This window comes from Toxotes jaculatrix, chromosome 21 (assembly GCF_017976425.1).
Source record: "Toxotes jaculatrix isolate fToxJac2 chromosome 21, fToxJac2.pri, whole genome shotgun sequence".
Taxonomy (NCBI): domain Eukaryota; kingdom Metazoa; phylum Chordata; class Actinopteri; family Toxotidae; genus Toxotes; species Toxotes jaculatrix.
Window position 1 is genome coordinate 12232215 of NC_054414.1, and position 135591 is coordinate 12367805.

A 135591-nucleotide genomic window follows, 5' to 3' on the forward strand; every position below is an offset into this window, starting at 1 on the left:
GCACATGTTTGCAGTGTCCACTCCCGTCCAGACCAAATCCTGTTGACAGCAGTTTCAGGGAGTAAAATGTTAGGAACTTTGTAATTTTTCTGTCATTCTTTTGTTTTGTGTTGCAACAAGTAATTTAACTGAATTAAACTGTGCATTCTGAATTTTTTGTCTAATATGGGAAGAGTGCTTTTGCGCAATCTCTACTGAATTTACAATCTGTTTGGTGCAGTTAGAAATTTCATCATGTCAGGAGTGAAAGTAAAGGAAATAGCAGGAGCTAATATGGTTTAGAGAAGTTGAAAACATTCCTTGTAATAAAGCTTTTCGACACTCAGCAGGAAGGTGTAACCAGCATCCTCTTTTGTGGCCTCTTCTCAAACTGCAGTTCTTTTATTCAGGATCATTCAGACAATGAAAATCTTTTTTTAGAGTGAGAAAATCATGGTCTTTCATGAGGGATTATGTCTTTGGCAGCCTCTTTCTCAGCCACGGCCATTGTGTGTTGTGGTGTGAAACACTGAATCCAGTTTTTGCTGTGTCTGCAGTAATGACAGCTTCCTCACATGTGATCTTGTATGTGCAGAACAATAGCAGGAAGCTAAGCCAGTTGGATGTTTCCACCCTCAAGTGCTGGCATGGTAAAGGAAAATATACAGGACAGGTCACACAAAAACGCACACACACACACACACACACACACACACACACGAAAACAGCCTCAGTCTGATATACATAAACAGACACACCTATTGCACAGATACACATACTCACACACGTTTGTATTGTAGGTATCACTTTAAAGCACCTTTATAAAGTCTTGGTATGTGTCATGTTTGGTTCATGACCTTTTACATTTAATTATACTTTTCAATAGGTCATTCCATCATCACTGTGGAATGAAAACCAATGAAATGTCAGATTTTCATGAGCTATATAAGACAACCCTTTTTTAGAGTGGTTGTCCAATAAAGCCCACCAGTGTCACAGACACTCTCTGTTAACTGTGAGTCAATGAATGTGGGTGAATCTGTGTAGGAAATGTCCGGAACTGTAGGCCCACTGCTGGGCTTCATTGACGCCACATTTGGCCAACTAAGAGTACACAAATGCAAGCGCAACCTCTCTCACACACACACACATGCACACACCCATGCTATCGCTGAGAAGACTCCAGATCAATGGCACTGTATGAAATGCTGGCTTTGTCTTCTCACACAGTGGCCACTTTCATTCAAGGGCAGTATGTGGGACTATTGTTGTCTTTCAATATTTGCTGCCAGTTGATCGTCACTATAATGCTCTGCAGGCAGAGAATACATTGGCCGTTGTACAATCATGCTATTGTGTTTACTCTGAAAAACCCAAACCCAAGCGTATTGGAGCAGGCAAAAAATGAAAATGATTGTAGGCACTTATTGCAGTAACTGGGCAGATTGCTGAACTGATGTCATTAAGTGAATAATTTAATGACTATTATGACTCAGTTTTATCATGACACTTGGTTTGATGGCTAATGTCAGATGGCTTGCGGTTCATGATCTGTGTGTGGCTCCACATTTATCTTTGGGGAACCTCTGTGTCACTGGTGTAAAGCCACAGTGCCCAGTGAAGTACGTTTTTCCTCTTTCCTGTTCGTCACAGCGAGGCTATTGTTGTATTCTCTCATGTTTGTGAATGGTACGGGGAAAAACAAGTTGAGAGATCTCTCATTCAAGAGTCCAATTCACTCTTAACAGAGTCCAGTTTGGAAAGGGCCTCTTGCTCCTCCCACACTGTGAGAATACAGGGTAACCTCAGTTTCCTGTCCTCCACATGTATCATGCTCTTCAATAATTAAACATTTTTCTGAAGTTTTAACAATTAACACTTTAATAGGTGTACAAGGGAATCAATAAGATAAAGACTGAACTGAACAAGTGAAATTAATCCAAAATCACACCGTCCAAATAGAGATACATCAGCTTTGGATTTGACATAATTAACAAATGTTTGCACAACATAAACACATTTACAAATCCAAACCAGGAGTTCATTTGAGCAGTTGGGAATGAGGGTAAATGTGTCTGCTGATTTTATTGTGGATTGTTCTAAGAGACGTCACCCTGCCCTGTGCTGCCACCTCCAGGATGCTGAGGCTCGGTCTTGTGACAAAGCAGAACTTCAGCCTTTACATCAACTTGTTTCACATGGATCATCTGCTTTGATGCTGCTCACAACAGAACCGTGTGTTGTCAGACTGCTTCAATATCCCGTTGATATGAACTCAACGTGAATAGCTGTGGGGCTGCGTCACTGTTCTAAAAATGAAGAGCAGTAGTTGTCTGAAAGGCCAGCAAGTAAGAGTACATTTTTAGAGTTTTCCAGTTAGAAGGTGCTATTTGTTGTAATGATACTCTTTTTTTTCTCATGTTAATTCTGTGTTATGTATGTTGCTTTCTTCATACTTCAGTCACTCGTCATGTGTGCATTTTTTTGGACTGTTAATTGCTATAAAATAAAGATTACTACTGGAATTATTGTCATTATTAAGCAAGGAAAAGCCAAAGATTCATTCATTTAAAATGCATTAAAGAACACTGAGGCCACAAAGCACGGTAAAACCATAACATATAGAGATGGTACAGTATGGCACCAAAAAACAGTCTTTTATTTTCATTTCATCAAATTATAGAAATCAAAACCCAAAAAGTCCTTTACAAATACAGGATAGCTGTGTTCATATAAATCAACACTGTTACATAAATACACAGACACACAGTTTATATTTATCAACAAAAACACAAACAAAAACACAGAGGTTTGAAATATATAATCATAGGACTACAAAGGTAAAATTACATACATATATCATGGTCATTTACCATATCTGTAATCTGTATGTGTTTGTGTGTATGAGTGTGAATATGTGCATGTTTTTGAGTATGTGGGATTTTCAGTGTATGTGGGCGCATGTTTGTGTAACGTTTGTCTGTGTCTCATCTAGGGCCAAGCTTCAAGGGGGCCTTAGGAGATGAGAGGTTCTTCTTGCTGTTGTGGTGCTTCACTTTCAGGTTTTGTTTTGGTGCTGTTTTCAAGTAAAAATGAAGCTGCCAGGAAAGAGATGAAGGATCAAGTGTCAGTGATCACGGCACAATGTCTGAACAGAGCATACAGACACAAAAATAAATCACAAGCCTTGTCTGGGGTTCTCTAAAAGTGTATTTGGACCCTTTGGACTTTCTCCTCTAAAACGGTACATTGATTTGTAAAATTGCAAATCAGCTGTTAGATTCCTGTCTTATACACCTATGTATGCCCTGTCCATACACACACACACCTGTATGGCCTCAGCTGGTCCCACTGTGACAGTGCTGGTGGAGGGGAGGTAACCTGGGGCGGATGCCGTCACAGTGTAGGTGCCTGGTAACAGGAGTCTGAAATAGTCGCCATCCACTCCTGGAGGAGCACACACATGGGGAAAAGATGAGAGGTGGAAACAACCTACTAGTCTATCTCAAATTAAGATACAGAGTGGTGGAAGAAGTATTTATATCCATTATTCAAGTAAAAGTTATAGGAAATAGCAAGTTCAATCTGTGCAAATATTATCAGCAATATTTATTATGTATAAATGTTGTCCTAAGTGCTGTGAACTAGGTAGCATGGAATTAAAATACTTATGTACAGTACTTTAGTGAAGGTAAATATCATTGCATGTACAATTTGTATTATTTTCAAAGTGACCACTAGAGGGAGACTTGTTCCATTCCAATAAGGATTCACAGCACTAATTTTTCATTTTGATGATACACTAAAATTAATTCTCTCTCATACACACTTGGGTCTCTTTCAAAGAAGCACAGATGATTTTTCATATTTATATTTCAAAAAATTCACTTTCTTTATGTGTTTAAGATTTTTACATTGATTTTTGGACACTCTATTTTTATACATCAGCAGATTATTTACCACAAACCTTTCTTAAATAACAGAGTCATGGAGTAAATAAAAAAACAATCAAACAAATAAAAGAAACCTCCCAGGACCGACAGCCACATCTGTATGATAATCAGCTGACATCCCTTCCACTGTGTCTTACCACTGGTCACATCATGGTGGATGCCAGCCACTGATATCTCAGCGTTGCCAATAGGGTTGTTGTTTTCATCATACACCATGCCTTTTATCCCATGATGCACCTGAAAAAGGAGAAACATGTTCATATTACTTCTTGTACATTTTGTGCCAGCCATAATATAATGGAGAACATGTGCTGATAAGTAAATTAGGAAATAAGTGTGACCACTGATAGCTTTGATTGCAGGTCATATCAGGTCATAATGTACATTTTTGAAGCAAATGCCAGAACATTAGACCTTATTACCCTTCTCCAGTCTTGTGATCTGCCACAAATATACAAGCAAGACGAGACGAGAACAGTATCTGAAGGCTCTTTCAGTTTGGTTTGTTTAATCAGTGCTGTGGAAAAAGGTTTATGTTTCCGAACCCTCCCTTGTGGCTTTAGAAACATTAATAGTGGCAAAGCATCACCGTATTTTATCTCAGTGGGATAAAGGACATTTTGTCTTCAAACCATGGTTTCATTTAATCCTTGACAGAAGGTAAAAGTCAGTTTACTAGTATTACACTGAATTTCATGCAGCTCATTTTGAGTCACTTTATCCAGGGAATCCCTGCCAGTGTTCACAGGAAGCCAAATCACTGGACTCTTGACTCCTTGCAGATTTTTGTGTGTAATTTTCTGACTGTGTGTTTGTGGTGTGTTCGTCAAATTGTAAAACTGTAATCTGACATAACTGTGATCTGCCAAATTGTGTGTGTGTGTGTGTGTGTGTGTGTGTGTGTGTGTGTGTGTGTGTGTGTGTGTGTGTGTGTGTGTGTGTGTGTGTGTGTGTGTGTGTGTGTGTGTGTGTGTGTGTGTGTGTGTGTGTGTGTTCTGACCTGTTCCAGGTATGAAACTAGTGCTTCTCGGTTGCCCAGCCATTCTCTGGGCAGCGCTGATGCTGGAGGGAACTTATCACAGCTCAGCTCCAGGGTGATCTCAAAACAGTTGGTGTACAGGTAGTTGAAGTCCTGCATGCCTGAAATAGACACAATGTCATGGATGAATGCTTTTGCTAAATTGTTTCGAAACTATCTCATTTAATTCTTTCATAGTATTGGCTTTAAGAAAATAGCTTTCAGTACACTGAAAATCAGACTGACTTTTTGAAAGAGAGGATTTTCTAAAGCCTAATGCATATGAGGCCATTATTGGGAGGGAAAGTTTAAATGTAACTTCATAGACTGTGACATAACACTTGGAGCAAAAGGGGTTGTTAAAATAAACATAACATGCTCCGACTAAATGTGACTGTGGGTGTTTTCATCCAAGTCAAAAGCTTGCATGACTCAACTGAAAGGCTCAACAAATTCACATTCCGTGGAAGAATCCAGACCAGCTCAGACCAGGACTTAAAGATCAAAGAGGTGGGTCCTGTTATTGCTGCAGCTACACATTACCTGTAGTGGAACTGAATACATGCCCAAACAGTCTGATTAACTTGGTGTGCTGTTGCTTCCAAGCATTCTATGCCAAAACATTACTATAAGTATTCACCAAGTCTTAAAACAAAGTTCCCAACCCATGAACCAAACAAGGGGGAATGAGCACTAAGTTGCCAGTGCCAAACCTCGTATAACTCCCAGTGGCCTGTAGGTGGCCAATGCCAGTAAATAATATTATTTAAACCCTAGTAACAGCCCAGCTCTGCATCTGGCTTTTTGCATGGCACAAAAAATACAAAAGTGAATCTCAAATATTCACAGTTTTTTATTTTCTATGTGCAAATAAAGGTGCTACCAATGAGACACTGAATTTATTTACACAACACATAACACAAAGACAAGATACACTAGTCAACACTAGACTGGAAATATACAATACGCAGTGTGTATTTATATCTATGAAATTGTTCGAGGTAAATAGTTAACTTTTTAAAAAAGCAAGGCCCTCTCAAACTTTTGTTAAAATTTCCGATGTAAACTGACTTCTAATGGTTGTTAAACCCACCAAAGTGGTGTCATTTACAAACCTGAGCAGCTAAACTGAGGGGTCAGTGGGAGTGCAGCTGTTGATGTACAGGAGGTGAGGAGGTCAAAGGCGGGAGAAGAGCACAGAGGCCCAAGAGAGAGTCAGAGAGTTCATGAAGACACCAGGGAAGCGTGCCATGCAAGCCAGTCAAGGCATTTCATTCATGCTGAAGTCTATGCCAGCGCCTGCCATCATTCATGCAGGTGGCCTTTTGTGAAATAGGCTTATTTTCTTTCTTGCCGAGAGTTAGGTGAGAAAACTGATATCAGTCTCATTTGTAAAAGTTAAATTTGAAGCTACCACCAGCCAGCGGTTAGCTTAGCTTAGCACAAAGACTGGAAACTTAAGGGGACTGTTAGCCTTGCCTGACTTTGTATAAAGGTAACAAAATCACCAGCACCTCTAAAGCTGAAAGTCATGGCCAAGTAAACAGGAAACAAACAGTAAGCACTAGTTCTTTAACGTGACAGTATGCCATCTTCATACTGTGCAAATCCAAATGTAGAGTCACATTACAGGCAGAAATTGCCAAGTTTTTAAATGTATATAGATTAAAACCTGTTGCTTCATGCTGCTCATGCACCAAGGTTTACCTTTGGACAGAGAGTACCAGCTGGCCCCGTTGGTGATCCCCTCATCAAAGAAGTCCCCACAGTTCCAGCCCTTGTGCATCCAGCTGTGAGCGTACGAGTAGGTCCTTGCCAACTGCCAGAACACACAAATGTACATGTGCCCCCATCATTTGCAACACGTTTTCACACAAATGTAACAGACAGCAATTAAATCAGATGTGTGAAACGCCTGGAAAGAATTTTCAATCTGCAGCACACCTGTCTGAAGAGTTTGTCGTCCGGAGTGGCTGCATATGTGGTCCTCCCTCGAATGCGGGGATCTCTCGACTTGTCGAAGGGGTAATTGGCCACCACAGCTCCTCCATGGAGATTGGCCGACAGGACAAAATTGTAGTTTTGCATCCATTTTATGACCGCCAGAGTCTCTGGTTCAACCTGTGGAGGACAGTCAGTGAGGAAGTTATAAAGGAAGTAGCTTATAACTTGATGGTTGATGTACTTATAGGCCATGTGGATCGTTTTACATATTTACACACCCAAAGACATACTGCATTTGTCCAACTGTTTTATTGTTAAATAATTAGACAATAATTAGTGCACAAATTCTTCCCAGTCCTTGAAACAAACTGTCCAATGCCATTTGTCCATCAGACCTCCTGTTTGTTGTCTATTGACTTATAAGAAAGTATATACATAGGCTTCACATCATCCCAGACCTTAACCAGACAAGATCAGTGGACTGAGGACATCTGGTTTTCTTTTCACCCAGAACCAATGGCTTCTCTTGGCTGGTTACTTGGACATATTTTCTCTGTGATTTTTCTTACCTGTTTTTCACTTTTAGGCAACCAGGTTAATTCATCAAGATATCATCTGCCTTTCTCAGGCCTATGAAATAATCCTTCAGCTTTACAAGATGAAACACAACAGGCTATTTAAAGGTTACGTAAGACTGTTAATATTTACTTATCATTAATTAATGCATCTCATTTTGCATAAAAATGATCAGCCTTTTGCTTCACATTACCAGACAGCATCTCCAGTTAAATGTTAGACACATCCTAATCGTCAGTGCTAACTATCCTTACACACTCCTATCCGTAAATCATGCTTGGAGACAAGGAGTAATACCTCTCCTTGAATAAGGTATGTAGGAAAATAAACACAGTCTGGCTCTGTTCAAGAATATTCAGGCCGGTCAGAGCCCACTAGCCTTGAACACAGCACTGGTACCAAGAGGAGGGACCTCTGTTTGAAGGACTGGCAGGTATTTATGATCTGTGGATCTTTATATACACCCATACATGCTTTGAAGTCAGAACTGTCACCATGGTGTAGGGTTACACATGGGGGGCACACACACACTAACAAAGGCATGCTGACAATCATATCTTAAGGTTACAATAGTCAGACAACTGCACGGACAGAGACAAATATAAAATAATGCAAAACCACACATTCTGGATCACTCAGTGGTTCACTGACAGACAATTCAAGGTACATCTTCACACTGTATGATGGACTTAGCCTCTGCAGGCTGATCAGTTATCAGCTACTCCCCAGCTTCATGGTCAGAGGTGAGCTCTTTATAGGAGGCTGAGTAAATGCAGTATTTCCAAGAACAGACCCCTGCTGTCAGTCTGCGAGTGGTTGAAAACCTAAAAAAATTGATTCCTACATGAAACTAACCATGAATAATTACAACTACACGGGGAAACTCTCAGATGAGAACAAATGCTGGTCCTATTTTTCAATTTGTTACAGGGTTTGAGGATTAAAACTGTGCCTCTTCAAACAGAAATCAAAATACTGCATGAGTCAGCCACCTGGAAGGCCCTAGGTTGTTGTATTTGTCAGTTATTGTAGAACGGTGTTACTGACTAAACTCATTCCTCTGAATTAAACATCATCAGCTGGCTAATGTACATGCAGCGTGACTGAGCCTGCAGGCGAGCACAGGGACTTGTGGCTTCATGCAGCCTGTGAGGATGTAATCCTGACTAGCATGAATGAAGTATCTGTAACAGCAGCACAGTTTCCCTTTTGTGTATCTCTTTCAAACGGCAGTCATGTGGGTAAGACAACCAGCCCGAACCTGGAAGGACCAGCGTTTTAGTTTTCTTAGTGCATTTGCAGCCCAGGAACTGGTGAATAGGCTTATAGAAGTATTGTTATACTCATATGTGGTTAATTGGGTCAACAGTGTCATAATGTGATGGAGAAAACCTCTGTCATATTTGACTGCATTCGACTTTTTAAACTTGGAGGGATGTTTTATTAAATTTGTAGAGATATTACTTTCTCCAGCAGTAACAATACTCAGTTGTTTCAGGAGGGAGGGACCAAAGGCCCGGCCAGTTAAGAGATAAACTTCAGGGAAATTAACCATGAATACAGTAGCTATTTTAATGTCTGCTGAAGATAAGATGACTGCAGACGAGACGTCCCCCAGGATCTGACCTTAATACTTAAAAAGTACTTTTTGGCGGACTGTTAGGAATAGTTTGACATAACATACTTGCATACTTCCACTTATTCTCTGTTCATTCTACAGTGCAGTGATCTGAAATAATAAGTGCACAGTAAAAAAGAAAAGAAAAGCAGAGACCATTCAATCACCCAGAATAAAGTCATAGCTCTCCCACAGCCAAACTAAACTATATATATTGCAACACTGAGCCACAAATTGAAGCAGAGGCCAACATATATTTGTATATTAAATAAATAATGAAGTTTATTCCCTCATTGTTATTCACTGTGTAGAGCAGGTTTCTGTTGTGCATTTTCTTAATTATTTTTTTAATGGAAAGGACATGTGGTGGCATGTACAGGTGCTGACTGTGCAGAGGGCTTTCTGTGTGTTTTTGCCAAGTTGAAATATTTCATGGAGCACAGTGCTTGTGAGTTGATTTCCAATAGTCTCATAGCAACACAACGTCCCACAACCAGGGCGAGCACAGTGGTGAATGTATTAGTTATTTCAAGAAAATGGGCACTTGTGTTTTTACAGAGGCTTGGCAACGAACATGCTATGCTATGTGAAGAGCCAGGCAGCACCTCAAGGTAGCAGGTAACAGTTACACTCTGAGACCGCAAAGTGGGCCAGTTCAACTTCTCATGGTGGTGATAGGGAGACAAAAATGTTTAGCTGAAGCTGAAGGTCTTCATATACAGTACATATATCTTATCAGGTGTTATCATTCCAAGAGTGAGGACTTTGGGTGAACTTGAAATTACTGAAAATTACAAAAAAAAATTAACAGCTAACAGATCCCATGACAAATAAACTCATATTATTTGTCAACAACACATCTGGACTGTCTTTAAAATTGAGGCTGAATCTAAAAGATATTTTTAGAGATGCTTTTGTTCCACTTTGTCCTGAAAGATTGCAGCTACCGTTTTGCCCGCCTGTTTCAGTTTGCTAAGACAAAGGACAGTTTACATGAGGAGATATAGGTTTTACAGTAAGATAAGCTAACACGCCAATCTATATGGGTCAGACTGCTCATACACAAACTTACGCAACCTGACACACGCAACATAAATTTATAGACAGCAGTAGAATCTGATCCAGTGCAAATCTCATGAATTCATCTGTGTCAACAAAATTAAAACCAAGATAACTCTGCTATGTTACAGTTGCTCGTTATTCAAGTCCACATTCAAACACTGAACACACACTAACACGAGCATGAAAAATGTCATCATCCATCTTCCTTTCTTACCCTAACATGCACATGTTTGTACAAGTGCACACACACACATATATATACACACATGCACTGATTGTGTATGTGCCTTCTCAGTGTTTATCCAGTAGCACTGACCTGTTGCTTCCAGTTGTCCGGCAAAGGCAGATGGTGATTTCGTCCGTTGGTTTTCTCGTAATAGTACATGAGCGCATTCAAGTCTGGAAAGTTCCGGTTCAGATCGATTTCTCTGGCGTTTCCTCGACCCACCAGGTAGCCATTGAACTCTGGACCCTGTTGACCCACAGACAAACTATCAAGCTTGACAAACTGCAGCCTTTTGGGTCACAATCATCTTACTTGTTACAGCTGAGGGAATGAATTATCATGTTTTTGCTTCTGGGCTTCTAGTATATTCAGGCTACAAATTCATATTCCTTGAAAGCAGTGAAGGATTGGTCAATTGGTTTCCAAGTTGTTTATGAATTTAAAGTTTAATTCGCAATAAACTTGTTCTCTTAGGAATCCAAGCTCAAATCCTTCCTGACTATAATTTTTTAAAAAGTCTATAATATTTACTTGCATAATATTAAAAGATTTCAGCCATGCTGGTGCCTTAGAGATGGCAGTGATGGCCCATTGGTAGGGCCTCACAGAACCATCAGCATGGCTGTAGACTGATTTATTACACTCAGGAGTCAGAGTGCCTTGGAATTTTCTGTTTTGTTTGCATTGGTTGTGACTCCAAAGATGACCTTTTATCACTGAGTGTTATTCTAAAAATTACTTTTCATTACTGACTATAAAGCAAAGATGCTCTCGGGTTGACAGCAGGAAAACATTCCAAAAAAATATGTGTTCCAAAATAGGGAGGCTTGTATTGGATTTGCATAGTATTTGTAAAAACTTCCATGCAGGCTTTTACAGAATTTTCTGACCTGCTGGAAGACAGTTGGAAGAACTGACTGAACTCTATATGGGACTATTTAAATCTTACATTTTCTGATGCCATAGACATGATATCTTTTGCTGTTTTTCCTCAAAAGCTAAATTACTACCCGAAATCACTACTGTGCCTTCTTGGATGAAACAGCCTTCCCCATTGTTTTCCAGATGCTGCTGCACCCAAACATCTGTTGATGCAACAAATTATAGTGTGGTGTACATGTGTCGTCTGAGTGGCAAAGAGTGGGACAGTCATGTGCAACTGGCGTCCTCAGGACGTATAATTAGTCTCAAAGAGATTGTGCGCACGTGTGTGTGTGTGAGTTAAAGGGGATTGCATGTGTGTCTGTTGTTTCACAGCCCATATAATTACCCCTGGTAGAAAGCTAGGGGCTCTCTCAGGGAGCTGATCGATGGGATTACAGACATTTGGAAACAGTGGAAAAAAGTTACCTGATAGTGTTTGGCTCCTGGTTGCTCGTCTTAAACACACAGATGTTCGTTCTGTATCATATCAGATACCCTTAGTTATCAGAGGGAGTCAGGTAAGATGTGTGTTGAATGTGTGTACTGAGCTGTGATTTAACTTGCAGGTATCAAGTTTCACAGAGGGACCTTAACATTTCTAACATTTCCACTGGCAAGAACACAATCAAGGAAAAATGTGGAAACTTTTTCTCCACAAGTGGTAAATGGTTGCTCAAGAAAAACAGGCAAACGTGTCCCTGTGGAAGATTTTCTCTGGTTTCCTGTTGGCTTTTTGAAGCATGGAGCTCACATGTATGTGAGGGTGTACATTACCTGTCTGGCAGCCACCTCATAGCCATCAGGGTTCATGGAGGGCAGGATGTGGATGCGCGTGTCATGGATCAGCCTCGTGATCCGTTGGTTTCCGGCCCGATACTCCTCGCACAGAAACTGGGAGAATTTAATGAGCAGCTCGCGGCCGAGCACTTCGTTGCCGTGCATGTTGCCCACGTACTTGAACTCAGGCTCCACTGGGGAGGAAGTGGAGAGGTGGAAGGGGGGGCATGAGGTCAAAAAGCCACAAGGAGCTTCCAAGCGTGACATTTAAAATGAATGCCTGAGCACACACACACATATATACACATATATGAGCACACTCACTAGGTAGGCTGTCTTCTTCATGTTTTCAATTCAGCCTATGAGATTTTTTTTTTTTTGAGTCACTAAGCCACTGCCTTGAGTTTCTAAATGTTATAAGATTTAAACCATAATTTATCATCCAGTGTGCTATGCTGGATGAGGCTATTGTTGCCTCGAGGCGCTATAGTTTGAAGCAGCGATGGGGAGTGGGCTACAGAGGCCTGGTGTGACCTTGATCTGACCTTGATGTGGAGTTCCCCTTTAGCAAACATTAACCACCATGAGCTACTGATCACACCAAGTAAGGCTGTGGAGATGTATTAAACCAACAAAGGGTTCATTTTACTGCTTGCGGAATCATTTTTTTCAATTGTAAGAGGAAGATTGTGTTATTTATTTATTTAGTTTTTCAAAACATTCCCAATCTCACTTTAAACTCATTACAAAGCTTAACCTTTTCATACTACTGCAATTTCTTGATAGGGATTTTTCTCAAGGTTCTGACAAAGGTGAACTCAGGGGAGTGAGTCTGATTACAGCTGATTGAATTATTGAATTATTTGGATAAGGTCATCTGGCATTCCTGCGAGTATCCATCACTGATTGGGTGAGCCACCTATCCAAACAGTCTCCCGCTCTGTGTAGGGTTCCCTCCTCCCAGGGGTCCCTTCATTAATCACTGCTGCTACACTGAGAGACCTATGTGCCCCCAAAACGTTGCAGCAAAAGGACAGGGCTACTGCTGAACACTGGCTAGAACTAAGTGAGTTTATAACTGTGTGTGTCTAGTATTTATTATTGTACCCTATACCCACAGTACGCAGCACTGCAACTGTTGTAACTATTTTGACTTCTGTTCACATGGATAAATAATTGTGGGTTTTTTTGGGGGGGTTGGGCAATTGTGTGTGAGCAGATACTTCCAAATTTATGAACACCCTTCTCTAATTGCTTCAGGCATCCAAATGGCTGCTTGGCCACTGCAATTCACCTCCTTTTCTTTAACAACGGGCCAATTGGCCTTGAGTTCAGAAAACAGTATTGGCTCTAGCATGCAGCTTTAAACACACACACACACACACACTCAGCAGTATGTGAAAGACATGAACTTCCTAAAGGGTGCAAGAGGGTTGACCCAGACAAGACCTGAGGTCATTCCCCTCCATGAAGTACACGGTTCCTGTTTTTCACCCTCAGTCACCTTGCAACAGAACAGGCGCACATCCTTCTATTCTACTGAAGGAAGCCCCTACGTGTGCAAATGCAGAAAAAAATGCAAGCTCAGCCGTGGCCAAAGAAGCGTTCTTTGCAGTTGTTAAGCCTTTTTTTTTTTTTTTTTTTTTTTTTGTTGCTTAAGTAGCTGCCATTACAAATGCAAGAGTGGAAAAACCTTTAAAATCACTTACATGAGTATGACCCTTTGGCCTGTTTTTAGTACAAACACTGGCTGTAATGAGTTTATGGTTTTCAATTTGCAACCGATATGCAAAATAAACACCTGAAGAGCTGATTCAGTGGTTAGGAGAGGGGGGAAAAACAAGCAAAGCTTTTGCAAGAGCGGGTTCAGGGTTAAAGCCTTGTTGACTCAGACTGAACCCCTGTGTCATCTACTCAGCTTTGAATAACACCCCCACATTTTATCAGTGGTTGGATGGCAAAAAAATTTGAAATGAATCACAGATGTTGCCTCAATTCTTTCACTTTTGCCTTTCCTTGTTCACTTTGAGTTTTCCACAGCTCATGGTCGCTGATGTTTATCAAAGAAGCCAGCTAGGGATAACTCCTCCTTTTTGTCTTCACTGTTGAACCACACAGTAATTCAGCTTCATAAAGCCAAATCGAAAGCTTGCATTTCATCTCCTCAGGAAAAAACCAGAGCCCCCACAGACTGCTTCTGTCTCCTGCCAGCTATGTTCTCACTCCCCACAGCAAGAAGTGCAAAACAAATGGGCAACCAGTGACAAGGCTTGGGCATTAGAAGTCCATAATCATTTAAATTCAAGTTTCTGTGGCACCAGAAAAACATATCATGTTGGTTAGCTTCAGAAGATACTTAGTGGCATTAGAAATGATAGGAGCTCTCTGTAATACAGATATTTTAACAAATATAAATTGGTTTTCATGTTTTGTTTAAGACTAAACATTAAATTAACTTGGACTTTGCTGTGTGTCTGTAACTATGACCTATTGTCCCTGTTATCATCCTTCATAAAAACACCTTTGGTCTTCATGTGACCTGGCCATCCACAGTGGACATTCAAACAGTGAATCAGGTGTTACTCACATGTTTCATGGATGCCCGGGTTATCACTGAACTCCAGCACGTAGAGGTGGCGCCCCTCCACACTGTGCCCGATGCTGTAAATGCGAGTGATGTAGGGGCATTCGCTCTGCACTGCAAACAGGGCTCGCACCATGTCCTCGTATCGGTGATGCTGGAATTCTGACCCCGACACCAGGAGCCCCATCAGCCCCAGTAGGACAGCACCAAGCCAGGGAAGAGTCCACCCCTGCTGCATAGTCCCTCAGCCCAAGTTGTGCAGCACAGGAGGCGGTAAGAGGAGCCTGGTGAGGAGACTGCTACAACAAAGGAATACACTCACACACTTTCAGATTTATCTTTATAGCTTTACACACCAGCCATACTGCTCAGTCCCTGCTTGCTCTTTTCCTTTCTTGTTCCCCTTCTTTCTCCTGCTCTCCCTCTCCCCCTGCCTCCTCCCACATACAGTCCTCACACTGAAGAGCAAGTAAGGACAGCCCCTCGCTCCTTCTTTGTCTCACTCTCCTCCTCCAACAGCTGCTTCTCTCCCTCTCTCTTTCCCTTTGGGTCCTTGTCAAGTACATGCTACTTGCTTTATTGCTGCTTAGAATGCTTCTGCTTCAAGTAGTTCGCCCCACAGCCCCCTTGGTTCTCTGCACACACAATCTGAATTTCATTCTGTCTCTGAGACACTCATTTGCTATCCCTTTCTTTGTCTCTCACTCTGGTTCGGTTCTATACTCCCTTCCTGGGAAAGAGGGGTTGTTTCCACGGCACTGCTCTCCCCAACCCCTGCAGCCCTCAATCATCCATTCATTAACTCTTAAGTCAACACACAACTCCTGTGTGTGTGTGTGTGTGTGTGCACGTGTGCCTGCACTCCTCAGATGAATCAGTGTGTGAGCTCTTTCGCAACCTTTGGACTGGTTTTGTTGCTCTGTTTCCCCAAAGAAGCATTCATACACGCACACACACGTAGGAAAACATACCCACATATGCTCTTACGGCCCAGAGAAGAAAGACCAAATGCTGCAATTAAACTTTTAAAAGACACCGGCTGATGCCAAGACACATGCACCCCCCGCGAACACTCTCTCTCTCTCTCACACACACACACACACACACACACACACACATACACACACACACACACGTACTACAGAGTGTGCAAGGGGTGCTGTCAATCAAACCTGCTGGAGAAAAGAGGAGCTTTTTTTTCCTCACAGAAAGTTGTGCAACCGCTTGCAGGAGTGTCTAAAGGGAGAACAGGGAGAGGCAAACGTGAAGCAAGAGAAAGAGCTGAAGATGGAAAACTGAGCAACATGAAGCTCAATAGGAAGAAGAAATGCCAAAAAATGAAAAGAAAGGAAAATAAATTGACGAGGATGGAGAGAAAGCAGGGGGGGAAAAGCGAGGAAGAGAGACAATGTAAAGGACAGAGATGCGGACACAAATTTAGTAAAAGACAAAGACCAACTTGGCCACAACATAGCTTCTTTCCATGGAAATGTTCTTCTCTGTTATTGATTTTCTCACAGTCTCACATTTACACATCCTTTGCCATCAACGTCAATGCAATTGACAAGCTAAAGTAAGTGGGATTGCTCTGGACCTGGTCCTCATTGTCCCTACTGGTGATTGTGGTTCCTCTGCTTCATTGTTTACATCTGGCGCCCCTCAAGGATCCTCTCCACTCACCAGTCCCTTTCACATCTCACTGCCATGCCAACAACTCTCAGCTATGACTTTCAGTTCAATGAAACAATCCCAGCAAGATGCAAATAAAACACAGTTGAAAAACTAAATGTCCCAAAACATCCTTCAGTTAATCAGATTACATGGATCTTTATTGTCACTGGGCGAGGACTTTAAAAAAAATCCCAGTTCAGTTTGTGTCTTATAGTCAAAACATTATGCACCAAGTCTGGATCATGTTGAAGAATTTCACCTTGAATTTTAACCTGTATTTTCTCCTGCCTCATGTAAGAGTTCAGTGTTGATAACCGTCCTCACATAAGGTCAAAAGTCTGGAAGATTGAAAATGAAGCTGAAGATGTAAAAGGGAGTGTGTGTGTGTGTGTGTGTGTGTGTGTGTGTGTGTGTGTGTGTGTGCGTGCGTGCGTGCATGTGTGTGTGATCCCCACACAATCAGATGTATCGTTAACATCCTTTCAAACTTCTTGTAAGAAAATGACATCTGGTGGTTAGAACTGGTATTACAGCCGTGGACACAGCTGCCATTCAGAGTGGTGAGACTGTGGATTATTTGTCTATTATCAGATATAAACCTACTGTAATAGGCCAGCCACTGCGATTCAGACTATAATCTCTTAACTTATGCTGTACATAAACAAAAAAGGCTTTACCTTGGTTGAAAGGTTCACCTGATGAATTCCAGATGTGCCTTTCTTCCACAGAGCAGAGGAAAAACAAAACAAAGAGAGGTAGAAATGAGCTGACAATCAGTAATTAGCAGCTGCAAAATTCTTACCAATTAACAATCCTTATTTAAAAAAAAATTAACTGTGGTGGTCATTCACTGAAGTCTGAGTGAAAAAAAACAGGAGTAATTTAGTCAGAATACAGCCAGCAGAGACTGTTTGAGCCTCCAAAAGCACCAATTTAATTGCAAACAACAACCACATGTTTAAATGAGAACAACCTTAATAGTTCAGTTGAAATGTTTTAATATTAGATCGTTATCAGGCTTCAAGTTTCATTTTCACAACACATTTTAAAGTCATTACTCTTAATATAAGAAAACGTTTTTTTTCCATGCACAGCTGAAGTGTGCAGAACTACCAAGCAGAGCTGTTGTTTTGGTGATACCTGCTTTTACAAGTTATGTCCATTAGTGGGCAGTGTAGACTAAAGCAAACCTCATTTAAACTAGATTCCAGTTAATTCTTACTTTTAATTTAGCTTCCTGCCGTTTTGCATAACACAACAAAGCCTACACATTTTAATTCAATTGTTAAGGCAGCAAAATCCACATTTTTGTGTGTTGAGGAAGGACACTGAAATTCCGTTTTTCCTAACTATTTTTATTTAATCAAAATGTGTTTTCGTTGATATTTCATATGATATGTACATTTTACACAATATCATATGTACGGTTCAGTAGAACAAACTTTTAAACACATTCCGGACCACACAAAAACATACCAGCTGGGAGTATAATGCCATATGTTTGATGCGCAGACCTGCGAGCCACCAAAATAAAGCCTCCAAACTCTCAGCTCAGACTTCAGATGCTGCACTGTCCCCGCCCACTGTGTTTAATAGTATAATGATGATGGCTATGAATGTGGAGTAGGGGGGTGGTTCTAAGACATTTGACTCTATTTGGAGTTGTGTCGATTGCAGATGAACCTTTTTTTCTTGTTCCTTTCTGCTTGTACTCGGACCACAGCTCGTTGGCAGGCTCTTTCCTCACAGAGCCCGCACCAGGATGGGTGCTCTCCCGGCGCAGCGGCTGTTATGGATGTGTGTTTTGATCTTTACTGGAATAACACAAGTTTGCGGTAAGTTATAATTTGTGTTCTGCTGTTTTTATGTTTTTGCCCTTGCAGCCAAGAATATTTTCAGACAGACACATGATGCATGTTTGGCGGTCTGGAGGCAGGTTTTAAACTGCTAAGGCTTTAAATGATGTTCTCAAAGTGCTTCTTGGACAGATTATTCTCGTGCTGGTAAGAGGTCCAGATTAGGATGTCAGTGTTTTTTGTTTTTTTTTCTTCAGTAATTGCTATGGAAGAATGTAGACAGTGAGGGAATGCACATAGTTTTCATGACATCCACACAGTGATGGGAGAAGCACAAATACAACAATGTAAAAATACCTGTATAGGAAATTTACTTATGTAAAAGTACATATGTATTAGCACCTAAATGTACTCAAAGTATCATGTGACTGATAAAATACAGTTAAATTCTTTAACTTAATGAAGACATAGAATTTTACTGTTATAGGTGGTTGAGTTGGAACTAGTTTTAATTGCTTAATATACAGTCAGGTAACCCAGTGATTCCCAGGCAATATCCCTGCAAAGAGTCACAAGATAAATCTGAGGAGTCATGAGATGGTTACTTGGTAGGAAACTAGAAAAAATATATATTTTAATTAAATCTTAACTTGAAATGTAACAGGTAGCTATAAGTTTGAAAAGTAAAACTTACAGTATTTCCCTCTAAACTGTAGAGTAGAAGTATAAAGTGGCAGAACATGGAAATTCTCATTAAAGTTGCTCAAAATTGTACCTTAAAAGTTCACAGATTTGTTTCTTGTGCCAAAATGCCATCAAATGCAAGTCTAATGATTTAAATTTTCATATATAGTTGTACTGTACTTTTGGAAAAATAATTTTTCTTTTGGTTCCAGCTTCAAATGTCTGCACCTCCAGGGGAGCCAGCACATGCAAGCAATGTCTAGCTGTGCACCCCAGCTGTGCGTGGTGCTTCCAGGAGGTGGGTTTCTTTTCCACTTCACTTCACTGAGGCAAAGAGCTTTCTGCTGGTGCAGGGTGGTACAGATCTCCTCATCAGCCAAGTAATCTGGCAGAGAAGAATGCTTGCAGATGTAGATCTTTATTTATTTTATTTTATGGCTTTTTACTGATAACATGAAAAAAGTTCAGGTGAAATGAAATGAACGTTTTCACAGTGGCTTTTTAAAGTCAGATCTACCCCATACTCCATGTACGTGTGTTTGGGTTTTGATTTAATTCCTGGCACTTAAGACACACTTACTGACATCCTGTGACTGCATGGGGATATAGTCATACTTTCTGGTTTAAATGAGTGCAATGATTTAATATTGCAAAACTCAGTCTTTATGTGCAATCATCCTTCAGCAGAATTTTCTCAGGATGACTTCAGCATGAGCACTCTGGTTCTTTGTGTTCAGAAGCACTGATTGAAATATTTGTGAGTATTCAGATAGGAATGTTCGTTTTAATTTAAGGTGGAACTGACCTTTAAGTCCAGAGTCTGTCGAAGGGATGTTGAAGTCGTTCTTCAATCGTTTGATAGAAACATAATATTGTGCCCTTTCTGGATTTTTTCATCCCTGTTACAGTTAAGCTTTCAAATGAATCCAATATGCCCTTCTCTCTCAACGCAGCTTTATTACAGATGGGGATTCTCAAAATAAACAGCTGTCTGACAAATTGGCTGCTGGAACCTTTTTTTTTCTGAAAAATGTCTTCATGTTTTCTGTCAGGACTTTGGACAGGGAGTTGCCAGTTCTTCCCGCTGTGACCTGAAGAGTAACCTGGTGGCAGCAGGCTGTGCTTCGTCAGCTCTGGAGTCTCCAACCAGCAAACTACAGGTGATCGAGGACCGGCCCCTCAGCAACAAGGCAGCAGGGGCCACACAAGACGTCACTCAGATCAAGCCCCAGAAACTCCAGATCACCCTCAGGCCAGGTTGGCTTCTCAGTTTGGTTAATATATAAATGATAGAAATGGATTTTCAGATGCACTGAAGTAAAGAGAGATTGTGTCGAGCTGTTTTCTCTGCATTGTTAATCCTCGGCTTGTTCATGATGGCTTCATGTTTCTTGTTTAAATCCATGTGTAGCAGAAGCATTGAGAGAATGAAGAGACCCAGTTTTTTAAAAAAGGTTCTTCTTTATTATGTTTCTCAGATGATGCTAAGCGCTTCACAGTGAAAGTGCGTCAGGTAGAGGACTACCCTGTGGATCTCTACTACCTCATGGACCTCTCCTACTCCATGAACGACGACCTCTACCGCCTGAGGACGCTGGGCAAAGGCCTGGCCGAGGCCATGAACCGCACCACCAGCAACCTCCGCATGGGCTTTGGGGCTTTTGTGGACAAACCGCTCTCACCTTATATGTACATCTCTCCCAAAGAGGCTGTGAAGAACCCCTGCTACAGGTAAAAAGAACAAAATGCAAGGAGAGCTTCAAGTTTGAAAAGTGCTTGTTGATTGATGCCATTTCCGGTCTCAAGTGTGTCGTGCAGCCATCTTGAACACTACAGTTCAAAATGTGTAAATGTTCCTGCTATTATTAAAGCACACCATGCTGACCTAATATATATATATACATATATAGCGCATATTTCCTAAAATGTCAAACTTTTACTTTTAAAAAAGATATTGGCCAAATTTAATAACTACAAGAACTTCAGGATTAACCTCCTTAACCTGTTTCCTTGCTATTACACATGTATCTAAACTGAATCCAGACCTCTTTGTAATGGAAAGTTTATTTTAGTGGCTGCATTCTTAGATTTAGCAGCGTTTTACATACCTGATACGTACCCACTGGTGCTGATTCCAGTGGCTGTTTATGTCTGCATGTGGAAAGTAGCTTCATTATGCAGATGATGTCATGTTAGTGAGGACACCTTTAAATACAGTATCGCTCAGTAAAAATGTGGGCAGGCCCAGCATCACAACACTTGTTAAAGGCTTACAGTGGCTCCCTAGTGCTTGGTCAGCTGGTGTGAATCAGCTGCAGGTAATCTACTCGGTGAGTAACGGCGTCCCAATGCAGGCTGCTGGAATCCCGTCCAAAGGCTACTCTGCAGTGGATTTGGTGGTTTAAGGTCCCCTGGGGTCATTTACTCTCCCGCTTACACACAGTCTGCTGATATCCAGCCTCCAGGAATGTTTGGATAAAAGATAAGACAAGTGGAGGGTTTTGGTCCAGTAGTGTACAGTACAGAGAGAAAGAAGGGTTCAGTGGTGGTGCAAAGGAGCCTTTTTAAATGAATGATGAATGTGTTTTGAACTGTTATTTGAACCGTTTCACCTTTTTGTAAGTTGCTCATTCCACCAGCTTTGTCCAAAATATCTTAGCAGCTACTTGCACAAAATTTTGTACCAACATTCATGGTACCCAGATGATGGGACATTGGTGATCCCCTGAGTTTTCCTTTAGTGGTACTGTATTATATTAACTTTTGTGGTTTTTAAACTGCTAAACCAATGATTTGTGTTTAGTGCTAATGAGCAAATGTTGGCATGCTGACATTATAAACTAACACTGTCACACAAACTGTCACCTGGAATTGTTAATTGGATGGCTCTTGTTTTGTTTTTTTGTGTGTGTGTGTGTCAATAGGGAAATCACAAATTTTTTGCAATGGTAAATAGGCTAAACAGATGTTCATATGAATAAATGAGTGATAAACTGATCTCTGTTTGATTGACAGCATTAACACCACCTGTTTGCCCCAGTTTGGCTACAAACACGTTTTGTCTCTGACGGAGGAGGTGGGCCGCTTCACCGAGGAAGTGAAGAAGCAGATGGTGTCCAGGAACCGAGATGCCCCGGAGGGAGGCTTTGATGCCATCATCCAGGCTGCTGTGTGCAAGGTGTCGAGAGAGACTGCATGTGCATACACACTCACTATTTCACGCATGTGACTCTGGTTCTGTTTTGCATTCTTCTTCTCTTCTGTCACGCACACATACATATAAACATCTCAGGATTTCCAAAAGGAGATCCAGATTAAAAACAGAATTGAAATATATCAACGAGTGCTATGCTGCTTTAGTTGACGATGTCCAGCAAAGTGCAAATTAAAAATTGCATTCTTTAATTTTTTTTCCTTTCATATGTGGTTTGATGGGAACCAGGAGCAGATCGGCTGGCGTCCTGGTGCTTCCCATCTCCTGATCTTCACCTCGGATGCCAAGACTCACGTGGCTCTGGATGGTCGTCTGGCAGGAATCGTACAACCCAATGATGGGCAGTGCCACCTCAGCTCTGACAATATTTACAGCATGTCTACCACCATGGTTAGTGTACACTGTGAGTGTGTGTTTGGCGTGCAGACAATAGACAGAGACAGAATGAGAGAGAAGCGGAAAGAATAACAGACTTTGTTTAAATGTGAAGGTCTGCAGAAGTATGAATAGGAACAATTCAGTGTCCATGTGTGCATGTGCTAACCATACTGTCCCTTTTGGCCCCGCAGGATTACCCATCTCTCGCTCTGATCACAGAGAAGATGTCGGAGAACAATATCAATCTCATCTTTGCTGTCACCAATCCTGTGGTTCCTCTGTACCAGGTCAGGAGCTCCGCAATTCACACTGAGAACATTCAGGACTTTCGATTTACCAATTCTGAAAAACAGAAATGCATAAATTACCGTTTTTAAACTGTAACTGAGAAGATGACAAATCCAAGTCTATAATCATCTCATCTTGAACATACTGCAGCATTTTAGTTAAAGTCCTCCAAACCTCACTGGTTTGAAACTGCGATTCTTGGATCCTGCATTGGAAGGATGGAAATTCAAAATTAATCACTATTATACACTTTTCCTACACACCAAATACAAACTCAGCTTTTCCAAAACGTTACTGTTACAACCAACTGCTCCTGTGTGTATTCACATAAACTAGTATTAAATATATAGTTTTGGCTGCTTTTTGTAAACAGTCATATATCAAACTGTCAGTGTTCATAGAAGAAAAGTGCTCAAGAGTTTGCAGCTTGAGTGAGCAGCATGAGTTAGGGTGTGTCACACTTCTGCATTTGTAGGGTGTGAACTTATTTTTGTATTTTTTTTTACTTGTTCTCTTTTATTAAATCATCTGGAACAAATGATGAGAGAATGATGAGTATGTGATAAAACATTCTATTGACAATACATACAATAATAATCATCATCGTCATCATATCATAAATCATACTGATGGAAAAATGAGCTATCCTGTCACTATATGTTTACATTTATTATATTTATTTTATGATCAGGAAAAAAATAATTTTAGGTTATAAAAACTGATAAGCCATCATGTGACATGAACAGATTTTTACGTTTTTGACCCATTTGGAGGTACATTAAACTACACTTTCACATGGTTTTACAGTATTTGGAAGGTATTTAAGGGATGTATTTTTTTTGTAACATTACATTACAGTACATTAGTGACTATTAATAGTTTATAAATAGTTTCTCTGACAGTGTAGGATGATGGGTGTAGGATGTAAGTATGCTTGTCTCTCTGTCTTGTAGAACTACAGCGAGCTGATTCCTGGCACCACAGTAGGAACACTGTCCAACGACTCGGGAAACGTTATTCAGCTCATACAGAAGGCCTATGCTGTGAGTGTCACACACACACACACAAACACACACCAAAGGCTAGACTGTGTTTGAGGGAATGACATGCGTTTATTGACACACACCCTGTCTGAGTCATACATGCAGTCGAGCCAAAGTCTTAGAAGAAATTCCGCAGTGGCCGAAGTGTGAAGCGGACCAAATGTAGGAGGCTCCTGGCCGTGTTTCACTGTTTGTGTTTTATTCAGGTTTATTATGTAGAGAACAGGTGAATGAGCTGAAAATGATTTTATTGTCCATCCTGGCTGTAACTCTGGTGTTTTTACAGGTGTGCATACAAGCCCGTGTGCGCTTGTGTTTCTGTAAACCCAAATAAACACTGTCTTTATATGCCTATATGTAATTGGAGAAGGAAATTAAAAGTGCTATGCATACAAATTCAGAAAGGGAAATTGTTATAATAATTACAATACAATTGTAGTATTGTAGTAATAACTTATTTTTGTATTTAGGTGTTGGTCTTTCATAACAGAAATAGAGAAAGAAATGTCCTGTTTTGTTTTTTTAAATCAGGTCATTCCCTAATTAATTTTTTTTTTTTTTTTCAATCAAATTTGAAACTTAACATAATTCAGGTCTACATGCTCACCCTTCCATGTCATTTTCTTTCTTTGTTGTTGCCAGAAAATCCGTTCCAAGGTGGAGCTGGAGCTCCAAGGCGTCCCAGAGGAGCTGTCCCTGTCCTTTAATGCCACCTGTCTGAATGGAGAGGTCATCCCTGGCCTCAAGTCCTGCTCTGGGCTCAAAATAGGAGATACGGTGAGTTCTGAAGGACTTAAGTCTCTAGAAAAGAGAGGTATCTGTAAATGTATCCCAATACTAAAATCCTATATCAATAGTAATAATAATGTTCTGTAATGAAGAAAATTAATCTTGAAAAGGCAGACATGTCTCACAATCAGCCTTCAAAGGATTATTTTCTTAAGATATGAAACAGATTTGAGATTAACCCACTCCTTAGTGTAGTTTCTTTGTTACAGGAGTCTCCAAGACATTATGTCAGAATCCTGTAAAAGACAAATTATTTCACAAGCTTAAATTAATTTACACTTTGCACTTGTTCTAAGAAACAAGAGTTTTTAAGGACACAATAGGCTAAGCGGGTTACTGTATTTACACAGTATAGTAACAGTTTGTATTGTATGAATACAATATTAACAGCCCTGTGCAAGCTTTTTCATTGTCTATATTATCTCTGCAGATTTAAAGCTATAAGAGCTATAATCATAAAAATAACATGTTAGTTAGTTCCATGTGCTATTATTCATGGTCTTTTTGGTCTCTTTCCATTTCCCTTCTTGCTGCTATCAACATGTTTTTAATGTTGGATTTCCCCCTTTTACAGAACATGGAAAGAAGTGTATCAGCACTGTCTCTGAACCCGTATCTCTTAGTTGATGTGTTCATGTCTTTCCATACTCCTTTTTCTGCCGACTCCCTTTAGAGCAGATTGTCTGCCTGAAGAGTTCTTTCTCTGTTCGTCTTCTGCACTGTTTCTTTATCACAGCTTCTTTGGCTCTTTTCCTTTTTCTCTCCTCACTCCAGGTGACATTTCTTGGCCTCCACACATTTCTTTCTCTCTGCTTCAGCTCCTCTTATTTCTTCCATATATGGCTGTTTCACCAGATGTAGTAACTTACTACTTTTGGACATTTACCAGATTTGGCTGCAATGCTGAATGCGCAATTACTTTGACTAAATACATATGGAGGCATTCTCTGTGTCACGTATTTGTGTTGTTTCTGCTAACAGCAAATAAATAATGCTGAAAATTAGAGCAGCTATTAAATGAACATCTAATGAACCATTTAAGTGCTTTTATGTCAGGTCTCCACCAGGGTGATATAGAAGCATGATAGGTTTTACAGTGTGTGTGTGTGTTTGTGTCAGTATGTGCCATCTCCTGTTCACTGTTTTGACACTGTGACACTCTTGCTGTACCAAAAAAAAAGAAGTATTCTTGTTCTTGAACGAAGTATTTGTTTGAACCAAATACATCCAAAATTTGACATGGTGCAATCCCAACCCCCTCCTCTCACCCAGGTTTCTTTCAGTGTGGAGGCCAGAGCTCGCGGTTGCCCCAAACAGAAGAAGAAAACCTTCATCATTAAGCCTGTGGGCTTCAAGGACTCCCTCTCTGTCACCGTCACCTTCGAGTGCGACTGCAAGTGCCAGGCCAAGGCCCAGCTCGACAGCCCCAAATGTAACCACGGCAACGGCACCTACGAGTGTGGCATCTGCTTGTGCCACCCAGGTCGCTTGGGGCCACACTGTGAGTGTGCGGAGGGCGACTATGATCCCACAGAGCAAGACCGCTGCAGTGGACCCGCAGGCTCCGGAGGGCCCCACTCTGCCGTTTGCAGCGGCCGTGGAGACTGTGTGTGCGGCCAGTGTGTGTGCCACAGCAGTGACTTTGGGAAAGTGTGGGGCAAGCTGTGTGAGTGTGATGACTTCAACTGCCTGCGCTACAAGGGCGAACTCTGCTCAGGTAAGATCATACAAACTAAAATGAGAAGGAGGTTCAGATTTCTTGAGTGATTAATTTGCTTGAGGATCTTTAAGCTTATTTTTCGCATCCCACAACACCAAAACATGAGCACAACTAAAAGGTGAAGGAGGTTACAATGGTCCACTGTCTTATTGTAAACTGTGTGTGTGTGGTAGAGTTTCAGAGAATGTGAGTACCTTTGCAGCCGGGGTTGGCAGTCCCCTTCACCACACTGACTTGCCACCCACTTCATCTGGGAAGAACTACATACAATAACAATACTCCCTTCTGCCCGGAACATGGGCTCCATTCACAATAAACATATGGTGTGATGTGTGAACTCTGTGTGTGTGTGCAAGCTCAGGCTGTATGTTTGTGTCAGCCAAGCCAAGTTTTTGTACTAAGGAGTTCAATGGGATTAATTCTAAAAAAAATCATTTTCAAGGTGGAAAGTAGCTCTCAGGGACTTTCTCTTTTCTGAAGGTTCTCTGTATTGTGGTTGAGGCTTTTGAATGGATATAGCACAAACATAGAGATAGAGCATAGACTATATATAAAAAGAAAAGAATTGAAGCAGGGGGAAACAGTCTGGCTCTGTCCAAATACCACAAATACACCAGCCAACACTTGTAAAGTTCACTTATTGGCACATTTATTTTCTCCTTTGTTTAGTTTGTTTTATCTGTGCACAAGAACTAATGCAAAAACAACAACTTTGGAGTGAGCCAAGCCAGCTGTTTCCCCCTGCCTCCAGTTTTTATGCTAAGCTAATCAGCTCCTGACTCCATCCATACTTAAGGGATAGGCATTGTCTTTTAACTCTCCTCTAAGAAGTTTTCCTAAATGTCAAACTACAGGTAAAGATCATTAAAGATGGCAGGATTAAAATGTCAGAGAAAGACCAGAGACACAGAGGGAGAATTAGAAGAGAAAATGCCTGCACAAAGTAAAAAGAATAGAGATCATGGCGTCTGTATTTACAGATCTCTATCACAACTGTTCTACATTACTGAGGCAGGTCCTCTTTGTTATGTAATAGTTAAAACACATGAACAATTAATGAGATTGCTCCAGGGATATTTTAAATGACCATTGTTAATTGCATAATACCAAGCTTTGGCAGCGACTGCTTTTCTGCCTCATGTTTCATCATATTGTCAGATCTCATATATCAACCCCCTCCCTCCGCACAGAGAAATGTTTTGCTGTATTCCCCAAAGCCCATATATTAACATGAAAATACCTCTCTGCTTACTCAATGACTGGTGTGGTGTAATAAGGCTAAAAATAAACCCATGTTTGGGCAGAAAAGGGCCTAGTGGGAGAGGACTGGAAATGTTCTGCATGTAGAACATGGTCTACTGTTGACTTGAAATACCTGATTCAGTGCAAGGACCATTCTTCTTCTCCACAGAATGGTCTAATTAAAAGCCAGCGGTCCTGTGGTCAAGTGGTAATGACAGTTTGTTCATGGACCATCTTTTATCCACGCAGACTGTTCCAAGCAGTTTCCTGTCTCATTGTTTATCTGGGTATTGTTTGGCAGCGATAGGCCACAATGTTTTCTGCAGTGTCACTCTCTCATTGGCATGCACACTCATATACACACATAGATGCAGGGAATAAAAACAAACCAATGTGCACAAATTTACTCACACATGCACTGAATCACGCAGCCAAAAATAAAAGCCATCCAGACACCACAGGCTCACAATGAAATGGGTTTTTGGTCTCTTAACAGTTGCAGGAATATGACTTACCACTTCTGCTTTCCAGTGTTCAGGGATCAAACATTAAGAGTTTACAAAGCCACTGTTATATTTGTAACATATGGAGTGGATGTAAACATACTGTTATTGTTCTATGAGAACATGGTACTGTGTAATTCGAGCAGGACTTTAGCAAAGGCAGCATGAATTTTCAGTATTAAAGGTAGAAATTCCTCAGGATGGAGTGGAACCCTCAAGTGAAGTTAAAACATGTCGTCACAACGGGAAAATACAGAAGAGCATGACAAAGGCTTGTGGTAAATTTACTCATAATCTTTTAACAAACCACTCCCGAGCTGACCGACATTTATTAACCTCCTGAACTCCACAGACATTTGTCATGCAATAAAGTTCTGTTCAAACCGGTAAAACGTGATTTTAAATTTAAGTCAGGATCGCAAGGTCAGTGAGGATAACAACTATATCACGATGATCAATGTAAAATGGCATTTTGATACTTCACTCAATGTAAGTGTGATATAATTTCATTGACACACTGCACAAAAGACATGTTCAGAAATCATGCAAAAAAAGTTAGGTCTAATTTTAACTTTTAAGAGTGAATGTCGGGAACATGAGTATTTAAGTAGTTACAGTTGTCTGCTTCATTTCTTTTTTTTCTCTCTCTATCCCCCCGCCCCCCAGGCCATGGCATCTGTAACTGTGGCTTCTGCCAGTGTGCACCGGATTGGCAGGGTGAGAACTGTAACTGCTCTAGACGTACTGACACCTGTATGTCCAACCTGGGCCTGCTGTGCAGCGGGAGGGGCCAGTGTGTGTGTGGGGCCTGTGAGTGCACCCAGCCTGGTGCATACGGGGCCACATGTGACAAGTGTCCCACCTGCCCTGATGCCTGTACCATGAAAAAGTGAGTCTGCGCACAGATGAGCTTGCACAAATATTTATCATATTTATATATCTAGAAAGCTACTTGAAATGAACTGCTGGCCTGTGTTTTTCTTCTTATAGGGATTGTGTGGAGTGTAAGCACTTCAAGAGGGGCAAACTGTTTGAGGACAAAACCTGCTCTCGAATCTGCAAGGATGAGATTGTTCTTGTGGATGAAATAGGTGAGACGCACAGCCAACCAAAACTCCAACCATAAAAACAACACTTTTAATGTTGGTACCACTTTTTAATAGAGTGTTCTTCATAAAGGATTTGTAAGTAGTACATACTACTTATAGGTATAGCCCCCCAAGTTATTGAGTTGAGCAACAGTGTGTTTTACTGCTTATAAATCTAACTTTTTCTTTGTAAGGGTGCTTGTTTTTATATTTCAGAAATTAGTCTTGTTTTAAAGCTTGCTAAAAAAGTCAAAGCAAATGTCCCTGATAAAATCATGGGTTACAGTTTCTAAACTCTTTATAAAGGGTGCCTTATTAGAAAGTGAATGGATATCATCCAAAAATGCCCCAAAAATTTTAGTTTGTAAAGTTTACAAGAGTGGCTCTATGTTATAGAATTGCAAAACTCAGTTTAAATCTCACAAACAAGACCAAAGTATCTGTGTGTTATGCCACAAACAAGAAAAGAGATACATGTCTTCACTAATAGATGAACCATTTTCTCTTAAATTTTCACGCAGTGCTCCATGATACAAATGCTGTGAACTGCACATACAAAGATGAGAATGATTGCGTGGAGCGTTTCCAGTACTATGAAGACGCCAGCGGCAAGTCCATCTTGTTTGTCGTCAAAGAACCAGGTAAGAGAGATTCATCATACATGGATACCTAACCTAACAAACAAGCCTTTAAAGCTGCTCTAATCAATATTTTTGATTTTAATAAAGGATTACATCTAATGTGAGCCACCCAACTCTGCAATTTCTATCGGCTATACAGAGAGTTAAAGCGTCTTTCTGCTCATTATTTTGGTTTTATAACCTCCAGCTTTACTGTTTTGGTTCCCTGATTGACTGTTTTCCTGTTTTGCTTACCCAACCCAGCATCAAACAGCAAACAAACAAGGACTGCGAACTGGTGATTATACTGAAGCCTTTAGTAGCTACAGATCCACATATTCCCTATGAGAAACTGGTGAATACCAAATCAAGGGCTAAAAGGGGAGGGACTGTTGGACTTACATTTGTTTGGTGGCTAGAAACACGAGTCCAAATGAATGCTTATGTTGATCTGTGCCCACTGGATGTGTAATCAGGCAGCTGTTTGTAGCAATTTTACACACAATAATACTGTGTCCAGTGTTGTGTTCACAGGCTGTTCCACTGATCTTCATCTTCTGATCTTCAAACGCATTACAAATCTATATTAGCTGTCCCACACTTCCTCCCCTGTGAAATCAGTGTTTTTTCTATGCCTTAGTAGGAGCGGTTGTCACTTCCCTGCTGCATGCCCTTCATCTGCTCGTTAAGTGGCCAAATAGAAAGCGTGTGGGGCGGTAAAACAGCCTTTAATGGCCATCAGTGCCCGCAGAGAAAGTCTGTCCCTGGGTCTGGCTTTAATGAATGCGTGTGTTTAATTTAGGCACAACTGGGTAGCAGAGAAGTACACCAAAATTTGCCTTGAACACAGTGCACCCTGCCGTGTCAAGGAGGGTCGTAAACAGCTGCCCAGCTCCTCGAGGAACCTGCTGACTCTACATATCCTCCAGAGAAAAGCAGGAAAGGGAGAGAGAGAAAACTAAGTAAGGGAAAGGGAAAGAATTTTTTTTTTATAAAGGAAACATGAGGCTGCATTATGAAGGAGAAAGAGAAGACAGGAAATAGAACCCCCCGCAAAGTTCACTAAGCCTATTTGACATTTTGAAGTTAATAGATAATTTTGCAGAAATAAACTCGAAACCTGACATGATTTGTATATGAGCCATTATGGAAGCAACTGTCATATCTAAAAGGTCAGTTGAAAAGCAGGAAGTAGAAGAAGAGGAGTAGGGCTTTGATGTCAGCTGTAAAAGTTCACCCTGGTTCCCCCCACAGGTTACGCAAGGCTGCTATCCACACACACATGTGCATGCAAGCACACACTCAGACAGTGAGTACAACCCACTTCAAACCATTTAAGAGCAGCACATAAAAGAAAAAAAACAAATCAAATATCTCATTTTAAATGGCTTTTGGAGAACCAATCACTCATAGCAAGATACTAACTGAGAAAAGTTTTCAGGGCCTTTAAATGATCATTTATAATCTTCACCTTCATTCTTTTTGTCTCACAAAGTCAGCTTAATGCCCCTTTTTAAGTGTTTTTCAGTAAAACTGCAGTTCATCAACATGTGTCAAGAAGCAATTAAGCCTGAATGCTAGAGGCCAAACTAATCAGTGAAGAAATGACAGTGCTGAAATGATGACTTGACCTCTTCCTGAAACTCCCATACTTGTGAACAACTTTTTCAACAAGCAGCCGCAGATATAAAGTGAAGGATGATTCAGCAGTGTACGGCCTATTACTCCCCTCAGAAACATATTTGGTGGTTAATATAGTTTTCCTGAACAGCCTATGATGGGAAAAATGACCAAGTGGAGCACAACGAGTGATGTGTTATTCCTGTCTTGTGTAGGAAGGCTTCATGTTAATGGCTCTGTGAAAGAGAGTCCTATCAGTCATCTATTGTGCAGCCTTTCTGAAACTGTGCAAATCAGATTCCTGTTGAATTTTGCCAGGCCACAATGAGGGATGGGAGATTTGTGGCCTGGCTGTGTGAGGTTACTATTTTCCACTTCAGCCCATCCTCCTCTCTGCTCTTTGGTAGTTTACAGTCCTGTTGCCTTCTGCTCATCCCTGTTATGCTTCCCTTGTTCTGTTGCATCACTTCACAGATTGTAATTCATGCTAGAAGAAACCACACCTACTGGTTCAGTGCCTCATGTCTGACAACATAACAGGTGGCAATATTACAGCGCTCTGTATTTTAGTGGGACACTCCTGTATTGGAAAAGTCATATTAGTAAAAGTGGATAAAGTGGCATTTATTGGAAGAGCGAGTTGCAGCAAAAGCAGCATCCATGTGAGCGAAGGATGAGATAGGAAGGAAATAGCGTTAGGAAATCAGACTTTCTCCATCCCGGCTTCTGGCTTACCTTCTCCAGTTACTCATTCCTTTATCTCTTCCTCCTTCCATCCAGACTGCCCCACGGGTCCAGACATTTTGGTGGTGCTTCTGTCAGTGGCAGGAGCCATTTTGTTCCTCGGCCTAGCAGCTCTGCTTATCTGGAAACTGCTGGTCACCATCCATGACAGACGGGAGTTTGCCAAATTTGAGGAAGAACGTGCTCGTGCCAAGTGGGACACGGTTAGTGAATTCAGTTTTAGGTGGCATGAATGTGAAAATACTCTGATATATTGTATTTGGTAATTAAATTTTAAAAATTGAAAGTTTAGAAATTGAAAAAAAAGCCCTTGGTGCCTGAATATCCTCCCTTGGACTCTTTTTAAAGCACACTCTGGCACACAAACATGTCTGCACACACACATGCACACAAGGCCACACACGCGGTTCCTTGCTCTCGTTTTCTGAAGACTTTTTTTATTATTTTTGTGGCATGCTGTTACTCCCAGCAGAACAAAAGGCTGCCAACGGAAGGGTTGGGTTTAAATTAGCTAATACTAATTAGCCTCTACTGGTAATGGGCCCCTTTGTGGCTTCAAAAACACACCCAAATCCAAAAGACATGAAACCACAAAGAATCACAGTAGCTTCAGGATGTTCACTGACTAAGAAGTGAAAACATAAAGGACACATTAAAGGTAAAATGTGACTAAAATACAAGGTACAATCCCTGTCACGGAAAAGTAATGAAAAGTAGTGGCTATTAAAGTTTTTGTGATTTAATTTTCTATTACATCTTTCTATAATCTTGAACCACAAGATTTATTTTGTGTCAGTCAAACTGATCTTAACATGCATCTCTCTGTGTGTGTTTGACAAACAGGGACACAACCCTCTCTACAAAGGAGCCACCTCTACCTTCACAAACATCACTTACAGGGGAAAAGACTGATGCTACTGAACAAAGATGAAGAAGAAAGGATGAAATAATGGACTTTGTGGGAAGGCACCAAATCATGTGCAGGCCTCTACTGTCACAAGACAATAATTAATAATTATTTGTGTTTGTAAATATGTAGAAATATTCTGAGAACACGTTTTATCAGGGATTTGTCGTAAACATCCACTTATACTACACTGATAAGTAAGGTATTGTTTGGTGTGATTGACTGAGAACTGTTGCTCAGGCCAGAATAAAGGTTCAGTTCACCCAAACTTTCACCTTCCCATTGTATCCAGCCATGTATCGTTTTACTTTATTTGCCAATGTATTGACCACCACTGAAATCCTGACAGATATTTTTTTTTTCTTGTGCATGTAATATGTGGACCTTAGTCTGTATATCTTCCTCTTCTCTCACAGCCCCAATACAGCGGAGGTAAGTGGAAATTCATTAGCTCAGAGCATACAAAAATTACAGCAACATCTCTTTTTAGTCCTAGTTAGTCTGCATAACCCACAGACCTTGCCAGTGGATTGACGGTTTTCTTTTTTTTTTAACCTTTGGTGGAAAATAGTATCAAAAGAAAACTATTGGCAGCAAGATTTGTGGATTAACAAATCTTTCCTTGGCAAATAAAACCAAAACTATCCACATGACTGGATACCACTGAGGCTAAGAGGGAAACTATATTTTAAATGTCGGTGAACTGATGTTTGAGGTCAGTGGAAGAATTGAAGGACAGATAATGTTGTAATGACAAAACAAACTTCATTTCCTGATCACAATGTTGGAATTTCCTGCTAGTGGTACACAGTGGGACAATGGCAAGATAAACTGTCTTTAATTTGAGTGACGTTTTGGAGATATGATGTGGTTTGGAGTAAACAGTTAATTTACAGAAAACTGGTGCTGTTTCTTGTGTGGACACCTAGAGATGAGTGATATAAGTGTCACTAATGCTGTGTTATTAGTAAAATATGTAGACACTGTGTTTCGTTCATGTTTCATTCATTTAAAGTTAACCTCATCTTTTGATGAGGTTAACTTTAAATACTGAAAACTTGCCTAACAATTTGAAGCTGAGCAACCTGAAAATCCATTTGGCCAAGAAACATACAAAGAATTGTGGTTTCCTGCATCATCCATTGTGTTTACAGTCTGCAGTGACATTTAAGCTCTTTAATAATCTGTCATCAAACCCACTCAATAATTTTATTAATGTCCATTTTGCAGCCTGTTAGTGATTTGTTGAACAATCGACTTACTCAGGATGATGCATGAGCAGAAAGGTTTGGGTCGAGTTAATTAGCAAATCTAATCATCTCAAATTGCACATTACATTACAGGAATGAACTAAAGACCCAGACGGATAATAATTACTTGCTTGAAATGATTACTGTTAGATATGTGGCTAAAGTGCTCCACAAGACTGTCACTGGAGTATGGAGGGCTTTTCGCAGCAGTGCTCTGCTTCCATCTCCTGGACTTCAACTGCAAGTAGAGTCTATTGACCCTTGTGCGAAGTGTAGTTCATCTAACACACTGTCAAATACTGAAGATTAACCTTATCTGTTGAATTATACACGGAACGGTGTACTTGCAGTTTGAGCCCGGGAGTGGCAGCCTCACAGATGAAGTTATTAATTATCAGTGATGTGCCGCATGCGTAAAATGCGCACAGCGCCCCTTTTAATTTGTAGACGCACTTAGTATTCATGCCGCTATGTGAGGGTTTTATACACTGAAGAAACACAGAGGAAAATACTGCAACAGTTGTGGGCAACAAAAACAATATGTGCAGAATTTCTATCCTGGAGTACAACCTGGTTCCAAGTTTTCTTAGATAGTCGTGATTTAATGCAACATGTAGTTATTTAGAAACATGCACAGTGTAAGATACACAGATATATAGATGCATACACACATAGATAACTTTATTAATTAAAATGGGAAGGTACAAAAACAAACGATAGCAGTTACATAATCTAGTAGCCCTATAACCAGGGTCACAACATTATACAGTAACGTAGGATCCAACTGATGTTGTGGTTTAGTGGTGCAAATTCCCAGACAACATTTAAAATGTGTTAAATTACCAAAACAACTTGCACTCAGAAACTGGGGCTCTTTGGGGCCCCTAGAAATCTGGGGCCCCGGCAGTTGCTGGTAATACAACCTTTCCTGTCTGTTTTCGGGAGGTACTGACCTGAGGAGTTTACATTATCTGCTAAACTGGCGCATGGGAAGCATCACATAAAGCTCTCCCTGGAGCCCTGTGCGGCCTTGCTGCAGGGGGTGATTATCATTTATTAACAATTAAATAATGGACTCTAACAAGGTGGCTGAACTTCTCCTCCCGGTGTAAACGTTACATCGCTCGATGATGACAAAAGAAAGACCGAGTGAAGCAGAAATGTGACAACACTTGTCAAGAGGCTTCAGAGCACTGACAGCTCCAAGTCTGCCCCTTGCAGGGGCACCAAGGCGGACAAGGAAACCCCGAGGATCAGGGCCTCCTGTCCGGATGACACCAGTAGGAGCCAGCCACACTGCTCTCCTTAGCTAGCATTGGCTAAGCTAACAAATGTCTTCCCTGAATTCGAAATAATTGTAAATGGAAAACTTAATTCGAACAACTTTATTTGAGGTGTGCGGGACTGGGAGTTGTTAAGGAGTTTGCTGTCACCGGATGGACGGACTACATCTTTTCTAGGACCGTGAGTGACTGTGAAAACTGCTAAAGGTTCTCCAGGTGAGGCTTCCACTGCGGCTAACTTAAACGTTAGCTCGCTCGCTAGACAACTTAACGCTAGCTGGTTCAGGTAACCTACCATTCATCCTGAGCTCTCATTTAGTAGCCAGTAATATCTTAGCTGCTATTAACATAGGTCAGACTTCTAATCTTGATTGATAAATAATTACTCGACAGAGCGTGGCGACGATCGCAAGATTTTGATTAGCATGTTAGCATCTTCCAATTTTAACTAGCTAATTAGCGTTAGCCATTTTTGGCATTGGTAAACATTTTGTCAGTCAATAATAGTACCGTGACTTGTATTCCACCAGCTGCAATGAAGACAATTAAGTGAAATATCGGTTAACTTAGATAAATAGAGCTTTTGGGTTTGCCACGAAAGTTTAGATGAAACTACAAACCCTTTCTAGCTAGGTATCTTTTCCTGGCCAGCATTGTTTTGATAGACAAGTTGATAGGCGTGTTGGGCAAAATTACCTGTGACTTAATATAACCTGGGTAATCTGTGGTGTGTTTTACTTTTTTGGTTGTTTTACTCTTTGTTTTTGAGTAACTGTCATCACAATGAATCGTTGCTTATGTGCCCTCAGATGAATCCATTACTAATTGATGGATACTCTGTGAGGTGGGAGTTCCTGATGGCAAAAAGGAAGTCGTGCCCTGCCATTTAATATGGTCATGGTAACCATTTAAAAGGAGGGGAGGTTTTAATAGAGATGATTTTTCTGTACTTTCACTTAATGTCTCTGTTTTTTTAGGACCAGCATTGGAACATGAGAGTTTATCAGGAACAATTCATGAAATTGTGAACTTAAATGGAAAGAACAAACAAATGATCTACAAATGCACCACAATCTGACAGAATCTTTTTTTTATCCCCCTGATGTTTCAGGGTTCAGTATCTTCAGTAATTCTGTACTGCTGGTCCAATTGGTTAAATTAACCATAAAACTACTCCTGTAAGCACAAGTTACAAAATTCTGCAGGGCATCCATCTTCTTGTCTACTCTACTTATTTCAAGAGGCAGCACAAGGGAAATCTTCCATGAAGGCTTTTTAAAACCACATCTGTTCTACCTGTTCAGTCTCTTGTGTGGCTATAACTTTACCCAACCAGTCCACACAGTTACCATTTCATTCACTGTTTCTGTCTCTCTTTCCAGGCATGATGGAAGGACTTCATAGCCAGGCTATAAGCCTGGACCCACGCAGGCAGGAACTGCTTGAGGCTCGCTTCACTGGCGTTGGTGTGGCCAAGGTTGGCATCTCTTAATAGCACCTTAATAGTATCATAGTTAATTTCTTGCTCAAAATGATCAGCTATTGTAAGTACAAATTGATGTTGTAGTTCACAATCAACTGTATTGAGAGTTCAGTTGAATGTCCTTTTTTTTTTTTTGGGAGAAATTTTGTTTGAAAAATTACACGTAAAGGTCTCCATTTTATCCATACTGAAGTAAGTTTAGTCATACAAAAGAGACGCTTGCAGTTTTCCTGCAGGCAAACATCCCACAACTCAACTGTTCTATGTATGTGAATGCAAACATGAACAGTTGATCAGCTGTCTTATCATAGTTCTTAAGTTTAAAAAGCTTTGGACATCCTCTCTGTTTCCAGTATTTATTGATGCTGTGTGTTCAGGAGTTTCCTGATCCTGTCTTCCTGGACTAAAGCTAAAACAAGACACACTCTGTTTTAGCTGACATGGGAGCTGGCCAGCAGCTCTTTGTTTCAGTGGAGAGTGGTGACACTGAAATGGCACCGCAGCTGAAGCTCACAGCATAGGCTGCGTGCTGTACTGCAACCCTGCTGTCGAACTGGGTATTACTGTGTGTGGGTGCGCATTTGAGAAAATGGCAACCCCTGAGAAAGCAATCGCTATCAGTCTTTCTCCGGCCTGTAGTGTGCTCTGAAATGAATTGTTAGGACTGCTCTCTGTGGTATTAGAGTGTGAATGATTTAAGCCTGTGAGTATGCTGACAGCAGTAAATAAGCAGTATTAAGGTACCACTGAATGCATTGCAATGACTATGTATAGTGTACGTCTTGAGAGGAAAAATGAGAACATTTCTTGGCTGCATGTGTGACCTTGAGCAACAGAAAGCTGGCAAGCCTTAAAAGCATTAGCCTCCTGCACCAATTAGCCTGCTGTTTCTCCTTAGTCTCTTATCAAGCTGTGCATGTCATGAATAGTATGCATCACCAACTGATTCTACCAACAGGATGTGAAGTGAAGATTTGAAGATGAACGGGGGGATGTATATTATAATGCCTTATAATTAGTGACATTAATTTTGAGAGCTATAATGGTTGGATTCATGTATTTAAATGCCTGTAGAAATAAGATGTATGGATTGGAAAAAATACATAGAAATAATTTCACATATAATGTGAAAGGATATGATTTTTTTTTTTACTTGAGTCTGTTATTTAAATATTTTTATAGCTCTAATTTTTAATTCACCTCAGAGGCATCTACTCGTAGAAGTAGCACATGACTAATAAGCTAGGTCCATTTCCTCTGTTTTGTTTTCCAGAGTTCAGCCAACAGCGAATCATCCAATCAGTCTCTGTGCAGTGCGGGATCACTGAGTGACAAGGAACTGGAGGTTGGGTGAAGTATTTCGTTTACACTAGTGCATGCTATTACTTGCTTCTATAATATGCTAATAGGCTGGGAAACAGCTTATACGGATAGGTTAATATTCTTTTGACATAAATTGAAGGTTCCAAAAGGGCAATGGAAGCCATAAACACCTGGGTCAGTTTACGCTGGGGATAAACAAGCAAACTCCTCGCAGGAAGAATCAGGACTCAGTTTTGAACCTGTGACCTTCTTGTGGTGAAGTGAGAGTGCAGAGCAATAATATGTCAGTGAGTTTACCATATCCCTATATATTGAACAAAGAATAAAAAGCTGCTATTAATCTTATTAAATTATGGTCACGAGTGTCTCTGAGCTAGCAGTACAGTTATGCTTATATAATTTAAAGATACAAGGCTTCATTTTGTCAATTAAATTTCTTTGCCGTTATCTTAATGTGGACAATGGAATAAATGTAGTGGAGTAAAATTAATATCTAAGCTAATTTTCTGCTCATGTTAGACGCCGGAGAAGAAGGCCAATGACCAGAGAAGCAGGAAGAGAAAAGGAGACATCTATGACAACAATAGCCAGGGTAAGTCCAATCTACTTACTGAAACAGAAACATCTCCTTAAATTTAGAAATGTTCAGCTCCCCCGTTCTTCAGTTTCATCACTGCTTATCCTGTTGGCTTGAGGTATTCATGGTTGCAAATTTGGATTAGTTTTGAAAATCCTATTAAATGTCTGTTTGTGATTTGCTATTCTTATTCTCTACTAACTGTATATGCTTACAAACATAGTGTAAGATTAAATGATTATATTTTCTTACTGCTTACACCTGTCCCTTTTTTTGTAGGAAAAGGAAGAGGACACAAAATAAGTGATTATTTTGAGGTGGGCACAAACTAAATTGACATCATATGCCTTAGTCCTTTTGAATACAATTTCCGTTCTAGTCACTGTGCTGTGCATTGTTTCAAACCACTCTCTTGCTTTATTGTGATGTCTCACCTTCACGTTCCCACTGTGCCTGGATGGTCCCTCATCAAACTCTTTCTAAATAACAGCTCTGTCTTCTGTGTCTCTGTCTTGTTTCCACACTCTGTTAACTGCCCTGTGGCCAGTTTGCTGGTAGCAGTGGCTCTGGCACCAGTCCTGCCCGGGGTATCCCTATGCTGGTGCGCTCCTCTCCACAGCACTCACTGTCTAATCCTCTGGTGAGCACCAGCTTCCATCTCCATAGCTCTTTCCTGCTTTGGCCTTCTGTTTGCTATTGGTTGACCAGGTTTTAATCTTTAGTCTTTGTCTATTTTCTCTTAGCATCAGTATCCTCTTAATTGGACAGGGTTGGTTAGGTATGTATCGCCAAGATTTAGTTTTGTTTATTTCACTAAACTTTAATCCAGCTTGAGGCTAATAGACGAGTCTTTGTTTTGTCAGTATCAGTTTAGCCAGTGGAAGCAACAAAGCAGTCCTTCACCTAGTTAGTTTTAAGATTTACTTAATGAAATGTTTTCCTTTAGTTTGACTTAGTTAGTACAAAGTAGAGTAAATCTGATAGTGAGGGTTAGTACTTACATCAAAACAGCTGAGTGTATGGTATGTTTTAACTGGAAGGATCCAATATAGGATAAGCTCTGCTCATTGGCCAAAGAACTAATGTTCATATTTTCATTGCTGGTGTTGTTATATTTTCAGTTGTTGTTTTGGTTTGTAGGTTTAACACAGTGAGCTGGTGTGTAAGGCAGAGAGCAGCATAGGAGGACAGTGTATATGTAAAATTGATGCCTGCACTTTTAAACCTGCAGTGGTGGTTGAAGACTCTGTTGTGTACGTAATTGCTCAAATAGTGAAGCTTCTTATTAAGAGTCTCTTCTCTTACCATTTTCATTCATCTTATTTTAAAATAACATTTATTTTTTCATCACAGCTGCAAAACCAATCACTGTAATCACTGTAGTCTCATAAAGCAATGGAATACATTTTTGTTGTTTTTCTTGCAGTCTTGAAAATATTAACTATTGTTTGCGGTTTGTTTTATTAACAGTGGATATCTCTTTCTTGGAATAGACGATTTAGTATAAATTTCAGTTGATATTTGTGTTCATCTACAATTTCAGTTGTCTCCCCCATTACAGCTACTGTATTTCTTACTTTTCTTTTTGTCTCTTCAGCTACTTTTTAATCTCCTGTGCTGTCTGTATTACATAGTTGTTATATTTGACTGTTTTTTCTACCTTTCTCTTTTCCTGTCTCTGTGGAATGCAGTTTCAGCACGGCAGTCCTTCGTCCACAGGCTCAGCCCACACAGACTCTTCATCTTGCGGCTCCGTTAAGACAGTCCCCACACACTCCTACTCACACAAAGCCATCCAGGTAACCGACTGACTGACTTGGATCTCCACTTAACACTAACTTTTCTGATTTTCCTTTAATGTATTCGCAGTCACTTGTTTTGCAAACTGCATCTTTAGAGAAAGCGGCATCTCACGCACCATTAGCTGAGTTTGACAAAACTTGTAGGGATGACGCAGCTTCACACCTTGTTCTGCCATTTAATAAAATGACAAGATGTGGATGTGAGAATTAAAGGTCAGACTTTGAAAAGCCCTGCACCCACGCTGCGGTTCATCTGACACAATACTTTCACCACACATCCAGCTATCCTTGCAAATTACATTAATTGGCCAGATTAAAGGTCAACATTTTGAATTCACATCTAAGATCCAAGACACCACTGTCTGATTTTGATAAATTTAAAGTGTGTTTTGCTTCTCACTGGCCCAAAGGGTGCTTGCATCATTTCATTGGAACAGTGTGTTTACTTTTGGCTTGTCGTCGCCTTTGCCCTCCATCCCCAGTCAGAACTGACGCTGCTGAAACTGACAGCATTGGAGAAGGACAAAAACTCTGACCTGGAGCAGAAAGAGGGGAGGATAGATGACCTGCTGAGGGTAAGATGAGAAATTATTTAAAACGTGTCTTAAAAATCAGAAAAGTTGAACTTAGTTTGGACCGTGTGAAGCATCTGGAAGAGCCTCAGAGTAGCAATGGACAATGGAAACAAGTTATCATTTCATTCCTGACAAAATCTACAACTGATTGATAATTTAGTTGACTAACAGTAATTAATGTCACACACACAGTAAAGTGTGTCTATATATAAATTCATATATCAGGCCTATTCACAAAAACCCTTAATAATCACTTCACAAGCTTGAGATATATGCAGCCACTTGTCACAACAACCCCAGTAATTAACCCACACCAGTCTGGTTGCAGCTTGTCATGAATGATGTACTTGTTAGCTGTCAAATGCCATTGTTGCTTAAATTACATTTTGTGAAAATGTCAGCAAAGCCAAACTGACACGCTCATAGTTGTTGCATCTTGTCGGTTTAAATGCAAAAAGGCCTTGAATCCTTGCTGTAATAAGAATTAGATGTCAGAGTGATGGTGTATGTTTTGGCAGGCTAACTGTGACTTGAGGCGGCAGGTAGACGAGCAGCAGAAGATGCTGGAACGCTACAAGGAACGGCTTAACAAGTGTGTGACCATGAGCAAGAAGCTGCTAATTGAGAAGGTGGGTATACATATGCATTTACACAAGCACTGTATGAGTGCTTGAGAGAAACAGCATGTCTTAATCTTGTAGAGACACAATGTCAAAACCTAAAGTATTGTTTCTTAATTATAATTTGTACATCTGAGCACTTGACTCATTCAAGTTTTATATCTGATCAGTGTTAAATGGTTCAGTTCTTTACATTGTTCGAGCTGCACTGCTTTTTAATGTGCTCACAGAATTTTTTTGTCCATTCATCTTTGTCTGTAGTCAAAGCAGGAGAAGATGGCTTGCAGGGACAAGAGCATGCAGGACCGTCTCCGTCTGGGCCACTTCACTACTGTACGCCATGGCGCCTCCTTCACCGAGCAGTGGACAGATGGATACGCCTTCCAGAACCTCATCAAGTCAGCTAGCAAATACACACGAACACATGTTTGCATTTTGTCCATTCTGCATACAACAGTGTTCTCACTAGATTGTTCTGACATGTTCTAGGCAGCAAGAGAGAATCAACTCGCAGCGGGAAGACATTGAGAGACAGAGGAAGCTGCTGGGGAAGAGGAAACCTCCTTCCATGGCCCAGACACCTCCACCCAGCCTGGAGCAGAACAAACGAAAGAGCAGGAGCAACGGCCAGGAGAATGAAGCGTAAGAAAACAATAGCTAACCCTAACCCTAACCCTAACCCTAACCCTACTGTACATAGTAGATGTAGTTTTGTCAGTTCAACCAGTCTTGTTTGCAAACTGCATTATTTTTGTTCGGTTCTGTGAATATTAATAATTTTGACACGCGTAGCTTTATTTTTATGCTTAAATTCTCACAGTAACACATCTAACACTTTTTTTTTCTTTTTTGTTGACACTAATTGTCACACTTAGGATAAACCTTAGTAGGAATTTCTTAAGGAGACGATATTTTTGTTCTCACAAGCTGATGTTTTGCTGCTTTTTCCCTGCACAGGTTGTCATTGGCAGAATATCATGAGCAAGAAGAGATTTTCAAACTTCGAATTGGTCATCTAAAAAAGGTACCAGCTCACAGCTTGTGACAGCTTTTTCTTCTATTTGTTTTTGAGACACCTATCTACCAAAGGATGAGGGAGACCATACATTTGTGTGTTTGTATTCAGGAGGAGGCAGAGATCCAGGCCGAGCTTGAGCATTTGGAGCGAGTAAGAAACCTGCACATTCGGGAGCTGAAGAGAATCCATAACGAGGACAATTCACAGTACGTATCGTTTCTGTTTAATCTGCTGTACATGTGTTCTGTAGTGTTCCTTTTTCACTCAGTTATCCAATTTGAAAAAGTCAGTTGATTGATGCATATTGTCTTCACCTGCAGATTTAAAGACCATCCCACGCTGAATGACAGATATCTGCTGTTACATTTACTCGGAAGAGGTGGCTTTAGTGAAGTTTTCAAGGTAAGCACGTGCCATTTATTTTTTTTATTTTTTTATTTATTAAAAAAAAATTTTTTTTACAAGTACTGATTTTTAGCTTTTTTTTTTAATTTTCAAACACACTGTTTTTTTGGATAACGTAAAGCAAGGGAACTTCATGTCTTATTTTGGTATTGTGGTGAGACATGCAACATTCCTGTATCCTGTAAACAGCTACTGTACACCGCTAAGTGTAACTCTGGCTTCTCCAACTTGCTTGTGTTGATGTGTAATGTTCCTTTTCCAGGCTTTTGATTTGACAGAGCAGAGGTATGTGGCCATTAAAATCCATCAACTCAACAAGAACTGGAGGGAAGAGAAAAAAGAAAACTACCACAAGTGAGTCTGAATCTCTGTTCACTGCCCTGTGTTCTCTTTCTTTGCATCGTTGGAAATGTTTTGATCTGTAACCAAATTTTACACTGCAGTAGCTGAAATTTTTTTTCCAAATTTTTACTTGAGATGTATTCAAAAAGTTACTGAATGTGAACACAGACTCATGAATTCACTTGTCTTTTCAGACACGCCTGTAGAGAGTACAGAATCCACAAAGAACTCGACCACCCTAGAATAGTCAAGCTCTACGACTATTTCTCGCTCGACACAGACTCGTAAGTGCTCCACTCTACATACACCTGTGTCAGTTGTGCTAATCCAAACGTAATAACCAAGTGCACATATAGTAAATGCTTGGCATTTTATAATGTTACGCTGCAAGTGAGCAGTCTGTTTTAGTTTGGCGAAGTGAGACGTTTCCTGTGAAATCTGACTCACTAGCTCATAATATGAAATGCAGTGTTGAGATTTGTGGACGTGTCCAGTTCTTTGATTGTCTTGTTCGTTCACATGTATAATAAATATGATAATAATTTAGTGATATTCATATGCTTCACATAGCACATTTAAACACATTTGGGTGTGTGTGAGTGTGTGAGTGTGTGAGTGAGTGAGTGAGTGAGTGGGTGAGTGGGTGATCATTATTGACATCTTTCCATATAATCCATCTGTTGTATTATCTCACAGATTCTGCACAGTGCTGGAGTACTGTGAAGGCAACGACCTGGATTTCTACTTGAAGCAGAACAAGCTGATGACCGAGAAGGAGGGCCGCTCTATTGTCATGCAGATTGTCAACGCCCTCAAGTACCTCAACCAGATTCGGCCACCCATCATCCACTACGACCTCAAGCCTGGTAGACTCATGAAGTTTTAGCTTCTCATTTTACAATCTCAAAAACAAAAAACAAAATTGCTCTCTGCAGAGTTTCAGTTAAAACTGAATTTGGTACCGAGATCTGTCAAGAAAGTTAACAGCACAAGAATGTGAAGCAGTATGTATATACATGTATAAGACTTATATGTTTGTCATTGCTTATTTCACTTGAATGTTTATTGGTGTGTGTGCGTAGGAAACATCCTGTTGGTTAACGGCACAGCTTGCGGAGAGATTAAGATCACCGACTTTGGCCTGTCCAAGATCATGGACGATGACAGCTACAACTCTGCAGATGGCATGGAGCTGACCTCACAGGGAGCGGGGACCTACTGGTACATAGACACACGTTTCACTTCATCTGGTAACCAAGCAACTGGTATAGCTTCACAAGTGGGTAGAAGAGGTGCAGTCTTTTGAGGGAAATGTTGCTAATTGAATTTACACCTCTCGGGCACAGTGCTGACAGAACATATAGAGGAAAAGCTAGTTTAGTCTCATGTTGTGATTATGTGGCTTACAGGTACCTCCCTCCTGAATGCTTTGTGGTGGGCAAGGAGCCCCCCAAAATATCCAATAAGGTGGATGTTTGGTCAGTAGGAGTCATCTTCTACCAGAGCTTATATGGACGCAAGGTAACCACTAACCTGCCTTCTGTAACATGGATTTTTTTTTTTTTAATTTTATTTAAAATGAAAACGAGCTGTCTCCGTCATCTTTTTTTCCAGCCGTTCGGTCATAACCAGTCACAGCAGGATATTCTCCAAGAAAACACCATACTAAAAGCCACCGAGGTGCAGTTCCCCCCTAAACCTGTGGTCACCACAGAAGCAAAGGTGTGGTACTCATTTCTCTTTCTCTTCACCCTTTCTCTTCAACAGATATTAACTCGCTGCACTCTTCCCATGAAACTTTATAAATGTACCTATTTATGTATACAGTATTGTTTAGTCAGTGTTTTTCGCTCTTTCCCTTCATAGGCATTTATTCGACGTTGCCTGGCCTATCATAAGGAGGATCGTGTGGACGTGCTGCAGTTGGCCAGTGACCCCTTCCTAATGCCCCATATTCGAAAAGCCCTGGGCAGCAGCACACCTCTGGCACCTCCTCTTCCCTCCACCTCCAGCTGCTACAGCAGCAGTGCCTCCGACTGAAGAGAGCTGACAGGAACTGGAATAAAAACACAGTGAGGACAAAGCCACGCAGAAACATTACACACTTGATGAAACTCCTCCTTTGCTCTCTTGATTGCGAGAGAGCACAGAGCATGATGGGATGGAGGGATCCTAAAGGTGTGAATGGAACCAAAATGATGGATGATGTGGTGAAGTAGTAGTAAATGCGCCCACCACCATCATTCCAAGTGGTAAAAACGAATGGCCAGTCTTTGGCTGTGGGCTCAGTAGAACCCAAAGATTTGCCCATATGCATGCACTAACACAAAAACTTTGGCTCATTTCAAGGGGCTTTTTTACATGATAAATAGTAAAAGCACCCAAAAGAAATTGCACAACAGGCTGAGAAGTATGCCATGTGTGGAAGATCACCTGCCTGTACCCTGGAAGGTTTAGAAGAAGCATTTATGAAATTTCATCCCATTCTGCTTGAAATGTATCATCTAAACTATTTCAAAACTATATTTTCAGAACTAGAGGTGAGTTTTAAATATGTATCCCTATAGGTTTGAAACTGGGACTTTTTAGGAAGGGCTCCTACAAGTTAAGAGGAATGACTGATGACCAAAGTTCAAGGCCTGCCTTGTTGTGGCACCATTAGAGATTCATAAATGACTTGATGCAGAAGAGGGCTGATTTTGGAAAGAGTAACTGGTTTTGACCTATTTTAAATATTTTACTGGATAACTGAAAGTCAGCTTATTATTTTAAATGTTAAGTCCATATTTTTTCATGAAATTTACCCCCTTTAATGTTTTTGTTAGCCTTATCGGGGGGCTGACTATGAGTGAGTGTTGTGATGAGAGGTAAGATTCAACAGAAATAATTATGAAACCATTAAAAACATTTGGTTAACTCTGTGGTGTCTTGCTTGAATTGGGAAACTCATTCGGCAGATTACACAGATTTCTTGTAAATCACACAAAAATACTTAGAAGTGCATGGACACTTTTAATAATTATTAATCATTCACGCCTTTAAATCTCCACACCAGACATTTTTTCACAGCATAAAATGTTTATTAACTCAACTCCCACCATTAAAAGTATCCAACATGTCTAAAACAGATAAATTCATGTGATGGTGTGGAGTATGAACACAAAGGTAGGTGTATCAGTGCATCCCTAATACTACCTACCAAGTATGTATGTAACTGGAAAATGTGGGTAACTGCAAACAAGGTTAAAGAAATACTGACATACTTCTGTTCAATACTAAACAGTGTTAATCTAAAAATCCTTCTTTGACCATAATTATCATGTCATTCTCTTACAGTTTATCTACTTGGGGACAAAATCTTTTCCTCACTCTGTAAAGAGCTACAAAGCGATTTCAGAGGTGTGCAGTGCAGTACAGCTGGAGACGAAAGATAGATAGAATGTGACAAAGTGGTGAGAAATACATTTGGGGAAGATTTCTTTTAAAGTACATTCTAGTCTGAGGAAGTGTGAACTGAAGATTTAGACACTGCTCCATGCTTGTCTGCCCTCAAAATCTTGACATAGAAAACGGTGCAGACATAGCCATTTCTCTTCTTTCAGCCAAATATTCAAGAAAGATTCACAAGTAATCCATTTATCAGAGGGGGCACATTGATATGCAAAACTCAGTAACCCAAGGCATTGTCCAGGAGGTTTATCTGTTGTAGAACTGTGAGGTGACCCAGGCCAGTCCCCACTTCAGGTTGGTGAGCATAAATTTGAGTGCCTTGGTCCACTGCTCCTCGGAGTTAAACTGGGTTTTGATGGAGTAGGAGCCACCGCTGCCTCCTGTGTCCTCGATCTTACCCTTCTCCACATCCATCCTGAGACACGGAATATATAATATCAATCATAGTCATCACATAAGGCCTGGTGGTTGTATTAGAAAGACTGAGGGGACTTTAGTGTAAATGCTAAACAGCTGCAACATGTGGTTAAACCTGACATTATTTCTGTCACTTGTGTAACACTCCACAAATATAACCCTGGGATGGGGAAGTCTGGATTTCAGTTTTGTAGCTTAAGTAAAGGAAATCTAAGATCTGGATCTGGATCCATCTAAATCTGCCCGAATGCACCTTGACCACAAAATCTTGACATAATAACAGGGTTAAAAGAGTAGTGGCACCAAACACATTAAGTTTGCCCTCAGCGTGCCAACAGAGGAAAGATCACAAGGTAATTAAAAGCAAAAGGGTGCATTTCCCCTGGGGCATGAATGTACTAATTTGCTTAATTTGCCTATTAGATTATGAAAAACCTCTTGTGCAAAGATGACATTTAGGTCTGGGGGCAAAGCAAGAGGTAGGTTCAGAGCCCTAAATGTTAAGGGCAAGTGAATGTGTTTGGTAGATTTCATATCAATATTTTATCAGGCTGCAACATTTGCTGTGTACAGGTAAAAATTTTGATAAGAAGGTTGGAAGATTGGACAGGAATCAGTCATCCTCTGCATATTACAATGGCTTTAGAACTTGCATTCAAACTTCTTGAATATTCACAGCTTTGTCTCAAATGGTTGCACAGATGGCCACAAGTAAAAAGTAGGATATGCTGACATTGCACTGGTTTGTAGATATCTGACCTGTATGGCAGGCAGAAGCCAGTGTCTCCTTTTTCCACCTCCTCTTTGAACTGCTGGACACAGTCCAGGAAGGCCACCATGGCATGGTCAAATTTATTGTCCCAGAAGAACCTCAGGCCACCTGAGCAGTACAGAGGAAGTTCCTGGACAAACACAAGACAGGGCGAGAGAAAGGGCAGGATTAGAGCTTGGAGGAGTGTTTGAATAATGATGAGAGAGATGGGCTTGAGAATAGTGTATGTATTACCTTGGACTTGTCTGTCAGTGACTCTAAGTATGAGTGGTTTCCATATGGGACAAGCCGGTATCTGAAGAGAGAGGAGTGGTAATATTTGAGCTTAAATTTGATGTTGCATAATAGCATAAGTAATAATGCATCAAATTATTCAATCGAAAAAAGAAAAACAGTCATAAGTCTGGTATGGAAGAGGAGTTGAAATACTGGGAGGGCGAGTGTGTAAGAGAGCAAAAGACAGACTTAAAAAAAAAAAAACTAAAATTATTTCTAATATTTTGTGGAAACATAGCAAAGTAAAAATACATGATTGGAAAGATTGAACTGTGTGTATGTGTGTGTATACCTCTGGAATCGCAGCCCCATTTTGTTGGCCAAAGAGTGCAGCAGCAGCACCGTCTGTCCCCAGGCTGCGTTAATCTCGTTCCACTCCACGGGGACGCTGGGCAGTCGACCCAGACGGAAATTGTTGATGGTACCAAACTGACCACTGTGCCTGGACAAGAAAAGAAGGAAACAATTCGATTCCCAGTCAACAGGCACTGATTTGTAAAGTCACGGTCGATTGCTGGAGAGAGAAAAAATATTTCTTCTCAGCATACCCAAAAATAATGTGTTTGTGTGTGTTTACCAGATGTGAAATGTGGCATTGAAGACATTGGTCTTTTTCAGCCGATCTAGCTGAATCTGGCAGTAACGCGTTTGGTTGTCAACACTCTTCAGCTCATCGTCCAGCTCCAGCTGCTGGCGTTTAAACTCACTGTACTCCTTCTGGTACCTTTTAGCACAAAGCAGCAAATAGTAACAGCTGTTAGGTGCCGTATCATCCATAATATTCCACTTTAACCCCTCTATAACACTGATAGGCCACCCACTGTAGCTCCTCTTTGTCCAGCCTCTGGGAGTGGATCCTGCTCTCGGCCAGGTCCTGGGCCACAGCGGCCCTCTGCTCCTCCACAATCTCCAGTTCCTGGACCAGGGCCTCCTCCTCCTCCTTCAGCTGCTGCAGTTCTGCCAGAAGGGTCTCCTCTTCCTCCACCTGCAGGTGTGACAGCAGCTCCAGACACTGCCTAAAAATACATTCACATACAGTGTATTTTAACACACACACACACACACACACACATTATACTACATGTGATCACCCATGTGGTCTCAGCATTTTAAGCTGCTCTTGTCTATGCAGCCTTTCCTCTCTCTTAAAAATAATTTTGATCGAAAACTGAGACATTTAACTTGTTGTGCACCAACTAACTTGTAATTCTGGCATTCATTCTCTGTGATGTTGAGCTGTGTGTCCAGGTGGTCCAGCAAAGTGTCCGTACATTCCTCACACAGTGGATGGTCCACATCTGTCTGGCCCGACATGATGTCAAACAGGTCACTGGTAACCTGAGTGAAATGTGATCAAACGCAAAATGGTCACTTTTTAAGTGACCCTAACAAGCTGTTCTGTCAAAAGTCTCCTTCGCTGCTGCTCTTGCCAAACTAACATGATAAACTGACATAATGGAATCTTCACCTTCAGCCTACGACTAAGATTTTCCATCGTGCCTCCATCAGATGCTTCTCCAATCAGTGTGAAGCTGTTGGCACTCTCTGTGGACATCATCCTGTTGAAAGTGATTCGGCAGTTCAGTCAATTTTATAGTATGTGCTTCATTTTCAAGTCCATCTATAGCTCAGAGAAACACAGCAACTAAGAGATAAAAAGCAGAAATTAGTTATCATCTTTGTTCAGTTCCATTTCCTGAGGGAAAAACCTCAGGTACTCACCGTGCAGGAGGGATGTATTTTCTCGACACTCCATCTTGCTTGTTTTCTACAAAGGTCTCCTAGAAGGGAAATGTAATTTCGAGACTCAAATATACTTACTACTAAAATATCTCCATACTGAATTGTAATAATGAATTGTTCTGATTGTAGATCTTCTTAAAGTCTTGCCGATTGATTTAAAAACTAAAACTTCTGCACAGTACTGTAAGGTTTCTGCTGTACCTACCTCTGGTGCTGCCTCTCCCTCACTGCTGTCAGCCTGTTTGCTGGGGGTCACTGTGACCAACGGAGCTAAGGAGGAGAAGAAGAAATACAGAGGAGTAACTTCATGACAGACAGGGCACATTTCACACCACTGATGGTTGACTGCTAAGTATACACTTACCAATAAGCTCATGAATAGTGACCCGATCGAGCACATTGAAAGACGTGTCCAGTTTGAGGGGCTGACAGCACCGCTGACACACGAAGCTGACCTGCATGGTTGTGCTCGACGACTTGGAGCCCTCCATCGCTAGCTACAAGAACACATGTAAAGAAACAAAAACACACTGATCTATAATATATAATAACAGCAGAAGTAAACAGATTACAGATTGCAGCTTGTTAGCTAGTTAGCTGCTCGACAACTGGCTTGCTAAGGTTAGCTTTGAAGCTAGCTTGTACGTAACATACATCCACTGCGTATAAGTATAAGATACACTCACTGTCGCTTGTGAGAATTAAATATATTGCATTACGATCCTAATTTGTACACGTCGACGTCCACTTCTCATACAGTTAGCGTGACTATCGCATTTTGCACCTCTCGGGACTTCTCTCTCCACTTCCTTATTGTTGTTTACGTTTACGTTTGACGTCAAGCCAAACGAAGGTCACGTGGGAAAAACCACATCGCCCCGTTAGACGTTTATATAAGTAAAAATTTGTTTTAAAAATGTAATTATATATTTACTCTATCTTATTCTATTACACGCTTATCTAAAATGACTTATCTTTAACGTAATCCTTAAAGGCAAAAAAAATAAACAAATGAGCTAGGAAGCACATTTGGTATTATGGGACTGACACTGCTAGCCTCGGAGCAGTAGGTGGCGCTGTAGCATCTTTTGCAAAACGCCCTCACTCAAAAGCAGAAGAAGACGATAGTTGCGGGAAAACTGAAGCGGATGGTTCCTGTGTTGATAACTTTAGACTGCGAGAAAACAGGGTAATTTTGGAAGTACTTCTTTCTTGCAGTCGATCGGTGGCATTTTCAGCAACTGTGATCTACTCCTTGTTTTCACAAATTGGTCTGTTGGCTTATTCGCGTCTACTGTTTCAGTCTCAGAAGTCTCAGAAGAAAGTCAGCATTGCTAACTAGCGGTGTAACCTCTCAAAACAAATCATAGCATCTAACCGGCGTGATGTTTAGCTTAAACCACTGTCACCTCAAACTACTGACACTGTATATGACCGCTTAACTGTGTTTTTCAACGTTACAGTATGATTTTTTTCTGTCTAATTTAATGCTTCACGTTTGATGTTTGTAACATTATGCTGTTTTAATACCAGTGTGCACAATATGATTGTCAGTAGGCACAGCTAACTGTTTAAAGTTATCTACAGATACTAAAAGTACTCCCACTATACTACTGCATTGACGAAGTATCGATGAAACTTAACAAATAATGCGTTGACATTGCTGAAACCTTTGTCAGTTCCAAAGTAAACATTTTCATTTATCGTATAGCTACCACACAGCAAGTGGGATTCTGTACTGTATTGCCAGTTTATGAACATGTGTGTAGTAAGCCACGGTAGATACTGTAGTTAGCCCCAATAACTTCCTTTTTAGATAACACATTATAGCTGGCTGCCTGGATAACAATGCAAGCTATGTGTTCAGTAAGTGTGACATGACCAAAGTACACACAGTTCAACAATTGTCTGAACTTTACTGGAGCAGGGCCAGTTAGACTGAATTGGTCACCAGTGAGTCAACAATAGGACATTTCAAAACAGTGGTATGGGTGGTCATTAAGTAAATACTGTTTATAACCACTTCCTCTAAGGAGGGCTTAATAGCAGTAACATGCCCACAGTGTAATTTTTTCCAATGTTGCCTGTCATTTGTAAGCAGTATGTTCTTTAAAGTGTTTGAGTGTGGTATGTTTCTTCATTTGTAGCTTTTCAAAAATCACCATGAAAACCCCAAAAGCTGCAGATGTCAAAAAGGGGATATCAGTCCTCTGGGAGACTCTGCAGTGTCCCATATGGTGAGTATCACTGAGAACAAAAAGATTTGTTATATAAGAAAGATGTGCTTTATCTGTAGGGTTTTTTTTAATGTCATCACAATATGAATACTGTCATTTAGAAGAACTGTCATGCCCTGAATGAGCTTCATGTTTTCTTTCATCTGTAGTCTGGATTTAATGACAGCACCAGTATCAACTAAGTGTGACCATCAGTTTTGCAAGTGAGAACATCTGATATATCCTCTTTATCTACATGATAAAGTTTTGTTAATTAAACTCTAATTTTATTTATTTATTTATTTATACATGCACCCGTGAATAATATGTTTGGGTTTTTTTTTTTGTTCCTCCAGATTTTGTATGATGAAACTTTTGGACAGCTCTAAACAAAACAGAGGGAGCTGTCCAGTGTGTAAAACCAAGATAACCAAAAGGTTGGACAAACTCAATAAGATAACAGTGTAGCATTTACCTGAATCACTGAAAGCTTCTTGTTGTTAATACATCTATCATTATATTATAATGTATGTGTGCATGTGTTTTTTGTTTTTTTTTTTAACTTATGTAGGAGCTTACAGGAGAGCCCTGGGTTTCAGACACTTGTAACAGGACTGCAGGACTTGATAAAAGCATATGAACTTGACACCGGCACAAACTGTAAGACTACATCGCAAACTTCTTAAAATCACCCAAAGGAATTGACTTGCTTCACCTAATAAAATTATGTTTGCATTTTCAGACTTCACTGGAATGTCACTGCCCGAAAAACAGTCAGGGTGAGGAATCAGAACTGTTAAGATTAAACTCTAGAATTTTTTTTTAAAAATAGCAATGTAACACTATATTTTCGTTTACCCAGTGCCACAGATGCTGAAGCTACTAAACATCCTCATAACATGTCATCTGGAGATGCACCTGTCACTGACCTTGACAACCTGGAAAGTGCAGACCATGATAATCTTCCAAGGTCTCCCTCTTCAACAATAGCAGGTAAAAATGTTGAGATATTGTATAAATGTTCATCTTATTACATAAAATCAGTTACTACATTAGCTTTAGTTAGAAGTTATTTTATACCAGTTTAAAATAAATGGGGAATTTTGGTATTATTATCTGTCTAGAAAAGACCCTATGAAGTCAGCCTCCGTTAGGGTGTAGATACAACTCTGAAGCACAGTGTGATGTTATTGTTTTCCTACTTTAGCATAAAGTGCAGTCATAAAATATTTAGGTCGTGGTACATGTTTTTAAATTTTGGCTCTGCACTCTAGCACATAAGACCTTTATCTTGGTTAATAATTTGATTTATATATAATTTTGTCCTGCTTAAGATTCCTAAACAAGGTTGAGAAAACCTCCTTCCTCACTTAAAACACCCAAGACATGCGTTTTGTATAGATGGAAATTATAAGCACTTATTCAATAGGAGATGAACCAAGAACAAGTCATGGTAACTCATTATTCATATCATTTTGAATGTGTGTTGTTTTCTAAAAGGTTCATTATTAATCATTTCCTCATCCCTTGTTTTTAGCCCAGAATGGATTTGCAAGACTCATGGGACTTGAAGACTCTGCTCCTTTAACAATAGAAAATGAAGGCCTGGACAGTGGCCTTGGTGACGCCCCACCAACTTCTAACAAGAAAATGCACAGTTCTACAGAAGACTTTGAAACAGAGGCATTAACACACAAAACTAGAGGAAAGTCATCACGGAAGAAGAGAAAAAAGGATGTGGAGCCTGACAAGGTTCTTGAGCAGAAACAGAAGAAAAGCCTAGAGAAAGTTGCTGAGTGGCTCATGAAAGTTCCAACTGAAGGAAGTCTCGAGTTAGAAAAACCAGACAAAGACAGTGATGACTCTGACAGCTGTTCTTCCACGTCAACAATAGATGTCAAGCAACACGTTAGTGACATAAATACTAAGAAAGAGGAGCGTGTGAAAGCCCTTGAAGAGCAGGTGTTTGGAGCCGTCTACAAACGAGAGAGAAGAGGGAACAGGAACAGCTCTCTTCCACTCTGTGTTTTTGTCGAACCACCAACAACTAGAAAACAGAAAACAGGTCCTGAAGACAAAAATGAAAGCGACTTGGAGGAAGAGCAACAGTTAGCAGAAGAAGTAAATGACACCAGCTGTGACATTTTAAAAGAGGCAGAACCCACAGATGTCGTGGAGGAAAATAATTTAGACAGATACGGGGAAGAGTTGAATGACTTGCCAAAAAGTGACAAAAATAAAGGCAAAGATGAGGTTCCCTATCCTGATATTGAACAACAGCAACCTGAAAGAAAGTCAAAGAAAAGGAGGCGTAACGCTCAGCAGCAGGTTGACAGTGACTTGCAAGAACAAGCTGAAGCAAAGTCAGAAAGTACCGAGCAAAAGAAAACTGACAAGAGGAAAGGTAGAAACACAAGGTCAGAAAAAGGAAAGTCTACTAGAGTGCCGAAGCCCCTTGTTCTGGTTGGAGTTCAGAATGGAGAAACCAGTCCAAAGACCAGACCCAGAACAGAAAAAGTTGAAGTACAAATTGAGAACTATCCTAGCAGTGAGGACCAAGTTACCCCGGTCATGAAGAGCACCAGGAGAAGCAGAAGGCTTCAGCTCTTTGCTGAGGAAGTCCAAGAAGGTTGCAAGAAAGCCAACTTGAAAGCCAAGACCTCAACTGAAAAAGACAGCAATGTTGCAAAGCAATCGGAGGAAGTTAAAGGTGGAACATTGGATAAAAATGTATCACCTAAGAATGGAAACATGACAAAAGTGGGCAAAAGAAATGGATGTATTTATGATCACGATTTAGGTGGAATTGAAAACATAGAATCTGGTGAGAGAAGGTCTTACCGAACACCAAACAAAGATGTTAAAAAGTCTAATGCTGAAATGCCAAATGCTGAAACTCTGTCTGAAGCCAGCGCTGCTTGTTATGTCCCTGTAGTCCCGAGTTCTACAAGTCCAACTGAAGCAGCTGTGGTAGATCCAACCCTTGAAAGTGACAATCCGACTAATCGGTTACAAAACAATACTGCTTTGGAAACGTTTGCTTGTGAGAATAAATGCCCTATAACAGAAAATGAGGAGGACAAGAACGACAGTGAGCTGGACACAGAGCAACTGCTCAGGAGCTTCAAAGCCACTAAAAGGAAATCCTTCCATCTCGGTGGCCCAAACGCAAAGAGAAGCCGTAGCTTAGACCAAGGAGACGTGCTGGTTGCTGAAGCAGAAGAAAATGATGGTGTTTGTTCTGGCGCTGAATCTTCAAACAAACAAACAAATATAAAAACATCTGAAATCACCAACCTGGAGGCATTAAGAGACAATGAAAACCGATCTTGTGATTTGATCTCCCCTTCTATCTCACCTATCCTGACAAGAAAAACAGCTGCTGAGAAAGCAGATCAAGTGGGGGTTGAAGCCCCAATCCCTGATACCAGTAGTTCAGATCAGGACAGTCCTGCTAGCAACTGTCTTTCCAGGACTAGTCTTAGCAGTGTCCTCAGTCCTAATAAAGTCTCGAAACGTGAAATGGAAAGTCCTCCTCTTTCTGTTGTCCCCCAGCTCGTAGATTCTGGGCTCCGCTTCACAGCAGTTGAACACGAGGAACTGAATGAATCCTTAAAATGCTCTCTGATCTCAAACAGTCAGCTTGATTGCACAATGAGGGATGCTGGCAAATGGAAGGAGATAGACAGTTTTTCTACTGGAAAACATTCAGTCAACACAGCTGAACACACCTTAGGTGCAGAGTCCTCTTTAACCCCTGATGGCCTGGTAATGCCAGTTGTCCAAATGGACCATGAAACAGAGTCAAACAACAATGGAAGTGCAGAGCTCAGCACACATTCCTCCATCAAGAACCACCCAAGGAAGAAGAGAAGGGCTCAGAAGCTGGAGTCGTCACTGGAGTCCGATTGCAGTGGATCCAGAGAGGAATTACCAACTTTGACTCAAATTTTCGGAACGTCAGCTCCTCCGGCTGCGGTGACCCAGGATCAGGGAGACTCCAACGAAGCTAATAGATGTGTGGCTGCATGTGTTACAGCTGATGCAGCAGAACGGTTGAGCCGTCCACCTGCATGCCCCAGCCCTGACTGTGTTAATTCCAGCCAAGCGTCTGTGGACTTGTTTGGCACACCAGATGAATGTAAGTAGATTCTCAGTAACTGAAAATAGTCTTTTTTTTTTTTTTTTTAAGGCTTCATTTTTAGGTTTGCTCCAAGGAAGCATCCTGCAATACATCTTCTCTTTTGTTATCTGCAAAATATGTGCTTGCTCGGTTGTTTCCCTCTCTAAGAATCTGTGCATCTCTGGAATGAAACAAAAACTGTTTTTTCAAGCATTCGGACACAAAGCAATTTGATTGTTTCTTTTCTGCAGGTGATGTCCCGGTAAACGACGCCAGTGTTTCCATGGAATCATCAGAATTTTCAAGCGAAGTCCTTGTTACACAGGTAAATTACAATTTTGCTCTCAAGCTCTGTCTTTGGTTGTAAGTGTAGCAGCACAGATGAAAAATAACACCTGATTCAAGCTTTAAACAACCGCTGATGCTTGTCAAATTGAGCTTTTCCATTAATTTGAACACAATTGCGAGTCTGTCTATTTGCTTGTTCAGCAGTATGTATTTGCATTGAGCTCCCAGTGATGCACTGTCACATTACGCCCCATAGAGGGCAGCCACTACGTTTTCCTAAACCAGAAACTGTCAGCTCCCGGATGACAGACTACCTCGCTCAGTAAAAAATGTCCCCCTCAGCAGCTTTCTAAATTGCATTTCATTTACGTTAGAGGAAATGCCGCCTCGGAGATGATTCTTGTTTTCTACCTCATCCATCTTCCAGCGCTCCCACTTTTATCTGTCGAGTGTATTTGACTGGGAGTTAAAGTTTTACGCCCTGAGGTTTAGAAAGGGCCCAGGATTACACACATCTGAGAATACACAGCATTGGTATTATTGTGCTGTGTGTCTGTATACATAATCAATGCACTTGCGCTGTAAACTCAATGAAATTCTGAAGACTCCATTCTTCCAAACCAGCTGAACCTCTCTCTCTCTTCCTTTCTGAATTCCCTCTAATATCTAAAATATTATATAATTACCTTCTGACTGTCTTATTCTGCCATACATTCTCTTCACTATGTGCTACCTGCCCAAAAAAGCAACCGTTTCCTCTCAGTAATGACTAATGGCTGAATGTGGTTCCCTCCTCACTGATTGACAGTCATTATTGTATTCATACATCATTGCAAGACAGCAGATGTACAGCCAGTACGAGTCCCTTTATTTTGTGTAGTAAATGTTGCATTGCGGCATTTCTTCTCCATTTACCCCCCACCCAACCCCCCTGCCGTGTTTTATTAAAGTGCATGAGTCATTTGTAATTATGAGTTATTCCACTTTACTTTGTTTTCTCCTCTTTAAGCAAAAGATAGAAATGCAGAAGGAGCTGGTGAGGCTGGAGAAGTTGATGGCTCTGGTGTCAGAGGTGCTGCAGGAGAAAGAGGGCAGCCCTGAAAAAGAAGTGCCCTCAGAAACAAAACAAAGCAGCAAAACCGCAGGTAGATAACAAATGTAGATTTTATTTTATTTTTTAAGAGCTGAAATGATTAGTTGATTAATTAGCTGATGATTATTTGAGTATATTTTGTGAATTAAATGAGAGTAATTGCCTATTTTATTAGCTTTATATAACGTTAAGCTGAGTATATTTTGGTTTTGCCCAGTGTTCAAATTGTAATTAATCTTTATGATTTTAGTTGTTGATTAGCTTTGTGCGAGTATTCAAAGCTGACCTAAACATGATGCTTGTTTTGTCTCTCCAGGCCCAGACACTCACAGACCCCTGCCACGTCACCAGGACGCAGGCCACGATTCAGACCAGTAAGTGAAGCGTGGTTGAGTGGACTTTTAGTGCTACTGCATAGAAATTTCTGTTTCTACTTAAACAGTCTTACTTTTTCATGATGTGATTTCCCTGATCTAACAGGCAAAATTGGAAAATTTGTAAAATGTACATGACTTTCAGGATATCTTAGACTTTGGTCTGTGTCACTTTTGCTTTAATGACAGCATGGGCTCGAGCTGCATGCACTCCACAGATTTGTGCAAAACCTGATGACCCGTGTTATCCCAGAAGCCAAGTGCTTCTTGTGGTGTCACATAATTGCTGCTATAAGACAGTCTCCTTTTGACTATGCTTTTGCTGATTGAAGTCTTGTGTTCTTTGTTTATCAAATTCTGTGTCTGTGATGAAGCAGCTTTTTTATCTCTCGGGGAACTGAGCTTGATGTGTTTATCTTCTGATGGTGTGGTTGCTTTTGGAGCATTGGATACAACTGATCCAGTTTCTGCAAAGCGTTTTTAGAGTTCCATGCACTGATTCCTTTGAAACCTTTAGTCCTTTAGCCATGATTTGATGCGGAGAAAGCCCCTCATTACTTAGATTAACAATTTGACCTCTGACACCATCATTTAGATTTTCATTTTGCCCCCTTCAACAATGCTGCTCGGTACCAATGATCTGCTGGAAACTTGAGGCACAGCCTTCATAAGTGGTGAACACTAAGTGCAATTTGAGTTACTTGAACAACCCTCTGATGAGTAGATCTAATCAACCTGAGTGTCATATGAAGACATGCTTCAATGAAAGGGTTACAACTCAAGGAAATCTGACCTTTTTGTCAGATTTGATTCACTTTCTGAATTTGCGTAAATTTGATTTCTGACCTAGAAGTAGTGCACAATCTCAAGTATTTCTTCCCAGTTTTACACAACTTAACTACTTGCATTTTAAATATTTCTTAATCCTCAAACTTTCTGATTAAGTAACACTTTTCCTAATTTTATTACCATGAGCTGAAAATGTCTAAAGGAAAAAATTGTTTGGCTATGAATATAGAGTCACTGATAAAACAAAATAGTTAAAAACTAAACATAAAAAATGTAAAATCCATCAATGCTGTATTTTTAAAAAGAGAAATTACATAAAAGAAAAATAGTACATAAAATAGTGAGTGAATGTGCTTTGTTGCCTAATCTCTGTCACAGAAAACAAAGCTGCCTTACTGAAAACAGCGGCATCATGTGAAGCCACAATCGAACCACAAATAAATGCTGCTTTAGTTCCTGTCTAACACGGAAACATGAAAGCTTGCTTCCCAACATTAAGTCATTGTTTGTGGTATGAAGGAAATGATTAGTGGAGCTGATAATATCACAGCTAAATGCTTCTCAGGAATTGGAGAGTTAGAAACCAGTTCTTCACAGTAACTACAGAGGACTCTCTTAAGGTTCTCTGTAGACATCTGTTTGATAATATCATAAACAAAAATGGTGACGAGCCTTGTCAACATGCTTTTATACTTTTGATCTTTCTGGTCCTATCATGGGCATCAATTTTGCGTGTGGAAAATATCAGGGTCTACAGAGTACATTTAGCTTTAAAGCAGTAGTTAAACATTTTGGGAAAAAAAATGAGAGTTAGAGGAGAAAATTGTTACCACTCTCATGTCTGTGTGGAAACGGCTGGTCTGGCTTTGAGCAGCTGTCAGGCAGCTAGTGGAGACAAGAGCCAAGAAATGGTCACATAACCTTCAGTAAAATGGCAACTCGTTGTTTTTACTCTTTGGTTTTTGAATGGATTAAAGAAATGTGTTAATTAGGGAGTTTTAGAGGTCCTGGTAAGTGGATTTTGTTACCACCGCTCAGAGCCAATCCAGCTATTTTCCTCTGTTTCCAGTCTTTGTGCTCAGCTAACTGGCTGCTGACTGTAGCTTCACACTCATTGGACAGATATCAGAGTGGTATTTATGTTCTCATTTAACTGTGCCAGAAAGTGAATCATCGTAAAACTCCTTCACTGCGCATCAAAGTCATTTTGGTTTCAAACTTAATCAAAATAAAACAGGTGAGTGGACCAATGACCCAGCAAGACACAGAAGATGTATCAGTCAAGTGAGAAATAATAGCAGAAAGTTTTAGTAGGTCAGTTATAACCAATCAACTGGTCCAATATCGGCCTCAAGTCATGTGACAATCCTTAAAGTCAAATTTGACTTCAGTAATAAATCTAATTAAATAATATCTGCCTCAGTGCTTTGCATTTCTCTCCTCAGAGGGTTGTATACACTGTTAATACATTTTAAATAGAGCTATATTTCAATATAGCCATTTTATGCAGAATTATAAGTGGAGCAAGTGGCATGTAATTGGTCTCTTTCAGTCTGTAACCGATGGAGAAAGTTAGTGCCTCGCTGTGTGTTGCTAGTCTTATTCTCAGAGGGTGATGCATCTCAAGAGGACAGGCGGATAATCTCACTAATGAACCCAGAATCTGCTTATGTTGTGGAGAATAAAAAAGTCATTACAGACTGCATCTTATATGTCATTTAGAGCACTTAGAGGGAAACTTGTGTTGCCACAGTAATTTATCTCTCCCGCTTGACTACTCCCCCCGCCCCCCCCCCCAACCTCTTGCCTCCCAGGGTTCTAAGTGCTGTCCTCCAGTCGCGCGAGGGGCAGAGACTAAAGGAGACGGCAGATGAAAACACTGAGGAGCTTAGCTATACAAATTCTAGATTAAAAAGCATATGTTTCATTACCCCAGTGGTGAAATTGGAAAGAATAGTTGGCACTGGAGTATATGACAAGTTTTCAATGAGCTGTTATCACTTTGGTACAGGTTATTAAAATGTAGGCACGCTGCCAATTGTCAGTAATATTTGAGTCTTTGAGTGAATAAATGAACCCAAAAGACTTCCAAAACGTCATTCACACAAGTTATAAAACAGCCTGTAATCTACTGATAACAAAGGACACGAGTAAATGGATATTGAGTTTCTGTCAATACCGAGTTCTGATCCAACATTTACATTTTCCCACCCAATAAAACTGTGTGGTGCACATTTACAGTGCAGTCAGAGAGTATTTGGACGATGATGTGTGGTTTTTATATTGTTTTGGTTCTACTCCAGCATATTTGGTTTGAAATGAAATGGTGACTATGGCTTTAGATTGCAGTTATTCAGCTGTAGGGGTTCACACTTTCCTCATTTTAGGACAGTACAGCAGGATAATGACCATAAACAAATAGACAAGGCAGCACTGGATGTCTTTTTAATGGGAAAACAGTGACATGTTCTTGATTGGCTAAGTCAATCACATGAAGACCAAACTGAAGGCAATAAGCCTCTGAAACAAGCAACAAGTTAAAATGGCTACAGCTCCGGCCTGTCATAGCATCACCAGGGATGATACTCTGCTGATATCTATGGATCATAGACTTCATTAATCATTCACTGCCAATGATTTGCAACCAGATATTATGTTAGCTAACTGAATTGAAGTGTATGCTAGCTTGTGCAGTTAGTTTCTGTCCACGGAAACTGACAGACTGTGCACAAATGGCTGCAAGTCTCATCTGATGTGGATGCAAAAGCTGTCAAATTAAAGCTGAGAGTCAGCGCTTCAACCATATAGTGATTTATTTCAATTTTTATGTGCCGGAGCCAAAACAACAGGAGTGTGTCACTGTCCCCATGCACTGTGTCCTGGAATGAACCTATACTCAAATTAGTGAAGCCAGTTTAGACATATTTGACAACTGAATACCTCACTTTTAAGTTACCTATACCCTTTTGTTTCCTGGCTCCTATTTGTGTGTTTTATATTGTTCTGTATAATATTCATTAAAAGAAGAATTCTGTCATTGTGGCAGAAATGTTTGAATGGGATTTGGTCAGACTTCTTTGCAGATGCAGATCAGCCTTTTTGGGGTAATGATCCACCTGCAAATTGGAAACACACAAACTGATCAAGGATTATATAGCCATTATGAGTCAAAACATTCAGCATACTGATATTCAGTAAACTGAATTTCCATGGCAGCATGGGAGATCTCTGCAGTCACTTTGGCAACTGAAGCTACAGTCAGCTATTCTGGCTCTTTTACTTCATTGTTCAGCAGAGGTTAACATAAATGTCTTTTTCACAGGAAAGATGTTCCAGATGCAGAGCGAGAGCCCAGCACAAGAGCATCTGATTGCAAAGCGGTCGTCCAGCCCGGTGTGTCAAAGCACGGCAGTATTACAGAGATGAGTAAGGCTACTTATGTGATGTTGTAACAAGTGTAATTGTGTTTTTCTGTGGAGGTCTAAATGCATTTCTAACAGTCAGTAGCACATTAGCAGATAGAATCACAGTGTGCGTCTTTTTTTTTCTTAACTTAATGATTCCACACTTTTTCATTATGTTTCTTTAAATATGATGTGTATGAAAAAACTCCCTCTTGTGTATAGTAGTTCTTTCTTGGTTCCCAAAATGTTTTTAGTATGCCAACAAGGTTTGACTGAGTTGAATATTCCAAGTGTTTGGTCTAGTTCGTGGTTGCCTTCCTGTTTGGTTTACAGGGCTCAGCGTTGTGTGTCAGATAACCAAAAAATTTGTTTGTATGTTTGTAAAGAGAGCTGGGTCTGATTAGATTAAGTCCTATCTAACTGTTGATGACTCTTCCTTTGTGTTTTTTTTTTTTTCAGCAGCGCAGCACTTGACACACACAGAGCTAAGTGCAAAAGGCACCGAAGCCTCCAAGGCAACAGTTTCAAGTTCAGCAGCCAAAACACTAAAGAACTGTAGTTCACCATCAGATGGGCAAGAAGACAAAGAAAACAACACACCTCAAAGATACAAAAGTAAAGCTAAGATAGTGCTAGTGTCATCTGGATTAGGGCCCAATGAACAGGTATCAGGAATAAATGATATATATTTTTTTTAATTCTGTACTTTCCATAGCAGGATACATTAACTAATCGGATATTGTCATTTACAGATAATGGTGAAAAAATTTGCCAAGCGAGTTGGGGCCCGCATGGTTTCTCAGGTGACAGCAGAGGTGACCCATGTCATAATGCACACAGGTAAGTGTGCTCACATGCAGGCGGCGTGAGCATATAACAGCACTGTCCATTTAAAGATGGCAGCTGTTAAGTGTTTTCAGTTGATGAATTGATCCACTGGACTTTAATTGATGGTGCAAAATTGACTTGATACACAGTAAAGCAATTGAATCGGCTCCTTAAGCTCCGCTTTGGATCTTTTTAGTTACTGCTTTTAAATATTTTCCCAAGAAATAACATTTGCATTTGCAGAGGTAGATTTTCCCTCTACATGTAGTTACAGCTTGTTTTGTGCGTCTTTTAAAACACTCCTTAGAGATTAGCTCTCTGTTTCTCTCTCACCCACACACTCTCCCCTCCATTCATCCACTTGTTGCTAATTACCCTCTCTGATAGATTATTTTTAATTTCAAAGCGTGCTGTCTCCAAAGCGCCATATTAACTGTCACTGTTTAAGAAGCCCTTTTTTTTTTTTAATGGCAGCTTGTTTCCCAGGCAACCGAAAAATTGATCTTTGTGGTTAAATGTTGAGAAAGAGCAGGAGGTGTCCCATTCTAACCATTCACATAAAATAATTTTAAATCATTTGAAATGAAGTTATGTTTGAGACATCAATAATTTGCGCTTGGCTGTTGCCTGGAATACAAATGAATGGATAATTACTATATTTTTTGAAGGAAGAATAACCCTTGATCCTACTGATCATCCATGATTTGTGTCTGTGAAGCTGTTCATTGTGTTAGGCTGTGTTCTCTCCAGAAGTGTTTGGTGCAGAAGAACTCTTTCATTTCATTCATTTTGACTGTTGAAAATGCTTTTATATAAACTCTTGTGTAATCTACCATTATGTCCCCTTAAGGAGAAGTAAAACCTGCTTGTGACTGAATGTTACAGGTTCAATATCATATCAATATATCGCTTGAAAAAAGCAATTTTTTTTTTCCTTTGGAGGTCTGAAAGGATGAAGCTACCCAGTATTTAACAATTATTAGAGAAATGTAAAAATAAAAGATATAAGTAAAAATGATTTTGTGTGAAAAATGTCCTTTTAAATATTATCCTATCCTATTAATCATCTTAGAACCTGTCAGATTCATCGTGTGGGGGATCCAGACCACAAGTATGAATCCCAAAAGCTAAACAATACACGTTAACTTGATAATGTAGCCACTTAACCTCATCATACAAAGTCGAGGATGCCTCAGTTCCTTTATTGTTTTTTTGTTTTTGTTTTAATGGTCTTAATCATCTTCATGTGAGCTATTTTTAATCACCAGAGAGGAAATATGTAGAATGTCTTGCTTTAAGTAACCAGAATAAACTTTCTTTGATTTTCCCCTGCCCCTAAGGATAAAGCACATATAAGAGAGAAAGCACAAACATGAAAGGAAACACCATCCAAATCCATAAATGCAACAAATACCAAAACACATACAAATAGGGAGAACACGTGCAAAAGGAAATGCAACACTGGAAGCGCTACAAGACTCTAGGGGTTGTGATGGGCTCGATTTGGTTAAGCAGCAACATTGCAGATGGTTTTGCGTGCTCGTCAGACTTTATTTAACTAACCCGACCCAGAGTAAAGTAGCCATATAGATTTCGAATACGTGGTCAGACATTTTCGGAGATGTAAGGATCCACCTGATTTACAAAATCATGGTGTATGTGTGTCTGTGTCTGCGTACACATACTCTTGCACATCTTTTCACACATCTCTGCTTGTTCTCTTTTCTCTGCCAGATGAACAACTGGTATGTGAGCGCACACTGAAGTACTTCCTTGGCATTGCAGGCAGGAAGTGGGTGGTGAGCTTCCAGTGTAAGTCCTGACAAACTCTGTCACTAATGAGTTTACGACAATTAGTCTAAATACAAAACAGCGTGATGATGGAGGGACAGACTGGAATAAATGGAGCAATACATAATAATGTTGCCATCAGAATAGTGTTTGTGGTTCTGACTATAAGCTCACGTGTTTTTGTTCTTACTTCCTCTCCGCAGGGATTTCAGAGTGCTTCAAACAAAAGAAACTCTTAGATGAGGTATGCTTGCCTGTGCGTTCCTTGAATCTGCGCGCCGGTGATTTCCTGTTACATCTCTGTATATCTTGATGTTGAATTAATGCTGCATGATGAATTTCTCCATGAGGTTTGCTGTGATACCTCATAAATTATTTGTCATCCATTTGCTTTAACAATCCATGCATCTGGTTCTTTGCTATGCAAGTATAATCCTGTGCCAAGCTTTGTTTAGTTTTGCCATTAATTTAAAACTATTTCCTTGTTGTCCAGGCGAACTTATATAAGCATTTTTATGCATCATAAATGAACTCTATGCAATTATAAGATGAACACTGTCAAACTGAAGAATGTTCAGTGTTGGAGCATATTTTAGTCTCAAAATAAATGAAATTAATATTAACTGTCAGGTTCCAATCCGTCTATGTGTCAGATGAGAGTGAATAGTTGCTCTACTTATTTAAAAGGTAATAGTGACAGGAAAGTGGCTCTAACATTGAGATTCATGATGTGTATTTCACATTCATGTGCTGAAATCAATTTCCTTTTGTGTCTAACAGAGTCCCTTTGAAGTGAAAGGTGACGTGGTGAATGGACCTAACCACCAGGGCCCCTCAAAAGCTCGTACCACTGAAGACAATAATGTGAGTCACACATTGAATAGGACTCTTGATTGGACTATTTGAGTGTGGTTTGGTCAGATGTGACTGACAATGGCCTGGAAACATTCGCAAACATACCTAAAAATGCCTATTCCTAACCTATACCGTTAAACACCTGTCTTGCTGGACCTGTTAGAAATGGACATTAAAAAGTACACTTTAATGATATTTTTGGGCATTTTGCCTTTATTACATAGCACAGTACAGTGAGACGGGAAGTGAGACAAAATGACTTGCACCAGTTGGACTCAGACAACCGCTGGACAACAAGGACGCTGCCACTGAAGAGTAATTTAACAGCTGGTTAAGTAAACTGAAAACAGTGTACATACAGCACCGAGTGAGGAGGCAACTCTCTCTCACCCTTTAATAGCAGTAAAACTATTTGTTCAGCTTTTCATTGACCCTATGATCCACAAAGGTCTTTATCAGAATGACTGACTTTATTTTCTGACATTATTTTTCTACTTTGTTTATTTACCATGATTGATGTAGTAAATAAGAAAGGGACAAAGTAAATAAGGAAGAAAGGAAGGTAGAGAGGAAAGGAGGGAGGGAGGGAGGCAAGGAGGAAAGAACAAAGTTATTAGGGGCACGAGGAAGGAAAGAGAGAAGGAAGTAGATAAGAAAGGAGCTATGGAATTAAGTAAATCAGAAAGGAATTAAGGAAAGAAGGAAGAAATTAAGGAGGCAAGAAAGGAAGGAAGGAAGAGCGAAACAGTGGACCTGAACCTGTTTCCTCCTCTTGCACCAGCCTCTTAGCTCAGACCTTGTTGTAGAAAGCTAATCGTAATTTTCCTCCTGGTGTGAGGCCAGCAGGACTGGTTCTGTTGCCACTGAGGGGGAAAATTAGAAATGGCTCGATGTCATGTTGGCCGTATCGCTGCCTTTGAAGAACCTCTGCTAATTGAATTAGCTAGTAATTTCAGGCTTATTTAAGTGGCTTCAGCACTGTGCTGGCACTTTGATGGAGCCAGACAGATTGTCCTGTTCATATTCACTTTCTGTCACCTGCACCAGTGACAAACAGGCTAACAGATGAAATGGATAGGGACTATGTCACCTGAATGTTGATGCTTAGGAAATCAAAGGAATTTTGAGAATATATATATGTGTGTGTGTGTCTATGTGTCTGTGTGTCTGTGTGTTTGTTTGTGGGCTTTGGACGTTATCACACACTTTAATACCTCCTGAAGGACATTAGCTGTTGTCTAAATTAAAAATCTGTAACAGAAACACTATTTCATCTACCCAGCACCTCTGGCTAATGATCACTGTGGACGGACAGCGAGGTGTGAGAAATTAGTATTTCTCTCTCCGGCAGCTCAGACATTTATCTTCCAAACACTACCGTCCAGTCAGACGCTGTATATGAGACTGTGATGTAAGTTGCACATTTCCTTTTTGCAGTTACCATGGTTCAAGGAAACAGTTTTACATTCCCATCTCAAGAAAGCTTATAGACCCTGAGTGCCATAAAGCAAATGTGTCCCAGGTGTCGGACAGGTCGTTTTTCTTTGCGTGCTTAAAGCGTGATATTACCTCGGTGAAAGTGGCTCTGTTTGCTCTGTTCTGTTCGACTCATCCCTGAATTTACAGTATTACTGTGAGAGCAAAAAATTAACAAGGTCCCGAGGTTTTATTTTACACAGTAAGTGAGGTCTACCTGTTATAAATTGGGGGATATGCTTGGTGAAGTGTTCCAGCTCGACCAGTGTAACCGTTCGGAGAGGTGAAAAGTCCAGAGACACACTCAGCTTTAATGGTAGCGGCTGTAATGGCTGTTCTCATACAGCGCCATTGAACATTGTCCAAAGGTTAAATTCACTGAATAAATGTTCTCTTTTGTTTGACTGTAGGATTTTTGCAGGTGGTGCAGCAGAAATCTCACTGTAGATTATTTTATCCTTACTCTTCTTTTTCATTTTAGTTACTCATGAAGGGCTACAAGATCTGCTTCCAGGGGCCTTTTACAGACATGACTACAGGTAAACTCCATCAACAACATAACATTTTCCAACTAGAAATTATAAATAAATAAATCTGACATCTCCAGTTTTTAATCTAGAAAAAAATGCTTGATTTATGGGAGGGGACCGAGGGCTGAATTTAAGTTTCTTTGTATTCTGTCTTGTTTTTTTTTGTCATGACAGTGTCACAGCTGTTCATCAGAGCCTGTAGAGCCCTGGAGTTTTGATTCTGACTGAATGGATATTTGAGCGATTAACCAGTTAAATGTGATTCTTAAAAAAATAGTTAGACATTCATATTTAGCACACAGTGAGTTTTTCAGTTGTTATTTCTTTCTTTGTCTGTATTATCTGTCAGCACACGCCAAATGCTATTTGTTGAACTCTGTAAGTGACAGCACTGAGAAGTCTAGGAAGGTGTCTGAAATGTTGCTCTTTGATAAGATGATGAGTAACTTCCAAATAGAAAGTTCAAGTTCTCCTTCGTTTTTTCTTTTCTTTTTTTGGAAAAAATAAATAAAATTTGCCATCAGAGTTTCATCGAGGTAATTTTGAAGTTTCAGGAGATAAAACAGCAATATCTTTATTCCATGCAGTGCAGTGACACACTAGCTCAGATTGTTGGATAGTCTCAGATCAGATATCAGGTATATTATGAAATATCTTCCATCCACATTATAGCCATCTGTGATTCCTCTGATTTTCCCTCCAGTCGTAGCTCATTCTTGTTCGTTTTCTTGTTTGTGTGAGAAACGCAGCACTCAAACACCACAGGAATTGCAAAACCTAGGTAATGTCTCTGGTTACTAAAAGATTTTTTCACTTTCATTCGCATATTCTTTCAAAGGTAAACCTGCAAAAAACCTATGGTGTTATTTCATGGTATTGTTGCCTAATTCCAGCTGCCGTCATGCTGTTTGCACTGTTCTGTTTTCTCAGTCAAGAATTACTTTTCTCAACCACACGTGTGCAGTTTTATTTATGTCTGTGTCCTGCAGGCCTCCGACATTCGCCTTGCTTTAAAGGGAAAAAATGACAATTAAAAAAAAAAAGACAGTTAAAGTAGCTCACTCAGGGTTTGACTGACACGGGGAACAGCTTGAAACCTGTGCTGTTTTTTAACCTCTGTCATTTCGGCACCGGAGAACAATGACAAGCGATTCCAGCGTGTGGGTGGATTGGACTCAGGAGTTGTGTGAGACATTTTTGGTGTGGCGTTGTCATATTACACAGCGGTTGCTATGGTGTCAGCTGCCTGGAGATCATTTCTGAAAAGAAAGTAGAAATGAGCTTCCAGTCGTGGCCAAAGTGCTTGTGCAGTTCTTCTCTTCCAAAACTGGCGTAAATACACTGGTCTCCCAGTTTCTGCACGAGCCTAGTTTTTGAGCTTTGGTCCTAATGATTTAAACTGCTAATGACCTCCATGTTCAAGGTGGAGAGGAGTTTGGTTGCCCTTCATACCAAATAGTTTTTGCTTCACCCTTCCAACATGGATGAATGGACAGGTAGATTATGGGTGAAGGTCCCTGGGGGCACATTGCTTAAAAACCCACAAGGCAGCGTTCTTTATTTTCCTTCTTCCTGGGGCTCTTAAAGTGCTCCTGCATCCTCCTCCTGCTGACTGCTGGATCGATGAAGCTTTGCTAATGGGTTGACATCTGCTAGCTTGCGTGAGGAGCTTAAAGACTTTCTTTTACATGGCACAAACATAAGGAGGGAGGAGGAGTCTGTTTTCTTCAGGCTAGCAGGATTCCATCCATTATTTAATTGCTCAAGTTTGTGTATGTTAGATGATGAAATTATCTACAGTGTACACAACGTGTTGATTGAGTGTTCTCGTGTTCGAGCTAATGAACAACGGCAGCAAACGATTTCCATGTTTTGAAGGTGTTCGCTTTGATATGTCGGAATATGAACACATTTTCCTGAACCAAGTTAAATGTGTGATGACTGATTGAGATGTACATATTGATTTGAGTGGAGGCTGAAATATTGATCTGTTTTCCGTCCCTCTGATCAAAGGAAGTCTGAGCTTGAAATGAGTCTGCTCAGTGTCCCCTCAGGCTTAAAGAGGTGAGAGTAGAAAGAATAAAATTAAGGTGTGGCTGCTGATACATTTTCAAACAGTGCCCCCCCCCCCCCAAAAACAGTCAGCACTGATGTGTGTAATATGCAGCTACACATTGTGAGGACCAGTCTGCGTTTTAAACCACTGGATTGAGGCCGTCCTCACAACTTTAAAGAGCTGTTTGCAGGTTAAGACTTCATTTCAGGGTTCAGGTTAGAATTAGGGGTAGGTAAGGGTTGGGGTTAGGCATTTAATTGTGATGGTTAAGGTTAGATTAAAGGGCAAGGAAATGCATTATGTCAATGAGTGTCCTCACAAAGACAGAAGTGCAAATGCGTTTGTGTGTATCTTTGTCCTAGATGAAATGGAGTGGATGGTGGAGCTCTGTGGAGCAGCTGTAGTTAAAGATCCACTTCTCCTCGACAGTAAGCAGGTAAGAGTGTCAAGCCGCTCCCACTTGAAAAAATAATAAACTCAAACCAAAAGCCACTGTTATCACCTTCATGTTGGTCAGTATCATTTTGTGATGATGCAGTGATGATTGTAATCTAATCGGTGGTATTTCAGAGTTTGCATGTGAGCAATTAGCAATCCAAACAGCTATCAATTAGACTGTCTTTTCTCCACTTTCTCCTACATGATACTTAAGTTATAATGAATCCAGTTCATTTATGAGTTTTATGACTCATGTAAGCAAAATAGGCAAACTGTTACTTGCAGAGATTAGGCGGTACACAGCAAAGTGTATACCTCTCCCAACACTGAACAATCCTTTGACTCACAAAGCTGCAGCCGTCATAACAGCTAATAACTGTTATCTGAATCCTGGGTGTGATTTTATCTTTAAAAATAGTACGTTAATGCTGTGTTGTTTGCCAAATCTCACATTCTAAATGATAAAAATTACTAATGCTGAAAATCCAATAACTGCCACAGCTTTGATCCTTAAACCAGCAAGTTTCAGCCAAGATATTTTATGTTGCTAATAGATAATCCGACAGGCATAAGGGAAAATATAATTTCCTTTCAGTCTGGTTGGCTGTAAGTATATATGTTCTACTTATTGCTAATTTTGTCATTCTAAAGTAGACCTAATTTCTGTCTTTTTGTTACACAGAAGTCCCAGCAGCTGGTCATTGTGCAGCCTGGATCTGAGACATCGTCGTCCAAGTACAGCAGTGAGTCTAAAAATGAAATTCAGTTTTCACAGACTACTTTTAGACTAAACCACAAAATAACATACTTGCAATCTTGTAGTTATTCTCATTTAATCATGTTCTCGTTTACACACACACACATATACATACATATACACTACTGAAACACGTGACTACATACAGATCATAAAGATAGAGATTAGTCTGACAGCAGCACCGGGAGCTAGTTAAATAATTCATACATGGCTTCACCTGGGGGTTCGAGCCTGGCACAGGCATTGACCTATAGAGAGTCAGTTAGGAACTGTGTGTGATTTATTGGTATTTTATAACCAACAGATGTTATATAAGACTGGATTTCAATATTTCTTGGTGCAGTATAATTTCAGAAATTTCTTGTCATAGTCTTGATATTGTCAGTTGTTTCTGTTACCTGTTGTAGCCAGCTGGTCATTGGACAACAATGGCTAGCTGGCTAACACCATAGGTTTTTTTGCAGGCTAGCTTTGAAGTTAAATGTTGCATTTTCCTGGACTGTTAGAGCTCACAAAAAAAAACAAAACAAAACAAAACAAAACATCATATGTCAACACTGTGGTCATCCTCAAAATATCTTCTCATTATCTACAGGGTTATAACAGGGTGAACAGCCAATATTTTTAAAGGGGCTATTAAGGAATTTTGTGTTAAATTTGTGAATGCATATACAGTAAACAAAACATCAATTTACTGATGTTTTGTTTATTGTGTAATGTCAGATTTCTTATCTAAATACACTGTGGTGAATAGACGGTCATCACAAGCCTGGACGTTCTGGCAAGCACACATATCTGCGCACCTGTCGGTCGGTTAGTCCGTAGATCTGAGTGTGTTTGTGCCTGCGTGAGGACCAGTTGGAGAGTGACAGAACGGTGAAATGGCAGACGCTGCCAGCCAAAATGAGACAGTTTCCCAACAAGAGCGAGGGGAGTGACTTGCCAGGAAAGCGAGTGTGAAGGAAGTTAGGCTGCAGAGAAATGGCCAAGAGAAAATGTCAGATTGGAGCGGGGGGAAATGTCAAAACAAGTTGGCCGCAGAAGAGAGAGGCTGCCACAGCACGCGGAGAGCTGACAGTTTGAAACAGAGAGGGAGCGAGTGGCTCTGAGGCCCCCCTCTTCTCCTTCCTCCTGGCATCCTAATTTGCACTGCTGCATATTTAATGCAGCTTTTCCTCTTCCATGTCCTCTGGCACTCATAGCCCAGGTAATGGAGCAGCCCCTCAACCCTCCCCTTCTCTAACCCCCTTTATCCTCTTCTTCTGCACCATTGATTGAAATCACACACATCTCTCTCTTTCTCTCAACCACACTCTGATGTAATGGGAAGGTGTGAATATCTGTGCACACACTCCAGGTTGTGTTTGACAAGAGTTCTGGACTTGTTAGCTCAGGTTATTGTCTTAAACGAGTATATGTTGCTTATTTGAAATGTGCATACTTTCAGGTGTTTTTCAGATTAGTCAGTTAAGTCAGTATTTTGAAATAAACTGTTTTCTGAAAGTTTTTGCTCGTCTTAAACTGTGTTTCACTACCTGTAATGATAATCATGTATCTGTCTTTTAGTCATACAAATCTAAAAGAAAAGCCTGGTGATATCCTACTGTAGATTTTTTGTTTTGTCAAAAAACAAATGATGGAACCCAGTCAAAAACAATGAATTGATTCTTGTTTGCAGAATGTGTAGCCAAAGCCTGATAGAGCTTATTGCGTTGTCCCATAAAACCAATGGGTCCCCAGCCGCAGTCAGACTGAAGATGTTGTGGTTCATGGTCTGCGTCTTAATCCCTAAACCACGGGGGCACGCATTGTTGTCCAAAACCGATTAAAAACATGAGCCACACAGTTGCATTGGCTTAGACATTCCCTCTTTGATCTTGAGTCAGTCCCAAATTCACCATTCTGGTCTCATAAATACTCAACAGGGAACCAAACACGTATTAATCCGCATCTGAAAATAACCCCAGATTAATGCGTTGTTTACTCCTGTTTAAGTAAAAACAACACCCAGCTGTTTTAGGAAATTGCTTACCCTTTTAAAAAAATGAAACAAATCATTTGTGACCCATTTTTACAATTTTACACCTTTAGTGTTTCCGATGGGCTTTGGGTGTCGCTGACAGGGTGGGCAGGTCAGAGATGGTATTTGTTGACAATAAACAGAGCAACACCAGGCTTTTCCTTTAGTTGCAGAAAATGAAGATTGTAAGTGTCAGCTTGGGAAGAGTACTGACAAAATGTTAGTACTGTTCAGAACTGTTAACTCTGAATATCATATGAGAGCATCAGGTCCTTTTAGATGTTGGTTTTGTTCACACTTATGTTTGCTTCATCTTTACACTTAATAATTCACCATTGTCCGCCCCACAGGTCTCTCCAGACGAGCCACTGTTGTGACACGAGGTTGGCTCTTGGATACAGTTGCAACCTACACCCTCCAAAAACACAACAACTATTCAGCTCAACTACACTGAGTTATAACCACAGCCATGTGCTGTCTTCTTTTCATCTGTTTTACAAGTTTTTTTTTCTATGTGCTATACTGTAGCTAAACTGTCATCTGTTTTATTGATAAGCTTAAAGCTCTGTGTTTGTGTTTGTATGACACGACGTCTATAAAGTTTAATCAACAGAAGATGCTTGAATGGAGTGTTTCTTCTTTTTGTTTTGATAGCACAGGTGTTAGGACACATACATCTATTACTGCTACCCACAAAAACTACAGTGTATATATATACACTGTAGTTTTTGTGGGTACAGTCTATATATATATATTTTTTTTAAAAACGATTAAAATGAATTGAAAAATAAATTGAAACTTTTATGTTACGGAGCTGCTGGTCACTCCCACGTACAAAAATTAAAATTCAATAATACAACTCGTAAAGATATGTTGCAAAATGGTGAATTTGGGGTTAAGTGTATAACCCGCCTTTACGACTAATCAAATTAACTCAAAGTTCAGTTGCAGTGATCAATATCATCCTTAGGGGTTACAGAGAGAACCATTTACTGTCGTATTTAGTACCTGATGTCTCCTGTCAGTTCTAATGTATTTTAATAAGCTGTTGTCATCCCTGTTCTCCAGCGCTCCCACTGCTGCTCCGCCATTCTGCAACTGTTGTTTGCAAATCCCTAGTGTAATGCCAGCTTTCTGGTCATGGCGGAAAGCCTGTAGCTTTTCTGAACATGGCCTGTATGCTGAAACGTGTTCTGCACAGAGTTTTCATGAATTATTTCACAGCCAGTGTGTAGGAATGAAATGAGAGAGAAGAGATTTATAGGAATGGGCTATATGAGGGCACCAAAATGGCCCCTCTCTGTGTGTACACTGTGTAGAAGCTTCTACGTAATCTCAAGAAGATAAAAGTGCATGTTAGATTAGGCCACATTGGGTCTAATCGAACATTTTCTGTGGAAGATCATGCAGCTGTAATATTTATTTGTATGCAGTGGTTTGTTGGTAAAAGGTACAACAGATCAAACATTGAAATCCATTTAATGAAAATGTGATGGCGCTGTAATTAGTTGCTCCCAAAATGTTAAACTATTCCTTTAAGTTTCCTAAAGTAACTATGGGTTTCTGCTTAGGTAACCTTAAACCTTAATTGTCATTGTGTTTCATTCATGACTTCAGTTCTTCTTTCTCACATTCACGAAAAAACGAGACCATGTACAATATGTAGACAATGTTCCTTCGCATGAGGGAAACATTCCACCTTAATAATGTATGTTACTACTTATAGCACTCATTCACGGTCCCTCAGGATGTGTTGGTGGTCTGCACACTGGTGATTGTAATCCATGCAATAACCAGAGCGGATGTTGTGGGGAAATCGTAACTACAGAAACGTCACCCATTGAAACAACATGGAAAAGAGTGAGTGAGTGTTTGAAGGGCAGAGACGTAGCAGAAAAACACTGTGCTCCTTCAGCCACTCTCAACTTTTCGAGCAGAATGAGCTTGGAACAATTATCCCTCTAGGACATGAGTCTACTTGAATGGCTGAACCCTATATCAGCCTTATATAGATGTTGGCTTAAGGGCCAAAGTGATGATTGTAACTCCCTATGTTTTGTTAGTATAGAGTGATTATAGGGCTGAGAGGTGGATACATGCATATTGCTGAGGGTGGGGCAATTTAACATGCAAATATCTTCCGACAGTCACATTAACACACATTATTTTCAAAATTCTCTTCTTTAGCTGTAGAACTTTTTTTAATTAAGAATACCATGGGAATTTTTTTATATATTTCCAGAAGACACTAATTTGTGTCAGTGAGATTTGGTTGCTGAGTGAATACAAATGCTGGCTTCACTGTCATTCATCGCTCCGACAACAACAGATATCAAAAACCAGGTGGCTGAAAATAGAGAGAGAGAGCCCACACAGAACAGTAATGTCAGCACGTTTGCACCGAGGCCTTTTAAATGCCAGATGTGCGGTGCCAGACGCCAGAGTGCCAGGACGCTGCTTTCCTCCAGTCAGCTGATTTTTTTCAGTGCAGAGCTGCAGCCGAGCATACATTCAGCTCAGTTACTCCTTTATGGGAGACAGGGTTACAGCGTGATACAGGGTTGAACCTCACTGTGCCACACTGCTTTCTTTCTTTCTTTTACTACACAATTAACTGAATGGTTTTGATGAGGGAAATGAGTGTTTTGACAGTTCCTAAGGGTTGGTGAAGTTCCAGTCCTGTTCCTCAACTGTCAGGGGACTAAAAGAAGATTGTTCAGTTTTGTGTCAGTAATAACTTGAACTAATGTCTAATAGTAAATGTAACAAAGACTTTACCACTGAAAAACAGACCACTGTTGGTGGGACAATGAATCAGTTTACTGTATTCCAGGCCTGTAGTTCATATATGTACAAGATTAAGAGTCTACAACCGTGCTAGCAGCTCTGCGAGGCTGCAGGCGCAGCAGTTCTTTGAGCTAAATGCTAACTGATTTAATGTTTACTGTGTTCACCATTGTAGTTTTACATGTTTAATAATGAACACTAAGCATAGCTGAGGCTGAGCTGAGGTAAAGTCTTTGGTTTTGTAAGCATGTGGTTACAAAACAAAGTATGGGACAAATTAATTTTGACCTAACGATGGCAGTAGATGGCAGTGAAAGGTCAGCCAGGGCCAATGTTATTAAAATTAATCTTGTATCTATCTTGTATAATTTCAAGATGGCAAATGATGCAATAGTTGTTGAGACATTAACTGAACTACTGTTTGCACAAGGTGCAAATCTTTAGGGTTCATGCTTAGGGCATCGTGAATGTCTGTTCCAAAATTTGTGGCAATCTATTCCATAGTTGATAATGTCATAACATCAATATCAGGACTGGGTGGTGCAAAAAGAGTGTCACTTTGTCATTGAATTCTGCAGGGAATAACCAATTTAAATTTAATTTTTTGGTCACAAGTTGCAGTTTCTCTATGTAAAGAGTTGTGTGTTCGAGCCTCTTTAACACTAACTGAGTTATGGCTGCATGTGTGAGTAGGTCTTTGTGTAAAAAGTAGGTTGCTTGTTAGATGTCTGCAGTTGTTCAGTCGTAATGCCTCAGCTTGGACTGGGGTGTCCCATCGTTGAAGATATTTCTGTTCATACATTTCGCAGGGGAAATTAGCACAAAACAATCTGCTTGGCCATCTGGAATGTTTCAGTGTGCATGTTTTGTTTGTGAAGCTGCACATCTGTGTGCGTGTATGCAAAGATGTACAAGCAGATTGGCATTTGCTTCAACCACCTGAGGGCAGTCATTTACCCCCCAGCTAAATTCAGCATATGCAGAGTAAGTGCTCCTGTGTTTTTTACACTGACACTAAAGCATGTGTTTGCTTGGGACTGATCTGCACCTCCTACAAGAGCTAAAACAACAGTCACAAACTTATGTTATGAGGGAAGCTGCAAGAGCAGGTCCACTGGAAAGACCCAGATGTCGTGTTGTCATTTAGCATGGATTTAGACTGTTCAAGCAAAAATGCCAGTAATTCCCTGGTTTCAGCATCTCTAATGTGAAGATTTGCTGCTTTTCTTTATCTTCTGTGATAGGAAATTGAATATGTTTGGGTTTTGGACTGTTTTTCAGACAGTCACACAAAGCAAAAATGTCTACTTGACCTCTGGGAGATTAGATTTTTTTTTTTTTTACTTTTATGGGCAAAAGGCCTTGTAATGGAAATTATCATTAGTTGCAGCCCTGCATTCCAGCTCTTAGATTATATTTTCTTGTTTGTGATGTGCCACAAAGCTAAAGTTTATTTATGAGTTAGGGTCATCTTGGGTTAGTAGCACAGTTGGAAATGCCAAAACTGATCCCATGACAGTCGTTATTCTAAATCCACATCTTTCCCACAACGGCAAAAAACACAACTATATAACTATACAACACAAGTTTGGTAAGAAGATTGAATCAAGATTTGTGTTTAGATGAACCAGTAGATTAAAATTAACCTCTGACACAGACACTGTTGCCACAGTAAAAAGGCAGCAATCCTTAATAAGAACGTAGTCCCCACTGTCACGATTCTGTATTGGTTAATGACTATAATTCATAATAATTCACAATTTTCAGATTTTAGATCTAAGATGTTCGTGGGCACATTTCACACAGCACCATGTCACCTCTCTGTAGTTAAGCAGCTGTGAATAATGAGTGCACTTGTCCATGATGACCCCGACTGCTCTCACACTTTGCTGCTCTGATCCTCATTACTTGCTGATCTGAAGCCTCCAAGAATATTTTAACAGTGTTTTGGTCACACCCCTTAGCAGTAACCCAAACACTGTCTACAAGTGTCTCTTCAACAAAGTCCTCAAAGCCAGGTCATGAACAGGGAAACTATTTAGAAAACTAACCGGTCTGATTTGCTCGGTAAAAACAAGTCCATGTTACCTCCAGAACTTTCTGTCCTGTTCAAAGGACACTGACTCTACATAGTTGGAACAAATTGTTTTTTTAACATGTCAGGGCCTCCAGTATGAGCTTTGTGTATTCATAGTTAAATTTGCAAGAGTTCCACTGTAGTAAAAATCCAATTTCAGACACACCGCCTTTTTCATTTTGTGTGTGTGTGTGTGTGTGTGTGTGCGTGTGTGTGTGTACCATATGCATGCTTGTACGCACAGATGCATTTTGTTTTGTGTATGTGCTCTCCCCGGTCTTGACTCCACAAATTTGCCGCCTTCATTGTTGCACAGAGAAAACAGAAGGAGACGCCTTACCCCTCATGGACACAGGGCACATATATTTTTAATCTGCTCAATTTTACATACTGTTTAAATGGGTCTTGAATTTTTAATGACTCACTCTCTCCCACTGTCACGGCAACCATTATCCTGGCATAACTATTGTGTTGCTTGTATTGGGTGGCTGATGCTTGTTGCCAGCCTTATTTCACTGAATTCCCTTTCCTTGTGATGTTAAAAGTGGGGATTTGAGCAAAACTGAACTGATAATAGAGCAATCCTGTCAGCCATCTTCCACCCTCAGAGCATTAGGCTGTAGTTTTATAGCTCCTGACACTGTGCAAGCAGGAAGAGCATTAAAGATGCAGAAGGGTTGAGCCTCGGTGGTCACTGATCAGTGCTACTTTACAGTGGAATTAAAATGAAAAATGGACCCCCTGCAAAGTGTGTTTGTATCAAGATAATGGTGCATATAATAATAAGGCAGTTAAAGCAATGCATGTAGATTCCTGTCTGGCTCAAAAGTGCATGAACAAACTTCCTGCCTTTGCTGAAAAACCAAATGAATTTTACATGTTACAATTACCATAATCACATGAGAACTTTTCACATGACCGTGTGTGACTTCACATTATTTTACATGTGGCTGGCTCATCTCACAAACAATTTATAATGCAGGTTGTAGTCTGAATTGGAAAGCTGAAAGTTGCTGTTCCTTCTCTGTAACACATTCACTTCACATTCCAGGTAAATGCTCTGTGATTAGATGGTTAGATTGAAAAACAGCAAGGCTCTGAATCACGAGGTACAGGCCTCTGAGCTACTTGTCTAGTCTACTTGGATGGCTTTGCCTACCAGCTGAGCCTAAATCCCAACCATAGTCATAAAGAGAATTTGCCTCTGGAGAATTAAGACATAAATTGATTAGGTACATTCAGGGGCCTTCATTTTAAACATGAATCTGCAGATTTCAGGCATGAATTACAAAGTTTCAAGGCATTTGATGTTTGTATACACTGTTACAGGACTCTTACATTAGCCCGGGACAACATTTTGTTGTTAGGTTGGATAGAGGAAAAGTCAGGGGATCACCAAAGTAATTAGAATTCATCCTCTGAGTATCATGAAGGTTGGCACGAAATTTCATCAGCAGTCCATCCAAAAGTGGTTTAGAAATTTCAGTCTGTACCAAAGTACTGGACCAGCTGATCAGCTTTGCCTTCCACACAGGCATGCAAAAAAAAAAAAAAAATACAGCCCAGAATGTCCAGGTCTTGGTCCAGCCGATGTTCAGGGCTCTGCCACTGCTCCGTCAAGACATTTTTTTTTAAATTGTTTCCCTGAGGACAATTAAGTGATGTCACTGTACTGACTAAAAACATTGACAGATATACATCACATCAGCTTCTTGTTCTCTGTTTCAGCTATATTATTTTTTCCTTCCTTTGCACCTGTCTCTTATACCATCAGTCTGTAGTCACAGTTGCTTTTATGCAGGAACTGCATTATGTTCTACTCACTGTAAGTGCCTCTGGCTAAGAGTGTTAGCTAAATGTGAAAAACACTGTAGCCTGTTCCATCTTATTTAAACTGACCACTGTAAAACACACTTGGCTGTGCACTAGTTGTAATACCTATTCACTGAAACATTACCTTTGCATATAAAATTGAAATGTAAAGCCCGGGGTCCTCTGGTTTTTGACAGAGGGGGGCGGGGGATAGAAAAGATTTCAGAACATTGTCCAGCTGAGAGCATAATGGTATTTTTCTCTCTGTGGTTGAGGATCTTACACCTTCTGGGCCATTTTGAGTTCATTTTTCCACATACCTACTTTTATGGGCTGCTTTTCTCACACACATCCCCTCGACTAAATGGGAAGCATCTGACAATAGGTGAAAAATTGTTGCCGTTAATACACCAGAAAGCTTTAGCTACAGTGTGCTCTGCAGTTGCCACAATATTATGTGGCTTTAGAGTGGAATGTCATCGAGCTAGGTGAGGCTGCAAGGACAAGGGGGATTAGTGTTTGCCAAATATGTTTGCTCACTTCACCCAAAGGCTGGAAAGACTAAAAAGTGACATCTTTCACATTCTCTGTAGTGACAACAAACATTTCTTCCGCCAGAGTAGAATCTGACCCAGTGCCTGAGGCAAAGGTTCTTGCGGCCAACAAGTTTCTCCCCTTTCTTGACTTTACTGATCCTTTAAAGCTGTTGCAGCTGGTATGTAGAATTAGAGAGCAGAGTATCAGAGTTGTAAGTTGAAATTTCAAGTCGACTGTGGTTCTGATGTCAGTACAGCTAGCCAGAAGGCTTAGTCTTTCTGTGATAATGATGGTAGAGAGCGTGATTTGTATGTGGATAATAAACTGGTATTTAATGCAATGCATTTAGAATTACTGAGAATCATTATCCATGAGTCTGACCACTTATTATTAACCGCCACTAGCACTTGTGATTAAATTACTATGCAGACGTTGTCATATACTGTATATATGACGGATTGTCGTTGCTCCATCCGTGTGGACGTCCTCTCCCTTCTGTCTGGAGGTCTTTCCTGCTCTCGCCTCGGGCGTGTGGTGTGACCTCGCTCTCCCTGCGTGGCAACATGGCAGCGATGCTGTGAAATGTCACTTTTGCCGTTGCTCACAGAGGCAGCGAGTTGCTTCGGGGCCTCATCCGTGGTGGTGGGAAACAAATGGAACAAGAGTCGCAGTTAAAGGTCAAACTACAAGGCTCATGAATAAAGTCCAGAACAGCTGTGTTCATTTTTAACATGAGGAGAATATACTCAGATTATATATGATGGTGCCAAAGAGATTTTATGTGTTTGAATAAGTGTGAAAATAGCAGCAATATAAAAAAGAAATTTTGATGCAGTACTGACAATTGTTGGCCAGTTTTGTCAAGATCAGAAGACAGAAGTGCAGACCAAAATCTTGAAAAAAAAAGTGCATTTTCTCACCATGACATTTCAGCAAAGAAATGTGTGAATTATATCAGCTCTAACACAATGTAGTCAATATATTAGAGCTGGCTTCCTTTCAAAAGCAATCACTCGGTGATCCTTTGGACTGTAAAGGAGAATAGTTCAGGACAGATGACTCACAGAGATGGCATATACTGCCAGCTACAGCTTTGCCTGGTATTATAAGCTCAAAGAGATATAAAACTCTGCAAGACTGGCATAAAATACACTGTGATAATTCTCCCGTATCTTATAAATAGGTAATTTGGAAGTTTTCATTATAACTACTCTGGTGAGAAAGACTGAAAATGTTTTTAATCTCTCTGCTTCCTGAGGTCAGACTATTGTATGGGGCCCCCATTACTGAGGACTTGCTTTAAATTTCTTAGTTGTTGGTTGGTCGGTCCAACACTTCAGTCCAGAACTCCTCAGCAATGTTGCCGTGAAATTTGGTACAGATATTTGTAGTCCCGGAAGTGATACCTACGTATTCAATCGAGCTCCATCATCAGGTCAAAATCTCAGGATCATGAAAACTCAGCTTTAGCCGTACATTGTACTAAATACTAAACCGCTAAATTAAGATGAATGTGGTAAGCATTACCTGCTAAACATCAGCTTATTAGTTTTATCACTGTAAGCATGTTAGTATACTTACATTAGCATTCTGCTCAAAGCACTGTTGTGCCTAAGTAATGTGGCTATAGACTCTTGTTTAAAATGAGACAAGGTCATGGATATTGACAAGTTTCAAGGTATGTGTTGCTGTTTACCATTGTTGTTGCGTATGTACTGTTTTTATCACTGTTTTTATTACAGTGATTATGTCTTAAGTCGTTGCAGACAGGCTACTTTGTGCATATGGTAGATTTTTTTTTTTTCAGCCAAGATTCCATTTGCTGTTGCTATTTGTGTGCTGTTGATTCGATTTGGAAATCTTCTTCAAGGGAAAAATTATATTTTCTTCTGAAATGCAGAGGAATCCTTTGGAAAGAGAAATGTTTGTGTCTTCCTGAGACAACATGTTTAGAGCTGCAAACTACTATGCTCTTTGCTTCAGTGAACTGAGATGCACTGAGAGAAATTCTGGCCAAAACAAAAGTAGAATGAATAAAATATTTTTGCATTTATACACTTAACCTTTTTAAGTGTAATTATTCAGGAACAATGCCAAATCACAGTCAAATGAATAGCGTACATATTAAAGATGTTCCAACACTCAGCAGAGCAAGTTTTTTTTTATTTCATTATTACATGTACAACATAACAGTCACCCTCTTAACTCCCTCTGTGACTTTCCTTCCCACTGTGGATTATTAGAACAGTATTAATTTCACAACACTTCAGTATTATGTGGTGAGTGATTATTCAGTTTTCAATATTAAAAGCACTTGTGGTTTAAGAAAATTAGTGTCATTTCAGCCCACGAGTATTTTGTCTGACCAGATTTTCTTTTCAACTTGTCATATGAAGTGGAACAGCAGAGTTCATTCCCTGACGTTTACGGGTAGCTCAGAATATTTTGCGTGCATTGTATTGTGCTTCATATACTTAAACACTTAAAGAGAGAATAGCATTTCAAAACAGGAAACGGCATAAAAGAGGTCAAGACCAGCACTGTTACTGCTGGTTCCTGCAAAGTGATCTTTCAGAGTTTTTTTTTTCTTTAATTTCCACGCACACTTTTTTTTTTCTGTCCTTGCGTTTCATTTGCTAACCAGCCTGTTTGGGTCCATGCCCATTTTTGTCCACTTGTTCAAGTAAAAGCATTAAAGAAAAATAGCTTTTGCCACTACAGTCCCCCCCGATGAGAGCACAGCCACAGAGAAAAATAACAAGGAGAGTTTTGCTAAAGATTGACAAACAATTCCTTAAAGAACTCCACAGGATAGCATTCATTCTTGTTTTCATCACATTGTCCTTTATGCAGTGCAAAGATTTGACAAGAATTCACCAATAAATTAAGTTCATGTGCGGTATGGTTCATGTCCATCAGCACACACAGGTCAGGTCGCTGGTAGACTCTGGTCCTACATGAGCACGCAGCTTTTGGCCCGGTCCTTTCTAATGGGAGGTGGGTGCTCATGGATCTCAGTCCGTGGCGGCTGCTGGGAAACCCGCTTGAGACCACGACGTGAGCCAGCACGTTTGAGCTGAGGCCGGTGGATGCGGGACACAGATGCCAGCGTGGTGACGTGGAAAACATCACGGACGCTGTTCTCTGAATACTTTGAGGTGCACTCTGTGTAGGCGACGGCACCGATCTGCCTCGCCAAATTTGTGCCCTGGAAACACAGAAAATTACACAATATAGTTTTTTGATCGATCGTTAACATTAAAATGACAACTTCAAAATTCAAGCATCTATCCAGCCCTCTGCTTCAGTTTGTTTGTAGTCCAAAAGTGAGTGACTCACCTAAAGAGCTGCTGAAAGCTAATACTTAGAGCTATGATAAATAAATTGTGTGTGAGAGAGAATGTCCTTAAACCGTGTTGACCCTCTGAAATACTTTAATCCTGTGGGAAGCCTCATGTAATTCAGTGGAGGCAAATAAAGCATTTGCCAAACAGTGTAACCAAATAGTGTAGAACATGCCCTAAAAGTTTGTTATTATCACAGCTTGTTACATGCTCTTACATTAACCTTGCCATGCTTTTATGGAAATCAGACCATTGTACTTGGTCATGTATACAGTAAAAACACCCCACTTAATAAAAGCCTGCACTCTCGGAAGCATGATAGGTAGCTGGGGCATCCAGATAGCTGAGATCCTCCACACAGCTATGAAATATTCAAGGCCTATGTGTGACTATAAAACCTGAGCATAAAAGCTCAGCTTATTCCCAGTTGTAGTTAGCACCATCTTTAATCTGGACTAATTGAACTTGCATATGGTGCATTCATTTTGCTTACCTGTTCTCCAGCACAGACTCTGCTTGCTTGGGTGTATGTAGTAATACAAAAGGGGAAACTTGGATGTCAGGTTGATTTAACCAGTCCGTCTTTAGGTCTTTAATGTAGTAAAGTCAGTCAAGTCAGGTTTTCTTTATATGGCCTGATATCACAAATTACAAATTAGCCTCAAAGGACTTAACAATCTGTGCAGCATAAATCGGACAAGGAAAAACTCTTTAATGGGAAATAAATGGAGCTGCTCTACTACTACTATCTCTCATGTTTCTCACTTTCAGTCTCTTTTTATGTGTCATCAGCTGAATGCAGCAACTTTTTTAGCAATGAAACATTTACACTGTGTGACAGCGTAGGTGTTAGAGATATGCCATACAGAAGAAGTATCTTAGCTGCCAGATTGGGCACTATTATTCCTCCTCTATGAAAAATGCTAAAGGCTTGAGCTGTGCTACCAGGGAGGCTGCATTTTTGTATTTATTTATTTATTTTTTGCATTAATCAAAATGTTCCAACACTTAAAGTCTCTATTTTGAAAGCCTTAAGCCGATTACAGCAGTAGTCACACAGTTCATGTTCGGTTTATTCTGGTGAATGCACTTTCCCCTGGGGATCACATCAGTTGGTCAAGTGGCTGAAATGTTAAGATCCTAGTTTGTTGCCGTTTGCAGCGCAGCTCTTTGGATGATTAAGAAAATGCTCTTTGGTTCACATCACACTTTTAAGTACAACTTCAGCCATTTTCAACCCACATAATCTATCATTTGCCTCATTTACCCTTTTGTCACTCACACAGCTTTTGTGACTTTTTAAGAGCTTCAAATTATAAGGTGAATATAGTAATAGAACACAGTACGAATGTACTAAAAAATATGGTGTAGCTGACTATGGTGGGGTCATTTTAAATGTCCTTTCAGTTAGAAGTGACCCTAAGAGCAAAGTAAAAGTGACTTCACAATGAGGACTGAATGGAGAAGATGGATAAATTGTTTCAAAGTTGAAAGTGGGAAAACATTTAGATGTTTTGTTTTAATCAAAGGCTTTCGTGAATTTGGAACCAAATCAGTTTATGCAGAGAAAACTAATCAGAGATCTTGATGGACCAATTTTGATGCCATTACTGACAGGACAATGAAGGTCGTTACCTTTGCTTTGTCGGAGGCATGAGAAAATATTAATTTGTTGACAAGAGGCTGCCAAGAAGTGGGAATTCACATTTACATGAAAATAGGCTATTAAAATTCATGCGTGCCACTGCTCATCGCTTCAAGACACAAACAAAACAATTGTATTATCGCACATCCTGCTGTTTGTCTCCTTCTTTGTTCAGTCCCAGGTCTTTTATTCTCCTTGTGTTTCCATATTTGTGGAAGTTATGATCTGGAGCAAATGTCATACTCCAAATTCATTATCAGACCTTTTGTATATGTGCACAAGAGAACAAAGTATTAGCTATCAGTTGCTTGGGATGATATTATTAAATTTGTACGTAAATCAGTGTTACCATAGGCTAATGAAAATTGTGCAAACAGTGCAAATGGACTGTACATTTAAACCCATAAGTAATGCATGTTTCAAATATTATAATGTTACGTAAGTTAAATAGACAATGTTCAGTTCTTCTCATATGAAAAATTACTGTGGCATTGTTAGGCTATAGAAACAGGAGCAGCAGTTAATGTCAAGCTAGGTTTGAAACAGCGGACGATCACAGACACTGGCTGGAAAAGGAAGAGAATACAAACATATTTAAGAGATGAGTTGCATTTTCTCTGGATTCCTCACCTGCTCGTGGGTGACAGGAATGAGCCTGTGTTTGGAAAGCTCTCTCAGGACATTGAGGTCCGTCCTCATGTCCAACTTGCAGCCGACCAGCACCACTTTGGCACTGGGACAGAACTCCTGCGTCTCACCCTGCCACTGGGTATTAAAAGATAAGTACATATCAGTGCACAGGGCCCTTATAAATTAAACATAGGTTGAACTGAGGACAATCTTTATGGCCAAGAATATGTGGACACTATATGTTGCTCATTCCAAAACCATGGGCATTAATATGTTGCTATAATGGAAGATACTTGTTTCTGAAGATTTTCTACAAGCTAACCTTGCAAAAGTGCATATTTTTGGTCATATGAGATGCCTTCAACCTGGAAAAAGTTTCTTTCAAAGTCCCATCAGGTCACAATTTCTGAATTTCTGCATAAAGAGTAACTTAGCACCCCCTGAAAATCTCTTTTCTTTCAGTAGTTTAACTTTTCACCTTGCTGCAGTGATGCAGCACTCCTGTAACATCACCCAGAGGTAAAACAGACCTGAAACCTTGAACCAGAGAAGGCAGCACTGTTTCTTAGCTCGGTGTAAGTTCCTCTCACAAGCTCTTAATACTAATATCTTGTGTTATAAATGTATAATGATACCGGGCCCCTGTTATAATCTTACTCACTTTAACGTTTATTCCAACAATGTTCTTGCACCTATAGCCATTAACAGCAGTTATTTAATGACACAAAAACACCATGTTTATATTCAAATCTTGATTTGGATTGTTAAACTCTGTATAAGTCGCTTCGACTTTGTATCAAACAATTTGGACTTCCTAATTTGTATTCCATCTTCTCACTTGTAACCTGTAGCAACACACCCATACCAATGCAGGCCATTGTAATTTTTTGCGTGGCCTTGTTGTCAGTCAGCCTAAAGTATAGAAAAAACACTGGTATGGTCCTTTAATGCCTTGAGCTCTGGAAACGCAGCACATTAAGTCTTAAAATGATAATTTGGCATAACAGTGTTCAGACATGAAAGCTGGCTTCAACAGACCACACATACTGTAACAATGCAACAATATACAATAGATGTTTTGTCTGCTACAACATGAGCTCACAACAGTATGATGTGCATGGTCAGAAATGCTGGGAGAAGACAGACAGACGGAGACCGACAGTATACAGACCACAAACATGACTCAAACTGTTAAACTCTTTCTCTTTCTCTCTATCACTCTCGTCCTCTCTGAGTCCCCTTTCATTATCTCCTCACACCACTTTGAGCACTGTTGCTCCATTTGTTCTCGCTTACAAAGAGATCCTTTCTCCCGGATGCCAGTGTCGCTGCTGTTACGGGCTCCGGCGCGTTGTGCTGTTGTGCAGAGCGAGCAGTTGCCTTTCAGTATGCCCCTCCACCAAACACTGTGTAACTCGTGAATAGCAGCAATTTCAATGAGTCACAAAGGACCCATGGGAAGAGCGGCTCATTGTTTGCATTAATGTTAAGAACTGGTGGGAGTTTTGTCCCTGATAAAGACCAGAATGTGAGCTGCTGGTGCTGAGATTCTGATTTGTCAAAGGATAAAAATGGAAGAGGGTTGTTTTCAAGAACTGCAGCTGACAGTTCAGTTTAAAAATATCTCTGTAGCCCAGGTAACTGTACGGGACACAATACTTTCAGGAATTTAGGGAGTTGAGGAGGAGTTTCCATTATATGATTACACACATATTACACATGTTGGGTTTTTGAGGCTGATTGTGATACTTTCAGGTTCTTGGTTATGGCAGTTTGAGTCAGTCAATCAGTCCACCACTTTGGTCTAGACTGAAATATCTCAACAGCTAGTAGATGGATTGTCATTGAAATTTTCTGAACCTAATAACATTGGTGATCCCCTGACTTTTCCTCTAATGCCACCATCAGGCTGACATTTTATGTTTTTAGGGAAACGTCATGACAACTGTTGAGTTCCATGAAACCATTTCTCAGAAAGAATTGTTATAACTTTGGTTTAGTTTTCATCTCACACCATCATCGGGTCAAAATTTTAATTTGTCCATCAATTTGGTTTTTGATCAAATACCTGGAAAATGTATTGGTATTATTCAGACTAAATACTTCTAAAGTGAAAATTTAATGAAAATAAGTCTAAGGCTGTTTTCCACAGTTAAATGCTATATATGGCAGTATGCATAAGGCATTCAAATAACATTAATGTTTAGAAATAAAATTTATTGACTAATATTCTGATTTATTTAGAAAAAATATTTAAAAATTAGATGAACAGACAAATTAGTGTTTTTTCTTTTTGATTCACTGAAAAAAAAAATCTTGGGTGGGTTAATTGTGCTTGGAAGGAACTTCAGTAATTTTTTAAATCAATTGAGGCTACATCCCAGACTGCATCAGTTCAGTGTGGTACATGATGCTGACTGTGAAACAGTAGCTGTAAAAACCTGTGATTACAATTATACACCCTCACATTGTCTGAGAGAGCTGTTTGTGCTGTATGTTTGTCTTCCTCTGTTATTGTGCTTGTAGTTTTTTTTTTTTTTTTTACTTTTTCATAATGGGAGATCTGGTGTGAACATGTTGACCATGCTGTATGTTACTGTCTTGTAACATAGAAATATAGAAATGAGATACAGCAATGTTGACAGGCTGCTATTCAGAAAGTCATGAAAAAAAGAAAAGGTGAAGAATTGTTGCAAGCTGTGAAGTAAGGGTTGAGCCATTAAAGAAAGGGTAATAGCCAGGTAGAGAGTGGGATAACATCTTAGGTTGGGTAATGCTAGATGAGACAGCCTAACATGGGGGATTTAAATAAGCATTTGAGGAGAGATTGGACTAAAAAGAACAAAAGATACAAAAAGGAAAAAAAGGGGAAGTGATAAGGATCCGAGGGGTATTTTTGTAGCTTAGCCATGTTGAGAAAGAATAGACCTTCTAAAAGGAAAATTGGATGGCACAAAAATTGGTTAGGCGGAAGACTGTCAGACAAAAAAAGAGCTATGTACTGCAAGGGTGTTATTTGAGAAAGCTTGGAGATGGAAAATAAGCTAAAAAAACACACCAAAGTAGTAGAAACAAGACATGATGGCACATTGTACTTAAGTTCATTGCTTTAGCACTTACTTGAGGATAAGTTCCTTTGTTTTGCCTCTAAACTGTGAATAGACTGACCTCTCAACATGTCACTCTGGCATCCAACGCATGCATTGTGAGATCAGTTTATTCACCACTATCACTAAGGTCATTTAATAAGGTCAGAGTTCAAGTTAGCTCTCAAGTGGACCCCTGCAGTTGTGAGAATTTGCCCACGATAAAAGATAAGTGTTTTTCCTGCATTGTTAATATTGATGAGGTATAGCGCTGACTGCAGGGATGTCTACGGACTGAAAAACGCTGTTTGATGTTCGTTAGCAGTGAAAATTGCTATATAATAAGATTTATCAAAAATAAGCTTATTTGTGCTCCAAGCAGATTAAAACACTGTACAGTTTTCTGGCAGCTCTTTTCAGCAAAAAAGCTAAAATCCTTCCATACAGCACTTGCTCAGCACCTAACAGACACAATTGGTGTCTGTTAATTAGCACACTAGCTGGTGGACATAGTGGAGCATTTCCCACTGTTTTTAGTAGAGAGAGCTAAAATGTATGTTAGTGTTGCTCACTAATTGCTGGATGTGTGCAACTGTTGTAATATGTTGTTCAAGTGGCCATAAAAATAAGTAATTTCAGGTTTGAGAAGGTTCTGTTGTCTTGATAAAAAAGACAAACTGTAACTTGAAAATCATCTCAGCTGTGTTTAAAAAAAAAACATTAGAGGACACATTTGTACTTTTGTAAATGTGGACACTGACCTTTTTCAGGACACTGTCCAGTGTCTCCGGACGGCTGATGTCAAAGCAGATGAGTACAGCATCTGAGTCAGGATAAGCTAATGGCCGCACATTGTCGTAGTAGGCTGAACCTGCGGGCGAAAAATACACACAGACATGACCAGTGTTTCCAGGTGGATTATATGTTGTTTAGTTACTTTGCTGAAGAGTTAACTTTTTTTTTTTTTATCACAAAGTGAGTCATTACAGAGCACCTTTGGCAGTAATAACTGTGATTAAATGTAATTACCATGAACTAAACCACTCTGCAGATGACAATGAGTGGGTGTAATTCATTGCTTTCGAAACGAACAGAGGGGCCTCGTTCACAACCCCTGGTCTGTTTGTCTGACAGTCTTGAATAAGCCAACAGACAGACATGTGACAGTGATATAATGAATGGCTCACACAAAGCGTCACCTGGTATTTCAGAATGGCATGTGTTTTTGCCGGGGGCCCTGGCTCAATTGAGCACTGTGACCTGGGCAAGGGGACACATTCCAGTCGGGGTTGTGGTGGTGGGGGGGGTTAGGAACAGCATTCCCTCTCCATTTCCCTCATTGTCTCCAACACTACGTGCTTTTGTCACCATACACAGGGCTTTGGAAAATTCCCATAGAACGTGACTGAGTCTTTCACACATATTAGTTACACATATAAGTTATTTTTTAAATAATCCAACTTTTAGGATAAAACATAATGAACTTTTACATCAAAATAACTCCTCCTGCACTCAGTAATGTAGTGTATATATACATTTATCTAATCAAATGTGACACCTGCGGGGTAATTTACATTCACAGTATGTGTGTAAGACACAGGCCAAAAAAAAATCAGCCATTTTTAACCCTCATTTGTGTTGTGCTGTCAAAATCTGGCCCCAAAGCAAAACATATGTTTGTGCACGTGTTGCTGTGGTCAAAAAATGTCAAACTAAAGGCTACAACCATTTTTCTCCTGTCTCGCTGACTAATTTCCCTGCTCCTGGGTTTCACACATACTGTCCTCTCTCTCACACACACACACACGCACAGGATCTCACTTTCTCCTTTGTGTTTTAGTATTTTTTTAGGTTCAGATTAAGTCTTAACATCTGCAGAAAAATAGGAAGATTAATTCATTAATGGGCGAAGGCAGCAGGAGAGAGTGGAAGTAATGTCTTTTGGTCACCAGTCCCCCTAAACCACCCGTAGGTCTCCTCAGCTTCCACACACACACCCACTGACAGCAGTGAAGCGGCTCTGACAGCTGTAGCTCAGCTTCACACTGTCAGCTCCACCTCTGCATCAGACAGCAGCTGGGATCAACTGAGGTGTTAAAAAAGTTTGATTCTTTGTCTCTGTAGCAATCCACTGGAACAGCTTCTCTGCAAGTCTGGAAATCTAGAAATAAAACAGACGTTTGCAGACATTTCTTTTTCAATGTTACCGAAAGTGTTTTTCTTTTAAATCACTAGTTTTGAGCCGATGCCAGACATACAGATCAAACAGTAAAGAAAAATGGCGTAGAAATGTCAAGAGGTGTTAGTCTCAGCCCACCTGAAGCCATGCAGGCTGTACTTATGAAATACTGCTGGTCAAATCTGGGCAGTAGGATGGGACACTGTAAAAGAAGTAATTTGCAGAGCTGCTTTGTAAGCACTTTTGCAAGTACACTAGGCCTATATAGGTTACAGCTATGCAGAGTAATGTCTTTTGGTCAGCTACTATCATTAGAACTCGTGCCGACTATTGCAAAATACTTCAACAGCTGATGTATTTGCCAACACACCTGAAGCTATCACATGCACAGAGACAACCAACAGAAGACATAAGGCATGTAAGCAGTAGTTTGACATTAAATTCTTAACTCAAGGTCCACTTTATAGATTTTTCCGTTGCTTTCAGCCACATCTCAGGGTCTTCCCTAAACTTCAGTCTGGTCCCCAGTTGTTCTATAACAACATTACAACTAAACAAACTCCAGTTGCTGAGGAAGACTCCAAGAAGCTCTGGAAAAAAAGCTAACAAATGGACCTTGAGATAAGTTTCTTTTGGCTCAGATGTTTTATATGAATATTACTGTTTGAGAGGTTGAAAAACAGCTTAAGCCAATATGAAATGTGAGTCAACATGGGTCTTTAACTCACTTCACCATCCATTTTTTTAAGTGTTCTCTGTATAAAACATCAGATAAAGACAAAAACTTCCCAAGGCAAGGAGGAGAAAAAGAAACATAGCAGAATACGGAATAATAACATAATGAAACTCCATTATGCTTTAATGTAATTTTAAAAAGCTACTTCCTGCAACTTCCTCTACATTTTGTCAAGCAGACATAATGGAAGTGGAAAACTATTCTCCATTGTAAATGTTACAGCAAGTAACAATTGTAGACAACAACATGGCTGGTAAGTTAGCTCATGAATATTTTCAAATAAGCTGATTCTGGAGAGCTGTCCAGGGTGCTGATTCTAAGGGACGATCTCCTCTGGGCAGGTAACCTGTGATCAGTCTGTGCCATCTAACCGAGCTGTGTGGGACCCATTGTTCAGATCGCTTCGTCCTATTAAAAAAACACCTGAGCTGTTTATTTAGGAGCTTGTCTGTGGAGTTTAGGTGATTGCTTCTCTCTGGTGTATTCAGTTAGTTGGTACTCCTTCAGCAGCAATATAGTTGTTTATTGCTCTGCCAAGTCCTCCTCTGCTCAGTCTACCTACCCCTGCCAGAATAAACAAGCATCAAGACCCTCCTGAGATTCAAGTCGCTCTGCACTCGAATCTTTCGTCTCTCCACATTGGTTCCAAAAACAGATACCTGCCAAGGCCAGCTTTGAGTAAAACACTCATTAAATTAATCTGTCAAAAGGTTTTAGGTTCGTGCCATTAACCATCCTGACAACATGCAGGAGGTTGTGTGGATTAGAAATGTGGTGAAAGAGTAGAAATGTAAAAAGAGTAGTTGCATACACATGTGAGTAGTACATTTTGTGAAATATGCTTATCTGCTTTATGAATGTTGGACATACATATAGAAAGTGATTTTGTGTATTTCCTAAAATGTGTGTATCAAATGATTTAAATAGAGGTCAGTCCTTCGAAAAAAGGGGTCTGAGGTTACAGTAATGATCACTTCACATTCCTGATAATGAAAATATAATTCAGATGTAGGGAATCAGGAAATCATTCATGCTTACAAAATGGATTCAGCTTCACTATTCCTCATAAAACTGCTATTAGCATAATCATGGATAACGGTAGAGCTTACTTGACTCTACATAAAAAAACACAAATTCACTGTGACATACACACACACACACACATACAAGCTGCAGACTGCGAGCCTTGAGGTTCCATGATGTCAACTAATCTATGTTCAGCACTCGAGCAGCAGCTAATGTGTATTGATCTGTGAGCTTTTTTGACCCTCTGTGGGCCCTGTAGTATGATTCCCCTCATGGGAAGATTCCTGCCGTTGTAGCAGCAGCACAAAGAAACTTCAAACCCATCTGTCTCTGTCTAAAACCCTCTGATCAAGCACAAACTCTTAAAAGACACTCAGCCACTGGAGTGCTGCGCGTACTTAGCAATCACACAGGACAATACGAACGTCATTTAAAGTCTTTACAGCTCATTTGAAATATTTACACGCTTCATAACTAGCTTGAAAATGAATACAGGTATGTACAGACTTATATTTGAGTTTCACCTAAAAGGTGCCAGTGAAACGTCAAAATTGTCTAAGATGTGCATCTGCTGTACAAACGTTTAGCGCAGTGACGCACAACAGTGTGGGAAGCGGCAACACCACGCTGTGACTCCACATGGGGTCGACAGCTTTTGATGTTTGATGCTTTCAAAAAGCACTGTTTCCTTTATTCTCTTGTCTGTTTGGTCTTTCACAACAACAGGCCGGTAAGCATGTACTGTCCATGCCCTCTTCTCGTTTTATGTAATCCACTTGTGTTCTGCTATTAACGGATGTCTGGCTTGAATTTTGTGGCTGTTTAGAGAGGTTTGTCCTTCCTAAAAGACTCAAGTAATGTTGTGTGAATGGTTTCTTTTTTGAAACCCACTTTTATGCACATGCTTTGAAAATGTAAATACACAGAAGTTGGTATGTAAATCACCCTGGTGGGCATATCCTGTTCCTGTTAGTAACAGGATCCTTTAATTTTGCCATATGCAGTTAAATACATATAAGAGCAGCACACACCGGGTGTGTCAAAGTTGAAAATTGGTGCCCACAGCACAGACCAAGCAGAGAAAATACAGAACAAATAAGCTGTCGAGGTAGGATAGGGAGAATGTGCGGATGTGATGAAATTGCTGCTTTTCTGAGAAATAGGGCTGCAACTAATGATTATTCTCATTATCACGATTTCTTAGAGCTGAAAGTGACATTTTGAAAAAGCTTATTTTGTCTGACCGAGAGTCCAAAGCACAAAAACTCAGTTTACTGTCAAATGAGACAGAAAAAGACAGCAGATGCTCACATTTGTGAAGCTGGAACTAGAGAATATTTTTGCTTTTTTTTTTTTCTGAAAAATCAATTTTCTGATGACCACATGTGTCACATTATTGGCACCGGGATCAGCCTCTCACCAACCTAAATTTATAAATGTAAGGTGATTTGAATGAAGTTTTTATAATTGCATACAAAGACAACAACAGGGCAGGATATAACACAGGCAGCTGTTAGCGTGAATCATCAAACACATACTGAATCAAAAATGAAAGACAACTCATTTAAATGATTTTGGATTTTCAGACGTTCATGTCTGCTGGCAAAATTCATAAATATGAATAAGTACTAATTAAATAGTCCATCTTGCCTTTTTTCCCAAACCTTTGAAATAAAATTATCAAAATTAAACAGCCCTTAAAAACGGCAAAAAAGACAGTCTTCCAATCTTCAGAGTATGTACAGCACAAAGGAAATAATTAAGAACGTCCTCTAAACTCGAGGCACAAGTACCACGATAAGGATCAACATAACAGTGTATCCCTACATAATTTACCCATAAATATATATACCAAATCTATAAATCTAACACTGACAAATTAAAGGAGAAACAAATAGAGTATCTACATATGTTTATGTTTTCAGGGTTTTTTTTCTTTAATTCATCTGTATAATCCAGACTGTACTGAAAGTTCAGCGTAGAGGTACAGAAGCTTTTTATGAAGTAAAGTTTCTTGATGAGAGACCTTTAATGAGCCCCACTGGGCAAGTTTCTTAATTACGAAATGATGGGAGTCATATTATCTATTCTATATTAAATATGGTAAATCTTGTTAGTGATTTTTTAATGCTCCGGAGATATCTCCTTTTTCTCATTTGGTTTCAACTCATTATTAAACATCCACCGTTGTATTTTGGGAAATTTCTTTAGTTAGTTGAGCTCAAAGCCGTGAAGTGTCTGAGAAGAGACAATCAGACTGCACGTCATATCTTTCAGTATTCACGGGGCTGTGTGATTCAGAGGGAACACACACACCTAGATACGTTTGCACCGAAAAACATTATTAATCCTCTCTTATGGCATTTCTGTCTGCCAGCTTCCATCATTACACAGTAATGTTCATCAATATTAAATCCTGTTTGTCCCAGTTACGCCCTTCTGAAGAAATAGTGCCTTTTTCAGGTTTTCATGCAGGTCTGAGTTCCTGAAATACACCCAGAGAGAAAACGGCAGTACAATTTAATGCTATTGATTAATGTATTTTCCCTCCACCACCTGAATGTATAAATAATGCCGCCCACTGAGATTAAGCATTACGGCTACACACTCATACTGTGTGAAATGTGGGGACAATACGACTCTCTAGTGAATAACCAAAAGTGAAATCAGCCTGTACGTTCAGATGATTATCATAAAGTAATAGAGTCCACTCAGTAGACATACACACACACACACACACTCAGCATGACTAATCAGTCAGCTTATATGCATAAACACTTTGAGACACCCTGCAGAGGAAACAATGCTGTTTGTCTTTCTGCCTGTACAGAAATGCATTAAAATTTCACATGATTTTAACGTGAAGGTATTATCCCTGATATATTTTTCTCAATTCTCAGATTTAGTTTGTCATTGAAACAGGTTATCCATTGAGCTAGCAATGTAGATTTCTTCCAAATTTTTGTAATGTATTTGAAATAATAAGTGTATTGATGTTTCCTCTCAGGAGCGATTTCTCAGTGGACCCAAAAACCTTAAAGTTAAAGGGGCACTCCACCAGTTTTACACATGAAGATCAGTCTATTAGTTGTGGAGAGCACTACTCGGCCTGTGTCTCTGGAGGAGCTTCGTCAAGTCTGAGAAAATTACCCCTGAATGTCATCAGGATTATACCGGACTGGGCTTGGAGACAACACATTTATTACAGAAAGCCTGCCTGACAAAATGGCCATGTGAAGTAAAAGACATGGGTTTTTGCCAGGCAGGTACAGGTCTTCAATATTCTACTCTGTTGCATCATCCCGGATCCAGTGTTTTTGGAGCTTGACCCATAGTAGGGACTAAATATCTGGTTATTTCAGCCTATGCTGTCCTGATTTTGAGCTTTTTGTCTCTTGTGAGTCCCCAAACTTTATGGAAGGGCAATAATAGAAAACTGAAATGCCCCCTTTAATAACAGAAACATTACATTTTGTTGAAAGTTCATTCTTGACCTTGGAAAACGTGGTTTCACAAAACTTACTTGCTACTTGTGGTGTTAGTTCAACTGCATCTCAGTAGATGGAGTTTGCTCAGTTGTCATAGAGATCAGATGTATGTATGGTACTTTGGTTATGCTATAACAGGTGGTCATATATGGGGAGCAAACGATGACAACTGAGCCATCTCCATGACAACTGAACAAAATGCCATCCACTGATGAGGACTGTGAGATGTGGATGAAAGCTACCGAAACAGAGAAGTGGACATTTAGTTCTGAATTTTGTTCATATTCACTTTAATTGTTTTACCTTCTATTTTAATTAGTCTTAGTGTAATGTTTTAATGTTATAAATGTGTGTGTGTGTGTGTGTGTGTGTGTGTGTGTGTGTGTGTGTGTGTGTGTGTGTGTGTGTGTGTGTGTGTGTGTGTGTGTGTGTGTGTGTGTGTTGTCATGCATACTTCTCTTCTTGAACACCAAACAAAAGCCTGAAAAGCAGAGGGGAGGAATGAGTGATGCTTGTGCTGCCAATCATACTATGAGGCAAACAGTGTTTGCACAATGTGCCCGTCGACAATGTGACAACAGATTTTTATCAGCAATACCACACACACGTTGCAGATGTGTACCGCGGTTGGTATGTGCTTCAGTGTCCTTTGAAGAAGACAACTTGACAGGTCTTTGCTGGGAAACTTAAGGTTACGATGTTCTTTAAGCATTTGTTAAATTGCTTCAGTCTAATCAGATCACTCATGTAGAGAGCAACCAGCCACCAAGTATCAGGCAAGATTTCAGTGAGAAATTCTATGTGATGTTGTGGCATATTTCTAACTCAGTGGGCACAGAGGGAAAGAGCTGCCAGTGAGCACAGTTTTGCCTGAAATCAGCAGTAATCCTGCAGGATTCCTTAAAATTAATGACAGAGGGAACCGACTGGCATCTGGGCATCTCCCCCTCACATTAAACCACCAAGCTCCTGTTGTGATTTTAAATGCTGTAAAGTTCTGAGCAGTCCTGACTGTGGGTTCAAACCCAGAGAAAATATATGAACCTCTGATCCATATATGTTGTTTAGGTGACACAAGGGGAATTTTATAAAACATGGAGATAACTTATGTTAAACAATGGCAGTTTTGCAAAATCTTACTAAATGTGAGACATGCCAATACTCGTTTTAAACTTTTTAAATTAGTCAATTAACTAACGGACAGGAAATGAACCTGCAGCTATTTTGATAATCAGTTTGTCCTTTAAGTCATTCATTAAGTAAAAGCATACATTCTCACGTTGTGATGTATTTAATCCATTTATCAAAACCAGGAAACAAAAGTGTTTGTCTATACAGTGAAAATATCACTAAACAGTAGAAATAGGGTCACCACCAGTCCAACTCCTGCAGCCCTCCCCAGTAATGGCTGAGGTGCTGGGGGCTGAATGGAGTGGCCATAGCTGTCTTGCATTATAGATTAGAGACAGAGAGGGTCTTAAGTGGATGGATAGACCCCTTGAGTGCCCTCTGTGTGTGCTTTTGTGTCTAAACAAACTGTACTACAAAATATAATTACCTTTTTCCATTCACGTAATGTAACAACTAAGCCATTAGGGTTTTAAGCAACAGCCTAAAAAATGAGAAATGACAGTCTAATCCTTTGTGTATCAGCATGACCTGATGACATTTAAATTTTCAGTTTTTGTTGGCCTGTCAGTTCATTTATTTTCATGAGTATGATCTTCAAGCCGATGTCCATTTTATCGTTGTCCTTTTGATCACAAATGTTAGTGTTAAGCTTTTACTAGCTGCAGAAGTATTTTGGCTACCATGAAGAGTTTTGTTTGGGGTTTGCAGTGAGTTTTTTGTCATCTCTTTCTATTCCTTTTACAGCAAGATTCTGTTGAATTTTAAGGGTCTTTTAATCTAGAGGCTGGGAGAGGATTTTTTGTTCTGTGTTCTCCAAAATACTTGTTTATTACTTGAAAATTACATCCAGCATAGGAGTGCTTTAAATAACTGTTATTTACAGTTTAGGCTATTTGGATATATAATGTCACTGATGCTCCAGCAAAACTTTACTGGACAAAATGGCATAAATAAAGACATATATAGTTAACAATTAATATATGGTATGGTGTGACTAAGGTCTGCTAAAAATCAGAAAACCTAAATAAAAAATGATGAAAAATTATGAAAAAACTCAATTTTAAACTGAATTTTAAAAATAAGTAAACAAGCCTGTATTTTGTTAATGTTGAAGAATCAAACGTCTTATCAAAAAGTTAGTGTTACTGTTCACCCAGACTTGGTGTCTCTTTTCGACAGACTGCTCGGTTACACATGCACCAGTGGCTGAGAGACAGACCGGGCGTCCCCTGGGAATGAGAGTGGAGACGCTTCTAGGCCATTGATTTTCAATGTGCCAGTGGTCTTCTAATGGGCTGCAGGAGCAGAAGAGAATCAGACCAGATTGACTGGAGCACAGGTTTGCACCATGAAAACCTACTGACACTCATTTAGTCCTCACTCAGCATGCTTCCTCCTATACATGACTCTGAGCACTTAAAACTGAGCACTTTGCTTTGACACTGTATGCCTGTCTCTTCACTGTCTCTATTTATATATTTTCCCTCTCCTCTAGTCTCTCAGAGCACTTACTCATGCGCTTACTCACACTCATACACACAAACATACACACCAGTGCACACGTTAAGCAGAAAAAACCAACAGCACTTGGACTAGAGACCCAGTTCTCTGATATCTGCACTTCTATCCAAAAAGCCTCTGAAACGCTTGAACACACCAAGCTATTTTCTCAGCAGATTTCTGTCATGGAGCCAGGTGCCACTCACACACACACAGATGCTCGGTCAGGGCACATCTGGGTAGTGCTTTCAAGGAGCCAACGTGTAATTGGGGTCATAAAAGCTGCTCATGAATGAATGATGGGTTGTTAAGGCAATCTCTGCCACAGACTCCGTCGACCTGGGATGGAGGGATGGATGGAGGGATGCAACAGGGCCTTTAATGGGAATACAGTGCCAGCAGTGTTTGCACAGAATGTGACAGAAAGAGCAGCATGTGTGTATGTGCAAGCAACACATCCGTGTGTGTTTCAAAACATGTTGGGACATGTTCTTACTGTTTTGACTAGCCCTCGAGGAAGTATCACAGAAATTTCAGGTTGCATGCTGTGAACAGGAAGCTGCCTGTAGGACAGAGTTCAAGGCGGCAAACCTCAGTGCCTTCCTTCACTGCTCACTGTCTTAAGGTGTGACGCTGCAGGTTGAGCCAGTTGTTTTATCACCCTCTTACCTCACACTTTCACATGCTCGGCTGTGAAACCTGTATGTTTTGGAAGGCTGTGTTTTTGTGGCAAGAGCATCCTGCAGGCATGAAACTGCTTTTTGTCATCAGCCAGCCACAGAGGAAAATAAACCGAAATGTAATTTTCTTTGCAGCAACAGTAAAACACACTGGTCCTTAATGAGTCCAACAAAGACGAGTGAAAATAACACTTCAAACCCCAGTTTCAAACCGTTATGTGTTTTACTGCATCACTGACAAAACACATTGTGAAGAAGTTGCTAATTATTCATCATAATTAGCCATTATGCGACTAAAATTAAAATGTGAATTATATTGCTGAAACCATCTTAATTCACATAGTCTTTTAAACCTGCAATAACATTTTTTTGTGCTACTTGGGGGCGGCAGAAACAAGCTCTACAAACACAACACTGACATACTATGACCTTAAGCTGACACGGCAAACATATCACATGGCAAAGAACTACCTATTTACACATCAGGCAGACAGAGAAACATTATTAGCTTTCATTTGGAGATGTGTTTCTGATGAATGTAAGTGTGTTTTGCTCTCCTCCAACTCCTGAGAGAAAACATGTGGCTATATGTGTGTTAGTGCATTTTCATGATTAACGGTTTAGTAAGAAAGTAAAGGTCACCCCTAGAGTCTATATATTAATGTAATTTATGACCTCTTTAAGTCTCACATTGGAAAATTGGTTGATAATTGCTTAGCACAGGAACTTGTGAAAAGTGAATTCCTTTGGGCTCAAGTTAGAGCAGCTCTGTCTCTAACACGCAGTCACAGAGGGCAATCAGTGCAAGAGGAAAACCACTGATAAAAAAAAAGATGAAGTCACACTGGTAGATAAAGAACCTCACAGATGTCCACAAAACATGCCGTGTAAAGATCATTTGTTGCTACGTTGCAGGATGGTGAGCTGGAAACAAATCAATCAACGGCGAAATTATTCTCAGCACCAAGTTTTTGGTTTTTATCACAGCACATAAAGACGGATTAGAGTAAACCATATGTGGTATCTGAGCTGCCAGGATGCACCGAGGAAAGGAGTGTGGGATTTTCAGAGCAAATGAGAAAAAGATTGAGTGAGAGGTGAGGGAGAGACATAAAGACAGATCGAGAGACAGACAAAGAAAACGCAAGGTAAGCTAATCAAGTTCAAGAGTGCTGAGAGGGCACTGCCCCAATACAGTGGGACTCCTGACCTTGAAGGAAACAGACTGGTGAGAGGTTGGCAGCCAGACTGGATATTAGAAAGAATAGATGAAATTAAAGAGAGGAAGAGAAAAAGGCGCAGAGAAGGGCAAATCGAGAAATGATAACTGTGTTATAGCAGATGAGTTTGCCTGGGATCAGATTTTATGGCCTGGGTCTCGTATTATTATTTGGAAAGCAACAACCTCTCACTGCACAACTGTTGTGTAATCATAGTCAACAGTGCTTGCAGTTATGAGACTAATTTGTTTCTTTGGTGTATGGTGATTTGATCTAACAGTTGCCTTGAGTTGATGACTCCACGAGGTCCATTGCACATTAAAATATTGCAGAAGCTTCTTACAAAGGAGAATTAGTGCATGAGTAATTTGTTATGAGCAGAAATTGTTTTGTTAATCTTTTAAATGTTTCCAAACAGGCTTATGATTCCAAACACACATTTTTTAGCATCATAGATTGTAGCACATTATGAAACTTATATGCAAATACAAAATAAGCTAATGGGGGTGCTGGAATTTGGGAAGTTAGTCAGTTTCCAGTCCTTTGAATCTTGGCCTACATCTCTGATTCAAATAGACCTGGTGTTGTGCTCACCTATGGACCTACCTATTGTGAAAACAGCTGAGCCAATCTGAGCTTTATATCAAGGTCTTGTCAGCAGAAAGTGGCACAGCAAAAATAAATCTCCACATCTTTGTGAAACATTTGACTCTTAAAGCTTGATGACATTGTGACTATGCACAGGGCTGGTTGGTGGCGGGCAAACTGTTAACCCGCTAGCCAGCCAGGCTAATGGTAGTCTCAATAGCTCTTCAGTACAATACAATACAACCCCTCCCGAATAGAAAACAGCTAGCATAAAGACAAAAGGGTAATTTAGTCTGATTATCAGTCTACGGCACTTAAAAGCTGGGATTTCCAACAAGACAACTGCCCTGGGACACAAAGGCTCCAGGACACACACACATAGCAATTAGACTGTGGTGATTTCATTATTTGTCCTTTTGTTTGGTGTGACTGTACGCACCACTGAGGCACAATATAAACTGAAATAACACCAGCATTATTACCTGCTTTTATGGCCCTGTCTTAATTATTCAGTTTATATTGTGCTCAGATGAAGCATATTTCTAAATAAATATGTGCTTATGTTAACACAAACAAACGACCTACCAAGGAATATAGACGCAAAGCCCGGAAATAGGGGGTAAATAGGGGGTCAAAACAATTTGTCCCACTCCCCCCTGTTCAGTTATTGTGGCCCTGCAACGATCAAAAGCTCCAAGTGCAGCTTCTAAATGGACCTTGAAGTGAGGCTGGTTTGTCATCTGCTGTTTGCAAGGCCAAGAGTGAACTCTGAATCTCAGCTTGACTCACATTGCTCTGATCTTTATCTCGGCTCAGTGTCACCTACACCAGTGCATGAAAGTCAGAAGAGGAAAGAGGTGAAGAGGGCAGAAAGACTGAGAGAAGAATGAGGACTAACAGAGGTGTGCACAACATATACCAGGAGAGGAATTTAGTTTGGCAGGAAGAAAGAAAAACGAGGAACAGAGGTTAACCTACCAGGCAGGGAGTCAGAAAACAAGCATGTTTGGATGTAAAGGAAGGAGGCAGGAGGTTGTGGAGGCAGTGGGTGGTACAGCGAGATGAAGAATGAAGGAGACAGGGGGCAAGTGTTTGGTCACACAGCAAGTGGCTGATTAATTAAATCCACTGTTTGTTTCTGCACAATGAGCGGGTAGCTCGGAGCCTCGTCCTGGCACCTTGCCTAACACTCACTCCTCTCTGTGGGCCTGTACAACAACTCTCATCCCGCGCCTTCTCTTCTTATCTGCCCTTCATCTAATCTTATCTTTTCCACTGCTATTCACACAGGCCTTATATCTTAAAATCTGGGAGAGTTTGTGTTCTTTTGTCTTCTGTATTTATCTGTACTTACTTTATGAATGAATTTGACAACCTCAACACAAATCGGATATTTTAGGAGACATTTACGCTGCATGTTGCCTATTATTTGCTCTTTTATATGATGCTACTTTCATTTCAAACACTCAAATCAATACTGTCATGATACGTGGTGATGAAAACAGATTTTTTGATCATTCTTGTTTCATGTCTGAGTCTCAGTCACGGCCTCACTCCCACTGCTTTGGTACACCTGCTGTCATGCAAACTGCACACACTGGCATGCCATGCACACAAAGTGAATGCTAACAAACATTTTCCCGGCTCTCTCTTATGTATGCCTTGCACATGTCTGTGAATACACACACCAGAAAAAGTATCTGCATACTTAAAGTGTGATTGCATAAGAAATGGCAAATGTAAGTAAGAGCAGAAGTTAAAAACTCATGGGTATTATAGGCTCCCACAGAAACCATCCTTGTAACCAAGCCAAGTTACTGTAATCCCCCTTTTCAGTCATTAGTGTGACGAGGCAGGTACCAGAGGGAATTGTGGTAATAGTGATGTAGGTGCCAATGCACCTGTCTCTTGACACAGACCCAGAATAGCTTGCAGGGACACTGCGAGGCAACGTACACATCTACTCTCAGTGGCTTCTGCAGAGCTGGAGCAATCCAGCTCAGGTCAGACACAGATCACCTGCCGTAATCTGGATCATTCAAAGTCTAGTTTTTGACAGAAATCTAATTCATTATATCAAAGAAATAGTTTAATATTTTGAGAAGTAAGCTCATTTGATTTCCTTCTTGAAGACTGACTCCACTCTTATGTCTGTACAGTAAATGTGAAGCTACAGCCAGTTAAGCTTAGCTTAGCATAAAGACTAGAATTCACTGGAAAACAGCGAGACTGCCTCTGCCTAAAGCTTAAAGAAATCTGCCTGCTAGCTCCTCTAAAAGATATGTTCAGACAGAAAGCAGATCATTTTTTCACTTTATCATAATATGCACAATTTTAACTGCTGGATAATTTGTTTTTATATGAGCCATGCAGCTCTTTGCTGTTATTTCCCTCCAGTCTCTCTCTCCTTTTTCCTCTTGTCTCTGTATGTTCATGAATCAGATTCAAAGCCCTGGGATACACAGAAAATTTGCCCCTCAAGTTAATTTTCTTCTCATGCGAATGCGTCTTCAGGTCAATTTGTGCCGCCGAGGGTGAACTTACATCAAATTGCATCTTTCCTTTGTCTTGGTCTGCACATTGTCGTTCTTACACTTTGGTTTTTGTACATATCAAATAAATGAGATATAACATGTCAATTTGTTAGCTTTAGAGGTGCTTGTAGGCAGATATTGTTTCCAGTGTTTGTGCTAAGCTATGCTTACCGCCTCCTGTCTGAAGCTTCATGTTATTTCCAAAAATGCTGGTGCCACAAAGGTCCTTTATTTACTTGTACCTCTATAACTTTCAGTACAATTTACTCTCCATATAAACACTAATAAATCAATTATCATTGCTTCATAAGTGAGTAAAAAAACATTTATAAATTCAACATTTAGATAGAAAGGTTGTAAAAAATTCCTTTTGCTGTTGTGTATCCTCACAAAACCCTTTATAAAGTATTCCTTATTAAAAAGTAATACCTATTTTGTTGCACAGTAGCACACATGCTCAGATAGAAATAGACTTTTGTTAAATTTATTTATGCTGAAGGTTTAGCACAGCTTTGCTCAGCACGCAGGCTCTGTTTCAGAAACACCTTCGATCTTATTCATAAAGGTTCACTCATTCACGCCTGGGAGCTCTATGTCCACTGTGTTCAGCCTCTATTGTTTGCAATGAGATGCCATTAATATGACATAATAAACACCTGAATGGCACCTGCTTCACACAAAAAGATGAACTGAATTTGTGTGTGGAGTAAATTACTGTTTAAGCGTTCCCATGGTGTAATTGTTATCCAACACACAGCTCAGTGAGAGAAAGGTGTGTGTGTGTGTGCGTGTGTCAGTGTGAAGCAACCAGTAATTTCAAATGGGTGTTGTTCAAACACAGTGGCCTCACCCACTGCAAACCAACAGGCAACACCAGCCTCAGCAGCTGCAGCTCTTAATCTCCAGCTTGTCTGGCTGGTCTTTCTGTCTGTCTGCATGGGTGGAGGTTAGTGGAATTAAAGCCGCTCTCTGGTTGTGTGAGAACAAGTTTTCGGGTTTTGTTGTGGAAGTGGGAATGAAATGAAATGCGAAAGGGCCTAAAGGCTGACAAAGGGAGAAAGTTCGCTCACTGCTGAAAGAATCTGACTGTTTGAGCTCCATAAACTCTCTCTCACTCTCTCTCAGAAACCGACCACTGTTTTTGTCAGTCTAAAAATCAACATTGTGACATCAACTTTACAGTTTTTAACATCTGCCCCAAAGCCATATCAGCACTAGGAGTGGACAAACAACCCCGCGATCAGCATTTGTTAACTCAAAATAACAAAATTGAATTATTTTAACACAGGAAAACCTGCCGTGTTGCGTGTATTTGGTCATGATGCCAACTGTAATTGTACTTACAGTCACATATGCAGCGAATTTTACACATTCTTAAGTGTTGATTATGCGATGACAGCTACTTGGGGCAGGCAAGTGTTGAATGACAAGTTGTTTATCCTCTCACAGAGCTGATGTAACTCTGGAGCGGCTGTTCAAAACAAACTACAAGTGTCAAATTGCCTCTAAAGGCGGTGACAGGAGTGGAGTTATATAAACGCTGTATGAACACAGACAAGTTCTGTGTCTGCCAATGTTGTGTCTACATTTAAAACTGAATTAAATCAGTTTAAAATAGTAGGAAAATGTCCTTCAGTACTCCCACAACACTCCAGCTGTGGTTGCTCAGGCTTTTGACCCACAGCGTGGATGTTGTTGCACGCTCTTGAGGAGTCAGATGAATTACTTCATGCTTCATGGGATGATGATGCAGCTCACCTCTCATCACACTGGCATGATAATCTCGCCAGACAAAGCAGAGACGAAACCAAACCCAAGTGAGTCTTACCCGAAGTGTCCCACATGTTGAGCTCGATCCTCTGCTTGTCGATCTCGAAGCTGGCTGTATAATTCTCAAACACCGTGGGAACATAGTTCTGAAACGAAACAGTGAGTGTGGCTAAAATTAGATCAGAGTTCAGAGGGGTGTTAACATGTCTTGTGAAATTTGTTGCGATTTTCATAACACGAAACAGCCAAATTAAGGGACATCAGGATAGTGTGAGGTTGAGAAAAAAAAAGAAGAAAAACATCCTGATTAATTCAAATAGCTGTGGTGCAGATGATAGTGCAGTGATGAGCATCAGAGGCGTGAGATGGTGTGTGTGCGTGGAAAGTAGATGAGGCCAATTCTGAGCTTTGACCTATTTCCAAATTCAGAAATTTAGGTCAACAAGCTCTGATTTCATTATCTTCAACAGTTTGAGAGTTTCAATTGAAAACAAAAAAAATCTCTACAAACTGTAAAAGACATTTTGGTCCATCACTTCCTTTTGAGTAACAAACAATAAGCTGCACTGTGTTGTTGTTGTTTTCAGCACAATTTCTGCCAATCAATTACATTTCCTGCTGTTGTTAATGTATTGAAAATGCACTGTTGTCAGCGTACTAAGCACTGGTAAAACCACAACACAGATTTGATGGAAATTATATGTTCCAGTTTTAATCCATTTAAAGTATCAACTGATATTATCCCAGGTGTACACTGATCTTTGGACAATGTCTGTTAGCTCCAAAATACTGATGGTTTAAATATCAAAAACCTTAATTCATCCCAATAACTTCAAATTTCCTTGTGTGTTGTGTTATTTTTATGATGACAATCATTAAGAGCAAGTAATATTTTCAAGAGATAAACTCTTTCTTGTGTGAACGGTTTTATGTTGACATTCACATTTTTCAGTTGCCGTATTAAAACATTAAAATTGTGCCTGTCTCAAAATGTGAAAAACACAATCTCGACAAGGAGGAGTTGAGTCAGTGTGGTGCCCAGAGGCTGTGCTCAAACCAGTGATCCTTCAGTATTTACAGACCACAGTGCTCCGGTACACCAACCGACGCCTGATGCGCAAAAGCGCACAGAGCCCAGATTTCTGTGCGCAACAGAATGGGCACGAACCTGAAGCCTGAAAGCGTCCACAGTTTAACATTATGATACACAACAAAGATTCAGAGGAAAAAAAAATATGATGAGGAAAGACGTAACCGTTCTAAGGAAATCACCTTTGGGCAGCATTTGGCATAATTTACATCGTGTCAGCTCGTGATAATAAAAGAGAAAAATACATTGAAAAATATCTACATATAAATATTAATTAATATGAGTTATCAGTCAGTTCCTAACTGATGGTGTCTAACAGGTTTTGAAGTTTTGATGTTAAATCTCAGGCCAGATGGAGACTTCGTCGTGCCGTGTGGTTTCAGGGGACTTCACGCACGACTTTGCGCTGCAGTCATCACTCATGTGTTTCTGAAACACTGTCTCTTACCTCTGGGTACGAGTCTTTGGCAAAGACGTGGAGGAGAGCAGTCTTGCCACACTGCGTATCGCCGACCACCACGATCTTACAGCGAAGTAATCCCTTGCTCTCCATCGTGCCCCGCGAATCACTGAGTGGTTCTGTGTCTCTGCCTCCTTGTCATTTAGCTCCGAGCCCGCTGAGAGTCGAAGATCGGATCTAAATGTCGTAAATGTTTCTCTCGAAGAAGCCAAAAAAAAACTTCAGCTCCACAGTCTGATGTAGTTTCGGCTACATGCTCTGCGTAATGCCGCGCTCCTCTGCTCCACCGGTGGAGTGAGGCACACTGAGCCTACCTGCCGAGGTAGCGTCATTGAAAAACGATTTCCTGTTGGACGTTTCAAAGTAAAAGCTGCACACTGATGGAAACTACGTCTCGGTCTATGTTGCGTGAATATAACGTGTTCATGGTAGTTTCATGTATGTTCATTTTCCTACTTTGTTAAAGAAAAACATTTTAACACATATTGTGGCTGGTCGTGTGTATCCCTCGGGCTCCCATTATTATGCTATTACTTCGAAGGCAAAACCCTCACACTTCCAGTCCTCCTCATCTTGTCTCTGGCTTAGTATGGTCGTCTCGCGTTTCTGCATGAATTTTAACATTAACATCAGATGTTTCCAAACAGTCCACACCAGCAGATATTTAATGTAAATGTTTATTCATCTCAGTTCTCTGTATAAATCCATTATTTTACATTGATCCAAACTGGGATCAATATAACTTAACTTACTTATATTGATCCCAGTTGACACGGCAGAGAAAATGTGACATATTTTCGTTGTGGTAAAAATCCCTGTGATATTCTAGTTAATGTATATTTTCCAGAGCTTTGTCATTATCACCATGGCCCAAGTCAACAGGCAAACATACCATTGTGTTACCGCATACTCACAAACACAGGCACAGGGAAAGATTGTGTGTTGATTTCTCTCATGTACCAACAGTACACTTCAAACATGTAATAAGTCTTTCAAATGTTGTTTTCTGAGCTGTCAGACCTACACAGCAGGCACGTTACACTGCATGGGTTTGTATCTCAGTTTTTTGGGGGGAGCCTATGAATAACTCTGTATGTGTTACTCATTTAACTGAATTATTCACTTTATCATGGGCAATTTGTCAACTGTAATAAGATCAGCGAGCTGGCACCAAGTGGCTGGCAGAAAACCACTTTTGACAAGTGTCTCAGCGCCATCTTGTGGTCAAAAAGAAGTAGGCAGTCTGTTTCCACGTTAGACAACATTGTACTGTAAGTGTTCAGATTCAGTTGCTCATTTATTTTTAGCCCATTTTCTTCTTTTTTCGTTTATTAAAATGCCACAGTAATAGTGTGGGTAAAAACCAATAGTAAAAGGCTACTTGTAACCACAAATATACGTTTGAATAGTTGAATATATAACAATTAATCATCTTTTTTATGGTTATCGCAGGTTTTGTCGGCTTTCAAATAATGTAGTGCATTACTTGAGCTTTGTACTTGAGTAAATACTCTTAGTTTCATTCCACCACTGCCTCTTTTATTGTAGAGTAACTGTGCACACTGAATTGAATGTTGAAAGGGTTGGTAAGACATGTTAACAAATTAAGAACTGTAACTCCAACAATTCAGAGCAATGCAGACAGTGATGGACTTCCCTTTAAACCACATGTGGGTTTGATTTGTTCAAATTAGGAAAATATGATACAAAAGTGAAATATGTCAATAGGTAATTATGGCTATTGAGGCTTTGAAACAATAATGTGGCTGACAGCAGCTGTAACGGGATGTAAAACCTCTGCTCACTGACAAGTGGTCACATTGTGCATTCAAAAACATCCTGAGTATGACGAGAAAACTGTAACTATGTGTGAGTGTGTGTGGGTGTTTGTGAATCTAGAAAATATAGAACATCTGAGAATACTTACCACATTTCCCTCAGACCAGAGTCATTTACCACAGCAGCTTGTTTTCCCAACTAACATCAGGTTACACCAGCTGTGTGATGTGTGTATTTGTGTGCACATGAGAGAGTATGTGTACTGTATGTGTTTATGAGTTGACAGCAGTGAGGTTATGTGTTTAACGGTGTATGTATCCGTGCAGACACACCTCCTGACAGCTTCCTCTCAACTTCAAATGAGGGTAAAGGAAGTGTATAAACTTCTCACCTTTCAAAAAAAAAATACACACCCTTTATAAAAATCGTCTTTATCTTTTTCCCCATCCGTTCACTTCCTGTCTGACAGACTTAGCCACCATGACAAGATGAGAAAGCAGCTCTAGCTGCGGGGTGCAACAGTGTGTGAGTGTGCAGAAACTCTGTGTAAACACATGCTGGGTGATAGGTGCAAGTCATTGTTAACAAAATGTCGCCTTAGCTGTAAAAATTTCACCTGAGTACGTCCTAATATCAGTTGTCCAGTTGTGTCAGGTGTTTCAAATCCAAGTCCACAGTCTGTAAAGTCTTTAAATACATCAGGATTTTCTCTTAATATCCATTAAAATAATTAATTATAGCAGTTTAAAGTTTGTGACTTTGAAATACAAGTCTTGTGTTTCTTCTCTTTGGGCGGTAGGAGTAATTTCTAACAAATAACTTTAAAAACATCTCAAATTTACATGGGCATACAGTGAGTAAACCCACTATTGACCAGCACGTTTTGATTGTGTTGACAAGAAGTGGCCCATAAAGTAATCCACATCTGTATGCAGCAGATGCTGTAGTGTTAACATTATTTAACCCTTGGGAGGCAGGTGGGAGCAGAGCTGCATGTATTTCCTCCAGCTGTGGCCTCAGATAATCCCATTTCTCCCTCCCAGTGCTCCGGTGTCCGGGGTTTCAAGCTCTCCGCGGCTCTCTGGCTCACATCACAGAGCTTTATGCCAACGAAACGGGTCAGTCACTTTGTGAGCTGCGTCAAGTCAGCTGAAAACAGCTAGAAGTCCACCGGAAATACCCTGATTCGACATTCAAAATAAAACTTTTATTGTTCACAAAGAACTCAGAACTGGAACCACAGCAAATACTGAGTAGCCTACATCTGTAGCTGTTGTGATGGAGATTGAAGCATGATGAAAGGTGCTGTAAGTCTGATTTCCTATTATTGCTTTTATTGGTCAGAATTAATTAGGAGGACCTTATGGCATTTTGATAGATTAAAAAATTAATGGTTTCATTGATCAAATCTTTACTTCAGTTTTTATTGTCTGTTTTTCACTCTTTCTTTTTGGTGAGGTGTCTTTGTGAACCTATTTTATTTCCATTCTTTATTCCTTTTTTAATGTCACCAGCACTATCCTTAATGTAATTAAAAATCAGCTTTGTACTCGATTAAGAAATCCTGACGTTGAAGTCTTTGATTTTGAAAATCAAACCCGGAATTTGTAATTGTATTAATGATGTATTGACACTGGTCACTTGTTGAGTGCAGCGCACACACAGGAAACCACGCAGTTACAATCTCATTTTGCAAAGCATACTACTGTCTGTTGTGAGGGACATCTGATTTGATCAAAGTTTTCACCACATTTGCTTTCAACAGGCATCGTTTATTTTTCCTTTAGTGTGTTTGTTTTGTTTTTGTTTTTTTGTTTTTTTTTTTCTTTCCCAGAAACGCCCAGTCAGGCTCAACTACTGATCTGGACTGAAAACCTCCAGAGCGCACATCACATCAAGTGGTTATCATGTCTGGTGAAGAGGCTCCAACTCAGCAACAACAACCGGAGCAGGAGAAGACGCCGGATGATCCCCCGCCGCCGGCTGCAGACGCACCGCAGGAGTCCGGGGGCAGCCCCGCAGCCGAGGAGAAGTCTCTCTCCTACCGCGCTTTGGTGCTGACGGGCCACGGGGGCTACGACAAAGTGAAGCTGCAGGTGAAGACGCAGAGCAACCCGCAGCTGAAGGCAGGAGAGGTCCTGGTGCGCGTCAAGGCGTGCGGGCTCAACTTCGCCGAGCTGCTGGGGAGACAGGGGCTGTACGACCTGCTGCCCTCCCCGCCGGTCACGATGGGAATGGAGGGCTCCGGGGTCATAGAAGCAGTCGGGGAGGATGTGAAGGACAGGAAAGTGAGTAAAGGCCTGCTGAATGCGCTCACACACCCACAGAAATACCACGCGTTGTAAAGTCATGTACTGCAGAGCTGCTAAAGATGTAGAGTTCGGTAAAAATCTGCATCGTATTGCTCCTCAGAGGCACATGAGTTCTCGTTCCTGACCAAAAAATGCTCGTAATCTTTTCTAAACACTACACCAGGTTCTTTCTGTCATTATTTCGCCCCTGTCTCTAGTTCTAGAGAAACCAAGAAAGTCTTTCAGCCTTTGATGGCAGAAAACGGAAAAACACCATCATTACTTCACTGTTCATTTGAAGATAAGTTCGTTAATAGGTTTCTCTGACTCATTTGCAAACTCAAAGTGAAAAAAAAGTTTAGAGATATGCCTTTTAAGACCCAAAAATGTTGAAAACCTATTCAGATAACATGCATTTGGAAACTGTCAGTGTGTCTGTGTACAGTTTTCCTTTTTCTTTTTTTGCAAGTTTTTAAACATCTCTGCAATATACTCTGACAAATAACCTCCATTTGTCCAATCCATTAATGTAACGTAATCTCCATATTTGAAAAACGTTGTGGAGAGAGGCTGTAACATTCTGCTGTTATGAGTAGTTACAGTGTTTGATTTACAGTGTGTCCTTGAAGCAATACATTTACCTTCGCCTTGATAAGAGCTTTCCAGAGGTTGAGTTTTATGGAATTTTCATTTATCAAGTTTGATGAAAAGGTACAGAATATTTATAAGGTATGTTTCTTTCCCTCCTTGAAATTCATAAAACCCAATATTGGCTATGCCCAGATCTGAGAGCCAGAAGTTGTTTTTAAACTCCATTTCTGCTTTTTGGGGCGTTAGAAAAAGTGGAAATTGAATGGAAGTAACACCTGAGATCGTGAGTTGTGCGTACCTGTGATTTAAATCCAGTCTATTTGAAGACTACCTGTTTCCTGCAGCTTTAGCACATTTTCCACAGACTCTATTGAGCTAATTCTGAGGCCAGAGGCTCCACAGGTTATGGGTAAAACATGCAAGTACCTCGTTTTTTGTTTTTTAACAGGATATAGAAGATAAAACCAAACTGACACACTTCAAGTGACTTCCATGTCTTTATGTAACAACTTTTGCTAAAACTTACTCAAGTTTTCCCAGGTTCAGGTGTGTGTGTTTGTTTGCACTGGTGGAAATAATCAAAGCAGTAGGATCTTTTACACCGTCACTGTAGATGATTATGTTCTGTGTGCGTACACTCATGCATATGGAAGATGGGAAACACTCACAGCTGAATGAGTAACAGGACTTTTCAGCTGTGTCACTGGGTTGATAATAGGTGCATTATTTGCTTTGTATGTAAATCTCATCCTCAGATTACTCCCAGGCAGAAATCAAATGTTTTTCTCTCATTTCCCCCTAAATTTTTCTGGATATTGTCATAATTTCATAAAATAAAGAACCATCATCTTTCAGAATCAGAATAAGTTGAACCATGACCTGACATCCGCGCCAGTGATTTCAAGAGAAATGAGGCGTTCAGTGAGCTTTGCACAGTTCATTATTGTGCGTCTTAGCCCGAGTTCGTGCCTCTCGTATATCCACATTACATTCCAGTCACAGAGCCATGCATCTGATTTTCTGCAAAATACAAACCCAGAAGATCCCTTAACAACACTCTGTTGTTCTGAGGGGATTTTCACAATCCTTAAAAACTCTTTTCATCATCTGGTTGCACCTCAAGGATGGTAGCTTGAAATAACATGTTTTTGTACAATGTGAACAAAATTAAAAAAAAAAAATCTTAGCACTTATATTGCTAAATATTGATGTAACTGTCCTGTATTTTATATTTTCATTCTGAATAACACTTCAATATTTTGTGTGAGGATATATGTAATTCCCAGCTGCCTTGAGAGGGAACAGAATCGTAAAAAACATCAGCAGGGTTTATGCTTTTAAGTCAGTGTTGTCATGACTTGTTTCAGTCAGGATGTTTTACTGCTATTTGTTGCTCTCATATGGAATATTCAGAAATATTCATCATCCCATAATAATCTCCTAACATGAGAAGCAAAAACCATATTTAGCTTGAGTGTAAAGAAGGCCTTGGGAGTGCTTCAGTGCTTCTTTAACTCACCTGTCAATCTGAATAGTTAAATGAGATACTCTGGGGTCAGACATAAGTCCTCTTTCAATCAAACTTGTCTTTTCTGTCTGTATTTGTGCAACAAATTGCTTTATAGGCTGTTATTAAGTTTAAGATGTGTGTTTTGTAAATATAGTTCCTCCCTGTCCCTCAGTGTCAGTATGGAATTCCCCTCCTCCTCCACCCTCATCTTATTCCCTCCCACATCCATCTCTTCATTTTCGGAGAACAAGAATCTTATAGGGGGAGTGGTGCGTTCCATCACCTCTTTTTTGGAGGGAAGCAGCAAAACACAAGATACCACAAAACACCAGATAGAGCAGTGCAGGAAGCAGTGTGGTATTAAGGATACAAACAGGGTTGAGGCAAAGAATTTAAAATGTGCAAGTGCAAAAATGGGACAAGTTTAGGTTTAAAATTGAAAGCAGTAGCTTAGCTTAAGATTAGAGATGGTCGGGTTAAGGTTAGGGTAAGAATCTGGGTGGGACTGCACTGGGATACATAGACACAGAACAGCAGACAGTAACAGAAAGGGAAGCCACAGTGTTTTTGGAGATTGACGGGCCAGGCCAAGCAGCGAGGCTTCTCCAGATAAGCACAGAAGGGTGTGGCGGTTTCATAAGACACTTGGGAAGCAGGCAGACCAGATGTGTTATGGAGGATCCCATTGCAGTTTGTATTTTAAGATTCCAGATCCTGCATTACCTCATCACAGAAGACAGTCTCTGATTACGCCTTGCACCTTGATTGATATTTGGATGACGGCGGCCGAAATTCCTGTGTTAAACTGTTCCAACTGCTCGCTTTGAAAGAAATACACCATCTGTTCTGCAAATAAGCTCTTTAATCAACTTCATGTTGTGTGATGAGAGGATGTGTAGCAATGCATTTGGTATTTAGCACAGAGCTCGCTAATGCAGTCAATTTAAAGCTGGTGCCTTTGATGTTTTAGAAATAATTTATTATGAATAATCCATCTGCAGCAGTGCAAAGTAAAAAAGTGTGTTTACTCAACTAACAGACCAATATACAGTATTGAGGTACTGGTATTTTTTCCGTTTGCTGCTACAGTTAAGGCAAAATATTATACTTTTATAGACTGAAAAAGTTGGGTCCCAGCTTTTTCGGCCTATGATTTCATACACAGACAAAAAAAAACAATGTGTAGTTGGGGCCTCTGTCAATTTTTCTTACTGTGGTAATGTTACTTCTTCCAGCACTGTCCATCTGCACGTTTGAGCATTGAGTGTGTAAAACACACACACAGCAACATATTTGCTGTGGTTGGAGATGCTCTCTCCTGTCTGCTATTGAGAAGTGTTTATATAGTTAGACAGTGACAACTATACATGTGCATAAAAGAAGAGAGCAAGAAGTGACATGTCTCACACCCTGTTTATATTTTTATGCAGTGAAATAAAGAGCAGGAAACTGTCCTGTCACACTCACTTTGCGGACAGAAGTTTTGTAATGACTCAGTTTAAGTAGACAGCAGCCTTCCACATGAACTTCACCGTCCTACTTGGAACATTATTTGAGCTCATGTTAGCTTTTCAGGAACTGAGCTCAGCCTTTTTTTTTAAAAATTGACTATGCATGCATTTCTGAGTTCATCCAGAGGAGGTTTCAGAGTGTTTCATAAGACCAGGGTTGAGGAATGTTATGAACCCAAAAATGAGCACATGTCATCTGGATGGAAGTTTAAACATAAAACTCACCAAAAGTGGAACAGTTCAAAGATACCTCACTGCTACAGACATACACAAGATGTGCATGTGTGTGTCTAAATATCATCTATACATATATATATATATCTGTATTTCTATATAAATCTGTCTATTGTCATTGGTTTGTGCGCAGCAGGAAGTGGGCGTGGCTCGTGAAGCTGTTTGAACAGGAAGCAGTGCAGCATTCACAATCAGATCAGACTTCTTTCCTGTGCCCTTCACTTTTTTGGCAACAACAGTGATACTTTTATAAGAGCACGTTTCTGTGGAAGAAAGCAGCACACTGTGAGGAAACATTTCCCCTAAGTCCCCTTGTCTGAGCTCATATGAAGATCGTAAAAAGCCCATAATTTGCTCAGAAACATGGAGCAGGTTTTTATTTTGTTTAAAAAATGTGTAGCCATGAGGAAGCTGTAATTTAGCAGAATGATCAATAATGACTGTGATCATTAGTTGCAGCCCTAATTTCAGTAGTATTAAAGAATGACATATCAGGGTATCTGCTATTAATTGATAGTTGTTTAAGGATGAATGTGGATTGTGACATAGAGCAGTAGTGTAATTACTGGCCTCTGTGGCATTCAACAGCAAAGATGCCTCAGATGACTTCCTGCCTGTTTTGACCTCATTGTAGGAAGAAAAAAGCAGTTTCAGTGTCCCTAATACTTCAGACAAGAGCAAAGTGACACAAGAAACTGAGCTCACTGAAGAGGAAATCACTTTGCTTTCACTCGTGCACACAACATCTGTCTATTACTCTCCCCTTCATATTCTTAAAGAGTCAGGTCAGCTAAAGTGCAAAAGAATCTCGTTTTCACACCACCTCAGAGATCTGTCTTTTAGATGAATGCCTCCACCCTAACACAATAGATGTGAAAAATGTTCACAGTGAGATCTGTGGATTATTCAGAACCATAGGGACTTTGTGTCCCCTGCAAAGACAGATTTTGTCTGATTTTTTTTGCCATCCTAGCAGCCCGCCTCGTCCGCTTTGATCCAGACTGAAACATCTCAAACAGCTATTGGTTGGATTGGTTGTAAATTTTGTACCAATGTTCTTAGTTCACAGAGGCTGAATCTTAATAACCTACTGACTTTACTTCTTGCACGTCCATGAGGTTTACACACATATTTCACCATCACCATCGCCATCATCCCCCTCCGTAACTTGGCTCCGTCTCTCCCCTCTCTTCCTCTCTTTCCTCCCTCAGGTGGGAGATCGTGTCATTGCGTTGAGCCGCAGTGGCATGTGGCAGGAAGTGGTCGTTGTGTCCGCTGACCGCACCTTCCCCATGCCCGAACAGATGAGCTTTGAGGAAGGCGCCGCTTTTCCCATTAACTACTTGACTGCCTACATGATGCTGTTTGACATGGCCAATGTGAGGCCGGGCAAGAGCATTCTGATACACATGGCCGCAGGTAAAGACAAATTCAGAACATATAATCTAATGCAATGAGTTCAGTATAATCAGTTTCTGTCAGAGACTCTGATGAGCAAGGAGATTATGAAGTGCTCTTGTCTTGAGCTGATCAGTGTCAGCTAAAAAAAAAACTGATAGAGATGTATTGTTCCTGCAAGTTATGACAAAATCCAACAAGTTAAGGACTTTCATTTCTCCAAAATTTTGCTTCTTCTCTCTTTTGTGGCTTCTGTCTGCTATTTCTTCTACATGTTGTATTTATGTGGCACAGAACATAAGATGGCACATAAGATGTTTCATGCATTTATGACATTTGATTGTTGTTTAATTTAAATTAACTGCAGAATAAGTGATATTTTAAGTAATTTATCCAGTAAAATGCAAAAAATTGCTTGGAACAGCTTCTTAAATGTGAAAATTGGATGCTTTAATGTTTTAATCCAGGTAAATTAAATGTTTTGGACTGTTAGTTAAGCAAAAGAAGTGAATCAAAGTTGTGATATAAAGACGATTAATCTCCTTAAACTAGATCAGTGGCATCCATCACAATGAAAGGTTGGACAGACCCTCTCCCCCATGGTTTAAATGTATCAGTGTAACAAACCCAACTAACGTCTCCTGGGAAACGTGTGAAGAGTCACACAGCTTGTTTACTCCAGGTCACTAATCACTTCTCTGAATGCAGCAGCATTTCTGTGCTGAAACATTATCAACTGAGAGACCATCGGTCATAGGTGAAGATATGGTGTGCCGGCATGGTTGCTTTGGCAACACCTGACATTTCAAGAAGGGGCTCCAGCAGCATAACAATCAAGTGTGTCTCATTTTCTAATGGTGTTCCCAGTAATTGCTGGGTAGGGCAGACACTTATTTCAAAATAAAAGCTTGCTTTTTAGTCACGAGTTGTGAAAAGAAAAGCATAATTTCTCAGCACATAGAATTCACTTTAGGTATCATTGTCTACAAGAGTGATTGTGTCTTCTTTTAGCGTTGAAATCAAGCTTAAAGCATTAAAAGATACAACTGAAAATGAGATAGCTCAGGATGTTACCCGCACTCGTATGTCCAGATATACAGGTCAGTTACTGTCAGCGTCTCAAGATCCACTGTCTCGGTCTAGTACTGTTCTGCATCAACACTCTCAAAGGCCACGCTTCAGTGTTGAGTGGGTGGTTGTCAGCTGACCTGCATGAATCAGCCACATGAGGCCAGGGTGAACAAGAGGGCAGGAAGGATTGGGGGTGATTCTGCAAACCCAGGCGGTCATCATTTAGAATAATTCTTTCACTCTTAAATGATACAAGGCCATAGAAACCAGACAACACCATCTGCAATTTCATCTATTTGTTCCTCAGCCTTTACACAAAATCATTTCTCTTCAATCCCACTACTGCCCCTGGAGTTGTTATCAGAAATGAAACTGACCACAATCCTGCCGCTGTTAAGGCTTAATCTATCATGCATGGATGACATTTTAAACCAGTGAAATCCAGTTTTTCCCTTTTATTTCCCTTAAGTAGCTTAAAGGATGAAAAATCATCTTATTCAGACGATCTGACAGTAACACATATGGTATATTCGGTATCAGCATGCATGCTTTTATGACCACATCATTCCATCACATGGAAATATAATTTTTTTTGTGCATAACTGAATTCACATTTTCACAAGACTCCTCAGGACCTATTCTAGTTGGCATCTGAAGTCCTGTCGTTTGAGTTAGAACACCATTGTTCTCCTAATGAAATAAAACAGGTGGATTCAGTTGAGTTGGTGTATATGTGTAAAAGATATATAATATATAATGATATGTCTGTGTGTATGTGAAAATGTAATTTTTTTATTAGATGCTCAGTAAAGCAGGTGTGAGTGAGACAGGAAGTAGCTTTACTCAGTGATTCTTTCCATTAGAGGACTGAGCCAACGCAACAATTAAAACCAGTGTCATTTCTTTGTTTGATGATTAAATCACAGAGTATTTTAGAGAGGGATCACACAGAAATTGAAAAGCTCTGCTACTGAAGGGGAAAAACCCGCAGATGCCACTGTTCTCATGTCGGTTTGTGCTGCTGTCCCCACATCTGTAGGTGGGGTGGGTATTGCTGCTACCCAGCTGTGCCATACTGTGCAGGATGTGACTGTTTTTGGTACGGCATCGGCCTCCAAACATGAGACTGTTGCACAAGGTGGGGTAACTCACCCCATTGACTACCGAACCAAAGACTACGTGGAAGAAATCCGCAAAATCAGCCCAAAGGGTAAGAAAAGATACTAGTCAGCTTTTTGTACTGCACACTGTAGTGTCCAAGCACAAAAAAAACATATACCTATTATTATTATTATTATTATCTAACTATTGTTCCTGACCAGGAAAATTAATATATTTATGTTTCATCTTAATATTTCTTTTTTTTTCTTGAATATCAAGTTGATGTAGAAACATAAAAAGCTCTTCACCTTCATCCTTTCCTTTTTTATTCTGTCTCTCTGCAGGTGTGGACATCGTCCTTGACCCACTCGGTGGCTTAGACACCCAGAAAGGCTTTAGCTTGTTGAAACCATTGGGAACTCTTGTAGTTTTTGGTAAGGCACTTGGAAAAAGGCAAAACATGCTTCATGCATTTGTTGAGTCTTCCTCAGTGTATTTATATTTATGCTTTATTTTACCAGAATTACTTGAATTTGAAATTATGTTATTTGACATGGTAGTCTCTTTTTGTACGAATACAATAAAATTTGGGTCATTGTAATGTCATCCCCATTATCTTGTTGCACATGTTTCCCTTCATATAATTATAATTAAAATCAGAATCCAAAAATCAGCTGTAGCCAGAAACCAGGCTGTGTCCAAGTTCCATACTACCCATTAATTCTAACAAGATTTTGAGTCTGCAGGTAATTCACACCGGAATAGCAACATCAGAAACTTTTTTGAGCGTGGTGTTGATGGGCACTATCGTCTCACAATGAAAGGATATGGATGAGCTCCTCGCAGCTGGAAAAAATTCGCATTTGTCAACGCACATCGTGTGCCTCAGTTTCTTTTATAACTAACTGTGCCTCGAGGTACACACATCCCAATATTACATCCACTAAGTTTGCAAAAAAAGTAACAAAAATATCAAGAGAAAGGCACCACTAAATAGACGCTCCCCACCAAAAAATGTATGACATACATCTACAGTGATTTGACATCATTTATGAAGACATAATGTCTGCTGAAGACGTCATTTTGAGGCATTGTAATTCCACTAATCTTTTTTTGAGAGTATCTAGTGAGTAGGCCCTTTATTTCTTGATATTGTATACTAACTGAAAACCTCTATGAATATAAGTACATGTATAGTATAGTAAATACAGTAATCTATTACTTTGTGGTGTGACTGGGATACAGCTCAAGATATCTTAATCCTCACTGATTTTTTTCGGGATATCTAACATGATTTCTTCTCTGCATCATTTCTGTTCTCCTGTTCCAGGTGCTGCCAATTGTGTGACGGGCCAGAAGAAGAACCTGTTGGCCATGGCAAAGACCTGGTACAACCAGCTCTCTCTCAACACCTTGAAACTGATGCAGGCCAACAAGGCCATCTGTGGCTTCCACCTGGGCTACATAAATGACGAGCAGCTCATCAGCAGGACTATGTTCAAGCTGCTGGAGCTTTACAATCAGGGAAAGATCAAGCCCTGCATTGACTCACGCTACCACTTTGAAGAGGTTAGTTTTGATCATGTTTTACTGAGAATCCGAAACATGTAATAGCTGCTACTACAGTAGCATGCAAGACTGCTGATTTGCTGCACTCAGCTGTGTTAATGTTTTCTCTGCTGCTCACTCCTAAGTATTCACAGACATGAGATGGGGGCTGTGAGGCTTCTTCTGCCTCGCAGCCCAAGCAAAACTCCTCCTGGTGTTTTCCTCCTTTCCTGTTCTGCCGTAGACGTGCAAACCTCAGTTCCCCCGTCAGATGAGATGATACTTAGCGGCTGTTGCTAGGTGACAGTCTTAATTGTTGCCGTGGCATCCACTACTAGTGGGGATGTCTGTGTTCTGAGTTTCCCTGGCTGGTTTCAAGGATAGGCAGGAGGGTGATGCAAGACGATCCTGGCTGTCTGTCTGTGAGCAGGAAACAGTAACAATAACTGAGGCAGGGAGTAATATGAAGTCAGATGACTTATGGCGGAGATACACAGCATAGATAACCATTGTGTTTATTTCATTAATCCTTCCTCCCCATTATTCATCAGTCAGTAGTGTGTGTTCATGCAGCCACTGCAAAACTGGCCCAGTTAATACTGACTCTCTTGTTTTTGCTTTTTCACAGATTTCGTAGGTAACTTCTCCACATATTTTGCACATTACAGTTATTTGAATGAGAGGCACGCCCTTGTTTTAGGTGGGAAATGAAATTTTGTGCACACACTGTCTTTCTGCAGGTAACTGATGCCATGAGGCGCATGCATGAACGCCAAAATATCGGGAAAGTCATCCTTCTTCCTGAACCCAAGAAGGCAGAAGAGAAACCAAAGTCCAACGCTGAGCCGGGAGAAAACGTGGAAAAAACTGAAGCTGCCGTCGAAGAGAAGAAAGAGGAGGCGACAGAGGAAGTTAAAGCAGGGAAGGATTGAGTAAGAGTGTTTATCTGAATGGTATTTTCAAACACTTCCTGAAAGAGTTTCCCTGTTGTTTAATTGTCAAAAACAGGAAGGAAAAAAGAAGAGAAAGCAAGATGCCGTTAATTCTTTGTCAGTATTTTTAAATGTTTAAAAAGTTTGTGTTGTGCAATATGTCTAAGTGGCGTGTCAGTGTTGGTAACACTTGTGTTTTAAATAAAAGTTCACTGTATTCTGTTACATTACCAAAGGAGTAATGTATTCTGATTACAGAGGACGTTCTCCCCCGACAACAGCTCAACAACAGCTTGAACATAATATCTGTAATAACAGCAAACCAGGCCCAGTATGTGTAAAACATTTAAGAAATGGTCTCAGGAGTGGTCCTGTGCTTTGACTCATGAGTCAAAGTAGAATTGTGATGCACGTAAAATCAAAAATATACCCTCAGCGGCTTTATACGTACTGGTTCTGGTTCTGTCTTCATAAAGTGAATGTGTCAGAAAAAAATAAGTCTGTAAACAAATGTGAAATACATTTCCTGGTCTTTGTGTCGTTTCAGTTTTTTTTTTCTTTCATCAGTGTCATACTTACAATCTGGCCGAGTAATTTGAATGTAATCAGGATGCATTACTGAACTTTGGTCATTTCTCAGAACCTGTTACAGATCATTAATTTGATGAAGTAATGAATAACTGTATTAGAAATTTTGTAACTTACTCACCCAAGTGTGTTTTAGCAGTTAACATTAGTGTAAATCGTGTTAGAAATAGCAGTGGTGATACTTAGTCCAGTTTAACAGATTGAGATGCACTACTGAAATGTCTGTAATGATGAGTGAAGGTGTCTTTTCGCATGCTCTCCTCCTCGATGAATGTTGTTCGACAGTGGTCTCCGTAGGGAAAGCCCAGGTCAGTATCTTACTGTACTTTTCTCACTTATTTGTGCCAAATTTAAGCCTTTCATCACTTCCATCAAGCCAGCTGTGAATAACATTTAGCGGGACTTCCCCGCCTTGGCAATCACTCATAGGTTTTCTTCCAAACAATGTCAGGCTGAACTCGGGCGAAAACTGTTTGGCAAACCATGTTTTTTAGAGGGTTTTTTTTTTCAGGTTTTCTTCCCTTAATTTTTGTCCTGTGGTTTATCTGCTCTCTTAATTCTTTTCTTGCCTCTTCAAAATCAAAGTGAATAGTGGTAAGTTTACAGACATTTTGCTTAGTGATTCCTCTTATAAATATATATATACGAAGGGAGTATGAAGTAAAGCTGCTTTGCTTATGTCTCCAACTTGTCCTAATCATGCTTCTGTTGTAATGCACTTTGTGTTTCTGTGCTCAAGCTGTATTCATTATGAAGCTCTTGCAGCATTTAGTGATGGCTCATTAAGCTTCCATTTTCAATAGAGCGTAATAGTGGAGTTTGGTCTCAGCAATTCAAATGTTTTGTCCAGCTGTGGGTGTAATTCAATGCTGTGACGCAGAAGACGCTGCAGAAGCACAAGAAAGAGTCTCCCCCTCCATCCAGACACCAGACCAGCTCCTCACATTCCTCTCTCCACCCTCTCAGTCCTGCTTTCTGTCTCTCTCTCTCTAATCTCTCTCCCCGTCCAGCACACGTTGTTTTGATTTCTAAAGAGTGCTTGTAACAGAGTTTCACATTTAATGCTTTATGTTATTTACATTTGTGACATTGTGTTGTTTTTTCCTTTTGACCACTTGGACAAGTATTTTTAAGTTTGGCCAGGTTTCCATCTCGTAGCATGAAGTAAGACCTGATGTGGATTTGGAGTGGGAACTGGAGTCTTATGTTACGGTTTTTATCCTTTCAGACTTTCTTTTGGGCTGTTGTAATTCGTGAGCCCGTAAGCCTGATATTTGCCTGCATGACAGATGGAAATCTAGACTTACAGTTCAACTACTGAATTAACCAAATAGTAGAAAAGGTAAACGAATGAGCTTTTTGAGTGTTTTCTATGTGACAACAATTTTGAAGAGCCATTAGTGAAGTTAAAACATGTAAAAACACTTTAGAGCCTACTAATTTCTCCTAATTCTTTGCAAATATTTACATAATAATTATATTTAAGATGTCTGACTGCAGTTACATGTAAAAATAGAACAACTACATTTTGCTTTTGTGCCAAAATGTGACCTTCAAAATCCAAGATGACAGTGACAATTTTCATGTTTCATGTTAAAACCTAACAGCAGTATGCTGTAAGTGATATACAGTATGCATGAGTGTTCACTCATGCAGCGAGGGACATCTGGTGGTCACTGAAAAATCTTTCCTTAAAAACACTCTCCACAGTGTTTGCCCATGGACAAAAATGTGCTGTAGCCTGCCTCTTCGAATGTGAAACATTCACAGAAAACTAAGCTAAATAAATCCTCCCCAGTTTGGACCAATATTTTGGTCCAATATTTTGGTCCAAACTGGTCAAAATAAGTTTTGTTTAATGAAAGTCTTAAAGAGTCCAAATATTTGCCCATGTTAAAGCCTTTTAAATACTGACTGATATAATCAGACACATTTTAATTAATTTCATTATTTTTTCTTTATTTTTATTTTTTTTTTAGCTTTTACTTAATCATGTTGTTACACATGCGATTCCAGATCTGTTTTATATCTCCATAAGTGCTGTTGCTGCATTCATGAAAGAACAATGCTGCCTTTATTCATTTTTATGCACACTTCATGCACACTTACATAGGCCGTCTGTGTCCATATGGCACTAAAGTGTCTGCATTATTAAAGTGTTATCACATATCTTCATCTAAAATCGTGAATTATTTCCTTATTAGGTTAAAGGGGCATTAAGTAGATGGTTAATAGATTCACTCATTTCTACACAAAATCTTATTATCACTCTTAGGTAATGTTAAATCCTAACATTCAAGTCACTTTTTTTTTTTTTTTTTTTACAGCCAAGAAAGCAAACTGCAGGTTTGGTCACAGCATGTTTAAAGCGACATTTAAATTCACAACCTGCAGTGAATTTTATTATTTGTCCTTCAAAGAACAGTAACCTGTGCCTGCAAACAGTTTTTATTTGGTTGAGCATTTTCCTGGAATATGCATGGCAAGCAGCAGGGGTCCTCACATGTACATGTAAGTAAGAGCAGAGTTTCAGGAACTTAACCTCTGCTCTTATATACATGCTCCGTCTGCTCTACGCAAGTACATACTTTCTGTGCTGCCATTGTCGGTACGAAAGATTCAGGGCTGTCTGGACCTCTGAAAAGGCTACAGGGACAAGTGATTTGTCTGATCCAGACATGTCTGCTCAAACATTTCTGACTCATCTTCCTGTCCTGGAGGAAGTTCCCATGACAATCTCATGATCATGTGTGAGTGATGTGGGATTTTGATGACCAGTACTGATATTTTGGGGGCTGAACAGGCCAGTGTGTTAGCAGTGTGTAAGTTTTTTCAGTGCAAAAGACATCTAAGAAATCCAACAATTCAGTGTTAATCGCAGCGTTTTATTCTTAACAGATCATGAAACTTGTATTTCTCTAGCTCAAATTGATCATTCACTGAAAGGTTGTATTTAGAGGCAGAAATATTCTTTTTTTCCAAAAGCTGATGAGTACAAATTTACACCCATGTAACTTAAGTTTACTGTTCAATGTTACATGCAAAGGTCTGATGTACAAATGCCATAAAATGTAAACACTGTACTTGTATAGAAATGTATGGGTGACTCACACATAGCTCTGAGCAACACTTGAACTTGCATGTAATTACTCCACACCCTGGAAAAACATACATATGTCAAGTTTAGGACCCCTCTGCCACTAAAACTAAGATGCAGACAAAGAGTTAACACACAGCCTCTGCAGTTTGATACAAAAACCCTAGAAGTAAACTGCAGATGTTGGATTTTATATTTAAACATCTTTCTGTGAAAAGTATCTCAGAATACTGTAAATGTCTTATCAAATATGAGGGGTACTGAACACCTAAACATATGGACTTAAGTATGTTTATAAAGGGTGGAGAGGCTGACACGGTCAGCTGCAGTGATAAGATTACACTTATTATCAGAGAATGCCACTCTGGACGTTTATCTAAGAGTCTGTCCAGCCCTTTGTACAGCAGATACTTTACACAGTCTTGGAAAATTAGAAGATGTCCTTTGTTTAACCCTCAGCTGTCTGCAGCGGATGACATTCCTACACTTGTAGCTGCCGCTGACTCAGGTCGAAAGAAATGCCTTCATGTATTTTTAGATGGACATTTCCAGAAAAAGGCAAAGTGACAACTTGTGCTTGAACTACAACGTGTCTCTTCTACTGTTCAGCAGCTGTTTGATCGTCATTAACGTCAGTTACTAGTAGGTCTGTTAATATTGCTGTTGTCAGGCTAAAATGTAGTTAATCACCAGTGTACTCAAAGAGCCACTAGTAGTACAATAAGAAAAGCTGTTTATAAACCATTCAATCAATTAATCATTGACAATGGCCAATGAATACTACACAAATATACAGCAAAAGAACCTGTGTAAACTGCTCAAAGTGGCCACTTAATCAGATATACCTGTAGACTCGAACGCACTCCAATATTCATTGTAGTGAGTGGTGTTATAATGTCTTGTCCAGCCAGTTAACCAATATGAGGAGGGGGGGGGGGGGGGGGGGGGGGGGGCATGTTACACCACACCCTCAGTGATAAACACCTTTGAATTATATATAATTATACTATAACAAGAACTGGCCATTATGAACTGCATAAAGGTAGACTAATTAGCTGTTGTGCTGGGCTGCATTAGATTGTTTTGATGTACTTAAGTGTCCAGGGAGTAAATACTCTAAAACACAACTGCACACTGTGATGAATTACATGAAAGTATGGCTATATAATCAAACATCTGTACTGTTTCTTGTAACACTTCATAATACAGAATGAGGTGTAAGGGCTGTAAAGTCCGAGTTTCTTCTTCCTTATTCCTTATATTTTCTTCCACTTTACTTACATTGTATTATAAAGCGTTAACCTCGTTCGTTTATTTTCTCCATGACCTCTATTTTGAAGTAAAACGTCGGTGGCACGAAAGTTCTTCTGTGGTGCTTTTAATTCGAAAGGCGATGGCGGAAGTATGGTGTTTACGCTGGTTAACTTGACACAGTGGCTTTAAATGGGAATGCCCTCTGTGCTGCTGAGGGAGTCTCCTTTAAAAAATCTTAATGGTGACTGGGATGCGGTCGCCGGAGCCGGGCATCTAGCCTACCATTCCCGCTCGTATGCCCCACCGCCGGTAGGCCTGCTTTTCTGTCTTATTCCTCACAGGTTTTTCTCTCTGTTTATTTTGATCTGTGCGCGATGTTTGTGTTTGAATGCGCCTTTTTAAGCTTTGCCGGTAGGACATAACAGTATAGCCGGTCAGCCTAATGACTCCTGACAGAACCGCGCTATAATGACTTTCATTGGTAACCTCTCGCACAGGAATAGCGCTCCGGGGTTAAAATTAGATAGCTTAGTGTGTAAATATGCCCTATTAATAATGCCGCTACTGTGGAAAGGCAGGCGTACGCTCACTTGGCACAACGCGTCCTTGCAGCCAAACTGCAGGTTATAGGACATTAAGATCACTGAGTACCAAACCAGCTGGCCTCATGTTATTACAGTACAATGAGCTGACATTGTAGGTAAAAGAAAATGGTGTGCATGCATTTCATCATGTCCCAGCAGGCCAAGCTTTCCTGCAAAAGCAGAAAATTATATTAGAATACATGTATTTAAGTGTAATTTATATTTTACATATATTTTTAGCCGTACGTTTATAAATCTAAATATAAATTTCTGATTGATGATTGTGTGATCTGTTCTTCTGACCCAAAGTGGTTTTGGCCAGTGTAAGCATTTAGCACCAAACTTCACTCTCCATTAGGTCATTAGGGTAAGGCATGAACCCAGTGCCCTCTGCTGCTGTGGTTCTTGGATTTTGATAGAATGCACTAATAGGTTGTGCAAGCAGCTTGTCAGACAGGACTTGGCTGATCAAGCATCTCACAATCTTCACGTTGTGAGGGAAAGGCTTCTCCATTCTTATGTCATTACTTTTAATTATTTCAATTTAGTGCACAGCTAAGTTACATAACTGGTTTGTCAGTTCCATACAACTGGTGACACCACTGGAACCCATACAACCGGCTTTCCCTTTCTCAAGACCCTTGACTTATCATTAGCAGAGGCACAGTGTTTAAAAAAAAGAGCCTATCATCACCAAAGTAAATTTAAGAATGAACAGCAGGGTGCTCATCATGCAGAATATCATCGGTTTACTATTACTGTCGCTGAACAGTTTAAATGTTGTATCTGCTGTTGTTTCTTCTTGAGGTTAATGCTAGCTAATCTAATAGCAATATTTTACTAGATGGTCACGTGTTTAGATTTGACATTTTGACATTCCACCACTGCTGGTTTTGTCATCAATGCACATGTTTGTTCCACTTATGGTAAAAGAATGCTGTGACATAACAGCTCTCTCTTCGCTCAAGTTACAACACGTCTGCTACGGTGAAAGCTTGTGCTACAAATAAATCGGCTTTGTAAATATGGAACTGGCACTGGTCCGACATCTGGCTCGGATACGCATAAATAAATGTCTGAGTGAGTTTTTTTTTCCCTCAGACCTAAAGAAATGAACAAATGTTTATGTGGAAAAACGTGATGAGGACAGGAAGTGTGTTACTGTGTGTTGCATATCAGAAGCTCATCCAGTGATTTAAAGCTTTCTTTTGCTGTGAAGTCTAATGTGCATCCTGTTTACATGTTGCTCTTGTTTATTTTAAACCTTCCTTTCCCCTTGGAAACATATGTTTCCCCTATAGCTAATGGCCTAAATCAGAGTATTTAAACAATTTGATGTGTGGGTCAGTGCAGTTTAAATGACCTGTGTGTAGGATTTAAGGGGATCTATTGGCAGAAATAGAATATAGTATCAATAACTATGTGCTGTTCAGAATCCGTTGTCCTTGACAGAGAAAAAAAATCAAATAAAAACAACTGACAGTGTTTCATTCCTCCCACTTCCTTTTCTTAGAGAGGGACCACTCACTGTTTTCTCCACAAACACCAAAGATGACAGCACCATCAAACCTAACCCCTGCAGCGCCACAGGAGCAGCGCTTTTTGGTGTTGTTCGACTTTGATGAGACCATCATCAATGAGAGCAGCGATGATGCTGTGGTGTGTGCTCTGCCGGACCAGCGGCTGCCTGATTGGCTGAAAAACAGCTACAGGGAGGGGCATTATAACGAGCACATGCAGAAGGTCTTGGCTTACATGGCAGAGCAGGGTGTGTCTAAGGACTCCATCCATTCAGCAGTGGAGAAGATCCCACCAACTCCCGGCCTCCTGAACCTCCTCCAGTATCTGCAGAACCACCAGCAGGATTATGAGTTAGTAGTTGTGTCTGATGCCAACATGTACTTCATCGAGACGTGGCTGGAGCATGCTGGGGTGCGTCACCTTTTTCGGAAGATTTTCACAAACCCGGCCAGTTTTGATGCGACTGGACGGCTTGTGCTGCTCCCTTTCCACTCCCACTCGTGTCCCTGTTGTCCCGACAACATGTGCAAGCAGGTTATCCTTCGGGAGTATCTGGCAGGCCGGCAAAAGGAGCGTGGTGGTGCAGCCTTCCAGAGGGTATTCTATATCGGAGATGGGGCCAATGACATCTGTCCCTCTCTGGCTCTGGGTCCCAGGGACACAGCCTTCCCCAGGAGGGACTTCCCCATGCATAGGCTGCTGCAGGGCATGCAGCAGTCCCAGGCAGCCAAGTTAAAGGCAAACGTAGTTCCCTGGGTCAGCGGTGAGGATATTGTGGACTGCCTCAAGAAAATAATGAAGGAGAGATGAGATGTGTGTGCCTATGTGTGTGTGTGTGTGTGTGTGTGTGTGTGTGTGTGTGTGTGTGTGTGTGTGTGTGTGTGTGTGTGTGTGTGTGTGTGTGTGTGTGTGAAAGAGGGGGGCAAATATAGCAAAGGTGCACCAACCGTAGTCCAGGTGGGTGGCAGGATATGCATGATTTTACCTTAGCCACACATGGTACAACTTATAAAGATGTACCCAAACAGTGTGCATCTATTTGAATCTGATGTTTTAAAGGAATGGTTTGGCATTTTGGGGGACACTAACAGGGGGGAAACACTCAGCCTGACAATTCTACAGGTAATAAAATCCACCTCCTAGCACACTAATAAAGCTCACTAATCAATATACCATATCGCACTCAGACTACAGGAAATTTCTCCTTCTGATCAAGAAATAGTCCAGCACATAACCTCGCTTCTAAAAGTGCAGGTTTTCAACTTTTTTTGCAGAGCCAGGCTAGCTGCTTCCCCTTGTTCCCAGTCTTTATGCTAAGCTATTTACCATACAGACAAGAGAGTGGTGTCCTCATGTAATTTTCAATGAGAAATACATTAAGCATATTTACCAAAATGAATTATTGTAAGTATAGAAGAAACCTTAATTAATGGGTATTAAGTGTGTATGCAGTATCATGTAGTAGCGGGTGCAGTTTGCAGTAACAGGACTCCTATTTGAATGCAAATAAATAAGCTAAGTGGTTACAGTTATCAGTATCAGTAAGGGAGATATGCAGTATTGATGATGCAGTTTTGACTCTTAAGTCTGATCAAAATGCTGAAGGTATTCTTAACCAAAACGGTGTCTAGTTTGCTCTGGAGCTCACTTAACACACTATCCTCTTCGATATGAATGTAAAATACTTGACATTTGAACATTGCAATGTATCTTACATTTTTGAGCAACGTTAGCCGTGAAATTTTGGGTCAAGTGTAGTAAGAGTACTAACAGTGCAGAGATTTTAGTGACCAAGAACAACAAGTTAAAACTATTCCATCTTTGGAAGGTCTCTGTGTTGACAGGCTTCTTTTCAGAACACTTTACACTTCATCCAAGGCCTCGACGATGGACACATAAGTAGGATCAGGTGTTATAGCGTTACCTGGGACAAAAGACCACACATGTTGTGTCGGGCAGGGACAAGGACGGCGCAGAGCAGGGATAAGGTGACAGAGACTCAGGCAGGCTACCTGTGCACTCTCCACCACTCATTAGTGATACCTAATCTAGGGCTTGATTATACAGCAGTAATCTACACCAGCATGAGATCCAAAGGGAACGCTGTAGCCCCACTATTGTACCCTCTGACTCTGAAACAGTGAAATGAAGTGTAATGCAAAGTAACAATTGAAGATTTTTAATTCCGTTTGTGTAGTCTTTAGTTAGCACTCACTTAACTTGTATCCTATTGAAACAGTGAATATTACTATTGATAAAAAGGCTGTTTATGTTGGGGAGGATTTGTATTCTCTAAAAAGTCCAGTATCTTCTTCTTCATGTTTGAATGTATTCCCAGTTAAAGTACAGTGTTATAAGAGAATGGTGTTGGTATCAGCGCCTTTGGTATAATTGCATAACTCAACATGTAACCTCCTTACATCTCCACTTGTGTCTTTTCTTAGCGTTTTATTATTCTGTTCAAATTCAGGGAGTAATGGAATACTGCATTGCAGGGTCGTCATTTTTCCATCTTGTTTACAATGAGTGGACTAAATTCCTACAGCAATGGCGCATGTGTGCTCTACATTTATTGTTTGCACCCTATTTATGGTCGTTTTCTGTGTTAATACACACACAAGTAAACCATCACTGATATTGATCTTCTCAAGTGACTTCAGGCCAGAGGTAGTACAAGTGTTTCAGTGTGTATTTGTATTCTTTTTGTATTTCTAACAATATAAGGTCATGTCCATCTTTGTCAAGTCATTATATAACAATAAGAAGGTTTGGGTGCTGACGACAAGCAGCGAAACACATGAGTAATACGTTTGCTAATTAATGAAATACGTCTAGCCTTGACAAACAACGTAGTGTTGTACAAGTGCTAGAAGGTTCCTTTAACCAGTGTTTTAATTTCTCAGGGAGTAGAGGATAAAGTGTTAACAAGCAAACATAATAGTAATAATGCACATTTATGGAAATGTGTTTATTTGCACTTTCAGGTTTGCTGCTCTAAGAACAAAGTGTTCATTTGTGATGAAAAATCAATGCAGCTGGAGTTTGACCCTGAAATTCTTTGAGCTCTAAACCTAATCCATTAATGCTTTGTGATTAGGAGACTGAAGTTCTGTGAGCTTTGCTCCTTCTGATGGTAGAATTATTGAACACAGTAACACAGGTACTTTAAATTACTTCAACTGTCCATGTACCTAAGACTTCCATGGAGTTTTGTGCAATAATTAAATGCTGAATACTTGATACAATGTAAAGGAGATTTAAGTTTAAACAGGAAGAAAAACTTGACATTTGACATTTTCAGGGATGTGAAATAACCCCACATCACCAAACTATAGTGTTTTTAATACCATTTTAAAATGACTTCACAACAACCAAATACAGTTATAGGTTGTTAGGACTGTGCTTGACTAATATGATACCTCTTTTTTTTGTGGTTTGCTGTATCTTTGACGTATGTATTTTTAATCAAAAATTCAATTACATGTCTAATGCATCATTGTAACAGGAATATAAAGCCATTATCTGATTCATCTGTTTCTGTTGTGTGTTTCATAACTGTGACCACACAGTTATACCTCTGACGGATCAGTTAGGCTCATCATCGCCATCAGATCAAATCAGATCAGAGTAATTTTCTTAATCCCCGGAAGGACATTTTTTATCATCATCCTCATCAATCAAAATAATATTCTACATTTAAAAGTACATGTAAAAAATTGAATTGTGATCTACATTTTCATGACATAGTTTTAAAAAAAGGGCTATATTAATTTTATGTACAATTTATATAAGATATATTAGAGATGAACAGGTTGAATGATTAACGGATTTTAGACTAATGTATTATTCAGTTTGAATCGAGCAGATCACATACAGAAACAGATTGTTTTACAGCGACTGTTTCCAAGGTCAAAGAATGAACAAAACTGTAAAACTCAGTACAAAAATTGTGCTGTGGGAAAGGAAAGGAAATAAATGGGGTGAGACTGGTATGTCTTTGTTGATGTCACTGTTTTAAGTTTAGCGAGAGACAGCGTCAGTGCCAGTGTCAAAAAAATTCAAAAATTGATGTGAGAGTGATTTAGTGCAAGGGACAGTGAGCATGTAATCCTTCCCCTCAAAGTGGGTGACATGTTGCTGTAGCTGCAGAGGCAGAGGAGCGAGGACTGAGGAGACCCAGGGTGAGAGGAGTCATCCGAACCACTTTCTCAACTTGCAGGACTTCAGACTGCCAAAGGACAGAGTGAAGACAGAATGGCAGGATTAGAGGAGAGTAGATGAGGGCACAGACTGAAGTGTGGAGATGGCAGGGTCAGTGGAAAACACAGTCAGCACTATAGAGGAAGGAGAGGAAAGACAGCGGTGCTGAGACGTGATGATATGAGAAGACATAAGAGACAAGATGAATAAATGTGTCACCATGATGGCCAGGGTAGTCACTCAAAGTGGATGCAGACTGCTGGGTGTAGATAGGGGATGGAAATGGTTTATGACTACATTAACAGAGATGGCAAGGGAAGAAAAGACGGAACATAAAACGATCCACCTGTAAATAGAGAAAGAACCTCGGGCTTCTCAGTCGTGGTCTATATGTCTATATTATGCAGCCTATCCCCAATGAAGTCAAACATATGCTGTTTTTCCCACTAAATATTTTCAGGCTGTATTGAACATTTAGTCTTATTTCTGTATCTTTTGTCAGACAATTTCCTTTGCTGTTTGACACATATAGTGTGTCAAGTAGTGTACTTTACAGCTGTGGTTCCCAAGCCTAAACCTGAGGTGTCAAAGATGACTAAATGTTCCCGCCACAGTTGTCCAGACATGACATGGAAAAATGCTCTACATTGAAAAATTGTCTGTTATGATAATCATTTTTATTCCTCACAGATTCTTAAATTTACGACTCCTAATCTACTCCTTTCTCTCACTGAAAATCCTGAAAATTTTATAATATGGAAATCGGTTTTATTTTCAAAGTAATACTGCTTAACACAGGGTGTCCTACTTTACTCAAAGGTAGCACATACATCCTCAGTGTATATGAGCAGGAGGTTTCAGATTTCCACACCCCACTTATGTAAGCTGTATTTTGAACCACACCTTGCTTCTAAATTAGTTGTGACTGCACAATATTCTGCGTGTGTTAGAGTGAGGTTTAATGTGTGCACGGAGAGAATTTTCCACTTTCAGCAGATGAATGTGAAAACAGCCTTTGAGTGTCAAACTCTGTGAAGGTCAAACATAAAAGAGAAATAACTATAAGCCAAACGCATTTTTGAGAGGATGAGGAACTTTTAAAGAACAAAAAAAAATCTCTTACACAACATCAAATCTAGTTTTCCTTTTTTTTCTTGTGAAACATTTTTTCAGGCCTGCAAACCTCCCTTAATATAGATACCCTTGAACTCATGTAACCCAGGTTGAGACATAATCTGTGCTAAGGGGTCATAAGTGGACATTGCTTTGTTTGAGGAGGTCACAATCCATAAAGTTTGGAAACTACAATGGGTCAAATCTTGACTTCTGTGTTCACCTCTTGAGCAGAAGATGGCGCCAAATCTCCACATCCCTATCAAAACTGCTTAGGAGTGTCCCATGCAGTAACAGTCTGAAGTCAGTTATTACAATAAACCAGTCACTCAAGCTATCAGGGAGATGTGTTGCACTGGATTAATAAGAAAACCAACTGACAACAGCAGAATGATGGATCCTTTGGCGTAAACAATGGTGCCGTGATGTGCATTCATGAAACAAGTGTCAGAGAATCTGACAGCGAACGCTCAAGGCTGTGGTGATGGAGATGACTTGGTGTTTGTGCGTGTTCCATATCACCATGTGAGTCTGAGATGCTGCTGAAGTCAGCCAAGCAATATGTCGATTCAGCTTTTCAACTTGTATGTATTTCAGTCTGTTTTGTGTCCGTCTAGCCTGCCGTAACCCTGTTTTTGCATCTAACCCCTGTTTCATCTCTTCTTCTTTACAGCCTTCTTCTTTTCTGGTTTGACCTCTGTCAGATCAGATAAACACATTCCAGGCATCTATCTTTGCATCCAATCTCTTCAACATTGTTCTCTCTCCACATCTGATTTTGTCTCTCTGATTTATTCTGTCACTCCGTCCCTCGGGTGATTCCATGTCGTTGTTGTTGTCTACCATTATATTTTCTGTTGTCAGTCCAGGTCCCATAATGATAATGTCACTGGCTGACTGTAAGCTGACTGTACAAAACACTTGTAGCCCTCACTCACTCTGCTTATATGATGTATGTCACGTCCACCTCTTCTTTTTTCAACATGATTTAGCCATCACTCTTTAGAAAACCTCTCTGTTAGCTTCTACACCTCTCAGCTTGATTGATCCTTCCAGAATTGATCCTTCAATTTAGGTCATTGAGCCTGACATTGTTAAGGAAAGAGTACATTCTATGTCTATTACGGTTAAATAGGCAAAAGATAACTTGAGGCCCAACCCAATTTTCAATGACCTCCAGAGGGAAGTGAATGGATAGAAAACCCAATTAACATCAGTCTGTGGAGAACGATGACGAATCGTATTTGAGGATCTCGAACTTGTCAATGACAGCCTCTCTGCCTCCTGTTGTACCTACCTGTCAATATCCAGAGACCAGCTGATACAGCCCTTCCCCCACCCGTAACAGTAGACACTCAACTGTTGAAATGCTTTAAATTGCCAGTGCTGTCCGATGATTGCTTTTATGGATAACCTCATTGATTTTTCTCCATTCGATTACGCCTTCCGAGGTGAAAGATAACTTAGTTAAGGGACTTGAGGCTTGTAAGAGGTCACTCTGAATTAGGATGGGAGCTTCCTATGCCAAAACGCTATCAGGCTGATTAGGGTTGCAAGTGTGTCCACTCCTCTGCTGATAGTTTAGGAATACAATGCCAGCCAAAAG

The 135591-nt window shown here is 40.1% G+C and overlaps 8 protein-coding genes across 12 annotated transcripts; 5 read left to right on the plus strand and 3 right to left on the minus strand.

Moving 5' to 3' along the window:
- Nucleotides 1-1845: 1845 nt before the first annotated feature.
- cpn1 (carboxypeptidase N, polypeptide 1) lies at nucleotides 1846-15116 on the minus strand. The gene is made up of 9 exons (XM_041066775.1): nucleotides 14665-15116; nucleotides 12075-12271; nucleotides 10467-10622; nucleotides 6895-7071; nucleotides 6658-6769; nucleotides 4933-5072; nucleotides 4070-4169; nucleotides 3308-3426; nucleotides 1846-3077 (listed from the first exon to the last, which is right to left on the minus strand). The coding sequence occupies exons 1-9, from the start codon at nucleotides 14897-14899 to the stop codon at nucleotides 2967-2969; spliced, it is 1347 nt and encodes a 448-aa protein (XP_040922709.1). The 5' UTR covers nucleotides 14900-15116; the 3' UTR covers nucleotides 1846-2966.
- A 2893-nt stretch (nucleotides 15117-18009) lies between these two features.
- On the plus strand, nucleotides 18010-33880 carry LOC121201122 (integrin beta-3-like). Its single transcript, XM_041066774.1, has 15 exons — nucleotides 18010-18167; nucleotides 19025-19110; nucleotides 19865-20069; nucleotides 20291-20543; nucleotides 21828-21990; nucleotides 22255-22416; nucleotides 22596-22691; nucleotides 23646-23735; nucleotides 24378-24512; nucleotides 25797-26241; nucleotides 28656-28878; nucleotides 28980-29080; nucleotides 29599-29718; nucleotides 32098-32264; nucleotides 32905-33880. Exons 1-15 carry the CDS (start codon nucleotides 18095-18097, stop codon nucleotides 32971-32973), a joined length of 2388 nt encoding a protein of 795 aa, XP_040922708.1. The 5' UTR covers nucleotides 18010-18094; the 3' UTR covers nucleotides 32974-33880.
- Nucleotides 33881-35198: 1318 nt separating this feature from the next.
- LOC121201187 (serine/threonine-protein kinase tousled-like 2) lies at nucleotides 35199-46562 on the plus strand. Of its 2 annotated transcripts, XM_041066891.1 has the most exons (21): nucleotides 35199-35717; nucleotides 36884-36978; nucleotides 38258-38329; nucleotides 38827-38899; nucleotides 39164-39201; nucleotides 39432-39524; nucleotides 40576-40683; nucleotides 41169-41261; nucleotides 41780-41890; nucleotides 42143-42279; nucleotides 42371-42523; nucleotides 42839-42905; nucleotides 43008-43105; nucleotides 43220-43301; nucleotides 43567-43658; nucleotides 43841-43930; nucleotides 44343-44512; nucleotides 44729-44867; nucleotides 45056-45167; nucleotides 45261-45368; nucleotides 45513-46562. In XM_041066891.1, exons 2-21 carry the CDS (start codon nucleotides 36886-36888, stop codon nucleotides 45684-45686), a joined length of 2103 nt encoding a protein of 700 aa, XP_040922825.1. In that variant the 5' UTR covers nucleotides 35199-35717; nucleotides 36884-36885; the 3' UTR covers nucleotides 45687-46562. The 2 variants fall into 2 exon arrangements, with proteins under 2 accessions (XP_040922825.1, XP_040922826.1); XM_041066892.1 differs by lacking the exon at nucleotides 39432-39524.
- Nucleotides 46563-46704: 142 nt separating this feature from the next.
- Nucleotides 46705-51149, minus strand: becn1 (beclin 1, autophagy related). 2 transcript variants are annotated; one of them, XM_041066893.1, is made up of 12 exons: nucleotides 50991-51149; nucleotides 50669-50801; nucleotides 50510-50574; nucleotides 50284-50342; nucleotides 50030-50120; nucleotides 49763-49899; nucleotides 49383-49577; nucleotides 49139-49285; nucleotides 48854-49003; nucleotides 48520-48580; nucleotides 48273-48415; nucleotides 46705-47511 (listed from the first exon to the last, which is right to left on the minus strand). In XM_041066893.1, exons 2-12 carry the CDS (start codon nucleotides 50793-50795, stop codon nucleotides 47343-47345), a joined length of 1344 nt encoding a protein of 447 aa, XP_040922827.1. In that variant the 5' UTR covers nucleotides 50796-50801; nucleotides 50991-51149; the 3' UTR covers nucleotides 46705-47342. The 2 variants fall into 2 exon arrangements, with proteins under 2 accessions (XP_040922827.1, XP_040922828.1); XM_041066894.1 differs by having other exon boundaries at nucleotides 50669-50797; nucleotides 50991-51140.
- A 226-nt stretch (nucleotides 51150-51375) lies between these two features.
- Nucleotides 51376-73951, plus strand: LOC121175791 (breast cancer type 1 susceptibility protein homolog). 3 transcript variants are annotated; one of them, XM_041029628.1, is made up of 21 exons: nucleotides 51376-51493; nucleotides 52452-52541; nucleotides 52691-52744; nucleotides 52877-52957; nucleotides 53092-53180; nucleotides 53263-53299; nucleotides 53383-53513; nucleotides 54058-56661; nucleotides 56895-56968; nucleotides 57941-58076; nucleotides 58341-58398; nucleotides 62510-62613; nucleotides 63051-63256; nucleotides 63344-63431; nucleotides 65154-65231; nucleotides 65414-65454; nucleotides 65991-66074; nucleotides 68023-68080; nucleotides 70490-70563; nucleotides 71248-71308; nucleotides 73693-73951. In XM_041029628.1, exons 1-21 carry the CDS (start codon nucleotides 51453-51455, stop codon nucleotides 73794-73796), a joined length of 4293 nt encoding a protein of 1430 aa, XP_040885562.1. In that variant the 5' UTR covers nucleotides 51376-51452; the 3' UTR covers nucleotides 73797-73951. The 3 variants fall into 3 exon arrangements, with proteins under 3 accessions (XP_040885562.1, XP_040885563.1, XP_040885564.1); XM_041029629.1 differs by having other exon boundaries at nucleotides 63054-63256; XM_041029630.1 differs by having other exon boundaries at nucleotides 62510-62580; nucleotides 63054-63256.
- An 8958-nt stretch (nucleotides 73952-82909) lies between these two features.
- Nucleotides 82910-107940, minus strand: LOC121175450 (rho-related GTP-binding protein RhoN-like). The gene is made up of 5 exons (XM_041029218.1): nucleotides 107651-107940; nucleotides 106171-106258; nucleotides 90022-90131; nucleotides 86175-86309; nucleotides 82910-83763 (listed from the first exon to the last, which is right to left on the minus strand). Exons 1-5 carry the CDS (start codon nucleotides 107753-107755, stop codon nucleotides 83509-83511), a joined length of 693 nt encoding a protein of 230 aa, XP_040885152.1. The 5' UTR covers nucleotides 107756-107940; the 3' UTR covers nucleotides 82910-83508.
- Nucleotides 107941-111087: 3147 nt separating this feature from the next.
- On the plus strand, nucleotides 111088-124385 carry LOC121201530 (synaptic vesicle membrane protein VAT-1 homolog). The gene is made up of 6 exons (XM_041067407.1): nucleotides 111088-111729; nucleotides 116790-116997; nucleotides 119087-119257; nucleotides 119493-119582; nucleotides 120479-120717; nucleotides 121437-124385. The coding sequence occupies exons 1-6, from the start codon at nucleotides 111349-111351 to the stop codon at nucleotides 121626-121628; spliced, it is 1281 nt and encodes a 426-aa protein (XP_040923341.1). The 5' UTR covers nucleotides 111088-111348; the 3' UTR covers nucleotides 121629-124385.
- Nucleotides 124386-126793: 2408 nt separating this feature from the next.
- Nucleotides 126794-129486, plus strand: LOC121175395 (probable phosphatase phospho1). The gene is made up of 2 exons (XM_041029158.1): nucleotides 126794-126876; nucleotides 128665-129486. Exon 2 carries the CDS (start codon nucleotides 128703-128705, stop codon nucleotides 129480-129482), a length of 780 nt encoding a protein of 259 aa, XP_040885092.1. The 5' UTR covers nucleotides 126794-126876; nucleotides 128665-128702; the 3' UTR covers nucleotides 129483-129486.
- The last annotated feature ends 6105 nt before the right edge of the window (nucleotides 129487-135591 follow it).

Bases quoted from the DNA above. Each gene is read 5' to 3' on its own strand.
- LOC121201187 (XM_041066891.1), top strand. From the start codon at position 36,886: ATGATGGAAGGACTTCATAGCCAGGCTATAAGCCTGGACCCACGCAGG. The intron at 40,684-41,168 runs GTAACCGACTGA...CTCCATCCCCAG, and splicing joins ACTCACACAAAGCCATCCAG to TCAGAACTGACGCTGCTGAA. The intron at 41,262-41,779 runs GTAAGATGAGAA...ATGTTTTGGCAG, and splicing joins GGATAGATGACCTGCTGAGG to GCTAACTGTGACTTGAGGCG.
- LOC121201530 (XM_041067407.1), top strand. From the start codon at position 111,349: ATGTCTGGTGAAGAGGCTCCAACTCAGCAACAACAACCGGAGCAGGAG. The intron at 116,998-119,086 runs GTAAAGACAAAT...CCACATCTGTAG, and splicing joins TCTGATACACATGGCCGCAG to GTGGGGTGGGTATTGCTGCT. The intron at 120,718-121,436 runs GTTAGTTTTGAT...GTCTTTCTGCAG, and splicing joins CACGCTACCACTTTGAAGAG to GTAACTGATGCCATGAGGCG.
- cpn1 (XM_041066775.1), bottom strand. From the start codon at position 14,899: ATGCAGCAGGGGTGGACTCTTCCCTGGCTTGGTGCTGTCCTACTGGGG. The intron at 10,623-12,074 runs GTAATGTACACC...GTGGGTCAACAG, and splicing joins ATGAGGTGGCTGCCAGACAG to GGTCCAGAGTTCAATGGCTA. The intron at 3,427-4,069 runs GTAAGACACAGT...GTGCTCCTCCAG, and splicing joins CCACCATGATGTGACCAGTG to GAGTGGATGGCGACTATTTC.
- LOC121201122 (XM_041066774.1), top strand. From the start codon at position 18,095: ATGGGTGCTCTCCCGGCGCAGCGGCTGTTATGGATGTGTGTTTTGATC. The intron at 18,168-19,024 runs GTAAGTTATAAT...TTTTGGTTCCAG, and splicing joins TGGAATAACACAAGTTTGCG to CTTCAAATGTCTGCACCTCC. The intron at 26,242-28,655 runs GTAAGATCATAC...CCCGCCCCCCAG, and splicing joins CAAGGGCGAACTCTGCTCAG to GCCATGGCATCTGTAACTGT.
- LOC121175395 (XM_041029158.1), top strand. From the start codon at position 128,703: ATGACAGCACCATCAAACCTAACCCCTGCAGCGCCACAGGAGCAGCGC.
- LOC121175791 (XM_041029628.1), top strand. From the start codon at position 51,453: ATGGTTCCTGTGTTGATAACTTTAGACTGCGAGAAAACAGG. The intron at 53,181-53,262 runs GTAAGACTACAT...TTGCATTTTCAG, and splicing joins ACTTGACACCGGCACAAACT to ACTTCACTGGAATGTCACTG. The intron at 56,969-57,940 runs GTAAATTACAAT...CTCCTCTTTAAG, and splicing joins GCGAAGTCCTTGTTACACAG to CAAAAGATAGAAATGCAGAA.
- LOC121175450 (XM_041029218.1), bottom strand. From the start codon at position 107,755: ATGGAGAGCAAGGGATTACTTCGCTGTAAGATCGTGGTGGTCGGCGAT. The intron at 106,259-107,650 runs GTAAGAGACAGT...GTTTCGTTTCAG, and splicing joins CCAAAGACTCGTACCCAGAG to AACTATGTTCCCACGGTGTT. The intron at 86,310-90,021 runs GTCAGTGTCCAC...TTTAATACCCAG, and splicing joins TGGACAGTGTCCTGAAAAAG to TGGCAGGGTGAGACGCAGGA.
- becn1 (XM_041066893.1), bottom strand. From the start codon at position 50,795: ATGGAGGGCTCCAAGTCGTCGAGCACAACCATGCAGGTCAGCTTCGTG. The intron at 49,900-50,029 runs GTGAAGATTCCA...CATTTCACTCAG, and splicing joins ATCTTAGTCGTAGGCTGAAG to GTTACCAGTGACCTGTTTGA. The intron at 49,578-49,762 runs GTTAGTTGGTGC...ATGTATTTTTAG, and splicing joins AATGAATGCCAGAATTACAA to GCAGTGTCTGGAGCTGCTGT.